At 36.8% G+C, this 144,179-nt stretch overlaps 1 protein-coding gene and 1 long non-coding RNA gene across 12 annotated transcripts; both read right to left on the reverse strand.

Moving 5' to 3' along the window:
* Nucleotides 1–40,280: 40,280 nt before the first annotated feature.
* On the reverse strand, nt 40,281–101,541 carry LOC111886026 (CEN-like protein 2). The gene is made up of 5 exons (XM_023882266.2): nt 101,252–101,541; nt 100,606–100,667; nt 55,730–55,770; nt 40,519–40,570; nt 40,281–40,446 (listed from the first exon to the last, which is right to left on the reverse strand). Exons 1-5 carry the CDS (start codon nt 101,459–101,461, stop codon nt 40,281–40,283), a joined length of 531 nt encoding a protein of 176 aa, XP_023738034.1. The 5' UTR covers nt 101,462–101,541.
* On the reverse strand, nt 56,064–60,401 carry LOC111886020 (uncharacterized). 11 transcript variants are annotated; one of them, XR_008232059.1, is made up of 6 exons: nt 59,649–60,399; nt 58,988–59,520; nt 58,647–58,734; nt 58,049–58,441; nt 56,542–57,947; nt 56,064–56,346 (listed from the first exon to the last, which is right to left on the reverse strand). It is a non-coding gene; the product is annotated as an uncharacterized LOC111886020 (long non-coding RNA). The 11 variants fall into 11 exon arrangements; XR_008232061.1 differs by having other exon boundaries at nt 58,049–58,141; nt 58,357–58,441; nt 58,647–59,520; nt 59,649–60,398; XR_008232060.1 differs by having other exon boundaries at nt 58,049–58,141; nt 59,649–60,396.
* Nucleotides 101,542–144,179: the final 42,638 nt, after the last annotated feature.

Consider the following 144,179-nt stretch of genomic DNA (forward strand, 5'->3'; position numbering starts at 1 on the left):
AGGAGTATTGATTGATGAACACGAAGAGAGTTTACGGCCAGAGAGAGAAGAACTATTGTGTGTTAGTGTGTGTGTGAATCTATTGTATGCGAATCATCATTCTATTCATTAATACATTGAGATTCATCATCATCTTCTTCTCCTTCTCTTCTATTTGATCTGACATTATCTGTTTGATTGGGATTCCGCACCATCAAACGGATTTGATTGATACACAGGCAAATTAGGGACTTACAGGTTTGAATAACTTAGTCATTCAGGAAGAATAACCTAGTTTATTCTGAAAGTCAAAACATGCAAAATGAAACACAAGAATAATTGAATCTAGTATGGTATCAAAATCTATGAATATAAATAGAACACTTTTTATTTATCACCATACTGATCACTCATTATTCATTGTTTCGGTTTTATCAACTTTGTACTTGAATTAAAAACACTAGTTGTCCCATGCTCCAAGCCTGTACACTATGTTTTTCTAAACACTAGCTTTGCCATACACTAAGTATGCACTCTATGTTTGTCTATGATCCTTACTTTGTGAAATAAACCAATTGAACATAATTTCAATGATTCTAATTTCACACTCCCAAATCCTTATCGAAAATGTAAGAATTCCAAATTCCTATCATTTATCGAAATCTGTTAGATTTTAAACTTATACACATTGATCCTCTTGTAATGATTATGCACAAAGTCACAAAGACTTGTCAACAGATATTACAAAGTATTCCAATGGAGATTAACTCCATGGAAACATCCTTCTTGCATTATGTTTTCTAAATCTTACACAAATTGAACAACTTCCACCTATGGAATCATTTCCATATTCCCATTTTGACTATCACTTCTGAACAAGAGTTGCCTTTTTTCAGAATATGTCAATATGGTCCTTCCAAAAATTAACACTATACTTCCAACTGTCCCTGAGCAACCAATCTTTGGTAAATCTTAGATTGTCCTTGACAATTGCTTAATCATTTTAGTCTTATCCAATTCTAGACCTTTTCCTTTCTTAATGCCCTAGGCATTTGGAAAATTTTAGAAAGGATGAATATTATAGCACATGCAAGCGATCATGTACCCAAAGAAAATGGGACATGATTCATGATGTCTCACATAAAGACATGATTCTAGACCAGTCTTTTGCTACAATATTTTTTATTTTTCATGTTCTCAAAATGTGACTATGAAGAGGGATGCCGTAATCATAATCAAATTTTAAGAACGCAATATATAGAATTTTCTTAAGTTGAACCAAACCAACATAAAATTCATATATATATATATATATATATATATATATATATATATATATATATATATATATATAGATATATATATATATATATATATATATATATATATATATATATATATATATAATCTTGACTAAAGATGATTAAAATCTCAATCTAAGCTTTTAGAGTTTCCTCTCCCTTAATTATAGCAAAACAAAATTTTCAACCCCTGAAACTTCACGAATTGAAACTTTTGTTTTCTATAATTAACAATGCTATCTTGCAGTACTAATAATAATTATCATGCTCCCACTAACATGATGATTATTAGCATAACACTTAGGCTCCCACTAGCTTTGACATGTACTCAGAAATCAGCTGGACTTCTAGAAGTCAATACTTTACTGACTTTCTTACCAAAGTTCAGATTTCTAAGACAAGATTTCCTTGATAAGACTTTATCAAAAATCATACACCTTTCCTTAGATAGCTTGCATGTATGTCTAAACAATTTCAAAACTATGAAAAGGGATGCCGTAATCATAGTCTCAATTGTTTAGACCATTTACCATCTGCTTCAAATCTACTTGGTGGAAGTGTTTCCTCACCATAATTTTCATGAATCGGAGAGAAACTTTATGACCCTTAGATTTTATGGTGTATGTGTTCTTATCCATGTGAATTGTCAAAACCATAGTCACAAGACAAGGATAATGACAAATCCAAACTCATATTGACTGAACTCAATCTTAATTTCTTGCCACCTAGCAGCTCAAGGCCTGCCATTGCTTCAAAGTTGTTATGCAACCAATTGATAACTCTAAGAACTCAGATGCAAAGCCAACTTTAACAGGAATGGGCACAGAAATAGAAATATGTCAACACGATAGGTTATAAACCTCACGTCGTGTGCTAGGGTTAAACTACATGTTTTTATTCTTGATTAGACCTTGAAATTCTTTTCAGGATCTTTAAGACTCCTACCGTCCTCTTGACATATAAGACTATCATGCCAAATATTCAAGAAATAATTTGGATCATTTATCAGGACAAACACTTCACACAATTGGTCTTAGTTGGTTTTGTTTTTATCCAAAACATCACAACTTACCAATTTCAAATGTACAAGAGTAGGATACTTTTACTCTTACATTTGACTAGTGTTAAGAAGCCTTTCTTTGATATATGTCACTCACATTACAATCTTGGAGTATGACTCTAAGAATTGTTTTTTTTGGAACGAGGTATGAATCATCTTCTTGATTTGACCACTTCAACAATCCATAGCTTCTCTTCTTAGCTATCACAATGCACTTAGAGGATGAATTGTGATAACGTCTCTTAATCATTAAGATGATCATATAACATGATACTAAAGTACTCTCCCATCCTTTCAGATTTGAGAAACTTTTATCCTTCTGCCTAATTTGATTCTTCTCAGTCGTTCTGCCATACATCGAAAATTTTCCAATGTATCAGAATTACACTTAAACTTGTAAGTGTAAATCATGACGAATAGTCTTATAGATCTTTTGTGGTGGACTTGATCAGTGCATAAGAATGTGTACTCTATCCCTTAGTCATTCACTTGATTCACTTAAACATGTGAACAAGGAATTAGTCTTAATTTTCCAAAGATGAAAAATTCTCATTCATCATACAACTTGCATGATTCCAAGTTTCTATCCAACTCAAACTTAGGTGATAAGAATCTTTCCTTATTTGGTAAATTTAGACACTACCACAAAAGAAAGAATCAAATCTATATTTCCAATATTGCTAGAAACATACAAACATCAAGTTTTCATAAATACCATTGTAAGGAGATATAAAATAAAACAAAACAAACTTTTATTTATTTATAAAATGCGGAAAAAACTTTTCCTTACAATGCAACTTTAAATGAAAACTGTACTATTACATGTTTCCTAGCAATCTATCATAACTCCTAAGAGTAGCTCAAGAATCCGATCTTCAATCAAGTGATAGAACTCCATCTTCGCCATCAGATCCAGCATACTCTTTCATTAGGTTTCCCTCACTTTTCCTTTAATTCTTAAAACATCAACATGTGACCCAGTAACATCATGTAATGAGAATCTCATAATAGAAACTTAATCGAGTTAGATAGTGGACTTTACCTGAAGTAGAGTCAAACTTATTGACTTTACCAGCCTTATGATCTTCCAGGTAAATTTGGCAACTTTGCAACCAATGCCCTTCCCTTTTGGCAATAGAACCATATGGACCCTTTGGGAAGGGTACATGGGACAATCTCATACTTAGCCTTTATCTTTACCATTTGGTCAACCGAGTTGACTATGGCCAATCCCTTTCCATTGGGAAGAGAAGGCTTTTACTGGGTATCCAATGCAACCATTGGCAATGTCCATTGAAGGTTTGGAAAGTTGATCTACTAATCAAATTTGCTTTACCAAAGCTCCAAATCATTGTTGATTCAGAAGTACTAGACAAATAGATAAGATCATTAAGGGTCATGTCATATTCTATTTCATTGTAGCCCCAAAGGTAACTCACTATGTGACTTAGAAAGCGATTGAACATCCAACTTTCTTAAGACTTTGACACCCAACTCTCCCGGCTTGTCAATATGTGACTTCATCTCCAAGATGTGAGCACACATAGACCTTGCTTGACATTAGGGATTGAGTGACCTTGAACTTGTGGGTTAGGGAGGATAATTGGAGGAGGTGGAGGAAGTGAAGTTCCAAGAGATTTGGGAAGATCATAGATGTCTGAACTAGAAATCTTTTGGGAGATATTCAAAATAGTTGATCTGAAGTCTTTAATATAGCACTCAATTTGAAATATTAAGGCTAGGACCCAACACAATATTTTATAACTTGGAAGAGGGATGTCGTAATCAAAGCTATATAATATTTGAAGGTAGGTGAATGACGATTCACCAATTTCCACCATGAAAATGAAATAATTTAATTAGGTTTTACTTGGATTTGAAACTCCTAGATCTTTTGAGATTCATTGAACTGTTCAATGGCATGTTTCAATCTCGAGTGTGCCCTTCAGGTTTGGTGACTGGGATGCCGAGGATCACAAAACAAGGTGTAAATAACCATGCAAATATACTTGGTACCCTTAATTTTTTATCCTTCAATCGATGTGTCGGTTAACTACACACGCTCCACTGATACTATGACAAACATTTAGTTACCCTTTGCCTACCTTGTTAAATACGAGTTAGTATGTCGGTTAACCACACACGCTCTCTAACCGACTTAAACAAAGTGTAAAGTGTAATTTCATGGATTAGCACCAAATTCACATTTTACTAAAGTAACTAAGATTGGGAATTAACATTTAGTTACTTTATATTTATCATTAATACTTTTAATGAAGGGAGAATTATAGTCCTTGTCCTACCTGTTCGGCTAACGACCCTCCACCAGTCAAGGAAGCGGTGGGTGAGAGTGGACACCCATTAAACTGCCATTTTATAGGCAGTAACCTTATACCCCTCTTATAGACCAGCTTCGTGAATGAGGCCTACTAATGGTAAGACAACTTGCTCTTATACATATATATATATATATATATATATATATATATATATATATATATATATATATATTAACTTATAATATTATAAAGTATAAGGGTTGAATTTTAACTTTTAAAATTATAAGGGCTTAACTTGGAATTAAAGTATTCATGGGAAAACTTTACAAATTCCAAAACTTGAGGGCAAGTTTTTGAAACTATTCAAAACTTTTCATTTCATAACTTATGAGTTTAATGGTTCATTACAATGAAGTCTCTTCATTTTTTCTATAACCTCTTATTCTTTAATAACACTTTTAAAGAAATGACTCTTAAACATCCATAACTTCAGGACAAGTTATGGAGTCATCATACTATTTAATGAAAAGACTTTTCATTTTTTTATGTAACCTATGACACTTTATGAGTTTTAAGATTCATAAATGTGACCTTTTATGTAACTTTAGCACAAGTTACAAAAACACATTTTATGAACTACCTCTAGATTAATTAGGATTGAAAACAACTAAAACACAATTTTTTTTCCATTAATCTAAACTAACTCATACATACAGGAAACATAAAACTTTCGGTAATCCATAACTTATGGAGTTAAATGCTTGTTTTATGATGAAACTTTTCATGTTCCATAACTTAAGAATTAGTTATGGAATTCTTTTAAAACATTAACACCAAATTTTGCAACTCTATAAAAACTTTGAATCAATTTTTTTTAAGACCTTTTCATATCCATAACTTATGGAGGTTTCAAAAAAAAACTTTTTAGATCAAAATTTTAAAACTAATAAAATAATCATATCATTTTATCTTTTACTAAATTTGACCTAATTCAACTCATATAGCAAATGATTCAAATTTTACAAATAATTAGTTTTTCACAAAAACAAGTAATTATCTTAAAATTTGACAAACATCATGTTTTTTTCCCTTTTTTTTCAACTTTGAAAATAAAACATTTGCATCAATATAACAGAAAACAACCCATGACTCTGATACCACTGTTGAGTTTTTGAGCATTCTAACACTGCTAAGTGTACATGCAACCCTAAATACCTTGGATATGTGTTTTCTCTATTATAAATGAAAATATGAATATTCCAAGGTATTACCCTATCTATCATACAATCTTTTGATACTTGGGTAGTATAACAAGTTAGAATACATACCTTGTTGATGTAACTTGTCTTCATGAAGCTTGAGTACCTAGTGCCCCAAGTGTGACACCTCAAATGGTTTACACAACACCATGAACACTTGGAATAACCTTGAGAATAAGGATACTTTGGTTCTCTCTAGTGAAATCTGCCTTGCCCTTTTGTGTACACACATTAGTGCCAATTTCACCAACCAAGGACATCTTTATATAGTGTGGAGACTAGGGTTAAACCCATGACCCTTCATTTCATATGATCCATGGGTTAAACACTCCATGGACTATCCATGAAAGCTTAGCCCAACCTAAATGCACTTGGCCCATCATACATATATATCTAAGAGTCCATATTTAATTAGTTCCTTTTGATCACTTAAGTAATTATAAATTAATTCTTGATCAATACTAATTAAATAATGTGATTATATATTAATATATTAGAACCTATAATATATTAATATAAATCAATAGTATCCTTTTTCCTCATCATGTCTATCCAATTGTCCCGATGCCATGCAACCCAAATGGACCATGTCGGGTCGGGTCAAGTCTAACCAATTATAGTTATGGACTTAGACATTAATCCAACACTTATCTGCTCCCTTACCCTCATAAAAATCTAGAACGTCCCATCCCCTTCATCTTGAGTGATTTTCTCCTTAAGAAGCTGATTTTGGTGGTGTAACTTGGAAGAGGAAAAAAGAAGTTGACAGGGGTTAACTTTCGAAGTTGGAGCTCATAGATCTGGAATAACATCATCATTTGGGACTTTGTGGAGGTATATAGTTCATAACTTTACTTAAGGATGCATAGATCTAGTGTAGTGAAGTTTTGGAGTCATTTTGGGTCCCAAGATTGGACCTTTATGATGAAATCTCGTTTTTTAGCTTGGGGTTGCCACCCTCAAGGCTAAAAGTGTTTCATAAGCAATAAAGTTTCGAACTTGATGGTCTATTCATACTCATGTATGACATCTAGCTCTCTTTATGGAAGTAGAAGATTATTTTTGGAGTTTGGGTTGTTTGGGCCAAGTAAAGTCACAAAGTCAATGACTTTATGGAATAAGACATGGAAAAGGACCTGGATCTGAGTTTGTAGCCTCTAGAGTGGACTAATAAGCGCTTAATGGAAAAAGGACCTAACAGGGGAATTACGCTGAGCGTACGTGCAGGTACGCCCAGAGTACTCACCATCTTACATGTACGCTTAGCATACGTAGACGTACGCCCCACATACTCTGGCAGTTTGGGCATTGCATTAATAGGTCTCAGTTTGGGCTGTACTTTGGACTTTGGGCCTTTATTCTATAATGGGTCATCAGAAGTCAGGTAATGGGTGCCAAGGAGATGTTCGGACTTAAGGTAAAGCCCATTGGAGGATTTGGGCCCAATTTGGCAAATTGGGCCATTAATGGGCCAATAGTGGGCTTGGAAAGCCTACCTAGTGTTGGGCTTTTGTTTTAGAATTGGGTCAGGGGTAAAATGGTCATTTTACCCCCATGCATGGATAAAGGATTATGGTATGGGGCCAAATTGCTAACTTGAGTATATTGATTGGTAGTGGCAGCTCAGGAAGCTGGCTGGGCAACAACTAAGGATTTCTTCAGGAAGCTTCTGCATTCGAGGTGAGTCTTCTCACCATACCAATGGGTCTAAGGCACCAAGGCTGGCCCATTATGTGATTATGGTTTATGTGTTAGTCATCTGTGATTTGATATGCTATGTGATTAAGTGTTATTGCATGGAAGACCTCGGGGGGAGACCATGGCATTGGATATAAGACCATTTGAGGTAGCCAATGGCATTCCTAGGTAAACACCATGCGGGGTAGCCCATGGAACAATGGTGTAAGACCCTGGGAGAGCCCACGGCATCCTTACAATTTATTTTTGTTATGTGTAGATATTTCTGTGATATATGATATGTTTATGTGATATGTTTTATGCTAGTTGTCTTTGTGATACTTGAATGGAAGACCTCGGGGGAGCCCGTGACATTGGATATAAGACCATGTTGGGTAGCCCATGGCATTCCTAGGTTAAAACCATGTAGGGTAGCCCATGGCACAATGGTGTAAGACCCTGGGGGAAGCCCACGGCATCCTTACAGGTTTTTGTATGCATGGCTTATGTGTTATATGTAGCTTATATAACTAGCAGGAATTGTGATACAGGTAGCTTTTATAGCAATAGGATATGTGATATGTGGTTTGTGTGTATGGTATGCTCAGGGAAACTCGCTAAGCTTCGTGCGTACATGTTTTGTTTATGGTTTCAGGTATCATTGTTTTGGAAAGGAAGGGCTCAGATTGGTCGCAGTGCATACACCTATGATTTCCGCAATGATTGATTTTGGGATGAACTGTGATAAATGTTTTACCTAATGATGGTTTGGAATTATTTAGAGTAAATGGTGTCAATGTTTTAGCTATATTAAAAATGAAATTCTTACCTTGATTTTTGGGTCGTTACAAGTTGGTATCAGAGTCTTGGTTTGAGGGATTCGGACATACTTTCGGGTGAGTCTGGACTCAAACTGAGGATGTGTAAGGTTTTCTAAGGAAAAATGTTTTCGAGTAAAGAATTTCTAAGACAAGAAAGGGTGTGGTGCATGCAATCGGCCAAGCTCAAGTAAGTTTCCCCTGAATACTCACATATGTTGTTTGTTATGATTTGGTTTATGAATCTGTGAATCGCATGCTAGTTAGGGCTAGGGGAGATGCCTTTATATGTTGTATGAGCTAGTAGACTTGCATGCTAGTGCTGAGTAGTCAGCAATAGGTTGGCCTGATGTGTGGTGCTTGTAGCCATGTGGATATTGGATGTCATGCTGGAATTAGAATGATAATTAGTATTTGTAACTGTTAAGTGTATGTTTTAAAAACTGTATACGGTTAGGAATTGTTTCCTGTTCTGTGTATAATTTGCATGCACAAAGGCAGCTGACAACGAGGATGGATAGATGTGGACAGCATGGGTTTTGGTACGTGGAATGAGTGTCTGATGATAGCTTCGCAGGTTGGAGACTACCCTAGGGAGAGCCTAGGATGAGATTAGTGATAGGTGTTACCATCTTGCGGATTGGATATGAGGATAAACTGACTTGTCTAGAATATGCTGGTTAGATTTACCAATTACTTGAATGCTGCTTGCTTTGTGCTTTGTGGAACTCTTAAGTGATGGGAGTCAGCTACTAGGCGGATGTGACGATATCCAAGAGGTGGATGGCTGAAATCATGGGGAGTTCTTTAGCAGCTGATGGAAGGGAGAGGTTAGGAACCTAGGAAAGCCTAGGATGTGCTCCAGTGAGTTAGTGTGGCGGTTCAGTGAGGTTGGGAGCCTAGGGATAGCCTAGGAGGTGCTTCAGTGGATACTATGTTGTTGTTTAGCGGATGCTCAGTGCATCAATGTGGTAGGTGACTTAGAGGATTCAGAAGGATTGCTGAGGAAAGTATGGATAGGCGTGGAAGGTAGTATGGGCCCATACTACTGAAAGCACAGGGTCCATACTCGAATCAGTGAGATTCTTGGAGAACCTAAGAAGCCTGGAAAGGGGAATCCTTGATTATGTTTGGAATGTGGGAATAGTTGTGATGCAGAATGCGGATGAGCACGCAAGGGGAAGGACCAGGGTTGGTCTCGGCTCTGGTAGTGAGCCAGATTGTGGAAGGACTGCCAGGATTTTGAGTTAGCCATGGATCTCTTGTATCAGGCGGCAAGGATTGATTATGCGATCAATTCAACATTCGGGTTTGGAGACCGAGTCTCAGGGATAGTTTGTAGCCGGTTTAGAGCGGAGATTGCTCCATCTATTGCAATATAGTCGTGACGATTGAGCTAGTAAGTAGTGTTGGATATAGTGTCTAAGTCCATAACTATATTTGGTATGTACTTGACCCGACCCGGCATGGTCCTTTGGGTTGCATGGCATCATGCACTTGGATAGACAAAATGAGAGAAATAAGACACTTATGGTTTATTAATATATTATAAGTTCTAATATATTAATAATAAGAATAATAATATTTAGTTAGTATTGATCAATAATTAATTTAGAAATAATTATGTGATCAAAAGAAGACTAATTAATATATATGGGTTGATTGTGTTAATCATCCATAACTTATATAGTGGGCCAAGGCTCCATGGATTATCAAGTTGGGTTAAACCCATAAGATGCTTCATGGATGCTCCATGGAGGTTACATAAACCATGGGTCATGGAAATGAAAAGTCATGACAATTAGGGCTTACATGGTGTAACCCTAATTGTAACACACTAAATAAAGGTTATTCTATTCACCAAAATCGGGCACTAGAAAGAAAGAGGAGGGCAAACCGATTTTGCAAGTGCTCTTAGAGTTTATTCCAAGTGTACTTGATGTTGTGCGAAGCATTTGAGGCATCACACTTGAGGTGCTAGGCTCATAAGGTTTCAAAGGAATCTAAGCTACAAAGAGGTATGTAATTCTTACTAACTATTAGAATAAAAGATCCCCATGTATGCTAGATAGGATTATGAACCTTGGAAAATCATTTTGCATGTATCTTAGTCAAACATAGATCCAAGGTTTCTAGGGTTGCATGTACACCATAGGAGTGTTGGAATGCTCAAAACCCAACAGTGGTATCAAAGCCTATGCTTGTTTGTTTGATACTTGATGCAAAATAGCTGAAAAATGAATTTTTTGTTCACTGCACGTATGAACTCGACGAGTCCATGAAGAAATGCATGCTACTCGTCGAGTCTGTTCATGCACTCGACGAGTAGAGGCTGCAGTGTCCAGATTTTCGAGTTATGCTACTGGAAATGGACTAGAAACATTACCCTAAATTATTTTGGTGTTTTAAAACTTGTTTTAGTTGGTGTAATGTTTATGCTAATCCATTTACAATGGCTATTATCAAAAATTACAAGTTTTATATAAGTTTGTTATGATTCTTGAAATTCTTGATAATCATGTTCTTGAACTTATGAATTTAGATGATCATAGGAATTATTTGTAACCTCCATGTTAGTTAATTCTTGATCATTATGTGTTTTAATGGAGTCCATAACTTGTCCTCAAGTTATGGAAAACCAAGAGTCACACTTGAATTAAAACCATTAAAAGAACACAAGAGTTATGAAAATGAAGAGTCTTCATTTTAATACTCTAATAAAATCATAAGTTATGAGAAATGAAAAGTTTTGAAAGTTTACAAAACTTGCCCTCAAGTTTTGGAACAAGTAAAGTCATAATTAAAACTTTAGTTCCAACCCTTAAAATTTTAAATATTAAAATTCAACCCTTATACTTTATAATATTATAAGTGAATAATAATTATATATGTATAAGATAAAAGTCATTTTACCATTAGTAGGACTCATTCACGAAGCGGTCTATAAGGGGGGTATAAGGTTGTTGCCTATAAAATGGCAACTTAATGGGTGTCTATTCTCACCCACCGCTTCCTTGATCGGTGGAGGGCCGTTAGCCAAAAAGGTAGAACAATGACTATAATTCTCATAATAAGTATTATGAATATACTAAAGTAACTAAACTTTTATTAATTCCCAATCTTAGTTACTTTAGGAAAATGTGAATAAGGTGCTAATCCATGAAGTTACACTTTGCACTTTGATTAAGTCGTTAGTGGAGCGTGTGTGGTTAATCGGCACACTAAATTGGACTTATCAAGGTAGGCAAAGGGTGACTTAATGTTTATCATAGTATCGTTGGAGCGTGTGTGGTTAACCGGCACTTCGATTGAGGGGTAATACATTAAGTGTAGCAAGTAATTTGCATGGTTACTTCACACCTTGTTTTGTGATCCTCGGCATCCTAGTCACAAAACTTGAAGGGCACACTCGAGATTGAAACATGCCATTGAAAAGTTCAATGAATCTCAAAGAACCTAGGAATTTCTAAACCAATTAAAACCTAATAAAATTTATTCTGTTTTATGGTGGAAATTGGTGAATCGTCATTCACCTACCTTCAAATATTTTATAGCTTGGATTACGGCATCCCTCTTCTAAGTTATAAAATATTGTGTTGGGTCCTAGCCTTAATATAGCATTTGGGTGCTTTATTAAGGACTATCTTCAAATATAATCTAAACTTATTCCTTCATTTTAGATGTCTTCCAATAACAATGCTTCTGGCTCAAACCCTACTGGCTCCTTCTCTCTCATGAACCTTTGTGGGAGAGTCATCTTTGATGGATCCAATTTTATGGATTGGATTCAAAACATCAGGATGGTCACTCGCTATGAGGACAAAGAATATGTCCTTGATATGGAGCCGAAGGAGATTGATGAGTCATCTGCTACCCCAGAGGAGATAGTTGCATTTCAAGCACATGAAAGGGATGCTACCAAAGTAGCATGTATCATGACTGCCACAATGACAGTTGAGCTCCAAAACTCCTATGAGGACTATTACCCTTTTGAGATGCCCATAGACTTGATGGAGCGATACCATCAAAGTGCTCATCAAAAGAGGTATGAAATAATCTCCTCCATGATAACCACCCAAATGAAGGACAATGAGTCCCTCACGACCCACTTACAGAAAATGCAAAGGTATGTGGATCGCTTGAAGAAACTGAATGTTGACTTTCCTGAGGAGTTTGCAATAGATATCATTTTGCACTACTTACCTTCATGTTATGATCAATTTAGAATGACATACCACATGAATAAGTGTGACATCCCCATTTTTCACGGCCAGAAAAGACCGATTTGTTTATGCTTGTTTTTAAAATCAGAGTATTCTTTTAAAGAAAACAGTTGTGGAATTTGTTCCCAAAACAAAATATGATAATAACTTATCAAAACATTTCTCAAAGAGAATGTATTTTCATTTAATAATAAAACCTCGGGATGTCATGTTCCGATACAGACATATAAGCATAAACAGAACTTACATTTAATTACACAATTGATTTATATCTCCTTTAAATCTCTCTATGAAATATGTCTTCGTATTAATACCTGTGATACAAAGAAAACTGAGTGGGTCAGGCTTGGGAGCCTGGTGAGCATATAGGGTTTTCATCCCACAATGTTATATCATATATTTATAAATATAGAACATTCAAACTTGCACTATTTCACCATATAAAGGCAACTCTTAACCCACCCCATTGATCCTCACAATGACACGATCTAAACTCTCGCATCTAATATTATTCCTCTTTACCTGATCCCTACTCATGGATCTAAAACTATCCTCTTCACCTGATCCATACTCATGGATCTAAAACTACCTGATCCATACTCACGGATCTAAAACTACCCGATCCATACTCACGGATCTAAAACTACCTCCTGATCTGATCCATACTCCCGGATCAATAATTGTACCCAATCCATACTCCCGGAATAAGGACAATTAACTATACCCTAATCCTGATCTGATCCATACTCCCGGATCAATAACTGTACCCAATCCATACTCCTGGACTAGGGACAATTAACTTAGTCTTAATCCATACTCCCGAACTAATAACAAGTTTTATCTCTTTACCTGATCCAAACTCCCGGATCTAAAATTAACCTCTTGGTCTAATCCATACTCCCTGAACAACTAGATCAACAACAACAACAACGGGGCCTCTCATCTGTTTATCACACATCAACTATCTACCCATGTTCTACCCAACATATTAGTAGATAAAATGTATATTTTTATACATAGTTTAAAACCAGTATAACATTCTCATTCAATACCTATTCCACATAACGGATGAGGCACACCCACATAACACGTATTTCATAGAGAATAAATCAGATCTATGAGATAGAAGAAAGTGAATATACATTCACACACATAACAACAAAACTATACACATAACACGTATTTCGTATAAAATACTTCATAATTATGCGTTAGAAGAAAGTAACCACACACTCACTTAATTAGAAGATGATCGGACAACACTACGACTTCCAGAAGTAGTATTCTCCGGTAGATCTGGAAGATCTCTACAAAAATCGAACTTCTCGCGGGCAGAGCTACAGCTCGGGAATCGCACTTCTCGGGATCTCGGGAGCGTAAAACTTCCTGCTTAACTTGGATATGAGATCCGGGGTGTCGGGATGGCTTCGGGGGTTTACACGCAGAGCTTCAGCACAAAAACGAGGAGAAATGAGCAAATAAGCCCGGAACCCTCGCATTCTATTTATAGGAGGCTGAAGCCTCGCAGTACGCGGCGCGTACTGCCTTACGCGGGGCGTAGGCCTCCGGAATCGTCACTGCACGCGTCATCCGAAGAACTCGAGTACGAGGCGCGTCATGCTTCGTGGTACGCGGGGCGTACTTCGGATCAGATTGCTGACTCCTTCGGATATACATCTGAATTAAAGATTAAATTTAAATCTTAATTAATTAATAAACTCCGGAAATTCATATCTTCTTCATACGAACTCCATTTTCGACGTTCTTTATATCCACGCGTAGGTGAGACTACGCTCTACAACTTTCGTTTAGACTCCGTCGGCTAATTTTGACTTTTATTTTTATTATATATTTTTAATAGGTCGGGACAGAAAATTTCGTATAAATTCATAACTTCTTCGTCCGACGTCCGTTCTTGCCTAACTTTTCATCGTTTCGCTACTAACAACGAGATCTTCGATTCTCGTTTAGATCACTAAGGCTAAATATCACTCTAACGTAAATTCACTTTTTACGTCATTCAGCGTTATGCCGGTTCTGTCGCGAAACTTCAACAAGTCATAACTTCTTTGTTATAACTCGGATTTCGGCGTTCTTTATATGTACGGAATCCTTGTAACATATACTACAACTTAGTTAAGATTATTCATTCTAAATAATCTTTTATCAAAAAGTCATTTTTTACGCTTATCGTCTCTAAATTGACTAGCCCGGATCTACGGGCGGTACAATTATCTCCCCCTTAGGATGATTACGTCCCGGAATCATCAAAGAAATAGGACTTGCATAATGATTCCACACGTTATTTATTCATCCTAGGTAATAACCGTAACTTCTATGTTTCCTCGAAAGAGTATTTAATGCTATGGCTTTCTTGACCGCAGAAGATGCCCAATCTTGCATCTGCTTATCGTACTATGTTGTACTTTCAATCGTAACCTTCACGTTACCAAATAAGTCCTTATTGTGGACTCCTTCTTCTTCTCAAGATAATTACTTTCATTTATCTATTGTAACAAATCTATGGGTCGTGCTCTATTGACCTCTCATCGCACGATGCGACGCTTAGACTCCGTCTTTAATGAAGTTAAACTCCAGGATGGAATATACCTTTCTTTATATTCTAATGTGATATAATCACATTTCAGCATGTAGCATTTCTACCTGCAAACTTCTTTTAACAACGAGCGCGACACTATCAATCGCATTAACTTCAACCTTCTGACTTAAGTCAGATGTTACATCTAACTTGGTCCTCTAGACCACGTAACATACTCCTCGTAGTCGAACTCAAATTTAAATATGACCACTAGGGTCGGAACAAGAACCATATTACTAGTCATTACCGAAACAATGGTAATGACATACCAGAATAAAGTGGAATCAATTACTAGCTTCTTGGTAACCTTGTGACTTTCCCTGATCCAAGTGCGAGTCCCGTGCTTCTGGTAGTATATGCATCTACTACCTTTCACACCTACTCATACTCGTCCCAAGTATTGTCCCGCAGTCGACCAAGTCACCATACAAGAAAATCACATAAACATCTAACACATCAGATAGCAAAACTAGGGTTTATATTATATCTTGAAACGATTACACAAAGGTTCAAGTTCACCCTATACTACGCCTCTAGTAGGCTACACCACATGTTACTTTTCATATCGTTACTTTATAACTTGATCTTTGGATATAAAATCCTCATTCCTGATTCCTTGCATTGCCATCTGCTTCATCAAGGATCATGTGGAATGCTTTTGGATTTGGTGGTGCATTTGGCCTTATAGCCTCTTCTCTTCTTGGGCAGTTTTGCTTGAAGTGCCCTTCTTCGCCACACTTAAAGCAGACTTCTCTTTTGGTTGGGCATTTCCTAGCGTAATGACCAGTCTTCCCGCATTTAAAGCAGGTCAATTCTTTAGAGCATTCCCCAATGTGCTTCCTTTTGCACTTGTCACACCATTGTGCTCCTTCTTTGAGCTTCTTCAAATCATACTTCGAAAATTTTATCTTCTCATCGGACCTTGAAGATCCTTCCATCTTTCTTTTCTCGCCCACCTCGTTTCTCTCCAGACCCCTTTCCTTTAACTGGGTCTCCACATTTTTAGCTGCTCGGACTGCTGTCTTCAAAGTAGTTGCCATTTTGACCGTTGGGCCAAAGTCGGCAGGCAGTCCATTTGCGAACATCTCAATTTTTGAGAGTTCAGTTGGCACTAAGTATGGAAATAACTTCATCTTTTCAGTAAATGCAGTAGAATAATCATCAATGCTCAATTTACCTTTCTTCAGGTTCTGGAATTCATTGTTCAGATCAATCAGATCTATCTCTGAGCAGTACTGCATCTTTAACTGCTCCATGAATGATTCCCAAGACATCTTCAGGGCTTCCCCTCGAGGCATCATATCTACCAGTAACTTCCACCAGCTCAAGACTCCGGTCTTCAGTTGTCTAACTGCAAAGACAGTCTTCTGTTTGTTGCTACAGTCGCAACTCTCAAACACCATCTCCATTTCGGAGATCCAGTCCATAATCTCAATAGGCTTTGGGCTTCCAGAAAGACTTGGCGGCTTGGCGCCCAAGAAATTATTATACATACTCCCATCCCTGTTTCTTTCCCTTTTCGGGTCATTCCTTTCTACCACTGGCGGTTCTGCTCGTCCAACCGTCCCACTGTAGTTACCTCCCTCTGAATGCCCTCCATTCACTTCAGGCTCTTCCACTTGAAGTGACACTTCCTCACGATTCTGTTGGAGTAATCGCCTTGTCTCCTCCATTTGGCGATCCAACATCATCTGTATCATCACTTGCACCCCAACCATTATCATTGGCTCTAGTGCTGCTGCTAAGACAGGTGCTTGCTCAACCACAGGTGGTTGATTCCTGTCTTCGTTCACATTTCCAACTCCACTTCTGGTTCTTACCATTTTTGATCTACACACCAAATAAGGTGAATTCAGATCCTCAATCACGACAGATAATTAAATCATCCTTATTACTCCGAAACATTTACATGCTAGTTCTAATATCGTAGTATATGCTTAGAATCCTAAACACATAAGGTTTCCAAATCCGGTCGGCAATAGACCATAGATCCGAACAAGTAATAGCATCAATATAGCTATCACACAAAACATTTAGCACATAAAAGCATTTTAGGCATCATTCCTAAAATAAAGTAGTGCTTGTGTCGATTTAGGTGTACTACCTAACATATTTTAGACACAGTCCTCACAATCATTACTTAGCATTCTAAGTTTAAGTCTAGAAATTTCCTACAAATTCCTGGTTCGCTTAAACTAATGCTCTGATACCAACTGTGACATCCCCATTTTTCACGGCCAGAAAAGACCGATTTGTTTATGCTTGTTTTTAAAATCAGAGTATTCTTTTAAAGAAAACAGTTGTGGAATTTGTTCCCAAAACAAAATATGATAATAACTTATCAAAACATTTCTCAAAGAGAATGTATTTTCATTTAATAATAAAACCTCGGGATGTCATGTTCCGATATAGACATATAAGCATAAACAGAACTTACATTTAATTACACAATTGATTTATATCTCCTTTAAATCTCTCTGTGAAATATGTCTTCGTATTAATACCTGTGATACAAAGAAAACTGAGTGGGTCAGGCTTGGGAGCCTGGTGAGCATATAGGGTTTTCATCCCACAATGTTATATCATATATTTATAAATATAGAACATTCAAACTTGCACTATTTCACCATATAAAGGCAACTCTTAACCCACCCCATTGATCCTCACAATGACACGATCTAAACTCTCGCATCTAATATTTTTCCTCTTTACCTGATCCCTACTCATGGATCTAAAACTATCCTCTTCACCTGATCCATACTCATGGATCTAAAACTACCTGATCCATACTCACGGATCTAAAACTACCTGATCCATACTCACGGATCTAAAACTACCTCCTGATCTGATCCATACTCCCGGATCAATAATTGTACCCAATCCATACTCCCGGAATAAGGACAATTAACTATACCCTAATCCTAATCTGATTCATACTCCCGGATCAATAACTGTACCCAATCCATACTCCCGGACTAGGGACAATTAACTCAGTCTTAATCCATACTCCCGGACTAATAACAAGTTTTATCTCTTTACCTGATCCATACTCCCGGATCTAAAATTAACCTCTTGGTCTAATCCATACTCGCTGAATAACTAGATCAACAACAACAACATTGGGGCCTCTCATCTGTTTATCACACATCAACTATCTACCCATGTTCTACCCAACATATTAGTAGATAAAATATATATTTTTATACATAGTTTAAAACCTGTATAACATTCTCATTCAATACCTATTCCACATAACGGATGAGGCACACCCACATAACACGTATTTCATAGAGAATAAATCAGATATATGAGATAGAAGAAAGTGAATATACATTCACACACATAACAACAAAACTATACACATAACACGTATTTCGTATAAAATACTTCATAATTATGCGTTAGAAGAAAGTAACCACAGATTCACTTGATTAGAAGATGATCAGACAGCACTACGACTTGCAGAAGTAGTATTCTCTGGTAGATCTGGAAGATCTCTACAAAAATCGAATTTCTCGCAGGCAGAGCTTCGGCTCGGGAATCGCACTTCTCGGGATCTCGGGAGCGTAAAACTTCCTGCTTAACTTGGATATGAGATCCGGGGTGTCGGGATGGCTTCGGGGGTTTACACGTAGAGCTTCGGCACAAAAATGAGGAGAAATGAGCAAATAAGCCCGGAACCCTCGCATCCTATTTATAGGAGGCTGAAGCCTCGCAGTACGCGGGGCGTAGGCCTCCGGAATCGTCACTGCATGCGTCATCCGAAGAACTCGAGTGTGAGGCGCGTCATGCTTCACGGTACGTGGGGCGTACGCCAGTACGTGGGGCGTACGCCAGTACGCGGGGCGTACTTCGGATCAGATTGCTGACTCCTTCGGATATACATCCGAATTAAGATTAAATTTAAATCTTAATTAATTAATAAACTTCGGAAATTCATATCTTCTTCATACGAACTTCGTTTTCGACGTTCTTTATATCCACGCGTAGGTGAGACTACGCTCTACAACTTTCGTTTAGACTCTGTCGGCTAATTTTGACTTTTATTTTTATTATTTATTTTTAATAGGTCGGGACAGAAAATTTCGTTATAAATTCATAACTTCTTCGTCCGACGTCTGTTCTTGCCTAACTTTTCGTCGTTTCGCTACTAACAACGAGATATTCGATTCTCGCTTAGATCACTAAGGCTAAATATCACTCTAACGTAAATTCACTTTTTATGTCATTCAGCGTTGTGCCGGTTCTGTCGCGAAACTTCAACAAGTCATAACTTCTTCGTTATAACTCGGATTTCGGCATTCTTTATATGTACGAAATCCTTGTAACATATACTACAACTTAGTTAAGATTATTCATTCTAAATAATCTTTTATCAAAAAGTCATTTTTGACGCTTATCGTCTCTAAATTGACTAGCCCGGATTTACGGGCGTTACAATAAGGAAGAAGTTACACTTAGTAAACTTCAAGGACTCTTAAAGACTGCAGAAAGTAGTCTTAAGGGTAAGTCGGGTGTTACTACTCCTCTTACTCCTACTGCGGCCAATGTCTTGGCAATCGGGCATGACAAAGGTAAGAAGAGAAAGAACCCTTCTATGGGTACCAAGGGTAAGACCCTTGAAGGCTCCTCTTCAAGCAAAACCAAGAAAGGTTTTGTCACTCCTTCTGCTAACCCTAATGAGGCTGAATGCTTCTATTGCCATGAAAAGTGCACTGGAAGTGAAACTGCCCTAAATACCAGCAAGATCTTAAGGATGGGAAAGTAAAACCCAACCGTGTCGGTATATACATTATATTGTCTAATAATTCACCTCATTTTAAGTCTTGGGGTACTTGATACAGGTTGTGGAATTCACATATGTTCTGATCTGCAGGGACTAAGAAGAAGTTTAGATTTAGAACATGGAAAGATAAACCTAATCATGGCGAATAGGAAAGTTTCACCTGTCACCAAGATTGGAGTTTATTCCTTGTTACTAGATAGTGGGTTTACATTAGACTTGAATAAATGTTGTTATTTGCCAGAAATGGCAAGAAATGCTATTTCCTTTCATGCATTGTATAAACAAGGTTTCACCTTTTATTTTGATAATAAAAATGGTCGTATTGATGCTTTCTATAATAGTGTTCTTTATTTTAAAGCATTACCTTGTGATGGTGTGTATGAAACTGTATCTGTTGTAGATAACTTAGGAAATAATGTATTTGATGGGTTTTAGCCATAAGAACTTTCCTATGTGCGCATGCAAAACCCTAATGCTTGGATCTAGGCTTTCTAATTAAACATGCTTTGAATCCAAGACTTCTAATGACTATTTAGGAATAAGAACAATGTTGAAACAGATCTAGAATCATACCTTTGAATTCCTTGTTGATCTTGTTGTCTTGGAGCTTCTAGAGTCACAATTGTCACTCCTCTAATGGATTACAAACATCAAATAGCAAGGAGGATGATTTGGGAGAGAGGAAAGGGGAAGAATTCGGACAGGGCTTCTCTACTTTTGGTCAAGTACCGAATTCCTTATGCCATAGGGTCTATTTATACTTGCAGACTCCTTAAGGGTTACAACCTAAACCCTAATTGGATAATCTTCTCTTAAAGCTATCCAAATCCATTCCTTAGATAACCCCTTGGACAATTTGAAGCTATCCTAGCTTCTAGAATCCGTCCAATACATATCTATATGGATTTACAGTCTAAAGTTTAACTATCAAACAATTGACAGTTTATACCCTCTTATTTAATTAATCTCTTTAAGTCACCAAATTTAATTCCAATTAATTCTATGACTTATATTAATCAAATAACAATATTATTATTCTTTATATTATTCTCATAATATATTAATAATATTTACTCTCTCTTAATAAATCATCCTATCAAGTTGCTATGGTGAAGGTAACCCAAAAGGACCATGCACAACCGGGTCAAATACTTGCCTAATATAGTTGCAGCCTTAGACACTATTCCAACAGTCTCCCACTTGGATAAGCCTAGTAACTATGTGCACAAGTACAATTCGGTTTGCAATCGTAGCTCTCAAAGACGCTGTCAAAATCTGATCTAATCAATCTTGTCCTTTAGATAAGGGATCGTACAGTCCTCTGTTAGATATCATGCTGACAATCCTATGGAATGGTTAGTCAAGCATTTAGGTTTCTCGATCTCTGATTTATTTGACATAGAACTTAATCGAACACATCAATTCAGTTCTGACCGGGCCCGGCACATAAGTCAAATCAAATCATCGAGCGGCCGAGATATCGCTTTTACCTTCTTAGATAAAAGTTACAGATAAACTTCGACTTATATGCATTTACTTCTTCATTAACCAACTATACACAACAATGCATTTTATAACACCGAGTTACTGATGCGTTTTCGCATTATCAATGTACAATCAATTAACAAATAACAAACCATATATCTAGGTTTTAAGACTATATGATATTATCGTCTTGCGATCACCCTTTTATGTCTTATTCCATAAGGTGATTCCAGCAAGCGCGGGTTTGTTCCAATGCTTAAAACCAGTTCATAAGCACTCATGAACGTTGCAGCAACACTTTGCTATGTCTAACACTATTTAGACAATCTACACACCAATTCATGACAATCTTCATTCATATCTACTTCCAACATATGAACGGTTGTGGACAATTTGAACAATTTGATTATTCCTAATAAACTCTATTATTCTGGAAGTCAAAACATGCAAAGTGAAACAATAGTTAAACAATTAACATAAGACAGTAACATTACTCATAAATAAAACTCCTTTATTTAATCATCAAATGTTAATTACATTTATCTATTACACGTTTCTAATACTATCTAATCTATGCTAATATCATCCTTCAGCCCAATACTCCTAGCATGCTGCAAGTGCTTAACCCTACTCAGTCCCTTCATAAGCGGATCTGCTGGGTTATCTTCTGATGATATCCTCTTCACTATGAGTTGTCCTTGTTCTACACGATGTTTAATGAAGTAATATTTTCTGTCGATATGTCTTGATCTACCATGATCCCTCGATTCCTTGGTCAAGGCAACCGCTCCTTCGTTATCACAGAAAATTTCCATGGGCTCCTTTATGGCGGGTACAACTCCAAGATCACCGATGAAGTTTTTCAGCCATATTGCCTCCTTCTACGCTTCGCTCGCTGCAATGTACTCTGATTCGCACGTTGAATCAGCTACGGTTTCCTGCTTGGAACTCTTCCATGTCACTGCTCCTCCATTTAGGGTAAAGACCTGTCCCGACTGCGAACGGTAGTTGTCCCTGTCGGTCTGAAAACTGGCGTCACTATACCCTCGCACCTTCAAGTCATCACTCCCTCCGAGGACTAAGAACCATTCCTTCGTCCTCCAAAGGTACTTAAGGATATTCTTCACCGCAATCCAATGTGCTCTACCAGGATTCCCTTGATATCTGCTAACCATGCTCAAAGCGAAGGCTACATCAGGGCGAGTACAAGTCATAGCGTACATGATTGAGCCAACTGCGGAAGCGTATGGTACTCGGCTCATTTCTGCTATCTCACCTTCGGTACTCGGACTTTGAGCCTTACTCAACTTGGCATTACTTTGTATCGGTAATTCTCCCTTCTTCGAGTTTTCCATACTAAAACGTTTTAGTACCTTCTCTAAGTAAGTATTATGACTAAGTCCAATTAGTCTCTTACTTCTTTCTCTTACTATCCTTATTCCCAAAATGTAAGAAGCCTCTCCGAGGTCCTTCATAGCGAAGCACTTCCCGAGCCAGGACTTAACTTCCTGCAGATTCGGGATGTCGTTTCCTATGAGTAATATGTCATCGACATATAGAACGAGGAAGCTTACTATACTCCCACTGGCTTTGACATATACACATGATTCGTCTTCGCTTCGTACAAATCCAAACTCTTTGACTTTCTCATCGAAGCAAAGATTCCATCTGCGAGATGCTTGCTTAAGTCCATAAATGGACTTCTCAAGCTTACACACTCTATTCGGATGCTTCGGATCCACAAACCCTTCTGGCTGAGCCATGTAAACATCCTCAGCCAACTTTCCGTTAAGGAAAGCGTTCTTGACATCCATTTGCCAAATCTTATAATCATGAAATGCGGCAATAGCTAGCATCACTCTAATAGATTTTATCTTCACAACTGGTGAGAAGGTCTCATCATAGTCAACTCTAGGAGTTTGAGTAAAGCCCTTTGCAACCAATCGCGCTTTATATGTGTGTACGTTTCCATCCACGTCGGTCTTCTTCTTGAAGATCCATTTGCACCCAACGGTCTTACGTCCGGGCACATAATCAACCAAATTCCAAACTTGGTTATCATACATGGATTGGATCTCGCTATCCATTGCCTTTTTCCATTTCACAGACTCCGGGCCTGCCATGGCTTCCTTATAGCTATTAGGTTCATCAAGATTTACTAGTGTACCATCACTAATATACGTGTCCCCTTCGGTAGTAATATGAAAACCATAAAACTGGGGATGAACTCTAACTCTATCGGAACGTCTAAGAGGTAAGGACTCGTCAATCGGTTCAACCGGAGTTTCCTCCTCGGGTTGAGTGACAGCGGTAGAGGTTCATTCATCTATCGACTCTTGAATCTCTTCAAGCTCGATTTGCCTCCCACTGTCTCCTTGTCCTATGAGTTCTCGCTCTCGGAAAACTCCTCTCCTCGCAACAAAGACAACATTGTCCTTCGGTCTATAGAAGAGATATCCAAAGGATGTCTACGGGTAGCCGATGAAAATACATCGCTCACTTCGAGGTTCAAGCTTGTCGTGAGTATCTCGTCTTACGAAAGCCTCGCAACCCTAAACCTTGATATGTGCCAACGAGGGAGCTTTCCCTGTCCACATCTCGTGAGGTGTTTTGGCAACCTTCTTAGTAGGGACTCGGTTAAGGATATGGGCGGCAGTCTCTAAGGCATACCCCCGAAAAGAGATAGGTAGTGAAGCACGACTCATCATAGAGCGAACCATATCCAATAAGGTTCGATTACGCCTTTCTGCCACACCATTTAACTGCGGTGTCCTAGGAGGCGTCAATTGTGAAACTATTCCACACTCCTTGAGATAATCGTGGAATTCAAGACTTAGGTACTCTCCTCCTCGATCGGATCGAAGCATCTTATTTTCCTGCCTAATTGATTCTCCACTTCATTCTTGAACTCTTTGAACTTTTCAAAGGTTTCTGACTTTTGCTTGATTAAATAGATATACCCATATCTACTATAATCATCGGTAAAGGTCACGTAGAAGCGGTTCCCATCCTTCGTGGTTGATCTAAACGGTCCACATACATCAGTATGTATTAGGTCCAATAGACCCTCACCCCTTTCACACGTACTCGTGAAGGGTGACTTAGTCATCTTTCCAAGTAAACAAGACTCGCATGTGTCATCTTCCCTAAGGTCGAATGACTCCAACACTCCATCCTTTTGGAGTTGGGCTATGCGTTTCTTGTTGACATGTCCAAGACGACAATGCCACAAGGATGCTTTATCCATACTAGTGGAAGAATCTATATTCAAAACATCATTTCCTAAGTTATCAACAATCATAACAGTTTCATAAATTCCATTACATGGTATAGCTTCAAAGTAAAAAACACCATTTAGATAAGCCAAAATAGAACCATTCTCATTATTAAAAGAAAATCTAAAACCTTGTCTATATAAAACATTAAATGAAATGATGTTTCTAGCCATTTCTGGCGAATAGCAACAATTGTTCAAATCTAAACATAAATTATTCCTAAGCACTAAAGAATACACTCCAATCTTGGTGACAGGCGACGATCTTCTGTTCCCCGTGATTAGATTGATTCTTCCTTGCTCCACATCCCTACTTCTTCTTAGTCCCTGCACATTCGAACAAATGTGGTAACCACAACCGGTATCAAGAACCCAAGAAATAGCATGATTAGAATCGTTAGATTTAATTGTGTATATACCTGCGAAAGATGGCTTGATCTTTCCTTCCTTGATGGCTTGCAGGTACTCCTGGGCAGCTTCTCTTCCAATGTCCTATCTTGTGGCAGTGGTGGCACTCTGCCACCTTAGGGTTAGGGAAGGGCTTAGCGGGATCAACTTTGGTCCCACTTGAAGAGGCACCATCTCGGGCTTTAACCTTGCGATAGTTCTTATACGAAGCCTTCCTCTTCTTTCCCTTTCCTTGACCAATAGCCAAGACAGGAGTAGCAGGTGGATTGGGAGTTGGTGCAACAGACTTTTCTTTGAAGTTGCTCTCAGCGACCCTCAAGAGACCTTGGAGTTTGCTTAGGGTGACCTTCTCTTTGATCATGTGGTAGGTCATCCTAAATTGATTGTACATCGGAGGCAAAGAGTGAAGCACCATGTCGATCGCCAAGTCTTCCCCAAAGTCAATATTTAACTTGCGAAGGCGGTCGACATACCTTTGCATCTTTTGCAGGTGCACGGTAAGAAATTATCCATGACCCATCTTAGCAGAAATCATGTTAGTGAAAATCTCAGAACGCTCTTGTCTCGTGTTCTGGTGGTATCTCTCCAATAAGTCTTGATGCATCTCGTACGGGTACATGTCCTCGTAGGACTTTTGGAATTCGGAGTTCATGGTGGCTATCATGATGCAATGTACCTTCGTTGCATCTCGCTCATGAGTTTCAAAAGCGGTAATCTCAGCCAGAGTAGCAATTTCAGGGTTGATCTTCTCGAGCTTCTCATCGAGGACATACTCCTTATCCTCATAGCGAGCAATGGTGTGAATGTATCTTATCCATTCGCTAAAGTTCGTTCCATCGAAGGTGACCTTTTGGCAAAGGCTCATCAACGTGAAAGAACTAGCAGCAGCGTTGTTTGCATTCGATATCTACAAAAAGAAGAAAGGACAAAGATAAATTAGAATATGAATCCCTAATTATCACCCAATAAGAAAAATTAGGGCCAGGATCCAACAACAACATTTACATATTAGAAAAGGGATGCCGTAATCTAACATGCAAATAAATTGAAGGTAAGTGAATGACGATTCACTAATTCTCCATTTCAAAAACTTAACTATTAGTCCTAAATGTATTGAGAATTCCTAGGTTCGGATGAGATTCGTTGAAACTACTCAATGGCATGTTTAAATCTTGATATGCCCCTCTTGTTTGTGACTGGGATACCGAGGATCACAAAGCGGGTGTGAATTACCATGCAAATTCACATGGTTCCTTCATTGTAACGATCACCTATTCGATGTGCCGGTAAACCACACACGCTCCATCGAACTATGATAAACAATGAATCACCATTTGCCACCTTTGCTTAGAACCAATTAGTGTGCCGGTAAACCACACACACTCCACTAACTTCTTAGCAAGGGTGCAAAGTGTAATTTCATGGGATTGCATCAATTCACTTTTCCTAAAGTAACTAAGATTGGGAAATTTTTAAAAAAATGTGCATTTACTTTGTATTACTTATTATACTTTTAATGAGAGGATGAGGTTGCCCTATCCTACCCGTTCGGCTAACGACCCTCCACCGATCAAGCAAGCGGTGGGTGTGAGTGTACACCCATTAAGCGCCATTTTATAGGCCGCAACCTTATACCCACCTTATAGATCGGCTTCGTGAATGAGGCCTACTAACGGTAAGACTAGCATTTTAGTTATACATACATATATATATATATATATATATATATATATATATATATATATATATATTATTCTTGTAATATTATATTAGTATAGGGATGTATTTTAAACCTTTTAAAATCTAGGGTTTGAAATTTAAGTTGTCTAAATTAAAACTTTTAATCACAAAATACAAATTTCAAAACTTGAGGACAAGTTTTAAACATTTAAAACATGGAGGATCAAATAACAAATAATTTCAATTAACAATTAATTTCCTAATTATCTATATTTGATCTATTCAAGATTTCTTTTAAGATAATTACCAAAATAATCAAAATAATTAATTAATTATCATATAAGGAAATTAAATATTTTATTAGTTGATAAATATCTTTAATTAGATCAAGGTTATAGTCATATATATCAAAAAACCGGATTAGGGTTGATCTAATATGATTAAGGTAAGTTTCCATAAGATAATCATGAAGAAATCCCGAATCCTGCCATTCCTGACGCTTGGACTCGCCGAGTGCACAAAGGGACTCGCCGAGTTCATGAATCATAAACACAAAAAATGAATTTTGCAGTTTAGATTCACACAATTAAGCAACAATTTAATGAAAACCAAGCTAGGCTCTGATACCACTGATGGGTTTTAGGCATAAGAACTTTCCTATGTGCGCATGCAAAACCCTAATGCTTGGATCTAGGCTTTCTAATTAAACATGCTTTGAATCCAAGACTTCTAATGACTATTTAGGAATAAGAACAATGTTGAAACAGATCTTGAATCATACATTTGAATTCCTTGTGGATCTTGTTGTCTTGGAGCTTCTAGAGTCACAATTGTCACTCCTCTAATGGCTTACAAACACCAAATAGCAAGGAGGATGATTTGGGAGAGAGGAGAGGGGAGGAATTCGGCCAGGGCTTCTCTACTTTTGGTCAAGTACCGAATTCCTTATGCCATAGGGTCTATTTATACTTGCAGACTCCTTAAGGGTTACAACCTAAACCCTAATTGGATAATCTTCTCTTAAAGCTATCCAAATCCATTCCTTAGATAACCCCTTGGACGATTTGAAGCTATCCTAGCTTCTAGAATCCGTCCAATACATATCTATATGGATTTACAGTCTAAAGTTTAACTATCAAACAATTGACAGTTTATACCCTCTTATTTAATTAATCTCTTTAAGTCACCAAATTAATTCCAGTTAATTCTATGACTTATATTAATCAAATAACAATATTATTATTCTTTATATTATTCTCATAATATATTAATAATATTTACTCTCTCTTAATAAATCATCCTATCAAGTTGCTATGGTGAAGGCAACCCAAAAGGACCATGCACAACCGGGTCAAATACTTGACTAATATAATTGCAGCCTTATACACTATTCCAATAGTATTGTGTATCGATTCTTCCACTAGCTTAGATAAAGCATGTTTATGGCATTGTCGTCTTGGACATGTAAGCAAGAAACGCATAGGCCAACTCCAAAAGGATGGAGTCTTGGAATCATACGACCTAAAGTCGAATGATAGTTGTGAATCTTGTCTACTTGGAAAAATGACAAAGTCACCTTTTCCTGGCACTTGTGCCAGGGGTGAAGGTTTGTTGGATTTCATACACACAGATGTGTGTGGACCCTTCAGAACTGCCACTTGAGATGCTAATCGCTTTTATGTGACTTTTATTGATGATTTTAGTAGATATGGATATGTATACTTAATCAAACATAAGTCGGCAACCTTTGATAAATTCAAAGAGTTTAAGTAAGAAGTGGAGAATCAGTTGGGCAGGAACATTAAGATGCTTCGATCCGATCAAGGTGGTGAGTATCTTAGTATCGAGTTCCTTGACTATCTTAAGGAATGTGGGATAGTCTCACAATTGACACCTCCCAGAACACCACAGTTGAATGGTGTAGCTGAGAGGCACAATCGAACCTTGTTGGACATGGTTCGTTCCATGATGAGTCGAGTTTCACTACCAATCTCATTTTGGGGGTATGCCTTAGAGACTGCTGCCCATATCCTTAACCAAGTCCTTACAAAGAAGGTTGCCAAAACACCTCACGAGATGTGGACTGGAAAAGTTCCAAATCTAGACCACATCAAGGTTTGGGGTTGTGAGGTTTTCGTGAGACGCGAGACTCACGAAATGCTCGAACCTCGAAGTGAGAGGTGTATTTTCATCAGCTACCCACATAAATCTTTTGGTTATATCTTCTACAGACCAAGTGACAATGTGGTCTTTGTAGCAAGAAGAGGAGTCTTTTGAGAGAGAGAATTCAGAAACCAAGGAGACAGTGGGAGGCAAGTTGACCTTGAAGAAATTCAAGTGTCAAGTGGTGAAGGAACCTCAAACCCTAGCCCTTAACCTGAGGAGGAAACTCCTGTTGAGCCGACTGAAGACTCCATACCTCTGAGGTATTCCACCAGAGTTAGGAATGCACCTGAGCATTATTATGGTTTCCATATTACTGCATAAGGTGATACCCTTATCAGTGATAATACACTGATATATCTGGAAAAGCCTAACAGCTACACGGAAAACATGGCAGGCCCTGAGTCTGCTAAATAGAAAGAGGCTATGAATAGCGAGATACAATCTATGTATGACAATCAAGTTTGGAACTCGGTTGACAATGTACCAGGTCGTAAGACAGTAGGGTGCAAATGGATCTTCAAGAAGAAGACCGACATGGATGGTAATGTACACACTTATAAGGCACGACTGGTTGCGAAGGGTTATTCTCAAACTCCGAGAGTTGATTATGATGAGACCTTTGCACCAGTGGCCAAGATTAAGTCTATTAGGGTTCTGTTAGCCATTGTTGCATTTCATAACTATGAAATATGGAAAATGGATGTCAAAACCGCTTTCCTTAATGGAAAGTTGGCTGAGGATGTTTACATGGTTCAGGCAGAGGGTTTTGTAAGTACAGAATACCCTAATAGGGTGTGTAAGCTTGAAAAATCCATATATTGATTAAAACAAGCACCTCACAGATGGAATCTTTGCTTCAATGAGAAAGTCAAAGAGTTTGACTTTTCGAGATGTGAAGATGAATCTTGTATATATGTCAAGGCTAGTGGGAGTATAGTTAGCTTTTTGGTACTGTATGTGGATGACATACTGCTCATAGGAAATGACATCCCAACCTTCCAGGAAGTGAAATCCTGACTTGGGAAGTGTTTCGCTATGAAAGACCTAGGAGAAGCTACCTATATCCTCGGGATAAAGATTTTGAGAAACAAGAGTAAAAGACTAATTGGATTTAGTCAGAGTACCTACTTGGACAAAGTGCTGAAAAGGTTCAGTATGGAAAATTCCAAGAAACGAGATTTACCTATTTAGTGTAATGCCAGACTGATTAAAACTCATAGCCCGAGTACAGATGAAGAGATAGCTGAGATGAGTCAAGTCCCATATGCTTCCATTGTAGGCTCGATCATGTATGCTATGACTTGTAATCGTCCTGATGTTGCTTTTGCTTTAAGCATGGTTAGCAGATATCAGAGTAATCCTGGCAAGGCTCACTGGACTGCAGTAAAGAATATTCTCAAGTACCTGCGAAGGACTATGGACTAGGTCCTTACCCTTGGTGGGAGTGATGACTTGAAAGTAGCAGGGTATAGTGATGCTAGCTTTCAGACTGATAGGGATAATTTCCGCTCTCAGTCAGGCTGGGTCTTTACCATAAATGGAGGGGCAATTACTTGGAAAAGTTCCAAGCAAGATACAGTGGCTGATTCCACTTGTGCATTAGAGTATGTAGCAACATGTGAAGCAGCAAAGGAGGCTATATGGCTAAGGAACTTCATCGGAGACCATGGAGTTTTACCAGCTATTAAGGAGCCCATGGAAATTTTCTGTGACAGTGAAAGTGCAGTTGCCTTAGCAAAGGAACCAAGGGATCACGGGAGATCCAGGCACATCGACAGAAAATATCATTTCATTAGACGTCGAATAGAAGAAGGAATCCTCGTGGCAAAGAGGGTATCATCAGATGAGAACCCGACAGATCCCCTCACAAAAGGACTGAGTAGGGTTAAGCATCTTTAGCATGATAGAAGCATAGGGCTAAGAGATGATATTAGTTTTTAGAAGTTAGATAATTTTGAAATATGTAAAATGTAATTGACATTTGATGATAAATAAAAGTTGTTATTTATGAGTAAAGTGTTGCTAGCTCTTGCTAATCATTTACTAGTATTTCTTTTTGCATGTTTTGACTTCCAGAATAATTATGTTATGATATATATCATATTATTCAAATTCTCCACAGTCAATCATATGTTGGAAGTACATATGAATCAAGACTGTCATGGGTTGGTTTGTAGAGATCCAAGATGTTGGACAAAGGGGCTACAACACTCATGAGTTCTCATAAGTTCTGAGTATTGGATTCAACCCACGCTCACTGGTATCACTTCATGAAATTTATCTCGAGTGATCATGAGACGGTAATATCATATAAGTCTTCAAACCTAGACATATGATTTGTTACCTATGAGTTGGTTATGCATTGATTCTACGAAAACGCATTGGTAAGTCGATGTTATAAAACATACCATTGTGTGTAATTCAACAAGTAGTAGAGCAAACATATGAGTCGAAGTTTATCTGTTCCTTCTTGTATTAGAAGCAATATCTGGGCCCCTCAATGATTTTGTTTTGACCCATGTACCGGGCATGGTTATGACTAAATTGATGTGTTCACTTAAGTTCTATGTCAAACAAATCAGAAATCGGGAAACAACTACTAGTCAATAGAAAGACATTGTTCCATGTGTTTTTCCGGCTGATATCTAGAACAGAGGATTATATGATCACTTATCTAAAATGGATCACCATCATCTTCTCAGCTATGAGAGACCTTGAAAGAGCTACGATTGTTGATCGGTTCCTGAAGTCATATTTGCAACTATAGTTATTAGACTTATCCAAGTGGGAGACTGTTGGATGTAGTGTCTAAGTCCATAACTATATTTGGTATGTACTTGACCCGACCCGGCATAGTCCATTTGGGTTGCATGGCATCATGCACTTGGATAAACTAAATGAGAGAAACAAGACACTTATGGTTTATTAATATATTATAAGTTCTAATATATTAATAATAAGAATAATAATATTTAGTTAGTATTGATCAATAATTAATTTAGAATTAATTATGTGATCAAAAGAAGACTAATTAAATATATGGGTTGATTGTGTCAATCATCCGTAACTTATATAGTGGGCCAATGCTCCATGGATTATCAAGTTGGGTTAAACCCATAAGATGCTCCATGGAGGTTACATAACCCATGGGTCATGGAAATGAAAAGTCATGACAATTAGGGCTTACATGGTGTAACCCTAATTGTGACACACTATATAAAGGTTATTATATTCACCAAAATCGGCCACTAGAAAGAAAGAGGAGGGAAAACCGATTTTGCAAGTGTTCTTATTCTCTTAGAGTTGATTCCAAGTGTACTTGATGTTGTGTGAAGCATTTGAGGCATCACACTTGAGGTGCTAGGCTCATAAGGTTTCAAAGGAATCCAAGCTACAAAGAGGTACGTAATTCTTACTAACTATTAGAATAAAAGATCCCCATGTATGCTAGATAGGATTATGAACCCTGGAAAATCATTTTGCATGTATCTTAGTCAAACATAGATCCAAGATTTAGGGTTGCATGTACACCATAGGAGTGTTAGAATGTTCAAAACCCAACAAGTAGATCAGGGTGCGAGACCTTGAATGATATGGATCTTAGAGTCAAGGACGGAAGACTGGTTAGGAGTACCTCATGAGAGATGTTCAGGTCAGGCGAATTGATTGGAGGTCTCGAGCGGAGACCCAAGAGTTTGGATCAGTTTTTGAGAGGCCAGCAGGGTTGGATCCAGTGCGACGCTTGTAGAAACTGCGTGATGAAGTTTCGTTCTAAGGGTGTGGACTCTCATTGGGATCGGAATGAGGTGCTACATTATGTTCTCAGGGTGGTCGGGGTACTACAGGAGGAGGAGGTTAAGAACCCTTCTGATGTTGTGGTTATGCTATCTTCGGCCATTTCCGGTGGATACTGGGTAATTGTATCGCTTGGGGAATTGTGATGAGTTGGATCTCGGGTCAAATTTCTGCTATTTTCTGGGATAGCAAGGGTTGACAGATGCCTTTCAGGAGGTCGAGGAATCTTTGAGGGATCTTCGGGCAGATGTGCCTCGCGGAGCGGATTCCGCATATACCGTGATTGCTTTGAGTCGTTGTCAGAATCTGTTCATTGATCCGGGTTGCTACAGGTGTAGCAGGTTTGGCCACGTCATCAGGGATTGGCCATAGGGACCAAGCCCTTTATATTTTTGTTGTATCCAAGTGGACAACAAGGAGGTCGACTGTCTGATGATCAGGGAGGAGCAACGAGTGCACCTGATCCAATCATTTTTGTGGTTGGTCCAAGGGTTTGAACGAGGGAGTTATGACTAGTTTTCAGTAGCCTTGTTATTTATGTTTGGAAGAGCCATCGGGATTTCCGGGGGCAGAGAGAGTTGTCACTGAAGTTTCGGTTAGACTACCCGTTCGTTGGACTCCGAGATCTGAGCGGGATATCGCTTTTAAGCGTTGGGAGTCATTGATGTAGTTAGGATACAATGTTTGTGATTTACTCTGATATAGATGATGTATTGACACATTTGATAATCTTGATCTTATAACAATGTTTTGGGTAGTTGTTTTATTAATCTAAAAATGAAAATTTCCGGTTCTTATTTTTGGGACGTTACACTAAGTTTATTTCTAGTTTTCTTTCAAATATTTCAAAAAACTAAAACCCCCATTTTACTTTTATTGTCATTTTACAAGTATTTTTTACAAAGAGATGTACATTGAGTAACAAATTGAACCAATCTCCATGGATTCGACCCATTTTGAAACATCACAAAAATACGGTCCAAAAATTTCGTTTTTAAATCATTATCAAAACCATGATTACCATCACCATAGTATTAGAAAAAACATAAAACATGTATCTAAAAATATCATAATATCTGTCGATCATATCAAAATCTCGTATCAAATATCAGAGTAATCTCCCATTCTAGAAAGTTGTGGTGTGTGCCATGCGATCATTCTGAGCCCTTCCCTTTGCTAGCCGAAATACCCGAAACCAAAATGAAAAATGTAAGCACGAAGCTTAGTGAGCTCCCCCAAACTACCACATACCATACACACAACATATAACAAATAACATAACTTTGGGACTACTCCCAGCTGCATCGGGATGAACCCAACATCGGCTTACCCGAAATCGGACTCCTGTCCGACATCAGGCTTACCCCGACATCAGACCATGTCTGGCATCGGGCCCCGTCCGGCATTGGGCTTGCGCCGACATCCTTCTTACCCCGACATACACATTGCATAACATATATCATAAACACATAACATAACATATAACATATATTGGGCTTGCCCCGACATTAGACCGAAGCCCGAAACATATAACTCATAACATATAAACTAGCATAGATCGGGCTTACCACGGCATCGTACTTAGGCCCAGAACACATAACACATAACATGCATGAATCACAAAGACATCAATCATACATAACTACTTCTTGGGACCGCCCCAACATCGGACCGAAGTCCGGAACACATACTCTACATCGAGCTAGCCCCAGCATCGGACCGAAGTCCGGCACATACTAACATACATAAACAGGCTGTCATTGGTGCCTTCGACCCATTCCTACTAAAGGAAGGCTCATCTCTCAAACTGAATGCTAATCTCGTGCATGAGGAATCTCTGTTGGCTGCTCCGACGACTCCCCGACTAACTCTATACAATAATACTTAGTTAGAAAACTGAAAATCCATCTAAGGGTAAAATGACTATTTTACCCCTGGTCAAATTCAATGCATTGGACAAAGTCATCCTTCTGGGTTGACCAACTCGCCGATTCAACCCTTCAATTTTCCAAGTTCTATAACTTAGAAATCCTGGAACCACGACTCAACTCGCCAAGTCATTCCCCTGACTCGTGGAGTCCTATTGAGCTGTTCAGTTGCGGCTTGGCGAATCAACTCATCGAGTCTCTCTACAGACTCGTCGAGTTCTACTATAAAATAAAATTAGGACAACATGACTCGACTCGTCGAGTTCCCTTATGGACTCAACGAGTCCCTCTGTCTGCTTGGACATCTTAATAAACTAAGCCCCTATCTTCTAGATCCACAGTCCTTAGTTTGTTTGCTCACTGGAATGGCCTTTCTAAGGGTAAAGTTTCCAACTTTACCCGTTCATAACTCTTCTTAAAGGGTTTAGACAAAACCATAATTCCTTTAAGACATGGATCTTGTCCAAAAAGCCTTAGAATCTCAAATCCATGCATGCAAACCTCGATCTAGGGCCTAGCTATTAGATAACTATGAAAAGTTTCAAGCTTGCTTCCATGCATGGCCTTTTTGAGCTCAAAAGGCCATAATTATGTCTTTAGCACTTGTTTGGGGGCCCTAAGGGCATAAAGTTTGCACCTTTATGTTCTCCCATCCTCTCAAGGCACTAAATTTGTAAGAGCAACTTGTAGGTCGATCCTTACCCACAAGTTAGCAAATCTTGGACCAATAACCCACAAAAGAGGTCATAAATATATCTAAGAAGAGAATGATCAAGTTTGAGGCTTTATTACCAGGAAATGCAGCTAAAGGGATGAAACTTCTGGATCTACTATCTTTCTCTTGAGTCCTCTAAATTCTTCTTCTTCCACAAGCTTCAAAAGTCACAAATAACACCCAAAAGTGGCTCACACACTCAAAAAGCACTCTAGGGTTTCGTTGCTGAGGGTTTGGGACAAGGAGGCTGCAAATGAGGCTAAAGGGTGGTGATTAAGGTGTTTAAATAGGATGCAAAACCCCGAAATCAGGGTTCACCCTGACTGAGCTACTCACCGAGTAGATAACTTAAACCCCACGCATAGCCTGCCTTCTACTCGACAAGTTAGGGCTACCAACTCGTCGAGTCCTTCTCTAAAAAATAAATAAATAATTAAATTAAATGTGTACCAGGGAACCGGGTGTTACATCATTACCACTATACACTATTTTAGTGTACTAGATTTAGGGTTATTTATGTTATTGGCCTCGATAACCACCAGTGCGCGTCGCGTGTGGCGTGCATCACGCGCACACGATTTATATTTTTCAAAAATTAATATCTCTATTATATGAATCTTCTTTCTAAAATTATTTATATATTTTTGTAGCTATTGATGAGTACTAAAACTTTCCTTTAGGTTGCTTTGGGTAATTCCAACTTTCAGTTTTTTGCTATTATTTTATGTTTTTCCAAAAATCATATCTTCTTCGAACGTAGTCTGTTTTTGGCCTTCCTTGCCTCTAATTTCTTATCTCGAGGAGTACTATGACTTTCCTTTTAATGACTTAAGTCTAAAATCAACCAATCTCTTAGTACTATTTTGACATTGTAAAATTTATGTACGCCACTAATTTTATTTCCTACAAAAATCATAACTCCTCCAATAGAAGTCAAATTTTATGAAGTTTATATCCTTAAAATCTCCTCGCAGTGTACTTTCTTAATATGTTACCCTTAACGCTAATTAACATAGCCTTTTTCCCACTTAATTATGCGATTTACACATAAATTGAACGATTTTCTCTTATATATTGAGGCTTTTGGCCTTTTGCTTAGATATTTATTATTTTCCGAGTCCTTTTACAATCAATGACCGGTGACAATTGTCACGATTTTCACATAAACATATCTAGGTCTTTGCTTTTTGAATTTGGAATACAAGTTAAATTTTGGGGAGATGCTATTATGACTGTTGTTTTTCTAATATGGATATTGATACAGATACAATGGTAGATGATACATTTGTGCCTTGGTTTGGTGAGGATGTTCCCAGTGCATCTGATCAAACTAAGGAAATTATTCAATTTTCTTCTTCTTCTTCTAGACCTTTATAAACTCCTAAAATGCCAACTAAATTTAATGATTACATTGTTGAAGGGAAGTACATATATGGGGTTGAGAAATATATTAACTATTCCAAGCTTGATACTGAAACAAAATGATTTGTCTCTAACTTAAATAAAGCTCTTAAACCTAAAACTTATAATGAAGCTTGTAATTATCTTAATTGGATCAAACCCATGAATGAGGAAATGGAGGCCTTGTATAGAAATAACATTTGGGATATAACTATTTTACCCAAAAATAGAAAACCTATTGGTTGTAGGTGGATATATAAAATTAAATATAAATAAAATGGAGAAATTGATAGGTACAATGCTAGACTTATAGCCAAGGACTATAATCGGAGGGAAGGTCTTCACTGCTCTGAGACCTTTTCTCCTATAGCCAAATTGTTTTTTTGAAACGGAAAACTACCTAAACCTACTCCTGAATATCACCTATGTATCCTAAGAGACTTGAACCCAGGACCTCTCATTTGAGAGGATCACTCCTTACTACTACGCCAAAGGCCTTTTGGTTACTGTAAGAATTGTTGTTTCTTTGGATATTAATAATAATTGGGATTTATTTCAACTTGACATAAACAATGTTTTCTTGTATAGTAGCTTGGATGAAGATTATATGTCATTTCCTCAAGGCTATCATACAAAGGAGGACAATCATGTTTGTAAACTTAAATGATCTCTATATGGGTTAAACCAAGCTCCACACAAAGTGGAATGAGAAATTGTGAAGTTCTTTAGCTAATTTTGTTTTTTCCCAAAGTATCAATGATTTTTCTTTATTTGTTCATATTAAAAATGGTTCCACTCTTATTCTTTTGGTTTATGTTGATGATATAATAATCACATGTGACATCATAACTGAAATTGAAAGTGTTTAAGTGTTTTTGAAATCTCTTTTCTTGATAAAAGATTTGAGAAAACTAAAATATTTTCTTAGGATTGAAGTAATTAATACTAATTCTGGTGTTTGTCTTACACATAGAAAGTATTGTCTTGAGTTACTTCATAAGTTTGGTCTTCTTGATTGTAAACCTGTACATATTCCTTTAGGTCCTTGTTCTAAAATAGATAAAATTGTTATTCATAGTTATGATACTTTGTTAACTAATATTACGGAGTTTAAAAAGTTAATAGGGAAATTGATATATGTGATAGTGACCAGGCCAGACATTTCTTATACTGTACATACTTTAAGTCAGTTTATGCACAGTCCTAGGAAGTCTCACTTGGAAATTACCATTAGACTTTTAAGATATCTTAATTTGAATCCATGAAAAGGTATTAGCATTGTTAAATCTATTTTTTATTCTATTACTGGTTATGTTGATGCTAGTGCTTGTCTTCCAAAAGGTATGTGACTGGTTATTGTATATTCTCGATAATACTCTTGTTTCCTAGAGGAGCAAGAAACAAATTATTGTTTCAAGGTCATCCATTGAGTCTGAATATAAAGCTTTAGGCTCTATAACTTGTGAAATCATTTAGATTGCTAAGGTTTGGTTTGATCTTCGATTGAAGTTTTTTTAATACTTCTGATACATACTGTGGGAATGATTCTGCTGTCAAATTGGCTCAAAATCCTATATTTCATGAGAGAACTAAACATTTTGAGGTTGCTAAGAGAAAAGATTTTTAAAAAGGTTGTTAAACTTGTTAATATTGAATCTGATAAAAATATTGCTGATATTTTTACAAAAGGTTTGTCTTTTTCTCACAACAATTTGTCTTCTGAAAAAGTAGGAATGTTTGATCCTTTTCAAGTTGTTACTTAGGTTTTTTTGAAGGGGAGGTGTTGAATATACTCGTTCTTATCAAATTAAAATCGATGTTGTTTCATTTGTTGATTAATTTATTGTTTATTTAATAATTTTAGGTTTTAGGTTATTTATGTTCGTTTGCTGTTAGTTGTAGGTCTTGCAAGTAATTTGAGCATAAGCTTGCGAGTTGAGTGAGGTCTTGGATAGTCCATTATTTTGAATCATATATATTGTGAGCTCTATCGGTTGTATCTCATTAACAACTCATACACAAATATATTTGCTTCCTTTCTCTCTCGTTAATTAGTGTGTTCTAGGGTTTCATTTTGTAACCTGTAAATTTAGCGATTCTTGATCATCTTTTGTGAGAGTAGATTTAGGAGAGAGTAGAGTAGGTTATTGTAGAGAGGTTTATTTGTAAAAATAATAAAACGAACTAATCTATCATTAATAAATAGATTGTTCATGATGGGAAATTAATTTTGTCAAATTGTTCAATAATAATAATACAAAAGATGATCATACATGGCTACATCCTAGGTACATCACAAATTTGATTTCAGAAACTTAAAAAAATACATGGTTGTATTCTAAATGTTGAGGACTAGGAGAGAACTAATGCCTTAATAGGCTATAAGGATATTGAATTTAGTGGACTATAAGATTAAGATGTTAATGGGTCTGTATTTGATTGTTCTACTAAGTGGCTGAAAAAGCTTTAACCACCTAGTTGTTTCTTCTTTAAATTCTCAAAATTAATATATATCGAGTATAAATACAATATAGATAAAAGAAATAGTACGTGGTTAGAGATATGGAAATAATCATGCTTGTAATCAATTGTTCCCTTTTGGGTCTTAGATAAATGATTCAACCAAGTTTGTGTTTATGAGTTTTAACTGTTATCAACCCCTAACCACTAGTCCTACTATTCAAAAAGAAAATTACATTAAATAAATAATAGCATAATTCCATATCAACTTAATAATTATATATTTCAAAACATAAATGAAATAAATGCTCCAATGATCTAATATAACTTATTTAGTTTCTTGAACAATAAATCTAATATACTACTAAACTATTTTTAATTTCATCTTATGTTTCAAACAAAAGTTAACCCTAGATCTCAAAGAGGAAGAAAAACACTTATATTGTTGGGCTTGAAGCCCTAACTCTTTTATTAACTTACCTCTCACATAATATCCAAAAGCTTGAACCTCGACAACCTTAATCGACCTACACCTTGTAGCCTAAGCATATTTTGTAAGAGATCAGTTAAAAGTACTTGCCTACGTACTATAATTGAAAAAACTAAATAGTTAATAAAAAAACTCAACCAAAGAAGAGAAACTACAATTGGAAAAATAAGTCTCATAGTCCCATTTCCCAACAAGTGACATAAACAGTGAATCATGTTTTCACTACAATTATTTGGAGACCTTCTTAGAATAATTAAATTTTTCTATACGAATATTATGATTAGAAAACTCAGTCACTTGAAAATAATCAAATATTAAAAAAACTGACTTATCCACCTGCTTAATAAATGAAGCAAATGTTATCAGAAATCACATTAACACACACGCACACAAAATGATAATGTTCTTGGTTCATAGTGAGTTAAGCAATGTGAGAAGGAAGAACTAGCATTATCTTTATGTTCTCTTTTTTTATTCAACCATTTAACCGACGATAATTAACGTCTTCTAGCAGCAGTTTCTCTTTGACAGTTAAAGAAGATGGCACCAACAGGCAAACCAAGTTCATTTTCTTGAGCAAACATTCTCGTGTTGAATCTGTCCCTAGAAGACGGACAACTCACTGTTTGTCTTCTATTCTGCTTAAAAAGCAAGAACACATACCTATATATGAACAACACCTTATTAGTTAAATCAAATATATGATGCATAATAATATAAAAAATGTAAATATACCTATGGATACCAATGTTTGGTTTAGGCATCTTGTAGCTTACCAACTCTTTTCCTGACAAAATAAATAGACAATTCAACGAAAGATGTGTCTTTAGACTCTCATGATATTCTAGCCCTGATACGGTATTTTTAAGTGGTTGAAACAAGATAGACTAGTAAACCAAAGATGTGTCTTAAGACTTTCATGATATTCTAGCCTTGATGCGGTTTTTTCAAGTGGTTGAAACAAGATATAATCCATATAATTTTCACTACTATTAAGATGGTGTAACGATGATCCTTTATTATTAATAAATTCATGTAAATGCAACTATGTTGTTGTTTAGGTGGTACATGTTCTTTCAAGTTTATAAGCTAGTTCATATACACATTTATGTATGTATATGGGAAAAGTTAGGGGGCACATTTTGGTAATTGAGAGACCGTAAATAAACTTCTACCTAAATGTATTTGTTTATATTAATATATCAAATATCCTAAACTTGTTATATTTAAAATTTCTATTGTTAAAAATCTTTTGAATATTGGTTTCTTTACCATGAGATCGGCCTATAAAAAAGTGGTAAACCACACTATCGAAATGGTAACTGAACCTGTATGAAGTTTTTAGGACAAAACTAAGAGCATCTTCAATGTATATGTAACACCCAATTCCTAGGTACTTTTAATCCTTGGCTAAAGTATACTTTTTTTTTCAAAAATGGTCCTACATGGTGCATAGGAGGTTTTCTACGCATGGCGTAGAGAGGGAAGTGGGCGCGGGTCTTTTAAACCTTATGCGAGGAGTACCCTTGTATACGTAACACATAGTTGTGCTGATGCAAAACCCTAATTTTTAGGTTTGAGACCCTATTTAAAGACCTTAACTCCCTTGAGGTCCTGCCCATAATCAGCCTTCACTCTCCCAAGCAATCTTTTCAAAACCTTAATCCCTTATGATATTTTTTTGAGCTTTTTGAGTGTCTTTTTGGTGCATCTTAAAGAATGAGAGGTCCAAGATTGAAGATTGTTGAAGCCAAAGCTTGTGGATCTAGTATCTACATTTCGTTTCTCAACTCGAGGAGGTAAAAAGCTTGTAACTTGTTGGTTCATGTGCTAAACCTCTTTAGATAATAGATTTCCATGCACTTTTTGTCCTATAACCTTGAGTCTTGTGAGTATGAGCTACTCTAGAGCTTAAGGTTATCATTTCTTGTTTGTTCTAAGGATCTTATGGCATGAAAATGGGATATTGATGGTTATTTTTCACCCATGCAAGGGTTTGAGGTCATTAGAGGATGTTATGAAACTAGGGTTTAGTCTTGAGATCCATTAAGTCATGAAAACGCATAAAGTTGGTAACTTTATCCTGCATACATTTATTAGGACAAGATCTGAGTAATAGATGGTTGGTCTTTATGGATTAAGAGCTAAAAATGGAAATGGATTTACAACATAGTACACAGGGCGTACTCTAAGTACACAAGATGTACTCTAAGTACACATGTCATACCACTATGTAAGGCATAAGTCGACGGGATGTTGATTATTGACTTTTGACCAGTTTGAACCTTGGTCAATTGTGAGGGATTGGGGTCTTAGAAGGGAAAAATGGTCTTTTTCCTAAATAAGGATTAGCATCAGCTTTTGGACCCGTTGAGTAGGATGCTACCTTAATTGCTAATTAGGGTTTGTTTTGGTTATGTTTAGTGTGAGGAGCCTTTGTAGTTGCAACTTGAGTGTGAGTTTTACCTTGTCTATCAATTTGGTGAATCTTCTCAATGTACTTGTGGGTTGAAGGAACTAATGTTGGCCCAATGGATTGTGTAGAATGCTAGATGTCTTTATGATACTTACATGGATGACCCCGGGGTAGCTCGTGACATTTATATGAAAGACCATGGGGGTAGTACATGACAATTTCATGAAAGACCATGGGGGTAGCCCATGATACTTGGATGTGAGACCATGGGGTAGCCTACGACATTTCAAGGAAAGACCACGGGGTAGCCCATGAAATTTGGTTGTAAGACCCTAGGAGTAGCCCATTGCATTCCAGGGAAAATACCATGGGGGTAGCCCATGACAATTATGTATGGTATGTGGTATTTAGGAGAACTCATTAAGGTTCGTGCTTATGGTTTTGTGGTTTAAATTTTTTAGGCACTTCCAGTTCTATAACATACCGATGATAAGGTACTTCTAATTTTAACCCTATAATTGAATTATATTGCATTTTGGTCCCTAAGTAGAAGTAAGTGTGCAATGGAAGCCCTAGTGGCATTTTCGTAATTTGGGATGGGGAGTATGCCATGCATACGTGCCAAACATCAAAACCTAATTTTTAGGGTTTGACTCATATTTAACTCCATTATAGCCTCATTTTCCTTCTCCTCACAAGCCTCCACCCTCTTGAAATGTTTTTGCAACCTAATCCCTCTTGTGAAGCATTTATAAGCTTGAGTGTATATGTATTGTGCTTTTGAAGAAAAAGAAGGAGGGAAGAGTAGACCACCTTGAAGGAGTGAAGCTCTCTTATCCAGGACCACACTACCTTTTAGCACCATTTTGAGGTATCAAGTTCTAAACTTGGTTTAGTTTCTTATAGATCTTGTTTTGGGCTTTGTTTTAGGTTCTTTTGTCCTAAATGTGGTGTTTCAAGATCAAAGCATGTTATTGACCCATTGAGTTGTCCTTTCAGACCCTAGGAGGGGACTTAAGTCATAAAAATGGGTTTTAAATGGTTGGTTTTGTTCCACGCATCATTTAGTAGGTCTTAATGGATTAAGAAGTTGAGTTAAGCTCTTAATGGGCATTCAAAGTCATAAAGTTGGAAACTTTATGACTCTTAGCCATGGATCTAAAAAATAGGCGTGAGTGCTGAATCCATTAAGCACTTAATGAGTTTTGGAGCAACTGGGAGTACGCCCCGTGTACTTGGACTACCCCCAACGTATGAGGTCAACCACCCCGATGGTGGTCAACATGCGAGTACACCCAGCGTGCCTTCGGAGTACACCTCACGTACTCATTCTGAGCTGAATCGGCTGGGTTGACTCAGTTGGTTTGACCATTTTGACTTTGACTTTGACCAATTTTGACCTAATGGTATTTTGGGTATTTTTGGATTTTGATGGTGATTGATCATTTGGTTGGATAGGTGGCAGTTAGAGCTGAGATTCAGAGTTTGGACCTCATCAGCTACTATTCAGTCTGTAAGGTGAGTCCTTCCTCACTGTACTTACAGCTTGAAGGTGTTGGAATAGTGTCTAAGGCTGCAACTATATTAGGCAAGTATTTGACCCGGTTGTGCATGGTCCTTTTGGGTTGCCTTCACCATAGCAACTTGATAGGATGATTTATTAAGAGAGAATAAATATTATTAATATATTATGAGAATAATATAAAGAATAATAATATTGTTATTTGATTAATATACGTCATAAATTAATTGGTATTAATTTGGTGACTTAAAGAGATTAATTAAATAAGAGGGTATAAACTGTCAATTGTTTGATAGTTAAACTTTAGACTGTAAATCCTTATTGGATAGGGATTGGACGAATTCTAGAGCTAAGGATAGCTCAAAATCGTCCAAGGCTATCTATGGTATGGATTTGGATTGCTTTAAGGGAAGATTATCCAATTAGGGTTTAAGCTGTAACCCTTAAGGAGTCTACAAGTATAAATAGACCCTATGGCAAAGGGAAATCGGCACTTCATCTAAAGTAGAGAACCCCTGGCCGAATTCCCTCCCCTCTCCTCTCTCCCAAATCATCCTCCTTGCTATTTGGTGTTTGTAAGCCATTAGAGGAGTGACAATTGTGACTCTAGAGCTCCAAGACAACAAGATCAAACAAGAGATTCAAAGGTATGATTCTAGATATGATTTAGTATTGTTATTACACCTAATTAGTCATTAGAAGTCTTGGATTCAAAGCATGTTTAATTAGAAAGCCTAGATCCAAGCATTAGGGTTTTTGCATGCGCACATAGGAAAGTTCTTATGGCTAAAACCCATTAGAAGGCACCAAGGCCGACCCATTAGTTTGATATCTTGTTATTCACTGATATGATGAGCATGGAATAGATAAGCATGATTATGCTAGTTGTCGATATGCTAGTCTGGTAGATCTGTAAGACAACCTGTGATTCTATCTGTATGTTTGTCTCTATATGTTGTTATCTATTATATATCGACATATTGTGTTAGGTTGAGGTCATATTGCTTCGTGCAATAGCCAACAAACCCTGGAGCATTCCAGTTATGAGTTGAGGGTCGGGTAGGGCATACCAGACTTATACTGAGGGCTCAGGAGCATTCCAGATACGAGATAAGGATCGGGTGGTATGCCAGACTCATACTAAGGGCTTAAGGGTAAATCAGTCTAATGACTTATTTGGTCAGGGAGCAAGCCATACATAAGTTGTGGGCCCCGAGGGCAAGCTAGACTTATGTTGTAGGCTCAGGGGTAATCCAGTCTTTTAGCTATAGACCCAGTACATGTTGTTATTGTATATGTTATCTGCTTATGTGTTGGTACTTTAGGGGAACTCACTAAGCGTTGGCTTAAAGTTTTGGGTTATGTTTCAGGTACTTCGGATGACCGTGGGAAATGGAAGGTGTGACCGTACACATCCTCTTATTTATGACTTATGGTTTTGGGAGACTCTGATGTTTGAAAATGTTTTGAAGACAATGATTGTAAACAATTTATAAATTTGGGTTGGTTTAAACTTTTTAAATTTCTTGTGATTTTTATGAGTGTTACAAGTTCGAAAAGGAAGGGCCCGGTGTGATCGCACAACATCTCCATCATGATTCCATATTTATGTCTATTTTACTCTAATTATTTTGATACACTGTATTGTGGTTGATTTCGAGACACCCAATGTAAGGATTTTGTGTTTTTAAAAATGAAATATTTTATCACTACTTTGTAGTATGTTACAAGTTGGTAGTAGAGCCTTGGTTTGAGAGATTCTGGCATACTCACAAGTATGTCGGAACTCAAATTGAGGAAATGACAATCTTTCAAAATAAAAATGAGTTTTCTAAAAAGGTTTTACTAAAAAAAACAAAGGGGTGAGATGTGTGTAATCATTCGAGCTCAAGTAAGTAATTCCTAAAATACCCATACCAAAGTATTATGACTAGTGTTCTTGATATGTGAATTGTATGCTAGAGTAGGGCTAAGGATACTTTCAGAATTATATGCAAGAATTTCTTGATTTGCGTCATGCCTTATAGCCTAGGAGGATGGGATGTTATGTATTGCTTGGATTGGATATCAGCTTAGTTAATTGCTAAGTGTATGCTTTAAAAATTATATACAATTAGGATCATATAGTCCTAGAATGATTGACTTGACCATATTTCCTGTTCCTTGTTTGGTTGTGGGCTTAGGGTAGAATCATTTATTTGACAATCTATATGGTCCCATTTTGTGTATAATTTGCATGCATATGGAAACCAACAGTGTTGGTAGAGGTTCCTAGTATTGTAGAGGCTGGTGGGTCGACGATTTCTAAGAGAGCCTAAGGAGTGTCATAGTGGGATACGTATGCTGCTTAGCATAGAGATTGTGTTTTGGTTTTAGTAAGGGTGACTTAGAGAATTCAAGTGGTTCTTGAGAAAAATACGGATAAGTGTAGAAGGTAGTATTAGTCCTATACCACTGAAATCACAGGATCTGTAGTTAATTCAAGGATTGTCTCGAAGATTCTAAGGAACTTGATGAGTAAGAATTCCCTTGAGTTTAATCTAACCGTTTGAATTTTTGTGTTTCTATATGGTAGCCACTCGAGGAGGAGTTTCTGGTTCTGGTGCAGAACCGATCGATGAGCGGTTGTGCGAGTTTATCACATCATAGATTACTTATGGTATTATGGAGGCCACCCCGGTTATCTTCGGTACCATCAAGGAGGGCATCATAAAGCTTTTGGATGAGCGTCTCAGGGCCTTTCGGGCTGAGATTACGGTTAGACAGTTAGGGGTACAGACTCTCTCATTCAGGTAGTTTAAGGCTTGTGGATCCTCGAAGTTCTTTGGGGCTAAGGACCCAATTGCTAGCGTCGATGGATCATCGACATGGAGAATTCTTAGACAACGAGCTTCTACCCTGAGGGGTCGAAGGTGGGGTTCGCATCCTGCCTTTTGAGGGATCGAGCTTGCGACTAGTGGGAGGAGGTTGGTCACATTGTGGGATCTGCGGGTGTGTAAACCATGACATTGGAGGATTTTTTGTCAAGATTTCAAGCTAAGTTTTCACTGGCGATTGAGGTGCTGCAGCTGGTGAGGGAGTTCCAGTACCTTCGTCAGACTACTGAGACTGTGGCGGAGATCACCGCCAAGTTCCGGGAGAGAGCTTTGTTGGTCCCGTAGTATGTGGTGGATGAGGAGATGAAGAAAACAAGATACCATGACATATTGAGAGATGACATCCATGATTTTGTGAGTCCGTCGGGTTGTAAAACCCTAAAGGATATGATATCAACGGCCCGGGAACGGGAAATTGATTTGGTGAATATTAAGAAGCGAAAGCCATCTTAGGTTCAGTTAGCGGAGGGCTCCGAGAAAAAGCCCAAGGTGTTTGAAATATGATCTAGAGGCCAACAAAGTCATAGTTGATGCGGAAAGTATGAGAAACCGCATGATGAGGTATGTCGAGTCAGTGGTGCGGGTTGCTATAGGTGCGACAAGACTGGTCACATGAGTAGAGACTGTCCCCAGATATCGAATCTGATTTGCTTCCATTGCAATTAGACGAGCCATTAGAAGGCAGAGTGCCCTAGATTGTTAAGAGGAGCATTGACAGTGCCTATATCAGACCCTTTGAGGATCACTGATGGCTACCAGGGAAAGGTATAGGCACCTGTGGTGAGGAGAAGGGCGTTCCAGTTTACGACCGAGAATATGTGGGTAGTACCTGATGTGGTCACTAGTATGTTTCCTTCAATTATCCTATATTGTTTTCTTTATCTATGCTTATGTTTCATCTGATTGTGTATAGGGACTTTCTTAGTCAATGGTATGACAACTCACGTCGTGTTCGATTCAGGTGCTACCTGATATTTTTTTATCTCTTGCACTTAACAATAGGTTTAGGTGATGCTCACGAGTTTTGGGATTGTCCATTGGAGGTAGAGATTGTTGATAAACATTTAGTGAGTGATTCGAGGGTGTGTTCAGAGCATGTTCAACAAGAGATATTCTATTGATTTGGTTTCGGATCCTTTGATAGGGTAGGAGGTTATCATAGGGATGGATTGGTTGGGTCCCAATGTGTCCATGATAGACTATGAGCACTAGTTAATGAGAGTTCAAACCCTAAGCGGGGGTGAACTGGTTATTCATGGCGAGGGAGCTCATCGTGGACCGACTATCTGTTCTGTAGCGAGTGCTAGGAGATACCCACGTCAGGGTTCTTCTGGATTTTTGGCCTATGTGGCAGATACTTTAGATGGGGGCACGATGACTTTGAGTGAGGTACCCATTCTTCAGGATTTTCCTGATGTGTTTTTTGAAGATTCGCCTGGAGTGCCTCCCGAGAGGTAGGTTAATTTTCGGATTGATTTAGTTCCCGGTGCGACTCTGATAGCCAAAGCACCATATCAATTAGTACCATCGGAGATGCATGAGTTGTCTACGCAACTTCAACAGCTGCTAGAAAAAGTGGTTTATCATACCAAGTAGTTCACTATGGGGAGCACCGATCATGTTCATGAAAAAGAAGGACGGTTTACACAGGATGTGCATTGACTATCGAGAGTTGAATAAGCTAATAGTGAAGAACCGTTACCCACTCTAGAGGTTTGATGACTTATTTGACCAACTTTAGGGTGCATCTTGGTTCTTTAAGATTGATTTGCGGTCCGGTTATCATCAGATGAGGGTCAGAGAGGAGGATGTGCCAAAGAGGACCTTCAAAACTTGTTATGGTCATTACAAATTCGTGGTGATGCCACTCAGGCTCACTAATGCACCGACAATGTTCATGAATCTCATGAATCGAGTATGCAGATCGATATTGGATCAGTCAGTGATTGTTTTTATCGATGATATTCTGGTCTACTCTAAGACCAAGGAGTAGCACGTGGAGCACTTGCAATAAGTTTTGAAGACCTAGAGGAGGGAACAGTTTTATGCCAAATTCTCCAAATGCGAGTTCTAGTTATGTGAGGTACAATTATTGGGGCACATCATCAACCAAAAGGGTATATTGGTCGATCCGAACAAGATTGAGGCGATGATGAGGTGGGAGGTTCCGAGGACGCCATCTAGGATTTAGATTTTTATTGGTCTAGCGGGTTATTATCGGAGGTTTATCCATGCATCCAACGAAGAAGAATGTCACTTTCTGTTGGGGGACCGATCAACAAGCAGGCTTTGAGACACTGAGATAAAGATTATACGAGGCCCCAATTCTCACTCTTCCCGAGGCCATGAATGATTTTGGGGCTTATTATGATGCGTCTATATCAGGATTGGGAGTTGTACTCATACTGAGAGGTCATGTGATTGCTTACACTTTGAGGCAGCTGAAGCCTCATGAGGAGAATTACTCTACACCCAATTTGGAGTTAGGGGCTATGGTTTTTGCCCTCAAGATATGGAGACAGTACTTGTATGGTTTTAGGAGCACTATTTACCCTGACCATAAGAGCCTGAGATATCTGATGGACCATTCGAATCTGAATATGAGGCGGCGGAGATGGTTAGATGTGGTGAAGTATCATGACTGTGAGATTTTGTATAACCTTGGGAAGGCCAATGTTGTGGCTAATGTCTTTAGCTGCAAGGCAGTAAGTACACCTATTGGAGATATATGTTTGAGGATGGTTATTGTCTTGCCACTGTTGGAATTAATCAAGAAGGCGCAAGTGGAGGGGTTAAAGAGGGAAAATTGGAAGGAATAGAGGATTAGGCGTCAGAATCTATTGTTTACCATGGAATTTGGTGGGTTATTGACTCAGTGTGGCATGGTTTGGGTCCCAGTTGCTGGCGGGGTTAGGCAGACATTATTGGAAGAGGCACAAAATTCAAAATCTTCATTACATCCGAGAGCCACAAAGATGTACAATGACCTGGGGTTGGATTATTGGTGGCCCTATATGAAAAGGGAGGTGGCATGGTTTGTGGAACGATGTTTGACTTGCTGGAAAGTTAAGGCCGAACATCAGAGACCCCATGATAAAATGCAACAATTACCTATTCCCATGTGGAAATGGGAAGAGATCACTATTGATTGTATCACAAATTGTTGAGGACGTCATGTGGGGATAATTCTATTTGGGTTATCGTGGATAGATTGACTAAGAGTGCTTATTTCATACCTATTTTCGAGAGCATGTCTGCTAAGAAATTGGATGACATCTACATTAAGGAGGTGGTGATTCGACCTGGGGTGCCAGTTTCGGTAGTTTCAGATCGCGATGTTTGCTTCACCTCCAGGTTTAGGAGGAAATTTCATGAGGAGTTGGGTACTCATCTACATTTAGTACATCATACCACCCCAGACCAATGGATAGAGTGACTGGACAGTTCAGACGCTTGAAGATATGCTCAGGGTACGTGTGTTAGATTTTGGAAGGAGTTGGGATACTTATTTTCCACTAGATGAGTTCTCCTACAATAATAGCAACCTTGCCTGTATCGATTAACCACCCTTCGAGATGCTTTATGGGAGATGTCGAACTTCGGTTTGTTAGGGAGAGGTTGGACATCAAGTTATGGGAAGTACTGAGGTAGTACTAAAGACTACCAAGTTGATTCATTGGGTGTAAGGTCGTCTGCAGACCGCACAAAGTCGCCAAAAAAGTTATGCTGACAATTATCGATCAGACCTTGAGTTTCAGGTGGGAGACTATGTGCTTCTGAAGGTGTACCTTGGAAATGTGTCATTCGATTCTAGAAGCGGGGCAAGCTGGGCCCCTTGTATATTGGTCCTTTCAGGATTACCGCTTGGGCGGGCAAGGTTGCATACCAAATGGATCTGCCTGATGAGCTCAGTTAGATCCACAACACTTTCTATGTCTCTCAGTTATGGAAGTGTTTAGCCGATGACTCCGTATTGGTTCCCTTGGATGACATTTAGATTGATGAGTTCCTGAACTATGTAGAGAGACCAATCATAATTCTTGACAAAAAAGACAAAGACCCTGCGCAACAAAGTGGTGAATTTGGTGAAAGTGCAGTGGCAACACCGGAAGGTTTCAGAATGGACGTCGGAACCTGAGGAGGAGATTAGATAGCATTACCCGAGCTATTTGCAGCAGCGGACTTTGATGACGAAATCTTATTCAAGTGGGGGAGAGTTGTATCACCCGATTCCCAATTACTTTTCATCTTTGGCTATAGTATATGTGTGTGTATATATATATATATATATATATATATATATATATATTTGCAAAAATGGTCCTACACGGTGCTTAGGAGGTTTTCTACACAGGACGTAAAGAGGGAAGTAGCGGTGGGCCTTTTAAACCCTATGTGGGGCGTACCCTTGTATACAAAGCATGTAGGTGTGCTGATTCAAAACCCTATTTTTTAGGGTTGAGACCCTATTTAAAGACCTTAGCTCCCTTGAGGTCCTCCTTATAATTAGCCTCCACTCTCCCTAGCAATCTTTCCAAAACCCTAATCCCTTGTGAGCATGTTTTGAGATTTTTTTAGTGTCTTTTTGGTGCATCCAGAAGAATGAGAGGTCCAAGCTTGAAGATTATTGAAGCTAACCTTTTAGATCCAGTATCTACATTTCATTTCTCAACTCTAGGAGGTAAAAATCTGGTAACTTGTTGGTTTATGTGTTCGACCTCTTTAGATTATAGATTTCCATGCCCTGTTTTTCACATAACCTTGAGTCTTGTGAGTATGAGCTACTCCAGAGCTTGAGGTTATCATTCTTGTTTAATCTGAGGATCTTATGGCATAAAAATGGGATATTGATGGTTATTTTTCACCCATTCAAGGGTTTGAGGTTATTGGAGGATGTTATGAAACCAGGGTTTAGTCTTGAGCTCCATTAAGCCATGCAAAGGCATAAAGTTAATAACTTTATCACTCCATACGTTTATTAGGATAAGATATGAACAATAGATGGTTGGTCTTTATGGATTAAGATCTAAAAATGGAAATGGCTTTATATCGTAGTACGTAGGGTGTGGCATACCACTGCACATGGCGTAGATTCATTACGCAAGGCGTAAGTCAACTGGACGTTGACTGTTAACTTTTGACCAGTTTGACCCTTGGTCAACTGTGAAGGATTGTGGACTTGGATGGGCAAACTGGTCTTTTTATTAAATAAGGATTAACATTGGCTTTTGGACCCATTTAGTAGGATGCTACCTTAATTGCTAATTAGGGTTTGTTCTGGTTATGATTAGTGTGAGGATCCTTTGTAGCAGCAGCTCAAGTGTGATTTTTACTTGATTATTGATTGAGGTGAGTCTTCTCACTGTACTTGTGGGTCGAAGGCACAATGCCAACCCATTGAATTATATAGGATTCTAGTTCTCTTTGTGATACTTTTATAGAAGACCCCGAAGGTAGCCTGTGACATTTGTATGAAAGACCATGGGGGTAGCCCATATCAATTGCATGAAAGACCATGAGGGTAGCCCATGACACTTGGATGTTAAACTATGGAGGTAGCCCATAGAATTTCAAGGAAAGACCATGAGGGTTGACCATGGCACTTGGTTGTAAGACCTTGGGAGTAGCCATGACATTCTAGGAAAAAGACCATGTGAGTAGCACATGACAATTGTATATATGATATGTGGTATTTTGGGAAAATCTCTAAGTTTTGTGTTTACGGTTTTATGGTTTAATATTTTCGGGTACTTCCAGTTCGAAATTGAAGAACCTAATGTGATCGCGCAATATCTCCCTCATGATTCCGTATTTATGACTATTTTACTCTAATGATTTTGATACACTATATTGTGGTTGATTTTGAAACACTTAATTTATGAATTTGATGATTTTAAAAATGAAAAAATTTATCACTACTTTATGAGATGTTATAGCATAAATCTTTACAAAGACTTATTATATTTGCCAATAAGATTTTCCATTCACAAATTGATAATAGATCTTTAAAAAATCTTTTACCCCAATGCATATACATTTGTATAAGGTTTTTTTTTTTTTTTTTTTTAATTATTATTTAGAATGACTTATAGAATAAAAATCTTTTATTTTAAAAGTATTTAGCTAACATAATTCTTTAAATGACATAATTTAAAAGGTAAAAAAAAATTTCTTTCAAAAAGCTTGTATCGGAGATGCTCCATGCACAACTTTTAGTTTTTAATAATTTGATTCCATATACAAGTAAGAAGTGTTCGTTTTTAAGAGAAGCTTTGTTATGCAAACATGTTATTTCTAACACAATTAAAATGATTATTACCTTAAATCAATCATATTATCTTCAAAATTGTATATAACAGATGTCCAATCAATTGGGAAAATTATACCATGATTATATTACAGATTTTAGATAGTCTAAAAAAATCTGATTCATTTTATCAAAATGATATTTTCAATGGTATAAATTGGGAAAATTATACCATCAATTTCAGAAGTCTAAAAAAATCTGATTCATTTAATAAAAATGATATTTTCAATGGAAAAATCAGGATTTCATAAAATTAAACAAATTTATAACTTGATTGCTTAAAAGGGTTTGAATACCATAGATAAAACAACAATAAAAACTTAAGCTACTCTTTAGTTATATTGACCCGATTATTTTAACTAAAACTAACTGCTTTTTAGTATCATTGAAAATCTTTAACATAATGTAATAAAATTAAAATATAAATGTTTATAACTCTTAGAAAATTAAAATAACATAAGTAAAAGAGTAAAATAACAATTTCTTATTGAGATTACTTATTCTAATTTCTTTTATCCTATTTGTCCACGTGATATAGACGCACCATACTATGCAGTAGCTTGAACTGTCAAGTTCATTGACCATGGGAAGCACCACATCGTTTGGTGTTTTCCCACGTGGGTGGTAGAGATGCAGGGGAAATCCACCTCAGGTAACTACATTCATTCTATTTTCTCTCCTAGTTTAATGGCTATTTTGTTGTTTACGCTCTATTTTAACTTTCAAATCCACATAACCTTTTATTAATTTCCAATACGTTTTCACTAAAATGGATTCAAACAATTCACTCAACATCATAACAAGATCCAACTGAAACAAAAACATGCGATTCAAGTTACACAAATGTACGTGTAGGGTTAGGTATGAACGACGATGATAAACTTTGATATGGTTATGATGTTGTGCCTAAGGCCTATCTCCATGGCCAGAATTTTGTGACACAACTTTGCGACAGTACCACTATCTTTAATCAAACGTATCGATAATTTTAGTTGTAGGATCTTTTGGGTTAGTTTTTAGCACCAAATACTTCTATATTTTTAGCATTTCTTTTACTATTTAAATTTAATGTAATTGCATTATGAAACCGGGGAATAATTATTAGTAAATCATCTTTGTTTTTGTTTTTGTTTTTTTTGGAAAATTAGCCATCTCGAATCGACTTTATCTTTAAGATTGACCATCTCGAATCAGTCTATATCAAACTTTAGCTCGAAAAAATAGTCTGTCTGATAAATAGGGATACCACAAAAGATAGCAACGAACTTCAAAAAGTATAACTTGAACTTTTTCATGTATTTGCAATTTGAGAAAAACAATTTGGCTAAGAACGATTACGCGTGTGAAGAAAAAAAAATCCACGACAAAAACGGAAATTTGCGAAAAACAATATAACTACGCTTGTTTTATTTATTGATATGTTTTAGTTTTATAGTGTTTTTTTATTATGTAATGTCTTTTATTTATTTTAAAGTAATGAAGTATTTTTTTTATTAAATTTCATATTAATAAATTAATTAATTTAAAATAAAATAAAAGATGTGTGAAAATGAAAGGCGACCATCTATAAGGTGCGGAGAGAATAAAAAAATAAATTAACGTGACACTTCGCAACTCATAAGTGAAAAATGTGAGAACTATACATCTTTATTTTTATAGAGTTATAGCTGGTCAAAACAATATTGTAAACAGTGCACTTTCCTTTTATAGAGCTTTTATATTCGTCGGCTAGTTTGATTAATAAAATCTTTATGTTCATTTTTATTAGGTAGACAAAAATAGGGGTGTTCGTTTGGATGGATCGATTCGATCTGATCCAATTAAGTAAATTAAAATTGATTTTGATTTTCAAAATATGGATTCGAATGGTTCAAACTAAATTAAAATCCGATCTGATCCAGTCCAATTACAATTCGGTTTAGATCGGTTTTATAATTCAGTTTTGAAAAATTAAAACATTTTAAAACGACATATGATTAAAAAATATTATCCAATTTTTAAGAAGAATCAAAAACAAAATATTTAGTTGTGATTTAAAATTTATAAACAACTGTTCAGAAAATATATTATAGTTTAATAATTAATAATAAAAAATTCAAGCTTAAAAAAATAATTAATAAATAAATTTTTTTGAGAAAAAAATGCATATTTATGTTTTTTATTAGGTGAAATTTTTTGAACTTATTTAAAAAAAATTATAAAATCAACAGATTATTATAGATATATTAAAATAAATAAATAATAAATTGTTATTTTGTTTTTTTAAACTATTCGGTTATGATTATATAAACCAAAACCAATCCGAAATCAAAAATAATAATTCGATTTTGTTGAAAACCAATCCAAAAATCTAAATATCCGAACCAAATAATTTAATCTAAATTATCCAATTGAAAATTTCAGTTTTATCCAAACAATGAACAGTCCTAAGCAAAAAGATAATGGCATTTTCCTTTTATGGGACGTTACTATATTTTTTAATAAATAAATGATAACTTAAATATTCTATTAAAAATTTTTGATTTATTTTTTTTATAGATATAAAATGATGATATATATAACAAAGGTGTAAAATATACCAAAATGTGTCATATTATTCATACAAAGTGGACTTCTTTGTCAAAATGAATACTAGAATACCTAATTTTTTTGGGACGTCGTTAAATGAGCCAAACAAAAGTACATACACGTTAACAAAAAGATATGAAATTGATGATATTGTAGTTGTAAATAATTTATAAAAGAGTAAATTAAAATGTAATACGAAGAATAGGATGAAATATGAATGGGTAGGGATGATTGAATGAAGGAAAATAAAGACATACCAAAAGAGGAGTCAGTGGTGCCTGGAATATCTGTAACCATCCTGAAAAAGAAACAAGAAAAGAGTGGCAATTGTCACTTCAATGTTAAATCTCTCGCATTTGCTTGTTTTTATTATTATTATTATTATTATTATTATTATTATTATTATTATTATTTTACTACAAGTGGCATCTTGCTTCCCAATAGTCAATGGTCTTCGGGTTCATAAAAAGAATGTACAACTTTTTATTTATATGAATACTAGATGAGTGACCCCGCTTTGCGGGGTCCAGATGTGTGAACTCTTTTTCGTCGATTGTTTGTAAAATGTCGTTTCTACATGATGGAAATCTAGACTAAACGTGTTTCTTGATATTAATTGGCAAGAGTAATAAGTACTTAAAAAGAATGGGTCGGGAGGGGTATTAGAATCTGAAATTGTCCATACCAACCAATCCCTAAATCACTGCAGACTGCTTAATGTCAATCCACCAGTTGTAGTTACAATACAGCACCAATAACCCTAGGATTACAATATCCTAATAAACGAACTCTAAAAGTAGTCTAAACTAATGAATGAAAGTTCATTGCTAACATGTGCATTTAATGTCCTGCATAGCCTTCAATCCGTGAGTATCTACACAAAAAAAAAAAAAAAAAAAAAGAATTAAGTATCAAATGCAAGAAAAAAATCTAATCAAAACCTAAAAAATCATAGAAGTTTCATATGTTGTTCCTAATCTAACCATGTTCACCTCTTATATCATGTTTCAATAATAATTTGCCCTAATGTGAAAATCAACAAATGAGGAAAGTAAAAAAGTTCACTTACTTCTTCTTCCTAAGTTTTTCTATGTCCAGGAGATGGTGGGACAAATTCCAGCCTTTACTATCTTCTTTAACGACTCCAACCTCATGAGAAATGGCTTATATTTATGGAATCCGTAACATCATTTAAGTAAAATAAATCAGAAAATAAAGACTAATTTTAAGATCATTTTGGATAGTGTCAGACTTATTGTATCAATCCAACACCCTCCATACACTTTCTTCATAGAGAAATCTTATTACATTATGGACAAAAAATATTACAGCAATTAATATATTAAAACGATTTAGACAAAAAAAAAATTATGCAAAAAATGCACGTGGATAATACCAGATTAGGTGGTTTTGGTTGCCTAAAAAGTCCATGATGGTAACTGATATCATCATAGATTGAGAAGAATACCAAAATCTGAACATCACAAAAGGATTATTTTGTATAAAGTTTTTACCAAGCAGGGGTAAAATGGACAAAACAGCAGAAAGCACTTCAGACAACAGCCATACTGTAAATATGAAAAATGATTTATTTTATCGTGTTAAAAAGCAACATACTTTCCTTTTTTCTGTTTCTTTATGACTTCATGCAAAAAAGGGAAACTTTCTTCCCTTTTTGCGTTCGACTGCAGTGTTTTAATTAGAAAAATATTTAAAAGTACAATGTTATAATTAGATAGATTTTTCAAAGCTCAATACCAAGTAGAAGAAATCATTATGACCCAAATGGCCAAATTAACAACTTCTTTTACAATCACATTTAGACGGATTTTAGTATAAATTCCTTGATAAAAAGCTCATTAAATAAATGAAATAACTAAATTAGCTGACATTATATACTAACTAATATAGGAAAAGAACTTGGTAAATCAAACAAACAGTTTAACCAAGAAGTGTAGATTCAAAAACCTAAATTAAAAACAACCGAACATATTTTCCTATTTTTATAGCGAATTATATCGATCTTTTTTTCATTAAAAAATTACTAATTGATGAGTTTATATAATTAATATAAAGAGTTAATTGAGACCATTTAAATCTGAAAAAGCTGAAGGTTGTCTGCAGTTTTATGTAACCTGCAATGGCAACCAACTTGGCAATAAAGCAAGGAACACAAGTAATTATAAAAAATTCAACAACATATATGTATATGTATTCCCCCATTACCCACTTATCCTCTGTCAAGACCAACTTTCTTTATCAATTTATAAATGTTTTTTTTTTAACTTCACTTTTTCACCTAAACTTCACAAAGTGTAAGAAAAAGTCACCCATACGGTGGGTACATGACAGAAGGTGGTGGTGGAGGTGGCGGAGGAGGAGCAAGTGGTGGTGCTACACCACTGTAATATGATGATGCACCTTGGCCCATTGTATTTGTCCCTTGAAATGCAATATTCCCATGTTGATTCCTTCCTGGGGTTTCGATCAAAACACATTATATTAAATTATTTCTCTTTCTTTACAGAAAACATATTAAATAATTTAGTTTTGTTTTAAAAGATTATGACAAAAACCTTGAGGAGAAGCTCAAGAACGACCAATAGATGCGATATTACAGTTACCTCTTCCTCAATCCATCATAGGGTTGGGGTCTTCACAAGCCCTTTCTGTTGATCCAGGGTCCCAATAAGTAACAGGAAATAGCAACAAACTTTACAAAAAATACAATGCCAGACCTATGAAAATGCTCAAGTAAAAAAATAAAAATTTAAGCAATTGATAAACAAATCAATTAGAATAGTACATGTGGTTATTGGGAAACAAAGAAATTACACATCATTAATAACAAAAAAAAAAAATGAATTAGAAGTTAGTAACACACTTCTATGATACCGCACACTCCTTAATAAGGATATTTTGGTCAAACTTTGAATCGGCTGCATGAAATGATTCCAAATTACAGATACCTTCAAAAGTTAGTAATTGACATTACAGATACAAATCAAGGAAGGAAGGGCATATTAGGAAATATTATATTTTGGTTAGATTTTGGATGATGTAGCCCTTCAAATATCGAACCAGCGTTATAATATTTTTATAAGAAAAAGAACAAATATCCATTATTATATATCATTCACATACATGAAATTAGAATTACAATTTAAAAATTACCTGATATGCAAAGTAGGAAACATTTTTTTGCCAACTTTGATGTTGTAAAAGCTATATGGGTGACAATTTCAATAACCTATTGCTGGACCTACAATTTATAATAGAAAAACAATAGACAAATAACAAACTGTAGTCTAATAACGTATACATAAATGAAAAGAATCTAATAAGCTATTAGATATACATAAATGAAAAGAATCTAATAAGCTATTAGATGATTAGGATAAGACAGTGAGATAACAAATATAAATTCAAGCTCCTCCACTCTTTGCTTCCCGAGTGGTAGATAAGGGTAAAATCAGAAATTAAGCAGTCTGCAGTGATTTAGGTCCAGTTAGTACCTTGCCATTGAACCACCTGTGATTTTCAACGAAGGTAGTGCTAACGGAAATGGTGGTAGTTGCACAAAGGCATAGGTAGTGCCATTAAACCTATGCAAAAGCCAACAGGATTATACCAAATGGTCATCAGAAACACGTAAATGAAAACCAATCCACAGAACCCACATGAAATTAGTCAAAGCAATTATTGTTTTTAAAATATATTAAAGATAACAAATACAAAAGTCTTGACACTAATTTTACTTAAAGCAACTATTGTTTTAAAAATATATTTAAAAAGTAGGTTAGTACTCTTGGGCTTGGTTTACTTGAAAAATATAAGCGAAGCAGGGATCCATCCATGTAGTTAAATCCATGTAGTTAAATGTAGGAGAAGAAGTTGAGGTTAGTAGCCATAGAAATGGGCTTGTGTTTTTCTCAATCGAGCATAAAGGAGATGAAGTGGCCGAAGTTTACTCAGTTGCCCCGAAATTATGGTGCCCTTTGTTGTAGGTATAAAGTAAGAGTTATCAATTAGGAACCTCTTGTTCTCCCTGAGAAGAAAAAAAATCAAAAGAAAATAAAGATGAAGAGTATATTGATAAAATGCAAAACAATCATCCCATATTTCTAGAGTGACACTAACGTTTGTAGCAAATAAAAAAAATCAATGAATACATACCTCTGCTATACGAATCGAGCATATTTTCACGTTAACATGCTCGTATCTACGCCACTGACTGAGAAATTGTGACTAAAATTTTGGAGGCAATCATCGATTGATCATAACACGGTAACACCGGTCGTCCCATTAGAGCCCTAGCACCATAGGAGGGTGCACAGCTATAATCGACGGTGAGGAGGCAGGGTCCGGGTCAAGCGACCTTTTCCTTTCTTTTTGCCTCTATCGATCTGTTATTTGATTGGAAGCAAGAGGATACTAAAGGAAGGCGGTATTGTGTGTGTTGAAAGAACGATTTTGATGTTGAATGAAAGTCAAGCCAAACCACGAAACGTGTTGCGAATTTCATGGACAAACGGTAAGACATCGTCGTTTCTTCCACTGTCGATGAGCTTAGGGCTTTTTTGGTAGCGGTGGTTATCCTGTCAACTGATTGAGAAGAAGAAGAATTAGACGGTGTTGCGAGAGAAGCGAAGAAAACGTGGAGGAACTACTAACGGCGAGAAAACTTGATTCACTTTTGCCTTTTACAAACCCATCCACCCAGCGACATATAGTCGTGGAGATACTATAGAATGTTGGTGGTGTGGTAGTGATGCCGACCGGATTTTTCCAAAGAATATGAGGATTGCGAGAAGCAGAAAGAAGGTGAAGTCGATAAAGAGGCGGTGAAGATGGTCGAGCCGATACGATACAATATATGGAATCTTGAGGTCTCTAACAAAAACGGTGAAAAAGAATAACACCGATCCAAACGTGATTGGGCCACAAAACGGTGAAGCCAAATAAAAATACACGTGTCCACCTCCAATCTAGATAATGCCATAACCCTTTGTAAAAGAAACCCACAAAACATCTGCAAGTTACTTTGTAAAAGAAACCCACAAAACATCTGCAAGTTACCAACCATAAATAGACAGGGGACCAATTCTGCCAAAACATTAAGAAGATTACTGTAGCTAACGGAAGAGAAATTTAATATATAGTATAATGATAACAATAACTTTGACTAGTTATCTATGTTCTATTTCTTTTATCCAATCCCAAAAAAAATATGTTTATATAAGGTGCAAAGATATAATGGGTTTATGACGAATAAAGAAAAAAGAAAAGCTTTTAAAATTATAAATATAATAAAAATTAAATTGAAAATAGAAATATTGTTATAAAATTCATTATTAATATTAAAAAACATAAATATTGTCAAAACATTATAAAAAACAACTAATTAAAAAAATATATATTTTTATTTAGATAAATTAGTTTTTTTCTAAATAATTATACTATATATTTTTTTAAAATTTTGGATTTCTTAAAGACATGGACCGCACATGTTTGCCACCATTTGGACTGACATATATGTTGGTAGAATCATATTGATCTTTTTGGTTCCGAACACTTAAATTAGGTTATAATAAACTAATAAGTTAAAATAAATTAATTTATTCAAAAAAGTATTTATTTAAGTGGATAGACACAAGCTAGTTTGTTCAATCTAAACATTCAAATTATCTTATAGTAATAATCACTAACAAACATATTATAAAAGCAAACCTAAAAATCTATAAACTTCGTAATTTTGAAGTACGATACAAAGTTCATACACATTTTTTTTAAAGGGGACGAATTTATAAAAATTTGTAGGGAAAATGACATAAAAGCCCTTAAGTTTTCATAAAAATGTCGGTTTTACCCTTGGACGTGTTTTATGTCTAGTAAAGCCTGAAGTTTTGTTTAATTTGTTCATTTTTACCCTTGTAACCGGTTTCCAGGTAGGCCTGACAATGGAGGGGGTTTTGACCCTGATCCGATCCAAACCCTTAACAATTATATGGGTTTGGAGCATAATTTTTGATCCGTTTACCCGTTAACGACCCGTACCCGCTAATCTTTTTATTAAAAGGGTCGGGTATGGATCATCACCGACCCGCTCCGTTTATAACCCGCCCCGTATAAATTTTAGAAATATAAATTTATATTTTATATTTCTTAAAGTTTACATTAATTTCCAATTAGAAGTCCAAAGAGAAAAGTCCAAAGACTAAATTGGTTTTACATAAGACTCTGAGGACTCACCTTCTAGACTTCCAGTCTTCTCCCAAGAGTCATGATTTCATTTCATTTATATTTCATCATGTAATCACCAATTTCATTTATAAAACAATAATGTCATTTATCAACCAGAAGAAAGTTTGTAATTGTTATTCTCTATCAATGCAATCGATGGTTAAAAACCAATCGGAAGTAACTAAAATAATGATTTTAATTCCAATAGAAAGCCTCGAGTACATAATGTGTTTTATAAATCAAAACTTATTTTTATTTAATAAATGTGATTTTATGATTTAAGTAAAATATGTTTGATTATTCAAAAAACATACGGGTTACGGGGCGGGTTTAGATATCTGTTGATTCAGTGGATAAGGGTATGAGTTTGATTATTCAAAACCCTACGGGTTACGGAGTGGGTTTGGATCAGATTCTGAAATATGTTAAAAATGTTTGGATAAATGTCGATTCGCTCCAAATCCGCCCCATTGTCAGGTCTATTTCCAGGAAACCTACCGGTTACCTAATGCCAGTAAAGCCCTTGAATTTTCAAAAATATTCGGATTTACCCTTAAGTTTTTCAAAAATGTTCGGATTTACCCTTACCTTGCTTGTTATTTTGATTATTATTATTATTATTATTATTATTATTATTATTATTATTATTATTAATACAATTTTAATTGAATAAAAATATTTTATACATACATTTTTAAATGTATAAAGATATTTCATACGTTTTTAATATATTTTTATACATATTATTATTTTTATTATTATTATTATTATTATTATTAATACATTTTTAAATGTATAAAAATATTTCATACACATATTTTTAAACGTATACAAATATTTTTACTAATATAAATATATATACTTGTATTTAATATTTATATATACATTTGATAGCCTATGTAAACTTATAGAAATGTATTTATACATATTTATATGGTTTTTGCAAAATCAGTCATTGACGATATTTTTTACTTTATCAAGCTTTTTCTGTTCGATTCAAAAATTATAGATGAAGATTTAGGTTTTCAAATGTATATAAATACTAAATACAAGTACATATATTTTTAAAAATATATCTATATTAGTAAAAAATATTTTTATACATTTAAAAATGTGTGTATGAAATATTTTTATACATTTAAAAATGTATGTATAAAATATTTTTATACAATTAAAAATGTAATAATAATAATAATAATAATAATAATAATAATAATAATAATAATAATAATAGCAATCAAGGTAAGGGTAAATCCGAACATTTTTGAAAAACTTAAGGGTAAATCCAAATATTTTTGCAAATTCAAGGGTTTTACTGACATTAGGTAACCGGTTACCTAGAAACCGGCTATAAGGGTAAAAATGAACAAATTAAACAAAACTTCGAGCTTTACTAGACATAAAACACGTCCAAGGGTAAAACCGATATTTTTGTGAAAACTTAAAGGTTTTTATGTAATTTTCCCATATTTGTAAGATAACATTACAAAGAAGTTAAAACAAGGGTTATATTTTGAAGCTAATTAATCCAATTAAGTTTAAATATTCTACATCTTGTAATTAAATCTAAAAGTACGATCGAGTTATTATGTTTTTTTAATGAAATGTCTTCTGTGGTTTTCTTGGTTGAAAAGAGTGGTGTTCCGAAACCTCCATAGCATCCAAAAAATCGTGAGAACAGTAACAGCTAAAATTTTCCTTTGAAGACAAATAAGAAGAAGATCTAAATTCTCATTGTAACATCCATAGCATCCAAAAAATCATGAGAACAGTAACAGCTAAAATTTTCCTTTGAAGACAAATAAGAAGAAGATCTAAATTCTCATTGTAACATCTAAAATTTCCTTTGAAGACAAATAAGAAGAAGATCTAAATTCTCATAACAATATCAAAAAAAGGGAAATTGAAAGAAGCCTTGTTTGTGACAACCCGATATTTCAACTCTTTGTAACGACCAAAATGGGTCAAGTATTGTAACCACTTCTGAGTAATAAAAGTTACTTTCATAATAAAATGTATAAATAAGTTCTACTTAATTTCCTTCTATGATTAAATGTCTTTGAACCATGATCGTACATGAAAAGAACGCTCAAATCCGACTTCATATAGCAAAGTTATGATTTTTCCAAGTTCGGCTTAGCAACAGACAGCTAAAAACTCGAATCAGAGATCGAGCGACTTTTGGCCGGAATGACCTAAACGAGAATCGAAGGTCTCGACAATGGTATTCCAGCGGTAAAAAGTCTGGCAAAAACCGACATCAGATAAAGAAGTTATGAATTTTCAAAGAAATTCCTTAAACACGATGGGTTTTTAATAAATAATAAAAAAAAATTCGGAGTTTGCCGACGGAGTCTAAACGAAAGTTGTAGAGCGTGGTCTCACCTACGCGAGGATATAAAGACCATCGAAAACGGAGTTCGTATGAAGAAGATATGAATTTTTGAAGTTTATTAAATAAATTAATTATTTATTTTAATCAAAATTCGGATATTATCCGAAGGGGAGTCAGCGTCCTCATCCGAGGTACGCACTGCGTACTCCTGTACGCCCTGCGTAACCGAGAGGATTGGCCTCTGATCGTCCACGTCGCGCTATCCGAAAAAACCGACCCGTCCGACCCGTCCGAAGCCCCGACCCGTCCGACCGGCCGTCCCATCCGACCCGCCGTCCCATCCGACCCGCGTACCCAGCAACCCGTCCCATCCGAACCGAGACAGTCAAGGCTTCGGTCATGCATGACGTACGCGTACGCGCTGCGTACGAGCGTACGCCCCGCGTACCGAGGCAGACCAGCCTTACTATAAATAGGATGCGAGGGTTTCCAAAGAAAGGGCTCATTTCTCTCCTCTCTCTCTCAACTTTGCCTCGTTTTCCGTGTCCGTTCAAACCCGAAGCTCTAGTCTTTTTGGCTCAAGTCCCGAAGGTCGATTATACTCCCGAGATTCCCGAGAATCCCGAGGAAAATCCGTTTCCCGAGACGAAACTCTGCCCGGTTTTCCATCTCGCTATCTCCAAAACTTTCAAGTGAGTTTCATACCCCTTAATCAACCATTTTAATTATTCTAAATACTTTGATATGCTTTCAAGGGGGGGATTACAAGTAAAACACACGAGTATTATCGTGTGTTACATAAAGAAACTCTTTTATATACTGTTATATATTCAAATCACATGTGATTTATAAACCTTTAAGGAACTTTTATATATATATATATATATATATATATATATATATATATATATATATATATATATAACATATGTTACAATAGCATTCGATCTTTTAAAATATAAAGTTGTTGTAATGCATGTATAAAACTAAACTGTTCTTAGATTATTCTTTTCTATCTTAGACTCTACACCAAAAATCTATGCTTTCATAAACAAGTGATTCTTTTTCTAGGTATTTCTAAACAAACAAGACACACTTTTTGAAAACTATAATAGGTATAGTTTTACGAACAGATTTCTAACTCTTATGTACTAGAAACATATATTTCAAGAAGTTTACTTTCGTATACAAGAACAAACGTAACATTTTAACAAGTAGATCTGTTTTTATACCACGGTTTTGTGAGACACTAACTTCATGTACGTTCGAGTACACATTTCAAGTCATGTATTATATACCAGAATCCCTTGGAGGGGAGCATGGTGTTTGTGTATAGATCTATACGGGCTTGACAACCCGCGCCCTGACTGTTAGCTGCAGTCCACCGTTTGGGGTGACAAACGTCATAACATTCCAACGCCTGAAGAACGTTGTGTATAGGCATTCAGAGTCAATAGTATGGTTATAAAACTCACAAGGGGTATTAAAAATGCATTGATTTACAAGGTTTTCAAACTCATTGGTTATTTTACATTTACATACATTTTGGAAACAAACATTAGTCTTGAGTGAAGGCTACTTTTATACTAGTAGAAAATATAGGATTTTCTAAACACAAACAAACAAAGATAAAACATTTCATTTCATTCAAACATTGTCACTTAAATACTTATGAAATTCACCAGCTTAAATGCTGATCTACTCTTTCAAAATTACTTGTATGTCCCAGGAAATCAGTAATTTCAGGTATTCATTTCGCTTTTGATGAAGGGATGCTGCGGCGCCAGTTTAATCTCGTATTTTGACATCATATTGTAATTGGGTTTTGAACATGTAACTTTTGACAAATGTAAACTTTCAATTATATATATGATGGTTGTATTGCTTTCTTTACTATGTATTCATTTGTTACGTTACCACATGAAGTCATCCGCCCCCGAACGTTTCCGCCGTTCAGGTTTGGGGGTGTGACAGATTGGTATCAGAGCAATGTTTATAGTGAACTAAGTATATCGAACCACATAAGATATACAAACTATAAATGCTAAAGGGACTAATACTCTCTGACAAAACAAATTTTCTTTTTACATATAAGCAGCATTTCGTTCAACTTAAATTGATAGTTCATTTAAGTACAATTACATGCATACCACAAACTATTTTCATGTTATACAACTATACAAGTATTTAGACAAGTTGACACTACGATTGAGACTCGATATATGTAATCAGATTTTGGACAAATATAGCGTGATCAACTATATTTGCCCAAGATTGGACCAACGTATATCGAGGAATGATCGTAGTAAGCAACAAGTCAAACCTTACCAAACCATTACAAGAATCAAACACAAGAACTTAAATACTATAGGAGTATTTTCTATCTAAACTAGTTTAACTTACATGTTTTACATGTTCTGACTTTATTCAATTCTTATAACCCTATTTCTCGTACAGTCAAATGGCTGGATTTCACCACCCTGGCGACCCCTACTTTCCCAACCAAGGCAACGGAGGATGGATCGAAGATGATCCTGAAGAGGACGAGGAACCCATAGAAGTGGGTGATGACTCCGGTACCGACTCAGAGCCGGAAGTTATCGATCCACCACCCATTCAACCTCCCGTCTTCGTAAGGAACTTTCAAGGACCGACTCCCGTCTGGGGAAGTCACCTCCACCATTGGAGCCAACAGCATAACCTACGCCCTCCCTACGGCATGTGCCGAGACTTCTATGATGTCCGCGGCGGAGGTTCGGCTGATCGAGCACTCCCGGTAATGGTGGGTAAGTTAGTCAATCAGTCCTATCAGTCTGGAGTACAAGCTAGTCGACTCCGGGATATCAACGTGGAAGTGCAGGTTCACACTTCTGACATCCGTAGGCTGGACAAGATGCAAGACAACGCTCAATTCCAAACCGAAGCGTTTCAAGCGCAAATGATTGCAGCCCTCGCCGAACTAAGGGAACAACAAGCCGCTTTCGATAGGCGTCTAATGGAGTCAAAGCAATCAGATACGGAGTCAAGCTCCAAGCGCAACCTTCGACGCAAGTAGTGCTTGTCAAGGACTCAAATTTTGTTATAGCTTAGGACCTCGGCTAAAAGTCTTTAAATTTCTCGAACTTTGTAATCGGAGACCCTTATAGGGGTCAAATTTTCATGATCGTTGTAACAACTTTTATATTAATATAAGTGGCACTATTACTACTATGTTGAGTATTTCGTTCGAACCTTGAATGGTCTTTGTGAACCCAAATACTTGTTTCATACCTTCAGTCTTACAAATAACTTTCATTCTTCTATTTTAAGACTCATACTATCATCTGTTGTTGAACTATAGCGATTTAGTTCATGAGACACATACATTTTCCATTCTATGAAATTCTTATCCTTGTCTTTTCAATCTATAGTTGAAGGATGCCTCCGCGTAGGAATCCAAGGCGAAACAACGGTGAGGAAGCACCTATACCACCACCACCTCCACCACCCCAATTTGATGCTGTAATGTTTCAAGCAGCAGTCACCGCAGCGGTGGCAGCTGCCATGTCACAGATCAATAACTCAAGTGCTAATGGCTCGGGATCTGGCACACACCCATCCAACCATGGCGAGAGTCATGGACCACCTCGAGAATGCACCTATAAGGACTTCACTAATGCCAAGCCCCGGATGTTTTATGGTACTGGTGGTGTGATGGCCCTGAGGCAGTGGATTGAAAGGACGGAGGCAGTCTTTGAAATCTGCTCCTGCCCCGAGCACAGCAAGGTCAAATTTGCAACTTTCACCCTTCTCGATAAAGCTTTAACTTGGTGGAATGGCCATGTTAAAGTACTTACCCTAATCGTGGCAAACTCCATAAGCTGGGAGAGCTTGAAGGCCATGATGATGAGAGAATACTGCCCACGGGGAGAGATTCAAAAGCTTGAACACGAGCTATGGACTCTCGGAATGGTGGGTACCGACATCGCTACTTATACCAACAGATTCTGCGAACTGGCAATCCTTTGTCCAGATATGATTGCTCCCGAGAGCAAGAAGATAGAAAGGTACATCTGGGGACTGACGCCCCAAATGCGATCAAGCGTGTTAGCTTCTAAACCTGACACCTTTGAAAGTGCTAAGGAACTGGCATAATCTCTGATTGACTACGGAGGTCATCAGAACTCAACCACTTCTGCACCAGCACCACAGAAAGGAAACAACAACAACAACAACAACTACAACAACAACAGCAGCAACAACAACAATGGCAGGAAGAGAGCGTGGATTAAAGGGAAGGGTGGGTCTTCCCAAGAATCCGCAAAGAAACAACTGGTGTCAGTAAATGCTGCCACTGTACCTGCTACAGCCCCTACAAATACCTACCCAACAAAGCCTTATATAGGTAACCTCCCAAAATGCACCAAATGCAATTACCACCACCATGGACCTTGTCGAGATATGCAGTGCGCCAACTGCAGCAGGAAAGGACACACAGCCCGTTTCTGCAAGGAACCCGCAAAGCCGATCACTCAAGTTCCCGGTGCGGGTGTAGGGCAGGCTTGCTACGGTTGTGGCGAGGTGGGCCACTACAAGAGAAACTGTCCTAAGGCAGCAGGCACCGGAGGTGTGGGACGAGTTTTGGCAATAGGCCACGACGAAGCTGTAGCTGACCCAACTATAGTTGTTGATACGTTCCTTCTCGATAATTCATACGCATGCATATTATTCGATAGTGGAGCGGAGAGAAGCTTCGTGAGTCAAAACTTTATTCATTTACTTAAACCTAAACCTAGCAAGTTAGAAAAATCATTCACTGTAGAGATGGCCAATGGAAAAACCGAAAACAAAAATTGCATATACATGGGCTGTACATTAACATTAGACGGCCATTCTTTCCCAATCAATCTCATGCCGGTTCAAATTAAAAGTTTCGACGTCATAGTCGGCATGGATTGGTTGAGTCTTCTTCGCGCCGACATCATGTGCTTTGAGAAAGCAGTCCGTCTTAACCTCCCTAACAACGAAACATTAGTTATCTACGGCGACAAATCTAGTACAAACCTTCGCATCATTTCGTGCATCCAAGCTCGAAAGTGCTTGCGGAAGGATTGTCGTGCATTCCTAGCGCACATCGTCGATACAAGTCAAGAACTGAAGGACATCAAGAGCATCTCGGTAGTACGCGACTTTCCCGATATCTTTCCAGAAGAACTACCAGGATTACCACCGCAACGCCAAGTCGAGTTCAGAATCGACTTAATTCCAGGAGCTACCCCAGTAGCGAAGTCGCCTTATCGTCTTGCACCAGCAGAGATGCAGGAACTTTCCAGTCAGCTTAATGAACTCCTTCACAAAGGATTCATAAGACCAAGTTTCTCACCTTGGGGAGCACCGATCTTGTTTGTAAAGAAGAAAGACGGATCGTTCCGCATGTGCATCGACTACAGAGAGCTGAACAAACTTACTGTCAAGAACCGCTATCCTCTACCCCGTATTGACGACCTATTCGATCAACTTCAAGAGGCGAACTACTTCTCCAAAATAGACCTGCGATCCGGATATCACCAATTACGAGTTCTAGAGGGGGACATTCCAAAAACAGCCTTCCGAACTCGTTATGGACACTACGAATTCGTGGTGATGCCGTTCGGATTAACCAATGCACCAGCAGTATTTATGGACCTAATGAATAGGGTATGCCGCCCTTACTTGGATCAGTTCTTCATCGTCTTTATCGATGATATACTTATCTACTCTCGAAGTGAGGAAGAGCATAGTCATCACCTACGAAAAGTCCTAGAAACACTGCGAACGGAGAAACTCTATGCGAAGTTCTCTAAATGCGAATTTTGGATTCGAAGAGTCGAATTTTTAGGTCACGTTTTTAGCGAGAAAGGTATACACGTGGACCCCTCCAAAATTAAGGCTATTGAGAACTGGTCGGCACCAAAGACACCTACAGAAATTCATCAATTTCTAGGTCTAGCTGGCTACTATCGCAGATTCATAAAGAACTTTTCGAGCATTGCGAAACCTCTTACTTCATTAACCCAGAAAGGTGTGGCCTTTGACTGGGAAGCGAAACAAGAGAAGGCATTCCAGACACTAAAGCAGGCCTTGTGCACCGCACCGATACTATCCCTCCCCGAAGGGATAGAAGACTTCGTAGTGTATTGCGATGCTTCAAATCAAGGACTTGGTTGTGTTCTTATGCAGAGAGGGAAGGTTATCGCTTATGCCTCCCGACAGCTTAAGACACACGAAGTGAACTATACGACACACGACCTCGAGTTAGGAGCAGTGGTATTTGCTCTGAAGATCTGGAGGCACTACTTATACGGAACAAAGAGTACTATATTCACCGATCACAAGAGCCTTCAACACATTTTCGATCAGAAGGAACTCAACATGCGACAACGACGATGGGTTGAGTTACTGAATGACTACGAATGCGAAATTCGTTATCATCCTGGCAAGGCCAACGTAGTAGCCGATGCCCTTAGTCGAAAGGAATACACTGGTCGGAGGGTCAAATCTCTGACCATGACTATCCATTCCCACTTATCCACACAAATTAAGGAAGCACAAATGGAAGCTTTGCAACCTGAAAATGTGGCGAGTGAATCCCTGCGAGGAATGGAGAAGAATTTAGAAGTCAAGGGTGGCGGAGCCTACTATCTCATGGACCGAATCTGGACCCCAAAACATGGTGGTTTCAGAAACGTAGTCATGACTGAGGCTCACAACTCAAGATATTCCGTTCACCCGGGTTCAGATAAAATGTATCTGGATCTTAAGAAACTGTACTGGTGGCCTAACATGAAAGCAGAAATTGCTACCTTCGTGAGTAAATGTCTTACTTGCGCTAAGGTTAAGGTCGAGTATCAGAAACCGTCAGGACTACTACAACAACCAGAGATACCGGAATGGAAATGGGAGCGGATTACTATGGACTTCATAACCAAGTTACCCAAGACGACCAGTGGACTCGATACCATATGGGTCATTGTCGACAGATTGACCAAATCCGCACATTTCCTACCCATCAAGGAGACTGACAAAATGGAGAAGCTTACAAGAACTTACTTAAGGGAAGTAGTGCGACTGCATGGTGTTCCGATATCCATTATCTCCGATCGAGATAGTAGATTCACTTCAAGATTCTGGCAGTCACTACAAAGTTCCCTGGGAACTAGGCTAGACATGAGTACAGCCTACCACCCACAGACAGACGGACAAAGTGAGAGAACAATACAAACTTTAGAAGACATGCTGAGAGCCTGCGTGATTGACTTTGGAAAGGCATGGGATATTCATTTACCCCTTGTCGAATTTTCATACAACAATAGTTATCATACAAGCATAAAGGTTGCTCCGTTTAAAGCCCTCTATGGTCGAAAGTGCAGATCCCCTCTGTGCTGGACTGAAGTTGGCGATACCCAGTTAGCTAGAGGAAGAGTTCCTGAAAGCACTCTCACAGGTCCGGAGATCATACGTGAAACAACAGAGAAGATCGTTCAGATTCGTGAACGATTGAAAGCCTCAAGAGACCGACAGAAAAGCTACGCTGACCAAAGGAGGAAACCTTTGGAATTCCAGGTAGGAGACCACGTCTTATTAAAGGTCTCACCGTGGAAGGGTTTAATACGATTTGGAAAGCGTGGGAAACTAAATCCAAGATACATAGGGCCTTTCGAGATTCTTGCTAGAATCGGCCCTGTGGCTTACAAGCTTAACCTACCGCGCGAACTTAGTAACATCCATCCAACCTTCCACGTCTCAAACTTGAAAAAGTGTCTGTCCGACGAGACTCTTGTTATTCCACTCGATGAGATCGAGATCAACGAGAGCCTCAACTTTGTGGAAGAACCAGTAGAAATCATGGACCGAGAGGTCAAGCAAACAAAACAAAGTCGCATACCCATCGTGAAGGTTCGCTGGAACGCCAAGCGGGGACCCGAATTCACATGGGAACACGAAGATCAGATGAAACAAAAGTACCCTCATCTCTTTCATGTTCACTAGTATCTTTACTACTTTAAATTTCGGGACGAAATTCTCTCTAACGGGGGGATGATGTGACAACCCGATATTTCAACTCTTTGTAACGACCAAAATGGGTCAAGTATTGTAACCACTTCTGAGTAATAAAAGTTACTTTCATAATAAAATGTATAAATAAGTTCTACTTAATTTCCTTCTATGATTAAATGTCTTTGAACCATGATCGTACGTGAAAAGAACGCCCAAATCCGACTTCATATAGCAAAGTTATGATTTTTCCAAGTTCGGCTTAGCAACAGACAGCTAAAAACTCGAAACGGAGATCGAGCGACTTTTGGCCGGAATGACCTAAACGAGAATCGAAGGTCTCGACAATGGTATTCCAGCGGTAAAAAGTCTGGCAAAAACCGACATCAGATAAAGAAGTTATGAATTTTCAAAGAAATTCCTTAAACACGATGGGTTTTTAATAAATAATAAAAAAAAAATTCGGAGTTTGCCGACGGAGTCTAAACGAAAGTTGTAGAGCGTAGTCTCACCTACGCGAGGATATAAAGACCATCGAAAACGGAGTTTGTATGAAGAAGATATGAATTTTTGAAGTTTATTAAATAAATTAATTATTTATTTTAATCAAAATTCGGATATTATCCGAAGGGGAGTCAGCGTCCTCATCCGAGGCACGCACTGCGTACTCCTGTACGCCCTGCGTAACCGAGAGGATTGGCCTCTGATCGTCCACGTCGCGCTATCCGAAAAAACCGACCCGTCCGACCCGTCCGACCCGTCCGAAGCCCTGACCCGTCCGACCGGCCGTCCCATCCGACCCGCCGTCCCATCCGACCCGCGTACCCAGCAACCCATCCCATCCGAACCGAGACAGTCAAGGCTTCGGTCATGCATGACGTACGCGTACGCGCTGCGTACGAGCGTACGCCCCGCGTACCGAGGCAGACCAGCCTTACTATAAATAGGATGCGAGGGTTTCCAAAGAAAGGGCTCATTTCTCTCCTCTCTCTCTCAACTTTGCCTCGTTTTCCGTGTCCGTTCAAACCCGAAGCTCTAGTCTTTTTGGCTCAAGTCCCGAAGGTCGATTATACTCCCGAGATTCCCGAGAATCCCGAGGAAAATCCGTTTCCCGAGACGAAACTCTGCCCGATTTTCCATCTCGCTATCTCCAAAACTTTCAAGTGAGTTTCATACCCCTTAATCAACCATTTTAATTATTCTAAATACTTTTATATGCTTTCAAGGGGGGATTACAAGTAAAACACACGAGTATTATCGTGTGTTACATAAAGAAACTCTTTTATATACTGTTATATATTCAAATCACATGTGATTTATAAACCTTTAAGGAACTTTTATATATATATATATATATATATATATATATATATATATATATATATATATATATATATATATATATATATATATATATATATAACATATGTTACAATAGCATTCGATCTTTTAAAATATAAAGTTGTTGTAATGCATGTATAAAACTAAACTGTTCTTAGATTATTCTTTTCTATCTTAGACTCTACACCAAAAATCTATGCTTTCATAAACAAGTGATTCTTTTTCTAGGTATTTCTAAACAAACAAGACACACTTTTTGAAAACTATAATAGGTATAGTTTTACGAACAGATTTCTAACTCTTGTGTACTAGAAACATATATTTCAAGAAGTTTACTTTCGTATACAAGAACAAACGTAACATTTTAACAAGTAGATCTGTTTTTATACCACGGTTTTGTGAGACACTAACTTCATGTACGTTCAAGTACACATTTCAAGTCATGTATTATATACCAGAATCCCTTGGAGGGGAGCATGGTGTTTGTGTATAGATCTATACGGGCTTGACAACCCGCGCCCTGACTGTTAGCTGCAGTCCACCGTTTGGGGTGACAAACGTCATAACATTCCAACGCCTGAAGAACGTTGTGTATAGGCATTCAGAGTCAATAGTATGGTTATAAAACTCACAAGGGGTATTAAAAATGCATTGATTTACAAGGTTTTCAAACTCATTGGTTATTTTACATTTACATACATTTTGGAAACAAACATTGGTCTTGAGTGAAGGCTACTTTTATACTAGTAGAAAATATAGGATTTTCTAAACACAAACAAACAAAGATAAAACATTTCATTTCATTCAAACATTGTCACTTAAATACTTATGAAATTCACCAGCTTAAATGCTGATCTACTCTTTCAAAATTACTTGTATGTCCCAGGAAATCAATAATTTTAGGTATTCATTTCGCTTTTGATGAAGGGATGTTGCGGCGCCAGTTTAATCTCGTATTTTGACATCATATTGTAATTGGGTTTTGAACATGTAACTTTTGACAAATGTAAACTTTCAATTATATATATGATGGTTGTATTGCTTTCTTTACTATGTATTCATTTGTTACGTTGCCACATAAAGTCATCCGCCCCCGAACGTTTCCGCCGTTTAGGTTTGGGGGTGTGACATCGTTCAACCCAAAGTATTATATCACTATAACTATAAATTAAAAATATAAAGCTAAAATCCTAATTGTTCGAGATGCTGGCTTCTCCAAGCCCTCTTTCTTACACCCCGCTCCCGAGTTGTAGCAAAGAAAAGAAAGAGAAGAGAAAAGAAATAAGGAGAGAAAAGAAGAGAAAAGAAAGGAAAAGAGATTTCTCTTTTGTGCTCCCGAGTTGGAGAGAAATGAGAGGAAAATTAAACATTTTGTTCTTTCTTTCCGAATCCTCCCAAATCGGAAGGAAAGTTAGGAGGGAAAATGATCCTTCCATTTCCTTCCACTTCCTTACTTTAATGAAACTCGGGAGCACCATTCTCTCTTGTTTTCCTCTCGTTTCCTCCCATTTCCTTTCTTTTCTCTCCTTAAGTTCAACTCGGGAGCGGGGTGTTAAAGAACAAAGAACATATAATTTTCCATAATTCATATTGTAATAAATGTATTTTGGGGCTAAAGCATTTGGCATTTTTAGTAAAATTAATTTTTCGGAAAATCATATAAAAAAGTAATTAAATTAAATACAAATAAAAAATTAATTAAAGAAATAAATATTAGTGAAATTGAAAGTTTCAAGGTTATTAAAAGTAGACCTGACAATTTCAGACACGAATACACGAATTTGTGAGAGACACGATACGACACAAATACACGACACAAATATATTTTGAAAATTGATATAAATATTAGTTCTCATCGTATAATCGTATCATGTCAAATTCGTGACTGACACGAATACACGAATTGTCAAGTCTAATTAAAAGGTGAAATTAGGCTTAAAAGAGAAGCTTTAAATGCGAAGGAATAAACTTGTCAAATCCGAGAAACTTAAGTATAACTTGGGCTTAACTAAGTGAATTTTTAGTGTCGTGATAGTAACTTTAAGGATTATGCAAGAATCTTCAAGGTTAGATGATAAGTTTGAGACAATTTAGGGTCAAATCTAAGAAATGGAAACTTGAGGGGCTTATGTTGCTAAATTGGCAAACTTTTAAACTAAACCCCAAACCAAGGTTGTTAAAATCTCAATTTTGATATTTAGATCTTACAATTTTAATATCCTATTAGTGAAAAATGATTTCAATCATACTACGATCATGATCCTACATCTTTACTTTTATGTAGGGATGAGCATCGGAACCGAGTACCTGCTTTTGGAACCAGAACCGCCTCGGAACTGCCGATTTTGGAATTGGAACCGCCTTAAGCGGTTCCGGTTCCGGTTCCTAAAGTTATGGAACCTCCTTAAGTGGTTCCGGTTCCGGTTCTCATTTTTTCGAAACCTCTACCCGCCGGAACCGGTTTATATATATATATATATATATATATATATATATATATATATATATATATATATATATATATTATTTCATATAAATATTGTGTTACTTAGACCGGTTTAGAGTATATTGGTCCGATTTTGTGCGTCTTTGGTCTGAATTTATTTGATATGGATCAAACTAAATTGCGGTTTTATCGACAAAAGATAACAAAATTAATGTAACCGGGTTACCCGCTCCCGGAATCGGAACCGCCGATTCCGGGACTGGTTCCAAACATTTAAGAACTACCTAGAGTGGTTCTGGTTTCGGTTCTAACTTTCTAGGAACCGCTGGTTCCAGTTCTGGTTCTGGTTCTCATCAAATGAGGAGGGTACCCGCTTATGTTCATCCCTAGTTTTATGATATTGTTTTTTTACGTGGCAAACTATCTAAAACCTACTCTTAAATACCGTCGATTTCTCCTAAGAGACATGAACTCATGACCTCTCATTTGAGAGAATCACTCATTACCGCTAGACCAATTGTCTTTTGGTTTTTATGATATAGTTGAGTACCAAAAATCCGTCTATTCAATATGAAATCATGCGTCATAAGTTACAAGAAGTCATGTAAAGAAACATCATTTCATTAATTCATCTCCAATTAAGTAAAGCACACTCATAAAATCCTTTTGTGATCTTATGTCTTTAGTTCTACATGATCAAATTGATTTTTTTTTCTATTTACGTTTTTTTCTTCTTAATTTTACGGTTTGTAACAAAAAAAATTATGATGTATGCTTAAGAACTTCATTTTGATTTCACTATCGACGTCATAATGAACATCAAGTTATAATGTATACTTCACATCTATTATCTTGCAAGAAAATTTTAATATAAGTTAATTTTTGTAGAATCTTTCGATCCCGATCCGATCTTACGATCACGATTTTGCAAAACGTGAAACAATCTTAAGTAGGATTTTGATCTTGACAACATTGCCCTAAACCTCTCATTCTTCATCATTTGTCATGATTTTGGAAATTGAGAGTGCATTAGAAAAGAGATTTGATTGTTTGAAGGAAGATTTGAAGATATTTTGAAGCCTTTGAAGAAATTCTACTAGAATAATCAAGTACAAGCTCTAGAAAATATAATTTCTAGTTATTTCTTCATTTGAGCAACATAGGATTTTGGATCTTCACAAATCCAAAATCCTATAGTAATTTGGATGTTCAATTTAGTTCTCTAGTTTAGGTTTCATCAATAGCTTGTCTATCTATCATCAACTTCCTTCATTGTTGCTTATTTTCAAATTAAAAGTGAATTTAGGGAAGTTATGAGGTCTAGATAGATGAATTATTGTAGTTTTCAAATTATCATTAAATGGATTTAAAGCTAAAAGTAGGAGTCATGTTTTTATTTTCTGCTTTGAATTTAATAATAGCAAATGAATGAACCAAAATGTTCGAATATTAATCTATGTAATTGAAACTAGTTGGAAATCATCAAATATAACCATTATATGGAGATTTAAATGCATTTTGTTTGATTAAACACATGGAAAAGGAACATATAAGCTCGTTTGATGGACATGGAATATAACCCACTTAAGTCTATAATAATATCTTTCAAATAATTAATTCATTGATTAATTAAGATGTTAATATATAACGCTCGTAGATCCGGGCTAGTCAATTTAGAGATAATAGGGGCCGAAAACGACTTTTCGACAAAAAATTATTTAGAATAAATAATCTTAACCAAGTTGTAGAATATGTCTCAAGGGTTCCGTACATATAAAGAACGCCGAAATCCGAGTTATAATGAAAAAGTTACTGCCCGTCGAAGTATTTTGGCAAAACCGACACAGCACCGGGAGACGTAAATAGTGAATTTACAACGGAGGACTTTTTAGCCTTAGTGATCTAAACCAAAGTTGGAGTATACGTTAAACCGAGAGAATCCATAAAAAGAACGCCCAAATCTGACTTCGTATGAGGAAGTTATGATTTTTCTAAGATTTGACATAGTAGTGCACGATCCGAAACTCGAATTTTAGTTTGAGCGGTTTTTGGCTTACGCGACCTAAATGAGAGTTGAAGATCTCATTAATAGGAACTCAACCGTAAAAAATAAGACAAAAACGGAGTCCGTATGAAGGAATTACGAATTCTTCGCGGTCATTTAACAATCGAAACTCCTCCTACTGTTAAATTTAAGATCGGTCAAGAATTAGCCGATGGAGTCTAAATGAAAGTTGTAGATCTTGTTTTTACCTACGTGTGGATATAATGAACGTTGAAAATGGAGCTCGTATGAGAAAGTTACAGGTTTTAGAAGTCAGGAGGGTGCTGCTGCAAAAGGGGTGACGTGGCGCAATGTGAGCCACACGCGTGTCACCACCAGAATGTTGACATCTGGGCATGAACTTGACGAGTTGGAGGCCAACTCGATGAGTTGAGCTGCCAGACCCCCTATAAATAGAGGTGCCGAGTTCCCTTCATTCTCCACACCATCCAACTTCACTTTCTCTCTCTACTTTCTCTCTCTAGCCTCCCTTAAGCCCCTAAAGCCTAGGTAAACCCCCTAGCACCCGAAGGAAGCCCCGAGGCTCCCGAAGCCTTGAGAAAAGAGCCTTTCGGCTCGGGAACGCTGCTCCAGCGAAGCCCAGTTTTCGAGAAAACCCGCTGTAAGTGAGCTATGCCTACCCTATCTTTAATATAACTTATGTTTCAATATAGTAATGTTATTAGGACCTTATAATAAGTACTTGGGCTATTATTATGAGTTATATAAGTATCGTTTAACGCTTATATAATAGTAATAATAGCTAGACTATTAATTAGTCTCGGTGAATATTAGACTAAACTCTAGTGGTAATGATACTAGGTTTTATCGAAGAAAAATTGTTTTGAGAGTATCGAAGCGCTGTCCGAGTGCTGAGTCACCACCTTTCATGTGAGTGCATGGTCCCTTTCATCTTACATATGATATGAAGTATTTGTATATATTATGTGTTGTGAGTGCATGGTCCATTTCATCTTACACATAGATATGAAGTATTTTATATAAACAACGTGCTACGTGTGCATATTATCTGTATACTTGCTATCTATGTTGGATGAACGATTTTATACATGTTTTAAATGATTTAAATTGTATATATGTATTTTATATCTACGAAAATGTTGGGGTAAAACATGGGTAGGTGTAATAGATGGAATACAAGTTGGACGATGAGTTTAGATCGGTGTTATAGACCACGAGGTGAGGGTGAGAGGTGAACGATGTGAGATGCCTTTTCCCAAACGATGGCCTCGTCATTCAGTAGAGTATGGATGACAACCATGGACTATTCTAGACAGTCCAGTGGAACACTAGCAGGATCGCAACCTGTAGGTGTTGTGAACGATGTGTTCACCCGGTGTACTCTAAAACTTGGTGATCATACAGACTTGATGCCTAAACCTTGGTGATCATGCAGACGTGATGCCTAAACCCTGGTGATCATGCAAACTTGATGCCTAACCCCTGGCGACTATGCAGACTTAGTGCCCGTTGTGTAAACCGTGGCAACAATGGACTTCGTGCCGATTCCTTAGGATGATCCTTTGGAATAAATGAATGAGGAATAGCTGATTCTTAGGGTAGATCCTTAAGAATAAAGAAGATAATGGGGATGGGTAATTGGGTTGATTGTTTGATTGTTTAAACATAATAATTATATTATTGTGGGTTTAAAACCCTATGTACTCACCAGGTTTCCCAACCTAACCCACTCAGTTTATTTATATCACAGGTGTCGATATGAAGTGACATTACACTGAGAGATTAAGAAGATATAGATCACTAGTGTAAATGAATGTAAGTTCTGTTTATGCTTATGTTTCTGTATTGATGATGACATCCCAAATGTTTCAAAATGAATAAAATACGTTTCTTCGAAAATGTTTTGATAACGTATTTATCGTGTTTTCTGGGAACAAATTCCGAAACATTTTTATGAAAAGAAGTACTCTGATTTTTAACAAAGCATAAACAAAATCGGTCTTTTCTGGCCGTGGAAAATGGGGATGTCACATACTAATAACATAAAACAATTTTCAATGTTTTATTCCATCCTTAGTGGTCAATTAGAATGCTTAATGAAGTATTGGGGTCAAGAGCACCAAAGTAAAATATAACTTTTGGCATGATTTGAGGTATCAGATGACTTGCATGGTCGTATAATTCACTAGGTGTATGTTACATAACCATGTAAGCACTTTGTGTCAAATTTTTAAAAGCCATAGCTTTTTCTCTATTGATCTGTTTGACCATAAATCAATTCCATTACACTTCCAATGACCTAAGGAACATTTCTAGGGTATAAAATAAGATTCTAAATGTTTGTTACCATCAAGAGATTAATTTAGTGGTTGAGCGATGAGTATAACTTTGATACATATGTGAACTTTGGATTACAAATCACGGCTAGATCTAAAGTTGGATACCTACAGTAACCTAAGGTGAGTTATACCAATTGGACATGTCCTTCAATCTATTTTTGATGATTTTAAAGTGTTGTTTTCATATGCTAAACATCATATATGCTAAATGAATACTATATTATGCATTAATGAAATCTAATTTTGAAAGAGATTTATTATAAATGAGGAAAACCTTTATTATTTGAAATCATTTTTATCATTTATTTGTACATCCACTTAGGATAGGATAAGATTTTGAGTGTCATTCATTGGGTACCTATTTTGGAACGTCCGAGTTGAGGTGTGTCTTTCAAGATAATCCTCACGTTCCTAAGGAATTTGGAACCCTTTGTGTGGTGCTTGTTTGATTATTCACAAGACACCTAGCTTGAATTAGATTGACTATATAAAATGTATAGGGTGCTTTATGATAACTATACATGATTCATAAGAACAAGCACTGAAAGTGTATCATGAAGAATGAGACATTGTGCATGATCCTTAAGCCATGAATATAACTATCCTTATGATATTGGACCTTTAGATTGAATTAGGCTTCATAATATATATTCATATCCATTACTTAATTGAATTGTTGATATCAGATTTGATTATCCTTTGAAACATTTAACAATTAAAATATTTAACTTTTGGTCAATTAAACGAATAAGCTATTGAGCTATTGAAACTACTGAAATCTTGAGATGATTTGAAACTATTTATGGGGGTATGACTTTGAGTTTAGATTATTGCCCTTATCCAATACTCTTTAAGAGTTGACCTGGGGACATTCACCAGTCTTTCTAAGCCTAACAATTGCATTTTGATATATACTTAGTTTGAAAGATTTAGTAAGGACTGAAGACTCGCCTAACTTTTGGATATTTTAGAAACATTAAATTTATAATGCAATGATTCTAAGTTGTTTATTTTAAGCTATCTTCTCATTATTCCTTCTGTACACCCTCATATTCCTTGACATATTTTAAGATGTTAAGGAGTTAACTATTTGGGACCTATATTCTATAAAGTTTTTTTTTTAAATATGTATTAAAGATAACATTTTAAATATAAAACTCATGTAGCCCATATGATGGATATTACATATACATTCTCATTAAAAAAATTATACAATAGTATAATAGGCCATGAATCGATATCAAATCACAAGATAAGGGTCAAAGTAGACAATATAGAAAAAGTAACAAAATTTAGGTTGATGCTTCCCTATATTATGATTAGGATGTTAAATATGATCAATCAAACTATATTTGAAATCAAGAAAAGAAAACTTGACAATCCCTTTGTAGATATGTCAGTATATTAATGGTTTGAGGTGACATGAAGTACACATATACGATGTGTATTAAAATTGTCGCAAATTATGTATATATTGATTTTGATGTGCTTAGTATGTTGGCGTTGAGTGTCATTAGGATAAAGGTAATCGACCCTTACATTGCCATAACAAATGTGGTAACTTTGGTGAGAGGTGAGTGAAGTTTATAAATGCAACATGTTTTAACAACGACATTAGCCACCCCATGATATTCAAATTCGAAACTAGAGAGGAATATATTTGCTTAACATTTAGATGAATATAAAGCAAACTATTGTTAAGTAAAAATATAATATTTGTATGTGAAGTGATGAGCTGGGGTACATACGTAATTGATCCTATATTAGGAAATAAGACCAAATATCGTGGAGCTATATAACTAAAGTATGAGATAGAGGGTGCCTCGATCGCATCATAAAATATGTTTCAATTCATTAAGGTGTAGCTCTCATAGTGATACATAATAATGCATATTTTTCTGGATGACATAGTTTAAGTCAAGGCATGTGAATATTAGATACTATATTGCTCTAACTAGTTGTGATATAGAATGTGATTACATGACAAGTTTAAATAAATATCAAATGGAGTTTGACATGTGTTGTGGTTGAGAAACTAGCCGACGTAAGAATGTACATCATATATTAGAACTAACAAAGGAAATAACATCTTTATTTTGGTAGTAGATATGTTAGGAAAATAGCTTGGAGGTCCTAAATCTGTCATAAAAAGACAATTTAAAGAGGCCATAAACCTGCAAAGGATAGTGAAAGTATAACATCCCAACTCTCAGGTATAATATTAAATTATTTTACATTCATAATGTTAGAGAAACTCGACGAGTTGGATGCCTCAAGTCGCCGAGTAGAGGAGTTAATGACGACGTGATTTCTAGAGTCTACTCTACGAGTTGGAGGACCCCAACTCGACGAGTTGGAGCTGAGTGAAAAAACCCTAATTTTCAGGGTTTATGTCCCATTTAAAGGACCTTAAGCCTTCATTTATGTCACCCAAATACCCTGTGAGAAACCCTAATCATGTGTATTTTCTTGTGTGAGAGAGTGAAGATAATTGTGGGTGTTCTAGTGCATATTTGGAAGACGATTGAAGATCAGCAAGCCTTGCAACGATAAGAGGCTTTTGGCTCAAGTGTTTTTTGTGCTAGCTTCAGTTTGGAGGTAAAAAACTACCACCTTGAGTAATTCTTTTGATAGATCTCTTTCTAGGGAGTTTTAGGGCTTATTTCCCCTATCTTGTGGTTCTTGAGTTGCTGGAGCTTTTCATGGAGTTGAGACTTTAGATCTGGACAAAAGGAGGCCCCATGAGCCCAAAGATCCAAGCTTTATCAAGCTTTGGGCAAGTCTCCATGCACGAAACCCTTTATGGAGCTTGTTTTGGCATTTTGAGCCCTAGACGCCATACATGAACGTAAAGCTTGCAACTTTACGTGATAAGTGAGCCTTAGAAGGTTAGATCCAGAGTATGAGACATCATTTCTACCTAAAAATGTCTGAATGAGAAAATAGACTAAAGAGACTCAATGAGTCAGTGATCTGACTCGATGAGTCGATTAGGGTTTTTCCCCGATGAGTCTGGACACGTTGTAAATCGGCGAGTTGATGAGACAACTCGACGATTTCAATTGGAATTTCACGATATTTCTGAGAAAACAAAGGAACTCAAAGAGTCGCATAGATGAACTCGACGAGTTAAGTCAACATGGACTGTTCACTCGAGTGTTGGTTTCTGTTAACTTTTAGGGATTGGTCAAGACATGGATTATAGAGACCATGGAGGGGTAAAATGGTATTTTACCCTTTCCAAGGGTTAGAGAAAGAGGTTAGCTTAAACTATTTTGGTTGAGGTGATAAGTGTTAATTAGAGATGACTATGACGTGTAGGCGAGAATTAGACCGTTCGAGGGGTACGAGGTTTACTTGCTTACTTATGAGGTGAGTCTTCTCACTATACTTACCATTAGTGGTAACATTGTGTGACCGAAGGGTCTTGTATGCTTATATTGAGAATTGTGATATCTTGTATTATGTCTTTGTGATTTATGCTATGTATTATTCTGAGGTTTATTGAGTTAGGACCGGAGAGTCCAACCCGAGTTGTGGGACCGGAGGGTCTCCACTGAGACACATCTACCAGAGGGTCTATACCGAGATATAGCCATGAGAGGCTAATTAGATGTATGTGGTATTTTGGGGAACTCACCAAGCTTCGTGCTCACGGTGTTGTGTGTTATATGTTTCAGGTACTTCTCAGGATCGCGGAAAGGCACCGACTTGATTGTACACACCTGTTCGGGACTATGTTTGAGGATTCTGGGATATTATCAATTATTTTTTTTATTTTTGTGTTGATATTTGATACGTTTGTGGTTTTTGATAAAAGTGACATTGAGTTTTATGTGTTTTAAAAATGAAAATTTTGGTTGAAATTTTAGAGTGTTATAGAAAGTAGAGGCCGTAAGAAGAATACCACCAACATATAGTAGGATAGATATTCATGAAGGAGTATGTTGTTATCAACTAGAAACTAATAAACATGAAACATGCTAGGAAAATATTGAAACCAAGCATGGAGGAATTTGTTCAACCCATACAAAGATCTTAGGATAGGGCATGCATAAACCATGTTGTTGGTACATGCAAATTGTTTTTTCAAGATTACCTTGTAAAAGTGTGTCTTACAACAGTTTAGTGAATAAGACAATATATGGACATAACAAGGCTAATGATCATGTGAATGGTAGCCGATTGGATGATCAAACAAAATATTTTATTGCAATGAATTTCGATTTGTTTCATCTTTATGTTTACAACCACAAAAAATTTATATACGACTAGTGTACAATCAACACAAAGCATCTTTTCAAACAACCATATATATATATATATATATATATATATATATATATATATATATATATATATATATATATAGAGAGAGAGAGAGAGAGAGAGTTTATGACCAATCTTGTAAAACTATGAAGATTAGAGGGTAAAAAACAAAATTAAGCTTATATGAGGCACACCCTCTATTGGAGAACTAGAGGTCTTGGATAAATGGTGATTCCATAAATTAATGTTTTCTAGAGTTCAAATCAAGCAAGTATAAATCGTCTAGTGAAAGTGGAAACTATTTAGGGTTTAAGGTATCAATTCTTCATTAACTAACCCTAATTTCAAAATTGAGGCATATAATGAAAGTAAATGTTTATTTTATGATCAATTGTAGGCTAGGGTTTTGTTTTCTAACAATTATAATATGGTTGGTGTGGTTTTTAAGCTCAAATTTATCATCCCTTTGATGTATTTAGTGTTTGAGTGATAACCTCACCAAAAACCGTAGACCCCAATGATAATCATCATGTTGTCAAATTGCTCCAGAAAGGATTCTATGATCGCTAAAGTAAATTTGATGCAATAATCCTTCAAGGATACACAAAATCAAGGTAATGGGAGAGTCAACTGATTATGAAAATGGATTTCGGGATATTTAGTTGATTGATGAGTTTCTACATAGTTTTTTGGTAGTTATTGACGTAAATGATATTCATAATCATGAATTGATGCATTGATGTTGAATTAGATACAAAACATGAAAAAAACACTTAACAAATAAGTGGTTCTAAGAATTGTTGTACACAAGGGTAAATTGGAAAATCTATGAAATAAATTGTGATCTCATTGTGAAATTTAGCTCAAAAGATTAATTAGATTCCGAAGCATTGAATTGCATCACTATAATGAATTGGTAGATTGAAATAGTTAGGATGTTCAAAGGAACACTAGTGACGACTTAATGGACTAAGTCAATATATTTTGTGTAGCTTAATGACTATTAATGATGTTCAGTGGTTGTACAAATGAGTATTTTAGGAAGCCACTTGATTAAGTGAAGTTAGAATGACTAAATAGGAGTGAAAAACTAAGTTGGTATTATGTTGTACAGAAAGCAATACGTTCCCTAGTAAAACTCCACATGTAATGTAAGTAAAATGACCAAAATGGGAATTCACCTAGAAATGTGATACATCCCTTAGTAAAACACGATACGTACTCAACACATAAAATATTATGTTAAGGAGCATTTCCATTTCGTGGAGTTTGGCACATCTGTTTGAGTTGATTTCAATTATATTACTCATAATTAGATAAATAACGAATAATTTGATAGTTTGGAAATTTTCTAATAGCAATGGCATTTTGGTCATTTCTAGTGATATACTTTAAACTATATATATGGTGGTTGAGGAGACTTTTACCAAAGTAAAGATGGTTTTTGGAGCTAGAAGTCAATATAAGTTACTGGGAAGACATATCCCCTACATTACTTTGACTTTTGTTGATTTTTCCTTAAATGATTTTGTATGCTACTTGCATATTATATGTAGGCGTGCATTCATGAAGTATCATTTTTGGAAATTGGTTTATTATAAAAGTAAAACACATGTGTTCTTAAAAAGTGATTTTAACATCCACCTTGTGCATATAATGCTTAGATGGGCCATGAATATGAGATCATGGCTACCTAAAATATTTATTATTCAACATGTTTGTTGTTTGTGAGTAGATTTCTAGATAATATTCATATGCACATTTAGGTTAGTTACCCGTTGTGTGGCATAGGGTGGTGGTTCCCTTAATTGCCTAACGATTGGTTTACAAGAAAAATGTTGGTAGCGTTTCCTTGTTGGCACTAACCATGAATTCGTGATATTTAACCACTAGTTTTGTGAGTTGAACTTTTAGGATGGACCGGGTGGTAGCTGCATGCACTGCTGTAACACCACAACTCCCATGTATAAATTTAAAGCTTTTTATATTAATATTTTTGGACCTACTCGACGAGTTGGCTGCCCTGACTCGTCGTGTAGAAACTGATCAGGCCGTGTGGTTTATGGAACCTACTCGACGAGTTGGAGGACCCCAACTCGACGAGCTGAGGTTGTGCATGAAAACCCTAATTTTTAGGGTTTTCACCATATTTAAGGGGCCTTAAGTCCCCTCACCAGCCTCCCTTACCACATTCACGTCCAGAAACAAACCCTAATCGAGCTAACCTCCTGTTTTGAGTTTGTGTGAGACTAAATAGTGTGTGTTTGGTGCATTTCTTGAAGAGAATTGAAGATTGAGAAGCTTGGGACGAGAAAGAGCTTGTAGATCCAACATCTACTTCATTTTGGTGTTCATTTGAAGGTAAAAAGTCATTACCTTGATCATTTTCTTGTTAGATCTCTTCATTAAAGAGTTTAGGGTCATTTCTAGCTTATTCTTGAGGCATTTCTGGTATTGAGCATGTTTTGAAGTGAAAAGTTCAGATCTGGACTCCTTTAGGCCCCCATAGTCATAAAGTCATCGACTTTATCAAGCCTTGACCCTTCTCCATCCCCTAAACCTATTATCAAGATTGGTTTTAGCATTTTAGCCTCATGAGCCCTTAGATGCACGTAAAGTTGGCAACTTTACGTGGTAACTACACCCTAGGAGGCTAAATCTACAGTTTTGAGAGTTGGTTTAACTTAAAAGCGTCTGAATGAGAAAAGGGATGAAGGAACTCGACGAGTTGCATAGCCAACTCGACAAGTTGGATAGGGTTTACACGCCTTCTGGATTCTGAGTGAACTCGACGAGTAAGTGAGATGACTCGGCAAATTGATTAGGGTTTTCCCGGTCTTCTGGAAACTGAAGAACTCGACGAGTTACTCAGGTAACTCGGCGAGTTGATTCGAGTTTTCGGTTTCTGAGTTCTAAAGGAACTTGATGAGTCAATAGATGCACTCGACGAGTTTGGTCAACATGGACTGTTGACCTTGACCGTTGAATTTGACTTTGACCAAGGGTTAACTAAGTTTGACTTCTGAGGGTATTTTGGTAATTTGGGACTTGATGGAATTGGTTCATTGGTGGTTGTAGGTGTTTGAGTTTGGAGCCATGTTTCGGGAGTTTGATCTTTTCAATCAAGTTTGACATTGTGAGGTGAGTTATCCTCACTATACTTAGGAGTCGAAGGCACCAAGGCCAGCCCATTGGATCTGATATCCTAGTAGTTATTGATATGTTGAGTATAAGTTAGTTATGCATGCTATTTTGCTATGCTAGTCTGGTAGGTATGTAAGACCACCTGTGATACTGTTTGATTATCTGTATGCACATTTAGCTGTTACATGTCGACATGTGTTATGTTGTGTGGGTAGGGGTGAGGTTGTACTGCTCCCTACGGTAACCAACAAACCCTGGAGTATGGCAGATATGAGCTGAGGGCCAGGGAGAGCATGTCAGACTCATACTGACGACTCCTAAGCATTCCAGATGCGATCTGAGGGCCATGGGAGCATGCCAGACTCGTACTGAGGGCCGATGATTTAAATTCCAATCTTAAGACTGAATGGGCAAGCCGATCATAAACTGTGGGCTCAAGCAAAAGCCAGACTTATGATTTAGCCTCAGGAGCAAGCCGGATGTGAGCTGTGGGCCTGAAAGGCAAGCCAGACTCATACTGTGGGCTCGGGGGTAATCCAGTCTGCGAAGCTGTGGACCTATTACATGATGTTATTATGTGTGCTATTTGTTATGTATCAGTATTTTGGGGCAAATCATAGCTTCGGGCTTACAGTTTTGGATTTTGTTTCAGGTACTTCAGATGACCGCGAGAAGGCGAAGGTGTGATCGTGCACCTCCTCAAATTTTATGATTTTGATTTCTGGGATAATCTGATATGAAACTATTTTGGAAACATTTTTTAATAAATAATGATTTTTGGATGTTTGAAAAAGTTTAAAATTTTTGTGAAATTTATGGATGTTACAAGTTGGTATCAGAGCCTTGGTTTGAGTGAATTGGAGGAACACTCGTGTGAATCCAGTTTTAAATCAAGAAAAAAGGTTTTCAAAATGATTTTTAAATGGTTTTCAAAATACTAAAGGAGGATGCAAAGTTTATGATTAGCCAGAGCCAATAAGTAAACCCTAAAATACCATACGGATATTTGATATTGTGATATGTTAGAACAACATGCTAGCTAGGGATCTTCAGGAATTGCATGGTAGAATTGCCTGATTATATGATGCCTGATAGCCTAGAGTTTCCCTTATATGATATTGACATCATTACTGTAGTCGCTTAGTGTATGCATCACGGTTGTATATAACTAAGATCCTATACCCTGAGAATGTTTGGTTTTGCCTTATTTCCTATTCTTGTTTGATGAAGGGCTTAGGGTAGGATCATATATTTGAATGTCTATAGGGTCCAGTGTTATGTATGACTTGCATATACGAGTGCTGCAGGGTTGGTGGAAGTTTCATGGATGAGGTGTACAGGGTCAGTCAGCCAGTTGTGAGATATTTAGCCTTCCTCTAGAAGTGAGGATTGAGCATTTGCCTATGCGCATGTGCACTGTTAGGGTATGGTGATGATCCTTGAGACAAATATGGGTAGGTGTAGAACGTAGTATGGGACCATACTACTTAAAGTATAGGACCCATACGCGTAGCAAGGAAGTCACAACCCCTAGGGTTTAGTTGAGAGTTGGTTCCCTATTATTTATGCAGATTATCTGACATATTCCTGGTGTATTTTCAATATGCTAGTTACGAGGCAATTTGAGACCGGATCCGGGTCAAGATCAGGAGCTGGCAGTCAAGGCGGGCCAACATTGACAGAGGATCGTGTCAGGGAGATCATCCGTGAGGAGGTGATTCAGATTTTCTAGGGTCAGATTCCGGAGATGTCCGGGTCTATTAAGACCAGCATGATGGAGTATTTTGATGACAGATACGCAACCATTGCTGAGACTGCTGCTGCTGCAGCCTCCGCAGCCGTGGCGGCTGCGGGTACGGGGGCATGTCGGACTTTTTAGTATCGGGACTTCGATAACACTAAGTCCCAGACTTTTGATGGGATTTAGGATCCGATCATAGCCATAAGGTGGCTATATGATGTTGAAGGATGCTTTCTCACATACTTATGTCCTACTAACTAGAAGGTCAGGTGTGCTCTGAACCTGCTAAAGTCCGGAGTAAAGGACTGGTGGATATTGATTATGGGGACATATTCTGATGAGAAGGGAGCCATAATTACTTGGGATCAGTTCAGGTAGATGTCCCGCACTCGCTACATTCCATGGGTTGAGCGACAGAGGCTCTCACAGGAGTTCTTGGATCTGGACAGGGTATGGAGTCGGTGACGGAGATCACCTGTATGTTCACTAAGAGGGCGATTTTTACCCGGAGTTTGCTTCCGAGCAGGCTCAGATGACTTATTATCTGAGCATGCCCAAGACTAACATCCGTAAAGATTGTTGCTACCCAACAATGTGATACATTACTGAAGTTACAGGAGGCCACTAGGCGGCGTGAGCTTGCGATTGAGTTACAATTGAGAGAGCAGAGGCAAGCCTCGACGTAGTCGCAGCCGGCGCCGAAGAGGTCTAAGACCACTGATTCTAGGTCTAGAGGTCAGTGCGGCCGCATTTGTGAAAAGTGCGGAAAGGCTCATTCTGGGGTTTGCCGATTTAGTAATGGGTGCTTAATGGTAGTCCTCGGTCCTGTGGACTTTATCTTGTATGTTCTCAGACGGATCCTCTGTCCTGCTTAATGGTAGTCCGACAAAAGATTTTACCTTCTATTTGAGCCAGGCGGATCTCTTGTATCCCTTAGTTTTTATTATTTCCATGGAAGGAATACATGTGTCGATCTAAGATTACATGCAAGTTAATTTATTTTACGAGAGCTAAAGTAGGAAATTATGACTTTTATATTTCTCATCTTTTTTTTTTCCATAGATACGTGTTGGTTATGGAGGAATAGTCATTAGAGAATATATATATATATATATATATATATATATATATATATATATATATATATATATATATATATATATATATAGAGAGAGAGAGAGAGAGAGAGAGAGAGAGAGAGGTAGGTTTCGTTGAGATTAAAAATAAAATAGAGATCTCGAGATTCAACCTCAGCCACGTATTTCACATCTGCCGCTCTAACCCTTCTGCGTACCGGCGCGGCAGGTCTGGTGTAATCATAAATGATTACACAGTGCCACCCGTTCCTTTCTCGTTCGCCACCATCCCCACCACCGTAACCGCCACCGCCACCTCCTTTCTCACCACCTCTAACACCAGTCGGCCCCACCATTGTCACCTCCATTACTTATACCACCGCCACCTCTATCACCACCACCTTTTCTGCGACTAACTGTAATAATCATTTATGATTACTCAATCTGTGAACAGACATATATGTATAATCATTTATGATTATGCATATACGTATAAACATATATAATCCTGTATGATTATACCTCTCTGCCATATAATCATTTATGATTAGGCATACATCGTTGCTGTTGGTACGCTAGAGCATTAGAGCGACAAATGCGAAATATGTGGCTGATGTTTAATCTCAAGATCTCTATTTTTTTTTAATCTCAAGTGAACCGTCCCCTATATATATATATATATATATATATATATATATATATATATATATATATGTTAAAGATTAATCTTCAAAAGTCGAATATATACAAGCTATGGGTTGAATTTAAGACGGTGGAGCAACCGGAAAACCTCACAGGGTGCAAGGTAGGTAAAATATCTTTTGTGTATCTTGGTATTCCTATAGCTTCAAACATGGCTATAATTGATGGGTGGGAAACGATTACACAAAGATTTGAAAGTAAACTGTTTAAATTTAAAATTAGTTTACTTTTAACTAGAGCCCGTTCTATGTTGTTAAAGTCTGTATTAGGGGCGACTGGAATTTATTATATTTATATTTTCCTAATGCCTATTACCGCTAAAAATCACTTGGAAGCATTGAGGGTTCATTTTCTAGGGAACATATATTGACAACTAGAAGATCCTCTAGATTAAATGGGATATAGTTATTGGTGTCTAAGTAGAAAGGATACAATGATATTTGAAGATTGGTAATGTTAGTCATGACTTATTGGAAAAATAGAGATGGTCTTTTGTGAGAGAATATAAGGATTTATTGTTGAAGTTGATTAATTGCGTAAATGGTGGTTTTCATTTTGGGGAGAGGCAGATTGTAATGTTGTTTGATCCCATATGATTAACTCTTTGAACAAAACGCAATCTAAAGGGGTCATACCTCACTTGACCTTGGTTAAAAAAAGTTGGTGATAATAATGCTAATATTTTCTAGAAGGATGTTTAGGTGGGTTCATGACCTTAAAAAACTGTCAGCATTGTCTTTATATACTGGAAACATAAAGATACTACACGGTTCATGATAGATTGGTAGTCATGGGTGGACATGTAAATAGAGAAAGGGAAATTAAAGGTGTATCTAATATTGGTCATTTTTTGAGTTGTTTAATGTTATTGCCGACCTTTCACATTTCTACATCACTGGAGTCTTGTTTATGGAATTTGGATGACTCGAGTGACTTTAGGGTTAATTTTTTTTGGTAAATGGCTTGACTAATTTTTATTACACTAGAGTTAGTAGATATAATCCTTTTGTGCCTAAAAAGATTAAACTCTTCGTGTGGAGACTTTTACTTGATCAGTTACCATTAAGACAAAATATTTATCATAAAGGTATTAATTTTAATACAATGTTGTGTCTGATTTGTTTGAATCATACCAAAGACTTGAATAATCTTTTCTTGAAATGTGAAGTGTCGGCCAAAACATGGAATGTGATATCAAAGTGGGTTGATGTTACTCTCCTTATTCAAGGTTCGATTATACTTCTGATGGAGTCTTTGGCATTAAAAAAGAAAAAGAATATAGTTTTGGAAGCAATTATAGATACTACATAGTGGGTGCTTTGGTGTTTAGGAGAAAAAATTAAAAAAAGGCGATGACTTTGATATTATTAGAGATTATTCGTATGATTATATTGTTTCTAGAAATTGAAAAGATGTTTTCATTGGGGTTGTTTGCTTAATAGACTCAGTCAATGACTATACTTTGCTTTCTCGTGGTTCCTTTCCATCTAGTATCTTGCTAGAGGTATAATATACATATGCTAAAAAAACAGCGCCATTAAACACACGTGATCTTTCATTTAAGTACATAATGTACCCTTTTGTATATGCTTAGAAATACTTCTGCCAAAATACAACTTGAAACAATAATTAAACACTAAATGCAAAGTAGGTTGCATAAAATATACAATAATGATGTTCTAAAAAGTATTTCATACATGTGAAAGTAAATTAACGAACAACACTACAAGTATTTTGTGCCACAAAAAATGCAATAATTTGTAAGGTGAGCTGTTGCTTTAAGTGGTAGTAAAATGAGCTTCAAATCCAATAAAAAGTTTCATTAAAAGAATAAGTCTAATTCATATTTTGAAGTGTAACATTCTGTTTCGAGAAGTTTCTTATTCTAGGTTGTGGATAATAAATAGATCAAGTAAAGGGTACTTTAGTCTGATGACTTATTAGACCCAACATGCATGATTGTACATCTTATTTGTTTATGTGGTGGTACTTTGGGGGAACTCACTAAGCTTCGTGCTTACAATTTCAGTTTTATGTTTTGGGTACTTCAGATGATTGGGACAAGGCGAAGACTTGATTATGCGCATCATCCTGGATTTTATATGATTATGATTTTGGGATACTCTAATTCATGTTTATGACTTTTGGAAACTATGATTTGTAAACATTTATGGTTTTGGATTGGTTTCAAAAATGAAAAATTTTACTTTGATTTTTTGGATGTTACAGACGACATGATGTTGACTTTGACTAAGTTGATCGTTGACTTTTTGACCAGTTTGATTTTTGGTCAAACTTGGGTCGAACTGAGTATTTGACTAATGACTTGTCTCAGTTTGGTTTAGGGAGTTTGTGTTGGCTGTTCTGATGCTGAGGTTGCTGTTGGGATTTTATTGAGTAATTCAGGTGAGTCTCTTCACTGTACACGTGGGTTGAAGGCACCAATATCGGCCCACTGGATTATGTTGTAGGATGATAGTTGTCTTTGTAACACTTGCTGATATGTCTGTATGTGCTTGTTGTCTTTGTAACTCTTGTTGATATAATTGTATGCTTAGTTTTAAGCGGTGAAATAGACCCGTATCGGTTCAAAGAAACCTAAGGAGTCGAAAGGGACTTAAGGGTGAAATAGACCCGTACCAGTTGAAAGAAACTGAAGGAGTCGGGAGGGACTCAAGGGTGAAATAGACCTGTACCGTTTGAAAGATACAGAAGGAGTCGGAAGGGACTCAGGGGTGAAAGAGACCCATACCGGTTGAAAGATACTGAAGGAGTCGGAAGGGACTTATGGGTGAAATAGACCCGATATGGCTTCCAACTTTTATATATATTAAGTATGTGGTATTTTGGGAAACTCACTAAGCTTTATGCTTAGAGTTTATGTTTAAAATCTTTTCAGGTGCTTCTGGTTTTAAAAGGAATGGTCGGCTTGATCGCACTGCATCTCTTGAAGAATTATTCCGCTTTGTCTGTTTATGATTTTACTTTGATATTTTGAGAATACTTTGACCCTGATCGTCTTTTGGAATAATAAATGAATGATTTTGACTTATTTAAAATAAAATTTGTACTTGGTGTTTTTGGAACGTTACATGAAGATAAAATCACCGAGCTTTTAACTTTTAGTTTTAACAAAAAAAAAATTAATTAAATAAAAGCTTCACTCCACGATGCAAATTTTTATCTTTTATTGTAAATAAAAAAGTGTATGATCCAAAGCTATTGAAAGTATTTTAAAATTTACTATCTTTTAGTTTGTTGATAATATATAATTTTACATATATAATTTTACGTCAATAAAAAAAATTCAATTATTTCTATTGAACACTTCTTTATAAATAAAATTTATAGTTTTCAACTAAAAGCTACCAACTAGTTTGCCAAAGATACCCTTAATCTCTCTTCTATTTTCTGATTACGGTTTGAGTTAAATTTGAGATTCGTTTGATGATCTTTGATTCATGTTAGAAAATTATGAAGATATGATTGAGTATCTACAAATATGCATAGATTTTATGAAAAATGTTTGGGGTTTGAGGTTTTTCTTTCATGCATATAAAAAAATTATGATTTTGATTATTAAAATCCTTATTTATATAGTTTAATATTAAACATGTAAAAAATCAATTTTGCACAAAGTGACAACAATATGATGATGTTTATGGCTACAAGTAGTTAATCTAATGAGAAAAGTTAGAATATTAGTAACCTTAGGTTGATGTCGAGTAACTGTCAAGTGATACAAAACAATTGGAAAATGGTATGTTTTTTTTTTTAAATGGCAAACTAACTAATCTAGTCCTAAATAATCATCTATGTCTTCATTGAGACTTAAACCCCAGACGTCTCATATGAGATAGTCACTCCATACCGCTAGGCCATTGACCCTTTGGTAATTGGAAAAATGGTATGTGGATATGGAAGTGACGAGTACTTGTCATTATTGTTCATTTTTCTAGATGATCAGCAACACCAAATTAATGCGACGCATTTGGAAAAGTTAAATACATGCATCATAGTTAAGGCGATTAAGATAAGAATAAGAGGGGCACATGATTTTATGTTGGTGATACGGTAAGTTTTCTCTGCAGTTTTAGACTTTTAGTCACTGCCATGGAAATCAATGAGAAGAGAGGAAAATAGAAGAAAGTCGTAAACAGCTTGGTTAGGGTTGGATGGAAGAGATGGGATATTTTGGTGAGACACGGATAATATAATCAGGATAATTTTAGCTCTAATACCAAGATAGAAAATATTTTTCCATGAAAAATCCCTCTCAAGTTAAACATTAAATATAGAAAGATTACATGAATAAGCCATGATAATTGCAAAAGAGACTCTACAAGATATTAATACAACATAAAAAATAATACACTTATAGTTCTATGGATACAGAAAATGGACAACAACGAAATACTCCCCAACACCCTAGGTGTTTAGAAATCATTTTGGTACTTATCTAGGTTATGTTACTCCCTATTACAAATTTGGAGAATTAGGGAATATGCATATCGAATGTCATTCCGTTTTATTCTTGTAACGAATAAATGAACTTAGGAATAATTAAAGCGTATGCGTTTAGGAAGAGATAAAAACTAATTAAAATTTTAATATATACATTATTTTTTTAAGATATATATATATATATATATATATATATATATATATATATATATATATATATATATATATATATATATATATATATATATATATATATATATATATATATATATATATATATATATATATGGTGAGGTTCAATAGATAACCATAATTAACCAAAGAACCAATCTGTTTTTCAACTTTTAGAACTTATTTTATATAAAAAAAACTAAAAATACAGAAATTCATAACTTTTTATCCTTTATCCGATGATATAAAATTCGATTTTTTTTAACGTCAAATTCACAATGTGAATCTTCGAAAATTCACAACGTGAATCCGGATTCATATGGTGAATCCGAAAAATATTTTTCACATTCACAATGTTAATATATGAATTTAGATATTTTTAGATTTTTTTTTTTCGATAAAGAATAAGCTATAGAAATTGAAAAAAAAAAGATTTCGTCCCTTGAAAAACCCATAATTATGGTTCTCTATTGAACTTTTCCATATATATATATATATATATATATATATATATATATATATATATATATATATATATATATATATATATATATATATATATATATATATATAATCATTTCTATTTCACACCATATTTTCTAGAAGGGGAAGAAATAAAATTATATATATATATATATATATATATATATATATATATATATATATATATATATATATATATATATAATCATTTCTATTTCACACCATATTTTCTAGAAGGGGAAGAAATAAAATTAGATTTAGAAATTACGAAGTATTAGAATACATAAAATATATGAACTTTTAGTTAATACTAGGTTTTTATAAGCAAAACAAAACGTTATAAAATTTTATTTCTTATCATAGCTTAGGGATTTTTTTCATAGCAATTGAAACATTATTGATGTCAACTAAATTTCTTATGGGACTTAGTAAAAGACATAATAAATGTTATATAACTAAATAGAAACTTTTAATTATGTTACGAAATAGCCTAAATATAATTAAGTTAGACATAGTCTCTTACCAGACCCAATAAAAAATATATCAAATAACAATGTCTATACATTTTTCCAAATATTTTCATATTTTAACTTTCAATATTTCAAATCTTAATAAATCTGACAATTTTAACAAAAGAGAATATGTAAAGATATATTTTTTTAGAAAAAAATAATTTGTGAAAATTTAATTTAATTATAAAATAGATGTACTACTAATGATTTTATATATATATATATATATATATATATATATATATATATATATATATATATATATATATATATATATATATAATCCAATAACTTATTAGTTTTATACACTTGTATCATATTTAATATCATCTTAATAAACCTACAAATTGTTCAAGAAAACTATATATTTATAAGAGATTATAAACTAACATAATCAAACATATTTATTTACTTTATATTCAAAATATATACCAAACAAAAAATATAGAAACGTAATTCTATTAAATATCTCTAATATTTTCATCTAATATTCAAATAATTAGAAAAAACCAATAATCATTTTAACTATGAAACTAATCAAAATAGGAAAATTGAGGAAAAAAAACATAATAAAAAGTCAAATCATTTAAAAAACTAACACAAAAATACGAAAAAAAAAAAACTTAACCTAAGAAAAAAAAACAAAAAACAAAAAAAAACATTAAAAAAATCAATTATATTAGTTAATTAGTATACAAAAATATTGGTTATTTTAATAATCCTAAAAGAAAAAAATATATTATATTTTAAGAAATTATGGTTATAGAAATGACATTGTGGTTTATTTAAGATTGAAAGGAGATGAATTAATATATATCTTAATATATTGTGAAATACATATTATTAAAGTTATTTATGTTTATAAAATTAATTATAAAAGATAATTTTTATACTAAATAGATAATAAACATTTTATAAATTTTAAATATATCATTTGAATAGCTTTTATTTTGGGGATTTATTAGATAGACATATATTAAATTCATATCATTTCAATTTGATCATAATTATGATTTATAAGGATGTAAACGAGTCGAGTCTAGCTCAAATTTGGTCAGATTTGGCTTGGGTTTATTTAAGTTATGAGAGGCTTAAGCTCGTGCTCGGTTGGATTTGAGCTTTATTGCACCAAGTTCGACTCGAGCTCATGAGGAATTATACAGGCTCGACTCGGGCTCGATAATCGACTCGTTATTTGTATGATGAGCCTAAATAAGTTTAGGCTTGGTTTAAGCTCGTGAAGAAACTCGTTTACTAATACCCTACATCCCTAATTCCTCAAATATTTGTTTATTTTAATATATAAAAAAAATAATAATGTATATTATATGTAGGCTCGTTTAGGTTTGCAAGCTCACTGATTGAAGCTCGGCTCGAGCTTATTTAATAAACGAGCCTTATATTTAGGCTCAAGCTTGGTTTGGACTCGTTTAATTCGATATCAAATCGAGCTCTTAACGAGTCGATCTCAAGTAGCTCACGAGTAGTTCGGCTCACTTATATATTTAATTATTTCAAATAATATTGTTTGTTTAAATTTAATATAATATATTTTCTAAATTTATGTTATTTTTAACTATTATTATTGTTAACTAAAAAAATACTTTGTCAATTTGAAATTTTAATTTAGATTTTATATTAAACACACTATTAACATTTTTAGCTATTAAAACTAGTTTTTTTATTGATAATTTTTAAGTTTATTTGATATTTTCTGGATTTTGCATTTAACATCATATTTAGATTAATAAATCAAATATACCGGATTAGTTAATAATTTTAAAATTATAGTATTAAAAGATAATGTTTATATCCACCTAACATATTTAAATTTAAAATTAAATATATTATGTTGAAATTTAACAACTAATATAAAAAAAATGATAAAAGAGTTTAATATATTAAGAAAGTGCCATAATTATAAATTAAGTACAATAATTTCAAACAAAATTTAAATTATAGTGATTAAATAGTTGAAAATTAAGTAGTTTTAGCATTAAATTACTTTTTTTACGTGATTGTATATTAAAAAAAGAATATGGTTTAAGATAGGGAAATCTCCGAAAAAGTCCTAATATTTCATCCTAATTTATGAAAAAGTCTCACACTAAAATTTGTTTACGAAAAAATCATAATTACCGGTAAAAATGACGATTTGACAATTTTTCCGGTTTATCGGTTTCAATACTTACCCGGTTTCATTAAAGTCTCATTAGTTTACCATAATTTCATTAAAGTCTCATTAGTTTACCATAATTTTATTAAAGTCCCATTATTTTATCATAATTTGGGACTTATTTGTAAATTATGGTAAAATAATGAGATTTTAATGAAACCAGGTAAGTATTGAAACCGATAAATCGGAAAAAAGAGTTAAATCGTCATTTTTATTGGTAATTAGAACTTTTTCGTACGCAAATTTTAGTTGTAGACTTTTTCGTAAATTAGAATAAATATTGAGACTTTTCAGAGACTTCCCATTTAAGATATAAGTTAAAAAACACTCAAGTCGATGTAATTAATTATTTAAAAGTTAATAAATTATGAAAATTTCTAAATGAATACGGTGATCACTTTTATATATATATATATATATATATATATATATATATATATATATATATATATATATATATATATATATATATATATATATATATATATATATATATATATATATATATATAGTTAAAAATTAATTTGTAGGTGGCATCTATTTAACAAAAATCATTAATCATGATTAAACGACTACTGGACAATAAAATATAGAGAAAATTAAATATCGGGCTAGGATATATGATATCATGAGATTTGAAAATAGTCTAATCTTTATAATATGTTTATACATAAGAGTTTGAGATTGTGTGTTTATTAATTATTAGCTTATTATTACGGTATCATTCTTGTAATTCTTGTAATAAGTGTTTTTTTTTTTTTAATGTTTGGATAAAAATAAAACAAATATGATTATTGATTTAAATAAATAATTATTAATATTTGTTTCCCTTCAAATTAAACTTATTTAAAAGTGATAGTTTACAAATATTTAATTAACCATAAAAAACCATATCGATCGTAATCTGGTTTTCCATTCCCCTTTCATACCAATGACGTGCATATAATAATTTACTCTTTTACTCTTCTCTTTATGATAATTTGATAACATGTATAATCAAAATTTGTCGAAAGGTAAAAAATAATAATAATAATAAAGTAAGTTATAAGCTTATTGCGGAAGAGCATTATAGGGTAAACATTTTTTAAAAAACTCCCTATTGATACGACTTAGACAAATAAACATTTTTACCAAAAAAAACACCTGTGTTTTAAGTAAGCAATGCCAACAGTACCAAAACAAGCTAAGATGCAAAAGGAGTTTTCATGATGATCAACGATATAGATTATTTTATGCACGTATGACTTTTATAATTAATACAAGTTTTTGGCAAATTTATGTCATGAGAAGTTTATTCAAAGCAGTAATGCTAATTTACTATATATCTAAAATCAACATATTGTTTCATTCAAGAAAATGCTTTAATCAGAAACAAGCATAACTTGAATGTTTTGAAAATACAATGAAAAGCCGGCAAATTTATATAAAATGGGATGGATTCATATACATATATGTGTGATGTATCAAATAAATGATAACTAAATACCATATTAGAAAACTCATGATGGCATTTTCAACATTAATTTGATGTACACACTGGTAACACCTTTTGTGTTGTGTAGATGCCATTAGGGTTTTAGGACATTTGAACATGACATAATAAAAAGTTTCAAAATAATAAAATGCTTGTTTAAATAAATATATAATAATACCAGTGCAGGTGCTCCCTGAGATAGGGATCGCTAGGATTAGGAACATCTGGGTCTGTCATTATCTGAAAAATATAAAATATATTTCTTAAATGAGATCCTCTTTTATTTAGTTGATAAAAAGGTTCAAATATATATGTTTATAGTTTTATTGTAAACTAATTATTAGATATCAAAGTACAAAAAATTAATAATAAACAGTGTTAAGTGTATGTTGGATCAACCGGTTATGACCATAAAGTTTGTGGCTTTGTTACAAACTAACATTTGAAGATTACCGTTCATTATTTTTCTTCAGAATCCCAACTCTTTTTTTGTTTGAAATTTCTAGGGTTTCAAGATTATCATTCATTATTTTTGTTCGACCCGAAGAGTTTTTAGGAAAATATCATGTATAATAAGTTGATTCGAAACGCTCTCTTTCTCCTTAATAATTAAAGTGTGTAACTATTAGGTATGTTAAACAGTTGTAAGTATTGTATTTGTAATTTCGTTACAAACCAAACATGGAGAGCTGCTTAAAATTGTTTAGTCCGACACATTTTAGTGTTTATCTTGCACTTTAACAAGTTAAATGATTTATTTACAAGAAAACCACTAACACAACCTTTTACATAAATAACAAAGACGTAAAGGAGGAGTATTGTACCAGTGTAAAAAAGGATCTCAAGTCACCACCATTAACATCAACCTTAGGTTTACTAGTGAGAGAAGAAGGCAACAGCTCATGCCCATTGTACACTTGGTTTGATAAGTTGTACATTACAAGCATATTCACACTCGGAGTGAAATTGTCAACTACATCTCCGACCACCCTCCCAATCACTAGTGGATGATCCGGCGTTAGTCTTCTCGCCATTAATTCTGACCCTCAACAAACTGTGAAACTTTAAAGAAAGCCATTAACATTAATTAGCTTATCAAATGTGACAGAAAGTGTTTCTTGTCACTTGAGTTTGATGAAGAAATGAGCCATATATGTGCATATATTGGTAGGGTTGAGGGCTCTCCGTCCACATTAATTTTTGTCATTATTTAATTGTCATAGAATCAAAGAAATGATTGGTATTCCTTTAAATTATGGAAGGCAACTTAAAAAAGTACATTTAACTAGTCATTCAGAATTTATTTATGTATGTGGGTAAAAGAAGAGAACAGTACCAAAAATAGAAAAGACTCTTCTGGAATGCTTATATATGTAAAGTTTATTACAATGTCTATGTGCTTGGTAATTATGGTTTAGGTTGTTTGATTTTTAAGAGATAAAAAGTTTATAATCTACATATCATGCAAGAAAAAAAAGATCAAACGTTTACAATTTTTAGTAAGAACAATGTTTGTTTTTAACGTATTATATTTTAATTTAAAATAGTTTTTCAACACTAAAATTTAAATAATTCTAGTTTACAACACAAAAATATAATTCATACAATTATAATAATACTTTTTTAAAAACTTATTTATTTCATCTTTTTTTCTGAAACAATAACTAAATTATTTTTTCAATATAGTGCCTAATGGATGAGGTTGTTTTGTATTTTATTATATTTTAATAGTTAAGATAAAGATGTATTTATATAAGTTGATTTTTAAAAGTTAGAGATAAAACACAAAATTTAATAATAAACTAGAATGAGCCTCATAGGAAGATTTTGTTAGAAATTTGGAATGATCCCTTCATGTCCAAACTTTTTTGGATTCAAACAAATTCAATTTGAGAACATTAAAAAACCATAAACATGTTTTAGGGTAGTTGGAATGCAATGCCTAACATGATCAACCAGCTCTAACTGTACAATCCTCAAAAGCAACAAAATACCAGAAAGTCTTCAATCTTATTAATAAGAATTTAGAAGCTTATCAACTGTGAAATGAACAATAATGTAAAACAAGGCATGTTGACAATGGTCGTCCATCAAGTTTAGAGCGGTGTACTTATCAAATGTAAAGGAAATCCACATGTTAGTAATTCCATAAACTGGATGGACTTACCTTTTGTTATTTTAATGATTTTGGGGATGCTTTTAACCTGACGACAACGGTTTAACGTTAGAGAGAGAGGCTGGCTGAGCTTATGAGGAAGAAGACTAAAAGCACGTGATAAAGGAAAGAGAAGTGTTCGGAGGAAAGATAATTCTTATCTAGATAATGTTTAAGGGCATTCTATTAATTACATGTACAATACTTTAGCAGCTTTAAAAATTTAATCTCAGTGCAAAGATGTGTCTCGTATTAAGTTATTATTCTTATAAAGCGGGTTGTGTGTATAGTTTTTAGTGAGCACATTCGCATCAATTCTAATAGAAGTTTACTTTCCCAAAAATATGATTTGTTTCAACAAAACCCCAATTACCAAAATTTTAAAATAGGGTTTCAATTTCACTAGTACAAAAATGACTTACGACCATACTTTTTCCGAAACAGCCCTGCCACACTTTCGGTTATTTGAGTGGCTAAAGCTCACTAGTGAAAATCTCGCCTAGTCTTAGCTACATTTATTTGCAACATATGTGAGCGAGTTTTTTTTCGTAAACATTAGCCACATTTTGGAAAAAAAAAATGTGACCATTACAAGCTATGGTAAAAAAGTGTTGTCAAATATGACCAACCGCCATGATTTTTGTTTGATTTTTGAAATGTGTTGTCACTGTTATTATACGAGACAATAGGTACATATATGACCACATGAAACAATTGTTTATTTGTCTAAATCATAGACTTAAATTAGCCACATGAATGTGATGTGGCTAAAAGCTTATACATATTTGACACATAACTTATTTTTTGTGACGTATGGGAGGTATTTATAGTCATATAGTAAAAGAAACTAAAATAGTGACTATAGGTAATGTATGGTGGTAGTTTATGTATTTATATGTATCTAAAAGTTTACAATGATCACGGTAAAACAAAAAAAACATATGATTGTTAGTACTTTATAGTCATACTTTAATTGTTTATGTGTGTCGAAAGTAAGAATACTAATTGTAAAGGGAAAAACATGTGACTATTAAGTAATTTATGGTTATTATTTGAGAAAAGAAAACATACAACTATAAGTATTCTATGGTCACAGTTAAAGAAAAAAAACATTGCAGTATAAGGTGTTGTTTGTTTTACTGAAGCCAAATGTCTACAGTCTGCGGACCACATTTACCTATAAGCACATATAAATGTTTCAAGTCCCCTTGCGATAATTAATATCGTTTTCTCACTTTACACCCAAAACATCCATTATATTATCCACATTGCAGAACCTGAAGCTAATAATTCTTTCCTAGCTTCTTGTGTTGAGTAACGACCCTAGAATCATAGAAAAAAATTTCATTTTTAAAACCATTCAATAATCCATAAATCATAAAAAATCATTGTTTCCAAAAACATTGTCATAAATCAGATTATCCAAAAACATCTCTCAACATAATCCCATAATGATGTGTATAATCACACCTTCGCATTTGTCACACCCCAAACCAGAACGACGGAAACGTCTGGGGGTGGATGGAGTAATTTCATGTACAATATCTTAACAATTGAATAGTAATGAAACATAGCAACCCAAATATTCATACATTGATAATACAAGTTTACATCGTTTACAACACTTTACTTGTTCAAAAGTTAAATACAAATAACTGAAAAGTAGAAATCGTGAAAAGATGACGCCGACCCTCAAGAAGGGTTGGATACATATCTACTGGTTTCCTGAGAATACAAGTGATTTTGAAAAGTGTCAACGATTATGTTGGTGAGTTCATAAACATTTTGTATGAAAAGGGTTTGTAATGTTTTCGAGAAACTGATTTTTGTATACCTCTAGAAAACCCGATATTTTATTTGAAAACAAGTTGTAAGTCTTAGACTCTAGACCACAAATGTATGTATTTTCATCGTATCTTTTCCTTGTAAAATGATAATGTATGTTTCCAGAAAATCCCATATTTTCTTATGTATCAACTGTAGATGTATGTATTTCCTTTGTATCTTTTCCTTGTAAATGATAATGTATGTTTGTAGAAAATCCAATATTTTCTTATGTATGAACTGTAGATGTATGTATTTCTTTTGTATACTTTTCCTTAGAAAATGATAATGTATGTTTCCAAAACATCTAATATTTTCTTATGTATGAACTGTAGATGTATGTATTTCCTTTGTATACTTTCGTTGTAATTGTAAAATGTATGTTCCCAGAAAATCCAATATTTTCTGATGTATGAAAACTCTAGTCTTAAACCCTAAGACCAAAAATGTATGTGTGTTTTTGTACTGAACAATAACATATAGTTATATCTTTCTAGAAAAACTAATGAAGTGTAAGCTTCCCGTAAACCGAGATAGTTTCTCTAATCTCTATGTGAGTTATTATAACCATGCTAATGTGACTGTTATGCCTGAACATGACGTTCTTCAGGCGTTGGAGTTGGTAAGACATTTGTCACCCTAGACTTGCCGGTCTAACTGTAGCGAACAACTGAGGTGTGGGGTTGTCAATCCCGTATAGATATATACACAATGGTCTCGCTCTCCCTCAAGGAGACTTTGGTTATACTGCAGGACTTAAGGTGTACGCTAGGTAGGTACGGTGAAGAAACGTCTCACAAGAGCATTAACAGATTTATGTCAACTATGACTCCATTTTTCTTGTAGATTTAATAAGTATATCTTTGAAACTATTTATATAATCTTTTATATAAATATGAAAGTGTATTTTTGTCTAGTATGTAAATACGAAATCAAAACATGATATTTTTGGTTTAAAACCCACTAAGTAAGTAAGTGTCTATAATGTAACCATTTTTGCTAGAAAAGCTATCTTTTAGTAAAAGTTTCCAAAAACCATTGAATTTTATAGTCATAAATTTTCTTATGGTTTTATATCATAGATTATGTTTATTTCTAACAACATGTATGTCACAAATATTTATGCCGAAAACTAGTATAAAGTGTATGCAAATAATATTTTACATTTAACATAAAGATGTAAACATGAAAATATTTGTGGGATAAACAAAGTTTTACTTGTATCCCCCCCCCTCCAAACATGCAAAAGCTTGAAATGTGGGGGTACGAACTCACCTTGGTGATTTTTTGGGTTGTTGGAAAGATGATGAAGATGATGTCGAGCCTAGGATGAAGAGGATGAACTTGCGGAGCTTCTTGGATGCTAGTATCCTAGTGGTTCTAACACACAAAATTTTGTGTGTAAATGATATGAAACTAGCACAATAATGTGTGAAAACGCTAGGAGTTGTCAAAATTACTCACCAAAAATCTAAGGACCACCAAGGTGACGAAGATCTTTGGGGAGAACCAACTTGTTTTTGAGAGAAGTTCTTATGGAATATGGAGATGAAGGGAGTTTAGAGATTTTGAAGGAAAAGGATGAAGGAAATGCTTTCTGGACATGGGTTAAATGGTAGGAATGAGTATGGATATTTCGTAGGTAATTGAGTGTTGTGCATAGTTATTTGAAAGGTAACGAAATGTGTTGCATAGTTGTTCGCTGGGTAAAGTTGTATAAAGATAAATCCCTTTTCTTATGTAAATCTTTGACGTACAACAAATCTAATAGAAAACTCCTACATGAAACTACTTTTTAGTGAATTACTTTATGGGTTTATCGCCATAGGAAGGGGTTTGCGGTCATAAGAAGGTGTGTGCTGTCCAACATGACCGAAATAATCCTAAATCACTCACAAAAGAGTGATTTTGGTCCTAATGGACCTTAAAGAAGGGATTTCGGTCCCATAAGGTTGGGTTTTCGGCCATAATGGGCTTTGCACATTGGGTTTTCGGTCATATCAATTCCTTGAATGTGATTTCGTTTCTAGCTTCTTAAAAGTAATAGATTTTGGTCCTATAGTGTTCCTAAGAAATTGATTTCGGTTCTATAGTGTTCTCTAACGCCCGCAGTTTTGGGCTAGTCAATTTGGAGACAATGAGTATCAAAAATGAGTTTTTTATGGAAGATTATTTAGAAGGATTAATCTTAACCAAGCTATAGTATATGTTACAAGGGTTCTGTAAATATAATGTACGCCGAAATCTGAGTTATAACGAAGAAGTTATGGCACGTCGAAGTTTTACGGCTAAACCGACACGGCATCGGGAAACATAAATAGTGAATTTAATATAGAGAACTTTTTGGCCTTAGTAATCTAAACTAAAGTTGTAGTGTACGTTAAACCGAGAGCATGCATAAAAAGAACGGCCAAATTTGATTTTGTATGAGAAAGTTATGTTTTCTCTAAGATTTGGCATGACAGCGCACAACCCGAAATTCAAATTTTAGATCGAGCGGGTTTTTGGCCAACGCAACCTAAATGAGAATTGAAGATCTCATTATTAGTAGCGCAACAGTAAAAAGACAGACGAAAACGGACGTCGGATGAAGAATTTATGAATTTTTAACGGACTTTTCCTGTATCGGCCTGTTAAAAATATAACTTTCAAACTAAAGTCAGAAATAACCGACAGAGTCTAAACGAAAGTTGTAGATCATGTTTCCGCCTACGCATGGATATAAAGAATGTAAAAAACGAAGCTCGTATGCGAAAGTTACGGATTTTAGAAGATAATTAGTATTTGGGGTAATCTGCGAGTGACACATGGCTCGATCTGGGCCACACCTTCTTCCTCACGGCTTGGAACGAGATGGCGACAAGTGGCAACGAATGCGCTGCCTTCGTCTAGGGAACGCGCCATGTTCGCGAACGCACTGCATTCGCACCGAACTCAGCCTATAAATAGAGGCGTAAATCACTCCCAAAACTCACACCTTCACCCTCCTTTCTCTCTCAATACTCCAAACCTCTCCTCATCGATCCCTAGCAACTTCCAACTGCTAGAGGTGAGCCGCAGAGCTCCCGCCGGCTCAGAGAAGATGAGCTTTCGGCTCAGAAGTTCTACCCCCGCAGATCCTAGTTCCTAGCCCCCCCCCCCCCCCGGTAAGTGAGTTATGCTTACTCTACTTTAAGTATAACTTATGTTTAAGTTCATTATCATTATTATGAACTTATAAACAAGATTTATCAGTGATTCCAAGTCGTTATACTGATTGATCTACTTATGGAGATGATGTCTAGACTGTGATTTAGTGAGTTGTTTAAAGTGGGATTTCCAAACAATATACTTTTTATACCAAATGGACCCCACCTCCAATATGTTCCTACCTGGTTGTTCCTTACTTGATAGATCATGAAAGTAGACTTTGAGTTAATGATGAATCTAGACAAATAATTAGTTTCAAAAAAAGATTAGACTAAACCTTAGCGATAATAATGCTAGGTTTCGTTGAAGGAAAATAGAATCGTTAGAAGTGAAGCACTACCCGAGTTTGGAATCATCACTTTAACAAGTGAGTGCGTAGTCGCTTTCATGAACATTATTTGAATACAAGTAATTATTGAAGTATTAAATATATGTTTATGTGCGAATAATTTGATGTTGCCTGAAATACGTGTTAAATAACATTCCTGGTAATATATGATGATTTAGGATAAAGAGTAAACCTAAATTAATTATGAGGCATATTGGGCAGTATCTTCTTATGAGTATGAGTGAGATATACACAGAGAATAGAAGTTTAAAATATGTCATTGATTCGGGAGCATGGATTAGACATTGTCATTTGTCCTTAGTCTGAGAGTATGGATAGGACATAGTTATTTGTCATTAATCTGATAGTATGGATTTAGACATAGACAATTGTCCTTAGTTCGGGAGTATGGATATGACATAGTTATTTATCATTAATACGGCAGTATGGATTGAGGCATAGTCAAATTTCCTTAGTCAGAGAGTATGGAATGGGCCCAGTTATTAATCTGAGAGCATGGATTAGACATACTTGATCCGAGAGTATGGAATAAGTAAAACGGTAAATTTTAGATCCGGGAGTATACACAGTGAGTTCTAAACTATATATATGATATAACATTGTGGGATTGAACTCCCTATGTACTCATCAGGTTTCCCAACCTGACCCACTCAGTTTATTTGTATCACAGGTGTCGATATAAAGCTACATTACACTGAGAGATTAAGGAGACGTAGATCACTAGTGTAAATGAATGTAAGGTCTGTTTATGCTTATGTTTTTGTATTGACGATGACATCCCTACGTTTTAAAAGGAATAAAATACATTTCTTCATAAATGCTTTGATAACGTATGTATCATGTTTTTCTAGGAACAAATTCTGCAATATATATTTCTTTAAAAGATACTTTGATTTTCAAAATAAAGCATAAACAAATCGGTCTTTTCTGGCTGTAAAAATGGGGATGTCATTGTTGGTATCAGAGCATTAGTTTAAGCGAACTAGGAATAATGATTTATTTCTAGACTTAAACTTAGAATGCTAAGCGATGATCGTGAGGAGTGTGTCTAGCTTATTTTAGGTAGTATACCTGAATAGACACTAACACTAGCTTATTTAAGGAAGATGCCTAAAATGCTTTATGTGCTAAATGATTTGTGATGCTTTATGATGCCATTGATTGATCGGATCTATGGTCTATCGCCGACCGGATCTGGAAACTTCATGTGTTCAGATTTCTAAACGTTTAATTACGGTATTAGAGCTGACATGTAACTTTTCGGATTGATAAGGAGATTTACACGTCGATCGTAAATAAAATGTAACACCCATAAAAATCATGCCAAATTTAAACTTTTAAAAACATTTCAAATCTATTAACGATCACAAACTTGTTTTTAAAATGTATCAATTCAGAGTATCCCAGAAACAATGTCATAAAAAATGAGGAGTTGTACGATCATGCCTTTTCCTTGCCACGATCCCGTGATGTACCTAAAACAATAAACTGAAACTGTAAACCTGAAAGCTTAGTGAGTTCCCCCAAAATACCCATACCCACAACAACACACATATAATCATAAAAAACATATTATGGGTCCAGTCAACCATCGGGTTGGAATACCCCATGCCCACAACCAACAGGTTGGAATGCCAACATACTATGGGTCCAATCATCCTCGGGGTGGAATACCCCATGCCAACAACCAACAGGTTGGAAATCCCACATACTATGAGTCAAATCATCCTCGGGATGGAATACTCACGGCCCACAACCAACAGGTTGGAATGCCCAGGTCTATTGGCCTCCACACAAAGCATATATGCCTCAACCGCCAAACAAACATGTGCACATATATAACACATAATCACATAACAGTCTATAGACAAAAACTGATGTAACGGATCATACCACATACCACGTAATATTATCCTACCCTCTAGGATACCGAACTAACAGGTCATACCACATATCACATAATATCATCCTACCCTCTAGGATACCGATCTAACAGATCATACTAGCATAACATAACCAGATAACAATCCAAGGGCCGGCCTTGGTGCCTTAGACCCTTGAGTATAGTAAGGATAACTCACCTGGCACTGCTAAAGTCCCGCAGACACAATCCTAGCTGTTGGATGACAGATTCCCGAACTATCAATATCAAAACATCACCCAATTAATAATTGGGTCCCAACACCTAACCACAAGTTCTTGGAGTAACTAGCTACATTACCCCTTCTTGGCTTGATTCAAGCCCAAGGCCCAATCCAAAGGCCCAAAAGTCAAACTAGGAATCAAAGCCCAACATATGGCCCAATTTTCCAAATTGGGCCCAAACCTTTACATGGTCATAATTAAAAGCCCAACTACTTAGTCCAGTCCAAACATTTGGCATTTCTAATGGCCCAATAACTTTTGTGGTCCGTGTATATGGTCAACCGAACCCCATAGAAATAATGGTGCCATATCTTGAGGGAGAGCACCACTGCCCCCAACTCTAAATCATGGGTGGGGTACCTCGTCTCATGAGGCTTCAGCTGCCTCGATACGTATGCAATCACGTGCCATCTCTGCATGCGCACCCCACCCAACCCTGATATAGATGCGTCGCGGTAAACCACAAAATCCTCCATTCCCTCGGGAAGGGATAACACCGGGGCTTCGCACAGTCTCTGGCAAAGAGTCTCAAACGAGGTCTGTTGCTCTGGATCCCAAGTAAAAGAAACGCACTTTCGGGTCAATCTGGTGAGGGGAACAACAATCTTGGAGAAGTCTCTAATAAATCTCTGATAGTAGCCGGCCAATCCCAGAAAACTCCTGATCTCGGTGGGAGATTTCGGCACCCCCCAACTCATAACAACCTCAATCTTGGCCGGATCGACCAAAATCCCGTTAAGATTAACGAGGTACCCCAAGAACTGGACCTCTCGTAACCATAAATCACAATTGGATAATTTGGCATAAAGCCTCTCAGATCTCAAAACTCCAAGGATCTCCCTCAGATGCTCCTCATGCTGCTCTCTGGACCTCGAATACACTAGAATGTCGTCGATGAACACGATCACCGATCAATCCAACATTGGCCTGCATACTCAGTTCATGGGATCCATGAACGTTGTTGGTGCATTGGTGAGCCCAAACGGCATCACCACGAACTCGTAATGCCCATAACGAGTCCTAAACGCCGTCTTCTAGATATCCTCATCACGCACCCACATCTGATGATATCCAGACCTTAAGTCTATCTTGGAGAACCAAGACGCCCCCTGCAACTGATCGAAAAGATCATCGATCCTCAGTAGTGGATAATGGTTCTTGACCGTCAACTTGTTCAACTCCCGATAATCAATGCACATCCGGTGTGAACCATCCTTTTTCTTGACAAAAAGGATCGGCGTTCCCCATGGCGAGCTACTCGGTCGGATAAATCCCTTCCCCAACAGCTCCTGAAGCTGCGAGGATAACTCCTACATCTCTAGTGACGCAAGACGATAGGCGCTGCCCCCGGTACCAAATCGATGAGGAAATCCATCTGCCTCTCGGGAGGCACACCCGGAAACTCCTCGGGGAAAACATCCGGGAACTCACGCACTTTCGGAACATCATCGACAGAATTCGGCCTCCCTGCAGCCACTTGTGTATCCGTCACATATGCTACAAACCCTTTACAACCCTGTTGTAAACTCTGTCTTGCTCTGGCAGCCGAGCAAAATGCTGACCCATATCGGGTACCCTCGTCATATACTGTCAGCACTCCCCTACTAAGGTCTCGTATCGTCACCATCTGACGCTTGTAGTCAATAGCAGCTCCAAATCGGCTCAACCAATCCATTCCCACAATGACACAAACACCCCCCATCACAATCGGGACCAAATCTATCAGGAACTCAACACCGAAGATCTCAATTAGACATCCTTGTATCACATTAGTAGCCAGAACCACGCGCTCGCCGGCTATGGAAACTCGCAGGGGCCAACTCAACGCCTCCCGTCGAATGTTGATATGGTGGCTAAATGCAAATGACACAAACGAACGACTCGCACCCGAGTCAAATAACACTAAAGCAGGTACATAATTCACAAGAAAAGTACCTACACATATCATACTATAAGCACATATACTTCAAATACAACATAAGCATAAGAATACATACCAGCCACAACATCAGGTGTTGTGCGGACCTCCTCCGCTGTCATTTGGAAGGCTCTCCCTCGTGCCTTCGGTTCCTCGGCCTTTTATGGCCGACCCTCAGTAGCTCATGCAGCAGCAGGGGCAGATCCATGTAATAGCTGCGGGCACTCGGCCCTCCGGTGGCCAGTCTGGTTACAATGAAAGCAAACCGTGAATCCCTTGGGGAAATACTTGGCTATATGCCCCTCCTTGACACATTTATAGCAAGAACCTACTCGACAAACTCCATCATGTCCCTTACCGCATTTCCCACAAGTACGTCCCTTTTGGCCTCTAGATCTCGTGTCGGCGGGATTTGCCCGCTTAGCTGTCGGTTGAGACTGCACCGGCCGCATGTCCCTCCTCTGACACTCAGTAAAACATATCCTAGAATCTCAAATACATAATACACCTTACAAGTCAACGAAAGTCAACTGTAGTGAGGTATGTTGCATGTACCAGCTCTGTATACGGGGCGTACTCCGTGGTTGTAACACCCAAAGTTTTGAAAGTCAAGAAAGAAAAGAAAACCCTAACTTTAAGGGGAGACTCGGCGAGTGCAAGGAGGAACTCGGCGAGTCCGAGCGGGATTCGGGACGAGGAGTAAGTGACCGACTCGGCGAGTCAGCCAAGGGGACTCGGCGAGTTTGGTATGTGCGAGGAAAACCCTAAATTTGGGACTTGGAGCCTCTTTAAACGTCTCATTCTCTCCCCTACTGCCTCTTTCACCCAGAACATCGAACCCTAAGCCCCATTGTTGCCCATCCAAGCTTCCAAGCCATTTTTGAGTGATTTGAAGGAAGAAGAAATAGGGGGATCATTGAAGCTTCAAGGATTGGCCTTAGATCTGAAGATTTGGGGAAACTTTCTGAGTTATTGAAGGTATTAAGTCGTTTCCCTCCTTTAGATCTATTGTGGTTGTGAGTTTTGGGGGCTTGTAGCCATGATTAGCTACCCCTTTTGAGTTAGAAGCCAGATCTGAAGTTGCTACTTCGGATCTAAGCATATTATGGTCTCGAGAAGCATAAAGTATCTGCCCTTGAGTTGATTATGGAGCCTCTTTGCCTTAAACCCTAGTTTATGGTGTATTTTGCCTAGATCTCCTTCTCTACACGTAAAGTTTGCAACTTTACATGAGGAATAGGCTTGGGAAGGGTAGATCTACAGTTTGGAGTCCATGCATGACTTAAAAGTCCTCTGCATGTATGGAGATCTGAATGGACTCGGCGAGTCCTTTGAGTGGACTCTGCGAGTAGCATGAAGATTTGGAGGAACTCGACGAGTGGGATGAACAGCTCGTCGAGTCAGATGAAGTTGGGCAGGAACTCGGCGAGTTGGATGAACAACTCGGCGAGTCTGTTGAAGGTTGTCTTGGACTCGGCGAGTCGGTTCTTGGACTCGGCGAGTCAGGTCGCGAAACCCCAAACCCTTCGAGTTGAGACTCGAATCAGTGAGTCGAATGGAGACTCGGTGAGTTGGACAGGTCAGGACTTGGAAATCGGTAGACTCGGCGAGTCATGGACTGACTCGGCGAGTCGAGTCGCGAATAGAAGGGCTCTGAACATATGAACTCGGTGAGTCAATAGGGTGACTCGGCGAGTAGGGTTGACCTAGAAGGTTGACTTTGACCAGGACTTTGACTTTGACCAGAGTTGAATTGATTGTCTTTCGGGGGTCAGTTAGACTCAGTGTTGCATTGATATTGGTAGCTCGGGGAGCGAGTGGAGCAGGAGTTCAGAGAGTTGCCGGCAGCAGCTAGTGGGTTCATCAGCCAGTTCAGCCAGTGCAGGTGAGTTTCCCTTTGTATGAATGGGTATACAGCCATAATGTCGGCCTATGTAGTTATGAGTAGAAGACCCGGGGGTTAGCCCTAGGCACAGTATGCTAGTATGATATTCGAGACGAGGTCCAATGATAGAGGGCGGGTGCCCAAGGAATGGTTTATGTGATAGTTTATACTTGTTGTCTGTGTGATACTTGTATGTGCCTGGTACAGAGGTGAGTGTGGGCGAGGTCCCGTATCTCACCAATAGCAGAGTGTGGATGGTGTTCCACATCTCAGTAGCAGCAGATCAGGGGCGAGGCCCAAGTTAGGGAAGGAGTGAGGGTGGGTTGGGCCCGTACCTCACTATCAGCATGAGTATGGACGGGGTTCCATGACTCATCAGTAGCAGGACAAGGGCGGGGCTTAGAGATAGGCGAGGCCTTAGGACAAGATCTGTTAGTATGTGTTTAGCTTATGTGATGTGATGTGATATGTTTATGTGCTATTATATGTTAGTGGGCGAGGCCCTGTGACAGGCGAGGCCTAAGTGAAACAGATTTGTATCCGAGCGAGGCTCGAAGCCAGGCGGGGCCTGGAGCAGCGAGGCCGTTGTAGCATGTGAGGCCCAAGGTAGCGGGCGTGGCCCATTATGTGTAGTATGTGATTATGCATGGTATGTGGTAGGGTGGGGAACTCACTAAGCTTCATGCTTACGGTTTTCAGTTTTGGTTTCAGGTACTTCCGGTAGTGGAGGGAAGAGCTTGGGGTGATCGCATGGCACACACCATAGATTAGACAGCCTGGGAATGTTTTACTCTGATAATGAACATGTGTTTTGGAAATTAATACTCTGATTATATTTGGATTGATGATTTTGCTTTAAGTAATGTTTTATTAAAAGAAAATTTTTAATCTTGAATTTTGGGATGTTACAGTGGTCATCCAGAATCGGGGAACTCGACCCCCTACGCGGCGCGTACTGGGATTACGCCTAACATAAGTCCCAGTGTACCGGGTTGAGTCAGCGTCAAGGGCACGCCCATGGGTACGCGCAATGTACTCTTCAGTACGCTCAGCGTACCCACTTGCCACCATTTTCTATTTTAGGCTAAGCTTGACAACTTGGAAAAGAAGAAGGATTAAAGAGATATATAGCTAATTTTCAGGATGTTAAAGCGTAATTCGGTCTTGCGGGGTCTCGGATCAGCCACATACCTCTCTCTTCGCACAAAGTGCCACGTCTGAGCTCGGGTTCCGATCAGATAACCCATTGTAAGTATGGCCAGCGTATGTGATGGATACGCGAGCGACTTCCGAGAGACCGAGTTCAGTTGAGGAGGTACCGGTGGTGCGTGAGTTTCCAGATGTTTTTCCCGAGGAGTTGTTGGGTGTGCCTCCTGTGAGGCAAGTGGAGTTTGGTATTGATTTGGTTCCGGGGGCCGCGCCTATCGCTAAGGTGCCTTATCGTCTTGCACCTCCAGAGATGCAAGAGTTATCCTCGCAGCTTCAGGAGTTACTGGGGAAGGGATTTATTCGGCCGAGCAGCTCGTCGTGGGGAGCACCTATTCTGTTCGTCAAGAAGAAGGATGGTTCACACCGGATGTGCATTGACTACCGGGAGTTGAACAAGCTGACGGTCAAGAACCGTTACCCGTTGCCGAGGATCGACGGTTTATTTGATCAGTTGCAGGGAGCATCTTGGTTCTCCAAGATCGATTTGAGGTCGGGATATCATCAGGTGAGAGTGCGGGATGAGGACGTCCAGAAGACAGCGTTCAGGACGCGATATGGGCATTATGAGTTTGTGGTGATGCCTTTTGGGCTCACCAATGCCCCGGCTGTGTTCATGGATCTCATGAACAGGGTATGCAGGCCGATGTTGGATCGGTCGGTGATTGTATTTATCGATGATATTCTGGTATATTCGAGATCTAGAGAGCAGCATGAGGAGCATTTGAGGGAGGTCCTTGGGGTTTTGAGATTGGAGAAGCTTTATGCAAAGTTCTCCAAGTGCGATTTCTGGTTGCGGGAGGTCCAGTTCCTTGGACATCTCGTTAATCAGGAAGGGATATTGGTCGATCCGGCCAAGGTTGAGGCGGTGATGAGTTGGGAGGTGCCAAAGTCACCCTCTGAGATCAGGAGTTTCCTTGGATTGGCAGGGTATTATCGGAGATTTATCAAGGATTTCTCCAAGATCGCAGTGCCACTCACCAGATTGGCCCGTAAGGGTGTTGCATTCTCATGGGGTCCCGAGCAGCAGACCTCCTTTGAGACACTTCGCCAAAGGTTGTGCGAAGCCCCAGTATTAGCTCTCCCGGAAGGGATGGAGGATTTTGTAGTATATTGTGATGCATCGATTTCGGGGCTGGGTGCGGTGTTGATGCAACGGGGACATGTGAGAGCTTATGCATCGAGGCAGCTAAAGCCTCATGAGACGAGATATCCCACGCATGATCTAGAGTTGGGGGCAGTAGTGTTCGCCCTCAAGATGTGGCGTCACTACTTGTATGGGGTTCGATGTACGATATACACGGACCATAAGAGCTTGAAGTACTTGATGGATCAGCCCAACCTAAATATGCGTCAGAGGAGGTGGTTGGATGTGGTCAAGGATTATGATTGTGAGATCCTGTACCACCCGGGCAAGGCCAATGTGGTGGCCGATGCGTTGAGCCGCAGGGCGGAGAGCACTCCACTGCGAGATGTATGTTTGAGATTGACCATGATAGCTCCGGTATTGGATGCCATTCGTGGGGCACAGGCCGAGGCTGTGCAGCCGGAGATGCAGAAGAGGGAACGGGTCGTTGGTTTGGTTTCAGAGTTCGTTACGGATGGTCGAGGGCTTATGACTTTTCAGGGTCGGATTTGGGTACCGTTTGTGGGTGGTACGCGCACTACTTTGATGGAGGAGGCTCATCGGTCGAAATTTTCGATCCATCCCGGGGCTACGAAGATGTATTTGGATTTGAGGAAAGAGTATTGGTGGCCCTGTATGAAGAGGGACGTCGCCTGGTTTGTTGAGAGATGCTTGACCTGCTGCAGGGTTAAGGCCGAGCACCAGAGACCGCATGGCAAGTTGCAGCCATTGGAGGTTCCCGAGTGGAAGTGGGAACAGATCACTATGGATTTCATCACCAAATTGCCGAGGACTGCCAGAGGAGTTGATGCAATTTGGGTGAATGTGGATAGATTGACGAAGAGCGCTCACTTCCTTGCCATCAGTGAGAGTTCTTCAGCGGAGAAGTTGGCGGAGATATATGTGAAGGAAGTGGTATCTCGGCATGGAGTGCCAATCTCGATTGTTTCGGACCGTGATGTGCGTTTCACTTCCAGATTCTAGAAGAAATTTCATGAGGAGTTGGGTACTAGATTGCATTTTAGTACTGCATATCATCCCCAGACAGATGGTCAGAGTGAGCGGACGATTCAGACGCTTGAGGACATGCTTCGAGCATGTGTGTTGGATTTCGGGGGTAGCTGGGATGCGTATTTACCCTTGGCAGAGTTTTCCTACAACAACAGCCATCATTCGAGCATTGGTATGCCACCCTTTGAGCTGTTGTATGGTAGGAGGTGTCGGACCCCCATTTGTTGGGGAGAGGTTGGGCAGAGAGTGATGGGCAGTACACAGATTGTGCTTCAGACGACAGAGCAGATTCAGCGAGTCAGACAGAGGTTATTGACCGCCCAGAGCCGACAGAAGAGTTATGCAGACAGACGCCGGTCCGAGCTTGAGTTTCAGGTCGGCGACTTCGTTCTCCTGAAGGTCTCTCCTTGGAAAGGAGTGATTCGATTCAGGAAGAGGGGCAAGTTGGGGCCCCGGTATATTGGGCCTTTTCATGTGATCGCGAGGGTAGGCCGGGTAGCCTATCGTTTGGAGTTGCCAGCAGAGTTGGGGCAGATTCACGACACTTTTCATGTGTCGCAATTGAGGAAGTGTATAGCCAATGAGTCGGCAGTGGTTCCATTAGAGGATATTCAGGTGGATGCGAGCCTGAATTATGCCGAGAGACCAGCGGCCATCAGAGATCGGAAGATCAAGGTTCTGAGGAACAAGGAGGTACCTCTGGTGTTGGTTCAGTGGCAACACCGGAAGGGATCAGAGATGACCTGGGAGCCGGAGCGCGAGATGCGGGAGCAGCATCCGGAGCTATTTTCAGAGCGAGACTTCGAGGGCGAAGTCTAGTTCTAGTGGGGGAGAATTGTAACAGCCCGGATTTCCAGGTATCCTTTATTGTTTTGATTTTTGGTGTTTTGAGAGGGGACTCGGCGAGTTGGAGCTCAGACTCGCCGATTAGGGTCGCGATTCTGGACGCGGGATTCGTCTGGACTCGGCGAGTCGGCGCTGTTTAATGAAACCCTAATTTCTCGGGTTTGGGACCTATTTAAAGGGCCTTATGGCCGTCATTTGTGCTCACCATTCCCTTGAGTGAAACCCTAATCGAGTGTGAGCCTTTGGAGCAAAGTAGGAGGCCATTATTGATCTTGGAGGTGTCATTTTGCAAGGAAAGGGAAAATCGGCTAAGGGGAAAGCAAGAGGAGCCATCTTCTGAGGGTTTGGAGTCCAGAGCATCACTATTGTGGTAATACTTTTGAGCTATCCTCTTCTATGTTGATGTTTACATTGATTTAGGGTTTATTGAACCCTTTTGTGGCTAGATCTTGTGCTCCCTTGGTCCCTTAAGAGATTTAGACCATAGATCTGAACCCTTGAAGGTCCAGAGTGTCCCTTTGCCCAAGCCTTTTGGGAATCAATGGAGGTTTTGGGTTGGAACCCTTATGCCTTAGGTCAAAATGTTATTTATGAGCCATGGGGTGTGTTATGGACACCAAGATAGGGGCTTTACGTGGTGAATCAGTCTAGAAGGGCTAGATCTATGAATTGATGGAACAGATCTGACCTTAGAAGCGAGTTTGAGTGATTGCATGGCATGGACTCGCCGAGTCCGATGAGCAGACTCGGCGAGTAGCTTGAAGATTGCCTTGGATCGGCCAGTGAGTGGTCCAGTCGAGTCATAGGTTGACTCGGTGAGTCAGGGCGAGTTAGAGAGGGTTGTCAGGAGGACTGAGTCGAGCTGGGACTCGCCGAGTCGTTCTTGAGACTCGGCGAGTTGAGTCGGGGTGGCCCCGCGATTCTGCCAGGAGGAACTCGTTGAGTAAGGGGGAGTACTCGACGTGTAAAAAGGGAATCCTAGAGAGTTGGTGGAAACGTCTAGACTCGCCGAGTTACCCTTGTGCACTCGCCGAGTCCGGTCAAAGTTGACCGTTGACCGTTGACCGTTGACCAGAGTTGACCGGTGTTGACTTCTTAGGGATAGTCAAACTTAGAGATAAAAAGTGTTAATTAGAGTCATGTGATGTTATAGGAGGATTAGAGCTCAGAGGATCGAGCACGAGGGATTTTCAGGATTCGTGAGATACCGAGATACGCGAGGTGAGTCTTCTCACTATACTTTACCTTGAGTAGGTAATCAGAGCTATGTGTTAGTGTATGTATGTTATGTGTATGCTATGTGTTGTACTGCATTATTTCTATGTGATTTATGTTGTGCATGTTTACAGAGTTGGGACCGGAAGGTTCCTAGAGTTAGAACCTGAGGGTTCACAGAGTTTGGGTGCACGGACCCATAGAGTTATAGCCTCGAGTGGCTAATATGTGTTTTGTGTGTGGTATTTTGGGGAACTCACTAAGCTTCGTGCTTACAGTGTTAGTGTTGTTGTTTCAGGTACTAGCGATGACCGTGAGAAGGCGCCGGCTTGATCTGTACACACACAGGGGACTTTTGATATATTTATGTGATCTTGGGATATGTATGATAGGGATTGGAATTTGAAACTTAATGTTTTTATGAAATTAAATGAGAAATGTTTTTATAATTGCGAAAAATTATTTTGAAAATTCTCGGTGTTACACCCAGAAGCCCTAGTATCATTCCCGACACTCGAAGCAAGTCCCGACGCTCTGAAGTTCCCGAGAAAATCATATTTTCTCGTCGAAACTCTGCCGCGTAAGGCCGGTTTTCAACTAAAATTCCCGGTTTCAACATAGAAAGTCATAATTAGAGTCGAAGTATTGCCCAAATTATCATTTAACCCCTGGTTATTCTATGGTGAGTTTCAATATAGGGACAATTGTATGTTATGTGTTATATGTTCAATGTGCTTTCCCATGTTATTATGATAATGAGTTATACCGTAGGCCATGAAGTGTATGACATAAGCATCACTTGGGTACTGGTATGTAGAATTTGGCCATGAAGTGTATGACATAAGCATCTCTTTGGCATAATAGAATACAAAGACATGGCTGAAAGCCTGTGTATTCTAGTGAAATATTATTCTGAAATTATATTATCTTCCCCATTTGGGCTGAAGTCTTATTGGTGTATATCAAGTGTTGGAAAATTTTGATGTCTCATTGAATTCAAATCTTTGAATCTGATTATTTGTTGTTATGGGAAGCATGTCATATGATGCTCATTTACCTATCTTGTTACTTGTCCCTCTTTGCTTCTGTCATATTGATATGTATATGGCATAATGTTATATTGTAATTTTTATTGAACTCACTAAGCGTCACCCGCTTATCCCTCTCAATGTTTAAAACTATTGCAGGTGATAAGCATCCAGTATAGTTTTGTACTGGTAGAAGATGTAGAATAGATAATATTATAACTTTTGTATTGTATTCCTGGGAAAGTATGTAATTTGTGTAAAACTTTGTAAAAATTCTTAATAGTCGGTTTGTATCCAGATGTAGCATGTTTTGGAGTAACAATATTGTGAAATATGAAAGTTTGGATCTTTCAGAAATATAATGTAATTTTAGAAAGAATGGAGAATATAGGTCTTTCACATATCCCATCACTTTATCTTTTTGGGTAAGAACACAACCTAACCCAATGCCAGATGCATCACTGTAAACTACGAAGTCTTCAACTCCGTCGAGTAAAGCAAGGATTGCTGCTTCGCACAATCGCTTCTTTATATTATTGAAAGCATCTATGTGCTTCTCACTCCATGTGTAGGTAGATCCTTTGTGGGTCAACTTTTTCAATGGAGCAGCTATTGACGAAAATCCTTAGATAAACCTTTTGTAATATCCAACTAATCCTAAAAAGATAAGAATCTCAATAGCACTTTTTTGTTGTTCCCACTTCATTACTGCTTTGATCTTTGTTGGATCAACCATTATTCCTTCTTTGTTAACCACATGACCTAATAATTTCACCTCTCGGATCAAAAAATCATGAGTAAATTACACGAATGGTCTCTATCGTTTGGGATAATTTGCACGCTTGGTCCCTAACTTATTTTTTTAACTCGGAAAGTCCCTACTGTTTTTTTTTGTTACGCGTTTGGTCCCTACTGTTTGTTTTTGTTACGTGCTTGGTCCTTGTCTTACCTAAAAAGACTATTATTTAAATAAGAAAAAATGGTAGGATATGTAAGGTAAGGTGATGGAGGTGGGGTTGGGGGTGTGTTTATTTAAATAAATTAAAAAATCAAGGGAAAATATATTTTTTAGGTAAGACATGGACCAAGCACGTAACAAAAACAAACAGTAAGGACCTTCCGAGTTAAAAAAAATAAGTTAGGGACCAAACGCACAAATTACCCTAAACCATAGGGACCATTCATGTAATTTACTCAAAAATCATATTTAGAGAACTTTTCATACAACTTCTCTTTCTTTAGAACTTCCAATACTTCTCGCAGGTTCTTGCCATGCTCCTGTTGTCTCTTCAAGTAAATCAGAATGTCATTGATGAAAACTATTACAGATCAATCAAGGAAAGGTTTACAAACTCGATTCGTTAGATCCCCAAACGTTGTTGGAGCATTGTTCAGTCAGTCCTAATGACATAACCAAAAACTCATAGTGTCCATATCTCGTTTTGAATGTTGTCATCTAAATGTCTTGCTCTCTTACCTTCACCTAATGATATCCTGACCTGAGATCAATCTTCGAGAAGTATCTTGCACCTTGCAGTTGATCAAATAGATCGTCTATCCTAGGCAATGGGTATTTATTATTCATTGTCGTTTTATTCAGCTCTTTGTAATCTATACACGTCTTCATGCTTCCATCCTTTTTCTTCACAAATAACACCGCAGCTCCCCAAGGTGACGAACTAGGATGAAATCTTTGTCCAAAAACTCCTAAAGTTGCATCATAAGCTCTTTCATCTTCGTATGTGCTAATCAGTATGGTGATTTTGCTATCAACATGGTTCTTGCTAACAAGTCTATCTGAAACTCTACTTGTCTATCGGGGGCAATCCAGGAAGATCTTCGAGAAATATTTTCGGAAAGTCACATACTACTTGTATTCTTTGGATATCCTTTTTCTACTTCTTTATGTCAATCGCGAATGCCAGATATTATATACATCCTTTAGCTAAACACTTTCTAGCCTTCATCATAAAGATGATTCCAAAGTTCACTCGGCGTTTGTCCCCATACGCCACAAATTATTCTCTTCCAAGAGGGTTCACTCTCACCATCTAGTTCTTATATAGTATCTTTTCGTTGTTCATACTAACCCAACCCATCCCTAATACTATGTCAAATCCATTTAACTCAATGGAAAATAATTTCTCATGAATTTTATTCCCATTCAAGTCAATAATAGTGTTCTTCATGCATTCTCTAACATGTACAAACTTGCCACTAGCAACTTCTACTACTAGAGCACTATCTAGTCTATTTACAAAAAATGTTAGTCTTCTACCAAATTTGTGCAAAGTGAATGAGTAACTAGCTAGAGAATCAAACAATATATTGACAGGAAAATCATGTACTAGGAAAGTACCTGAAGCGACATTTTCTTCCTTCTTTGCTGCTTCCAGATTCATTTGGAATGCTCTCGCCTTTGGCTTTGGCAGCAAATTTGGCTTTGCAGCCTCTTTCTTCTTTGAGTAATCCTTATGAATATGCACACCCTCTCCATATTTGTAGCACAATCTCTGGTTGAATGTGCACTCATTGGAGTAGTGACTGGTTCTCCTATATTTGAAACATGTCACTTAATCATTGCATCTTCGAGAGTGCTTCTTCTTGCACTTCTCGCACCATTTAGCTTCACCACTTCCCCCAAACTTCTTGTTGTTAGGGCCAGATTTTGAGAATCCGCTCTTCTTTTTGGATCTAGAAGATCCTTCAAACTTCTCTTTTCTCCTGACTCAACTCTCGTCAGGCCCTTTTCTCTGATCTAGGTCTCAACATTCTTAGCTGCCCAGATGGCAGCTTTTTAGGTGGGTTTCAGCTTCACCATTCGACCGAAGTCTATCGGTAGTCCACTACCAAACTTGTTGATATTGGAGAATTCATTTGGAACCAAATACGGAACTAGCTTCATCTTCTATATGAAGCTTGCATCATACTCGATGAGCTCATTTTTTCCATCATCAGATTATAGAATTCATTGTTAATCTCTAGAAGATCCTGCTCAGAGCTGGACTGCATTTTCAGATACACCAAAAAGTCTTCCTCATACATCTTACTAGCTTCTCCCTTGGGCATGGTATCAACTAGTAACTTCCTCCAGCTTAATACCCCAGTCTTCAACTGTCTGACCGTAAGAACAGTCTTTTACTTGTTGCTATAATCGTAACTTTCAAACACCATCTCTGTCTCAGATATCCAATCCATGACTCCACTGGTTTTGGGCTTCTATAAAGACTTGCAGGCTTGGATGCTATGAAATCATTATAATTGCATCCATGTCCATCATTTCCTCCACCTTGTTGGTTTCTTGTAACCACTCTTGGCTCAACTTGGCTAACAATTTGGATGTAGTTTCCCTCCTCAGACTGTTCCTTGTTCAACCCAGGTTACACAATAGGTTCAGTGGGTTCATCTCTATTATCACGTAACATTTGTGTCATCTCCTCCCTTTGCTCAGCCATCATAGCCTGAATCATTGTTTAGACTCTCGCCATCATGACAGGTTCATCTACTAGTACAACTCTAGGTGCATGCTCGATCACACAGGGCTCAGGTTGTTGATTCTAGGTTCCGTTTCCTTGTCCAATTCGAGTTCTCACCATGATGATCTATTTACCAAAGTAGACGCTCAATGTACCGATACACGAGTTTATCAGGATAGGGTCGGTTTAGGCGTATAATTCTCCTTATCACTCTGAAAAGATATATATCATTTCTAATATCGTAATTAAACATTTAGAATCCTGAACACATAAAATTTCTAAGTCTAGGTCGCCAACAGACCATCGTTTTATTCAATACGTAGCATCCTAGGTAGGTAACATAAAGCATCTTAAGGCATCTTATCGCTATAGAATGCTTTAACATAAATTATTTAGCATATAAAGCAATTTAGACATCTTTCCTAAAGTAAGTTGGTGCTTGTGTCAGTTTAGGCATACTACCTAAAATATAGTAGACAGTCATCTTACAAGCATCGCTTAGTATTCTAAGTTTAATTCTAGAAATCTCAATTATTCCGAGCTCGCTTAAAATAATGCTCTGATACCAATTGTGACATCCTCATTTTCACGGTCAATTTAAAACTTTTTATTTATGCTTTATTTATTTCAAAGTATAAAACTTAAGGCAGAATGTGTTCCCAAAACATGATAGTATCATTATAAAAGCATTTCTGAGAAAATATATTGTATTATTATTATTTAAGACCATGGGATGTCATCGTCAATACATATACAAAAGCATAACAAGTCTTAATAGGCAAAAAAACATCTTATTTACTAATAGCTTACAATTTCTTTAAATCACTCATCATCAAAGAGCCTTCATACCACTACCTGTGATACAAAGAAACCAAGTGGGTTGGGCTTGGGGGCCTGGTGAGCACATAGGGTTCCCAACCCATAATAATTAAGTTCTTTCAGTTATATAATTCACATAAAATAATTTACCTGATTACCTATTCTTGTTATTCTCACATACTAATCCTAAAATATTGATCTCATGGTACCTATCCTCAAGATCAACATCACCAACAAGTAGACAATACCGTTTCAGGGATTACTATAGCAATATGTGTTAATAAAGCAACCATGGAGGGATAAAGTACATCAAATGAACAAGTAGTTCATTAACACCTACAGGTTGTGAGCCTGTCAATGTTTCTACTTGACTGTCTAGAATAGACTCTGATTGTCATCTATACTCTGCTAGATGACCGGTTCATCAATAATCAAGTCCCCTCATCACCATCTCATTATTTTCATCACCCATCACTACCTAGTATATTTTATATAAATATATAAGAAAATACATATGTGATTAAATGAATTAAAAATCATATAATTTATCTAACACAGATATCAAGTAATTCAGATAATATGCACACATAACATTTAATTATCTAGATACTTTACATCTATGTGTAAGCAGAAAGTAACTATACACTCACTTGATAAAGTGAATGATTGGAAATTTGGGCAGCGCTTCGCTTCAACACTTGGATTTTCCTTTGATGTGACCTAGGTTCATTTATCACTAAGTCTTAGTGTTTTATTTCTTATGACTAATTAATAGTCTAGATTCCTCAACAATCAGAATATCTACATCAAGATCTATCAAGTAAGGAGTAACTAGATAAGATCATATTGGAGGTAGGGTCTATTTGGTATACACAGTATACTGTTTGGAAATCCCACTTTAAACACCTCACTAAATCTTGTCTAGACATCACCCTCAAAAGTAAATCAATCAGTATAATGACGTGTAATCACTGACAAATCTTATTTATAAATTCATAATAATGACTATGAATATAAATATAAATTACACTAAAATAATATAGAGTCTACTCTAACTTACTAAGATTTCTCGGATAGAATTCTAGAATCCTACTCGATGGCTACTACTTTTTAGGCACTTAAGGATCGCAGGGCTTTTCCGGAATACTAATACTAAAGAATTTTTGGGGCTGAAATTGAAAGCAACCGAGAGAGAAAAAATGAAAGGTCTAGAAAATTTTTGAACTTCGAAAGCTATTTATAGACGAAAAAGGTAGTGCGTGCCGCATAAACGATCGGCAGGGTGACGTGGCACTACCGAGATCATGACACATGGTGAGATCTTAGACGCTGTCAGAAGCGCGTCGTGCCCTCTGTCTTTGAGCGAGGCTGCGTGCGGATTTTTATAAAATCTTAGAAAACTCATATCTCCTAAATATGAGCTTTGTTTTCGGCGCGTTATATATCCACGCGTATCTATCAACGAGATCTATAACATTCATTTAGACTCCGTCGGCTAATTTCAAATTTATTTGTAAAGTTATATTTTTAAGAGGTTTAGACTGTTAAAGTCTGTTAAAAATTCATAACTCACTCCGTTACTCGTCCGACGTCCGTTCTCGAATGTCTTTATATCGACGGACGCCTATTAACGAGATCGATGATTCTCATTTAGATTGTTTCGGCTAAAATTCAACTGATCTAAAATTCGATTTCCGTGTTAATATAGGTACGCTAAAATATTAGAAAAATCATAATTTCCTCTAATGAAGTTAGATCTAGGCGTTATCTATATCCACACTCTTGGTTTAATGATTACTACGACTTTCATTTAGATTTCTTAGGCCAATAAGCAACCTATCAAAAATTTACTTTTTACGACACTCGTAGCCGTAACAGGTAAAACGCGAAACTTCAACGGGTCACAAATTCTTCGTTCTATGCATGTTTTGAATGTTCATTATGTCACCGTAATCCTCATCACGACTACTTCAACTTTCATCAAGGTTATTCGGCCTAATTGTTATTCTATTTAAGACGCGTATTTTATTTCTTATTTTGTTATGTCATTTTAAGCACGTATACTACATATAACTACACATAAAACAAATAATACTTAATAATTCTCTTTATTTACTTCATATAAAGGTTACAATTGTTGAGCATTACATTTATATCATCTTATTAATGTCTAACGAGAAAACGCGGACGTTATATGCAGACCTAAAAAGGTATATGTGTCATCTTCTTGGCATAGATGTGGACCAGAGTCTTCTAACCTCTCCAGACATCTTCTAGCCTTAAAAAAATCACACATATATTTTTTTATTTGTTTAAAACTTTGATTTATTCCAACTTTATCTATGATAAACAATTTGGAATAAAGAAGTTACAATACTTCAAGAAAAAATGTTGGACAACACAAGCATGATCTCTATGACAAATTTATAAATAAAAAATTAATTACAATAATGATCGTTGGAGTTGTTTATATAGATATGAAAAATTCATAATATTGTCTTATATTTTTTATGCCAAATTTTATAAAACATTATTTTAAGCAGTATCATCCATTTCGAGGGAAAAATATTTATAGTCTGTTTTTAATTGATTTAATTTAAAAAGTAAAATAAAAATTTGAAATTTTTCATTTTAAAATCGAAGTTTTTTTTCATCTATTTTATTTCAAATTTTTTGATCTCTTATTACAATGTCTAGGTATAACTTTGCGACAAAAACCTGTTGGTTTTTATCAAATATATACGATAATTCGTATTATTTTATTTTTATTTTTATACAATAATACATAAATGTTGATTTAGATTTGTTAAGTATCTATACAAAAAGTCATAAAGGTATTGAAAAAAATGTTTTAGTTTTTTTTTTTTAAAATAAGTTTATTTAGAGTTTTAGTTTATTTTAGCAGCCTACAGATGTTTAAAAAATAGTCTTTTTCTTTCAGACTGCTGATATTTGGTCCACCTCTTCTTTTGCATAGAACTGTACATATGGTCTGCAGACTACATACATTTTTCCTCAGAAAAAATAAACAACACATAAACCATCTTTTTATAAATACAATTTAAATAAATCAAAACAACTCTAAATTGGATGATGTCAAAATTTCTACCAATTGAAAAGGTTTATGTGACTAGATTTTAGGTGTTTAACTATTCACAATTGATTATAGTAAGAGTATCTAGATATCAAGAAACATCGGCCCATACAGTGTCACTTTTTTTAACCAACAAATTTTATTAAGAAGAGAATTGAGAAATAGGAGCCTTACCTAGCCATGGACTAGGAAAGGAGGAGTACACGACCAATATAATCAAGAACCATCACCACAATATATAGAGCATAGACTTTCCTACTCCAACATTTACATGAGTGGACTAATACATCAATCAACCCAATTATATCCTTCTTTACTACTCATGTGTTTGATCTAAATGAACATCATTGACTTGATTATGTCCATAACGTTTGTTAGTGTGATCTGAGTTTGATTGAATGCGCTATCCTTCCTTGCTTTCCATAAACTCTAAATCATCCCATAGCAAATACCAGTCAATATTTTTTTCTTTTTTGGGCAATTCCTCCATGTCGCTGCAAACTCTAGTACCGCACTTGTCTTATTAAAAAGAGGCATCGATATACCGCACCATCTAAAAACCCATCCCCAAGTGTCTATATCAAAGGATCACTCACACAATAGATGATCCGCCGACTCCTCAATTTTGTTACATTCCCCACAGATAACAGAAGCTATGTTGAGTCCCTATTTCTGAGATCCAATGTAGAGGGAATACGATTTTGAGCTGCACTCTAAAGGTACTTTTTAAGCCATCTGAAAAGGTAACCATTCAAATCACATTGATGGGAAATTAGTCAACATCTACACGCTTCAACAGAGAAGTCCATATTTGTATCTAACCTGCAAGTCCACAAGTCTCTATTTGAGTATAGGTGGATTGATTCTAGATTGAGTTATTGGTGGCCCTGCATGAAGAGAGAGGTTGCATGGTACGTCGAGCATTGTTTGACCTGTAGGAAGGTCAAAGCCAAACATCAGAGACCTCAAGGAAAGGTGCATCCGCTACCTATTCCCATGTGAAAATGGGAAGAGATCACCAAGGATTTTATCACGAAGTAACCTATGACGACGGGGGTGTGGATTCCATTTGGGTTATTGTGGAAAGGTTGACCAAGGTTGTGCATTTTATTTCGATATCCGAGAGCATATTTGCCAAGAAATTAGCATATATTTATGTGCAGGAAGTGGTATTCAAGCACGGGGTGTCAGTATCTGTGGTTTCGGACCGCGATGTACATTTCACCTCCAGATTCTAGAGGGAGTTTCATAAGGAGTTGGGTACTTAATTGAATTTCAGAACTGCTTACCACCCCCAAACTGATGGTTAGAGCGAGCGGACGATCCAGATGCTCGAGGATATGCTTTGGGCATGTGTATTGGATTTCGAAGGAAATTAGGATACTTACCTACCCCTAGTAGAGTTCTCATATAACAATAGTTATCATGCTAGTATTGACTGACCCCCCGTTTAAGATATTGTATGTTCAGAGGTGTAGGACTCCAATTTGTTGGGGTGAGGTTGGACTTCGAGTTATGGGAAGCACCGAGGTGGTGCTTAAGACCACCGAGTTAATTTAACAGGTGTGTGACAAATTGCAAGTCGCGCAGAGCCGTCAGAAAAGTTATGTTGACCGACATCGGTCGAATCTCGAGTTTCAGGTGGGAGATTTTGTTTTGCTGAAGGTGTCACCTTGGAAGGGTGTCATTCATTTTCGGAAGAAGGGCAAGCTGGGGCCCCAATTTATTGGACCGTTCAGGATTTCTGCCTGAGTCGGCAGGGTCGCTTACCGATTGGATCTTTCGGATGAGCTGAGTCAGATCCATGACACTTTCCATGTGTCTCCGCTTTAGAAGTGTGTATCAGGTAAGTCTGCAGTTATTTCATTGGATGACATTCAGCTGGATGAGAGCCTGAATTATGTTGAGAAGCCCATTTTAGTTCTGGATAGAAAGATTAAGGGGTTATTTGGCAAGATCTGAATTTTGAAGAGGTTTGAATTTCTAAGAGGGTCTGAATTTTTAAGATCTGAATTTTTAAATGTTGTTTGGTTGGAACCTCTGAATTGTTGTGTTGGACGATAAAAATGACCATTTTACCATTTGTATCATTTTCTTTTAATTACAATATCATACCTTTGAAAAAATTAGTATTCCTCAAACTAGGATGCTACAAATGAACATCATACATGTGAAATATATTTTTCATCAAAGTAGGGTGCAAAATATAAACATTACACCCATGTAAACAATGTACCCATCAAGGATTCAATCACATCCTGTTTGTTTATATATAACTTTCATATTAACAGCAAAATGATGGATGGATATCAACACTGAAGTTACCAAATATCAATAAACCCGTCAGTTTAGTCTTCCCAAAGTTCTGCCAATGGATATCTGCCATTAGCCTCGCAATCTTCTCATCTTCTTCATCCACCATTTATGTTAATTAAGGTCTTCATACATACCTTGAAATCGTCTCTATAAAAATGATTGATTACAGATGCTTAAAACAGTTGGAAGGATGTAAGCGCGCATTCAAACTATAAATCAATAACCAATTTGGAAGTTTACCTGCTATCTTGAGAACCTAGAGCTACAAATTGATTCAAAAAGGAGGAAGTGCGATTTGGGGTGGGTGTCGATCGGATTCTGGGAACGGGAAAGAACTAAACGCCAAAAGGGGAGGCAACAATTTCATACCTGAACAATAGAGGAGATCGGAGGACGCATGGTGGAGACTAGCGTTGTCGAGGGTGGCGCTGTCGGAGCTAGGCGTCGGAGGTCTGACCTTGGTGATGTGATTCGATTGATATCAAAACGTGGGGTTGACGGTTTGAGGCGGTGGTGTCAACGATGGGGGCGGTGATGCAGTATGGGGTCGACGATGCGAGGAGGTGTTGGAGGGTAGCGACGGCCGGAAAAGGGGTTGTGACTGGCATCAAAAGTAGAGATGATTGTGGGAGGCGAGGAAGAGATGAATGAGTGTAGGAGGGCACGAGGATAAGCGCGTCTTTTTTTCAGATGTCCTTTTAGATCTTACCGAATCAGATGCATTTTTAATTTTCAGATCGTTTTTGAAGAGCTAAACAAACAATCTGAATCTTTAAGATTAAGACATAGCCTCTTTTAAGAGGCATTAAGTGGTAAACAAACATCCCCTAAAGCTCTTCGTAAAAAAGAGGTGAAGCTAGTGAAGGTGCAATGGCAGCACAGAAGAGGCTCCGAATGGACCTGGAAGCCGGAGGACGATATGAGAAAGCATTATCCTGATCTTTTCGCATCAGCAGACTCAAGGACGAAGTCTAGTTGATGTTGGGGAGAATTGTAATGCTTGGTTCCAGTATGGGATTATTCTTCAAAATTGTTTGTATTTCCTTTGGGACTCAGCCAGTTGGAAGCTTCAACTCGACGTGTCAAGACGACTTTGGCCGTAGAAATTAATGAACCAACATGACGATTCGAGGTGTCTCAACTTGGCGTGTTTGTGGATGGAAAGGAAACCCCAATTTTTAGGGTGTTGCACATTATTTAAAGGCCTTAAGTCCCTTGGCTGGCCTCTTTACCAACCTCCTCATTCCAGAAACCCTAATAGTGTGTATCATCTTCCTTTGTGAGTGTGTGAGCTTGTGTAGGGCCTTGAGTGTTGATCTTTTTGTACTCTTTTAAAGAAGCCTTGAAGTTGAAGGTGTATAGCTTGGAGGGAAGACTTGGATCCAGCATATCCCCACTTGTTGCAGTCTCTTGGAGGTATACGACTTATATCTTTCTTTTTTATTGTTTAGATCTCTTTGTATTGGGTTTTATCTTGATTTCGGACTCATGGTGAAATTGTGTGTTCCAGGGGTAGTCATATTAGATCTGGCCATTTTGTGGCCTCATTTAGCTTAATGTTGCTAGCTTTAGTAGGTTCTATGTCCCATTCATGCATTAAGTCCATTATTAGGCCCTTCATGAGCCTTAGAGCTTATTTTTAGTGTGCATGGACGTAAAGTTGGAAACTTTATGTAACGCCCATAGATATGGGCTAGTCAATTTAGACACAATAAACATCAAAAATGAGTTTTTTATGGAAGATTATTTATAAGTATTAATCTTTTCCAAATGGTAGTATATGTTACAAGGGTTCCGTACATATAAAGTGATGGGTTTTGAGCATTCTAACACTTCCTAAGTGTACATGCAACCCTAATAACCTTGGATCTATGTTTGTCTAATTATCATGCAAAGTTGAATTCCAAGGTTATATTCCTATCTAGCATACATGGGGAACAATTTTTTAACTTGAATGAAAGATAGAATATCGTACCTTGTTGTTGCTTATGATCCTTGAAACCTTATGAGCCTAGCACCCCAAGTGTGATGCCTCAAATGCTTCACACAACACCAAATGCTTTTAGAATGACTTTAGAGAGAATACACACTTCTAAAATCGGCCTAGCCCTCTTGTTTCTTATGTCTAGCCGATTTTGGTGGAGAATGGGTTTCTTATATAGTGTTGACACATCTAGGGTTACACCATGTAAACCCTAGTGTGTCATGACTCTTCATTTCCATGACCCATGGGTTTGTAACTCCCATGGAGCATCCTATGGGTGGAACCCAACTTGATAATCCATGGAGCCTCTTAGCCCACTATACAAGTTATGGATGATTTACATAATCAACCCATATATTTAATTAGTTATCTTTTGATCACTTAATTAATTCTAAATTAATTCTTGATCAAACTAATTAAATAATATTATTAGTATATTAGAACTTATAATATATTAATAAACCACAAGTGTTATTTCTCTCATTTAGTCTATCCAATTGCATGGTGCCATGCAACCCAAATGGACCATGTCGGGTCGGGTCAAGTACACACCAGTAATACTTATGGACTTAGACACCTTATCCAACAGTCTCCCACTTGGATAAGTCTAATAACTTATAACTGCAGTAGTTCAGGAACCAATCAAAAATCGTAGCTCTTTCCAGGTCTCTCAGGACTGAGAAGATGATAATACGCCATTTAAGATAATTGATCATATAATCCTCTGTTCGATATATCAGCCGGAAAAATACATGGAACAATGTCTTACTTATTGTCCAGCAGTTTGTTTCCCGATTTCCGATTTATTTGACAAAGAACTTAATTGAACACATCAACTTAGTTCTGACCGTGCCCGGTACATAGGTCAAACAAAATCATCGATGGGCCCAAATATCAGCTTCTAATCCAAGAAGGAACAGATAAACTTCGACTCATATGTTTTCTCTACTACTCATTGAATTATACACAAAAGCACATTTTATAACATCAAGTTACCAATGCGTTTATGTACAATCAATGCATAACCAACTCATAAGTAACAAATCATATCTCTAGGTTTGAAGACTGATATGATATTACCGTCTCACGATCACTCGAGATAAATTCCATGAAGTGATTCCAATGAGCGTGGGTTGAGTCCAATGCTCAGAACTTATGAGCACTCATGATTGTAGTAGCCATGTCCAACACCTTGGATCTCTGCAGCCAATCATGACAGTCTTGATTCATACCTACTTCCGACATATGACCGACTGTGGAGGTACGAATAATATGATATACCAAACATACTTATTTTGGAAGTCAAAACATGCAAAAGAAATATAGTAAACGATCGACAAGAGATAGCAACACTTTACTCATAAATAAAACACCTTTTATTCATCATCTAATGTCAATTACACTTTACAAATTTCGAGGTTATCTAACTACTAAATCTAATATCATCCTTCAGCCCTATGCTTCGAGCATGCTGGAGATGCTTAACCCGAGTCAGTCCCTTCGTGAGGGGATCTGCTGGATTCTCAACCGATGATACCCTCTTCGCCACGAGGAGTCCTTCTTCTATTCGATGTATGATGAAATGGTATTTTCTGTCGATGTGTTTGGATCTCCTGTGATCCCTTGGTTCCTTGGCTAAGGCAACAGCACTTTCACTATCACCGAAAATTTCCATTGGCTCTTTAATAGCTGGTACAACTCCAAGGTCTCCAATGAAGTTCTTCAGCCATATCACCTCCTTTGCTGCCTCGCTAGCTACAATAAACTCTGATTTGCAAGTTGAATCAGCCACTGACTCTTGCTTGGAACTCTTCCAAGAAATTGCTCCTCCGTTTAGGGTAAAGATCCAGCCTGACTGAGAGCGGAAACTATCCCTATCAGTCTGAAAGCTAGCATCACTATACCCTACAATTCTCAAGTCATCACTCCCACCTAGGGTAAGGACCCAGTCCTTAGTCCTCTGTAGGTACTTGAGGATATTCTTTACCACAATCCAGTGTGCCTTGCCAGGGTTCCCCTGATACCTGCTAACCATGCTCAAGGCAAAGGCTACATCAGGTCGAGTACACGTCATAGCATACATGATCGATCCTACAGCCGAAGCATAAGGTATTTGACTCATTTCTGCTACCTCAGCCTCAGTACTAGGGCTTTGTGTCTTACTCAATCTGGCGTTACTCTGGATTGGTAACTCTCCTTTCTTGGAGTCCTGCATGCTGAATCTCTTCAGCAGTTTATCCAAGTAGGTACTCTAACTAAGTCCAATTAGTCTTTTACTCCGGTCTCTCAAGATCCTTATCCCTAGAATATAGGCAGCTTCTCTAAGGTCCTTCATAGAGAAACACTTCCCAAGCCAGGACTTAACTTCCTGCAGAGTTGGGATGTCATTTCCTATGAGTAGTATGTCATCCACATACAACACCAAAAAGCTAACTATACTCCCACTAGCCTTGACATATACACAAGATTCATCTTCACTCCTAGAAAAGCCAAATTCTTTGACTTTCTAATCAAAGCAAAGATTCCATCTGCGAGGTGCTTGCTTTAACCCATAAATGGATTTCTCAAGCTTACACACTCTATTAGGGTACATTGTATTGACAAAACCCTCTCACTGTCCAAACTTGATTGCCATACATGGACTGTATCTTGCTATCCATTGCCTCTTTCCACTTGGCTGACTCAACCAAGTTCCAAAATTGATTGCCATACATGGACTATATCTCGTTGTCCATTGCCTCTTTCCACTTGGTTGACTCAGGGCCTGCCATGGCTTCTGCGTAACTGTTAGGTTCATCCAGACCTATCAGTGTCTCATCACTGATAAGTGTATCACCTTCCGCAGTAATAGAGAATCCATAGTAATTCTCAGGAGCATTCTAACCCTTGTGGAATGCCTCAGAGGTACAGACTTGTCAATTGGCTCAACAGGAGTTTCCTCCTCAAGTTGAGTGCTAGGATTTGAAGTTCCTTCATTACTTGACTCTTGAATTTCTTCAAGGTCAACTTGCCTCCCACTGTTTCCTTGGCTTATGAACTCTCTCTCTCTAAAGAAAGCCCTCCTAGCTACAAAGACCACATTTTCACTAGGTTTATATAAGAGGTAACCAAAGGATTGATGTGGGTAGCCGATGAAAATTCACCTGTCACTTCGAGGTTCGAGCTTATCATGAGTCTCGCATCTCACGAAAGCCTCGCAACCCCAAATCTTGATGTGTCTAGTTTGGGTACTTTACCAGTCCACATCTCATGAGGAGTTTTGGCAACTTTCTTTGTAGGGACTAGATTAAGGATATGGGCGGTAGTCTCTAAGGCATACCCCCAAAATGAGATTGGTAGCGAAGCTCGACTCATCATGAAACGAACCATATCCAACAAGGTACGATTATGCCTCTCAGCCACACCATTCAACTGTGGTGTCCTAGGAGGTGTCAATTGTGAGACAATCCCACATTCCCTAAGATAGTCAAGGAACTCTAAACTAAGATACTCACCACCTCGATCGGATCGAAGCATCTTAATGTTCCTGCCCAATTGATTCTCGACTTCCTGTTTAAATTCTATAAACCTTTCGAAAGTCTCTGACTTATGCTTGATTAAGTAGACATATCCATATCTACTGTAATCATCAGTAAAAGTCAAATAATAATGATTAGCATCCCTTGTGGCATGTTTGAAGGGCCCACACACATCCGTGTGCACAAGATCCAACAAACCTTCACCACTCTCACACAAACCTGTGAAGGGTGACTTTGTTATTTTTCCAAGTAAGCATGATTCGCAACTATCATCTGACTTTAGGTCAAATGACTCCAAGACTCCATCCTTTTGGAGTTATCCTATGCGTTTCTTGCTTATATGTCCAAGACGACAATGCCATAATGATGCTTTATCCAAGTTATTATTATTAGGGATTTAGTCCCTATATATTGGCCTCATAATCGATTTAGTCCCTATATATATTTTTTATTCAGTTAAGTCCCAAATACCGGTAATCGTATTCAATTTAACCCCTTGACCCGGTCAACAAGTCACCCAACTTTCAAAAATTACATTTTTGGCCCAGATTTCAAAACTTATTACAAATGTGGTCCAAAAATTACACTTATGGCCCATATTTTAAAATTTTGTTACAAATTTGGTCCTAACTTTATCCTTTTTGCCCAAAATTTAGAACTTTATTATGAATTCATCATAACTTTAGTTTTTATTACAACTTTTTTTCTCAAACAATTGTTTCTAATATGTTTTTTTTTTATAAAATCATATTTATACAAAAAAACGTATTTTCACATAAAATTCTTATATTTTCTATATAAAAACTTTTTTTTAAGTTTTTTGTATATGAAATATCTAATTATAAAAATAGGTATTTATTAAGTTTATAAATATATATAAATCCATTTTTATAAAAAAAATATATACAAACACCTATCATATATATATATATATATATATATATATATATATATATATATATATATATATACATATATATATATATAATTATATATGAACACAAATAGGTGTGTATCTATATTTTTATTTATAAAATCATGTTTGTTTATATTTTTTTATAAAAACATGTTTGAATAATTTTTTATATAATACGTGTTTGTATACATTTTATAAAATCGTGTTTGTATATATTTTATAAAAACGTGTCTGGATAATCTTTTATATAATACGTGTTTCTATATATTTTATAAAATCGTGTTTGTATACATTTTATAAAATGTATACGAACACATATTATATAAAAAATCGTTCAAACAAGTTTTTATAAAAAAAATATAAACAAACACAATTTTATAAAAAATATATAGATAAAATAGGTGTTTGTATACATTTTTTTATAAAAACGGATTTATATATATTTATAAACTTAATAAATACCTATTTTTATAACTAGATATTTCATGTACAAAACACTTTTAAAAGAGTTTTTATATAGATAATATAAGATTTTTATGTGAAAATACATATATTTTTTGTATAAATATGATTTTATAAAGAAAAAACATATTAGAAACAATATTTTGAGAAACAAAGTTGTAAAAAAAACTAAAGTTAGGATGAATTCATAATAAAATTCTAAAATTTGGGCAAAAAGGGTAAAGTTTGGACCAAATTTGTAACAAAATTTAAAATCTAGGCTGAAAGTGTAAATTTTGGACCAAATTTGTAATAAATTTTGAAATCTGGGCTAAAAATGTAATTTTTGAAAGTTGGATGACCTGTTGACCGGGTCAAATGGTTAAATTGAATACGATTACCGGTATTTGGGACTTAATTGAATAAAAAAAATATATAGGGACTAAATCGATTATGAGGCCAATATGTAGGGACTTTATTGTAGTTTTCCCTAACTAACTGAATCAATACACAATACATTATTTCCTAAGTTATCAACCACAGATACAGTTTCATACACGCCATCACAAGGTAATGCGTTAAAATAAAGAACATTATTAAAGAAAGCATTAATCGAACCAACTTCATTATCAAATGAAAAGGTGAAACCTTGTTTATACAATGCATGAAAGGAAATAATGTTTCATGCCATTTCTGGCGAATAACAACACTTATTCAAATCTAAACTAAACCCACTACTTAGCGATAAAGTATAAACTCCAATCTTGGTGACAGGTAAAGCTTTCCTATTCCCCATGATTAAGTTTATTCTTCCATGCTCCACATTCTCACTACTTCTTAGTCCCTGCAAATCAGAACATATATGAATACCACAACCGGTATCAAGGACCCCAAGAGTTAGAATGGGGTGAGTTATTAGATAAGATAGTCTAAATACCTGCATGGTTGGGTTTAACTTTCCCATCCTTCACATCTTGCTGGTATTTTGGGCAGTTCCGCTTCCAATGTGACTTTTCATGGCAATAGAAGCATTTAGCCTCTTTTGGATAAGAAGAAGGAGTGACGAAACCTTTCTTGGTTCCACTTAAAGAAGAGCCATCAAGGGTCCTATCCTTGGTACCCTTCGAAGAGCTCTTCCTCTTTTTCCCTCGACTTTTCCCGATTTCCAAAACCGGGGTGGAGTTTGGAGTAGGAGTGTTAACAACCGACTTCCCCTTAATACCTGTTTCCGCAGTCTTGAGAAGTCCCTGAAGTTTGCTGAGTGTGACCTCTTCCTTATTCATGTGATATGTCATGCGGAATTGATCATAGCACGATGGTAAGGAGTGCAAAATGATATCTATTGCAAGCTCCTCAGTGAAGTTCACATTAAGCTTCAGCAACCGATCCACATACCTTTTCATTTTCTGCATGTGGCTCGTGACGGATTCCCCATCCTTCATCATGGTTGTTATCATGGATCAAATGATTTCATACCTCTCTTGTCGTGCACTTTGATGGTATCTTTTCATCAGATCTAGGTGCATTTCAAAAGGGTAGAAGTCCTCATAGGACTTTTGGAGTTCCGCTGTCATGGTGGCCAACATGATGCATGCCACTTTTGTAGCATCCCTTTCATGTGCCCGGAAGTCAACGATCTCCTAGGGAGTTGCAGTGGTCTCATCAATCTACTTAAACTCCTTGTCAAGGACATATTCTTTGTCCTCGTAGCAGGTAATCATCCTGATGTTTCTGATCCATTCATTGAAGTTGGATCCATCAAAATTGACTTTCCCACACAAGTTCATAAGGATAAAGGAGCCATTAGGATTAAAGCCAGAAGCAACATTATTAGAAGACATCTGAAAGAAGAGGACAAGATTAGTTTACATATTAAGAGAGTCCTTAATAAAACACCCAAATGTAATATTAAGGCTAGGATCCAATCACAATATATTATAACTTAGAAGAGGTATGTCGTAATCCAAGCTATAACATATCTGAAAGGTAGGTGAATGACGATTCACCAATTTCCACCATGAAAAATGAAATATTAAATATTAGGTTTTTGATTGGTTCTTAGAAATTCCTAGATTCTTTTGAGATTTAATGAACTTTTCAAAGGCATGTTTCAATCTCGAATGTGCCCTCCAAGTTTTGTGACTGGGATACCGAGGATCACAAAACGAGGTGTGAAGTAACCATGCAAATCACTTGGTACCCTTAAAGTTTATCACTCAATCGATGTGCCGGTAAACCACACACGCTCCACCGATGCTATGGTAAACCTTAAGTCACCCTTTACCTACCTTGTTAAGTCCAAGTTGGTGTGCCGGCTAACCACACACGCTCCACCAACAACTTAAACAAAGTGTAAAGTGTAATTTCATGGATTAGCACCTTATTCACATTTTTCCTAAAGTAACTAAGATTGGGAATTTCATAAAAGCATTTAGTTACTTTATAATATTCATCATACTTTTAATGAGAATTTATATGTCCTTGTCTTACCCATTCGGCTAACGACCCTCCACCAATCAAGGAAGCGGTGGGTGAGAGTGGACACCCATAAAGTTGCCATTTTATAGGCAACAACCTTATACCCCCCCCCCTTATAGACCGGCTTCGTGAATGAGACGTACTAGCGGTAAGACGACTTGCTCTTATATATATATATATATATATATATATATATATATATATATATATATATATATATATATATATATTATTAACTTATAATATTATAAAGTATAAGGGTTGAATTTTAACTTTTAAAATTCTAAGGGTTAGAACTAAAGTTTTAATCAAGACTTTACTTGTTCCAAAACTTGAGGGCAAGTTTTGTAAACTTTCAAAACTTTTCATTTCTTATAACTTATGAGTTAATTGAGTAATAAAATGAAGACTCTTCATTTTTATAACTCGTGTGTTCTTTTAATGGTTTTAATAAAAGTGTGACTTTTCATTTTCCATAACTTGAGGACAAGTTATGGACTCCGATAAAACACATTATGATCATGAATTAAACAACCATGAAGGTTACAAACAATTCCTATGATCATCTAATCTTCATAAGTTCAAGAACATGAATATGAACACTTTCAAGAATCAAAAATTACACTTAAAACTTTGTAATTTTGATAATTGCCATTGCAAATGGATTAGCATAAACATTACACCATCTAAAACAAGTTTTCAAGTACCAAAACAGTTTAGGGTAATGTTTCTAGTCCATTTACAGCAACAAAAGTAGAAAATCTGCATTTTGAGGCTCCTACTCGTCGAGTGCACGAACCTACTCGGCGAGTAGGATGAATTTACACATGAACTCGGCGAGTCCCCCCATGGACTCGACGAGTTCAACAGGCAGATTGCACAATATCGACTTTTTTCAACAATTTTGCACAAATAACAAACAAACAAGCCTAGGCTCTGATACCACCGATGGGTTTTGAGCATTCTAACACTTCCTAAGTGTACATGCAACCCTAATAACCTTGGATCTATGTTTGTCTAATTATCATGCAAAGTTGAATTCCAAGGTTATATTCCTATCTAGCATACATGGGGAACAATTTTTTAACTTGAATGAAAGATAGAATATCGTACCTTGTTGTTGCTTATGATCCTTGAAACCTTATGAGCCTAGCACCCCAAGTGTGATGCCTCAAATGCTTCACACAACACCAAATGCTTTTAGAATGACTTTAGAGAGAATACACACTTCTAAAATCGGCCTAGCCCTCTTGTTTCTTATGTCTAGCCGATTTTGGTGGAGAATGGGTTTCTTATATAGTGTTGACACATCTAGGGTTACACCATGTAAACCCTAGTGTGTCATGACTCTTCATTTCCATGACCCATGGGTTTGTAACTCCCATGGAGCATCCTATGGGTGGAACCCAACTTGATAATCCATGGAGCCTCTTAGCCCACTATACAAGTTATGGATGATTTACATAATCAACCCATATATTTAATTAGTTATCTTTTGATCACTTAATTAATTCTAAATTAATTCTTGATCAAACTAATTAAATAATATTATTAGTATATTAGAACTTATAATATATTAATAAACCATAAATGTTATTTCTCTCATTTAGTCTATCCAATTGCATGGTGCCATGCAACCCAAATGGACCATGCCGGGTCGAGTCAAGTACACACCAGAAATACTTATGGACTTAGACACCTTATCCAACATAAAGAACGTCGAAATCCAAGTTATAACGAAGAAGTTATGACTCGTCGAAGTTTTTCGGCAAAACCGGCACGGCACCGGGAGACGTAAATAGTGAATTTACGATGGACGACTTTTTAGCCTTATAAATCTAAACAAAAGTTGTATTATACATTAAACTAAGAACATACAAAAAACAAACGCCCGAATCTTAATTCATATGAGGAAGTTATGAATTTTGTAAGATTTGGCATAGTAGTGCACGGCCCGAAACTCGAATTTTAGATCGAGCGGTTTTTGGCCTAAGTGACCTAAATGAGAGATGAAGATCTCATTAAGAGGAACTCAATGGTAAAAATACATACGAAAATAGAGTCCGTATGTAGAAGTTATGAATTTTAAGCGGAAATTTAACAATATAATCTCCTCGTGCTGTTAAATTTAATATCGGTCAAGAATTAGCTAACAGAGTCAAAATGAAGTTGTAGACCTTATTTTTACCTACGCGTGGATATAAAGAACGTCAAAAACGGAGCTCCTATGCGAACGTTATGAATTTTTGAAAATCGGCTGATTTCCACCCTGTGTGCGATGTCACGTGTCAGCACCTGGCTCAAATTTGGAGCCCAAGCTCACTCATGACGTGAACATCAATAAATTCACGACGTGAATCTTCCTTTAGCCCCCTATAAATAAGATATGAAGCCCTCTTCATTCCTCACACCTCCCATCACTTCCCGCTCTCTCTCTCTCTAGAACCTCTCTATAGCCCCAAACCCCCACCCCCCCCCCCCCCCCCGAAAATCCTAGGGAACCTCCCTAGCACGAGGCAGAAGCCCCGAAGTGCCCGACGGCTCCGAGAAGAAGAGCCTTTCAGCTCGGGAACGCTGCTCCAGCGGAGCCAGGTTTTGAGAAAAACCTGTTGTAAGTGAGCTATGCCTAACCTATCTTTAGTATAGCTTATGCTTTGATATAGTAATGTTATTAGAACCTTATGATAATTATTTGGGCTATTATTATGAGTTGTATAAGTGTCGTTATAATATCTTTTTAACCACTCGCGGTACGGGGAATTTGGTTTGGAGGGTCGCTTGGGTTGTTGGATTTCAGAAGTGCTATATGTCAAAATGATCTTGCCCTCCGATGTTCCATGTTTGGCCCCTGTCTGTACATAGTGGGTAAAGAGTATTGTTTTAACGCTTATATAATAGTAATAATAGCAAGACTATTAATTAGTCTCAGTTAACATTAAACTAAACTCTAGTGCTAATGATACTATGTTTTGTCCAAGGAAGTTGTTTTAAGTAAACGAAGTGGTGTCCGAGTACCGAGTCACCACCTTTTCAAGTGAGTGCATGGTCCCTTTCATCTTACGCATAGACATGAAGTATTTAATATAAATTACGTGTTGTGAGTGCATAGTTACTTTCATCTTACACATAGATATGAAGTATTTTATATAAACTACATCCTGTGTGTGCATATTATTTGTATACTTGCTATCTATGTCGGATGAACGATTTTATACAAGTTTTATATGATTTAAACTATATATGTATTTATATCTACATAATATGTTGGGTAAAACATGGGTAGATGAAATATGAGTTTGACGATAAGTTGAGAGGTGATATAGACCATGAGGTAAGGGTGAGAGGTGGACGATATGAGAAGCCTTTTTCCCAAATGTTGGCCCCGTCATCTAGCAAAGTATGGATGACAACCACAGACTATTCTAGACAGTCCAGTGGAACACTAGCAGGCTCGCAACGTGTAGGTGTTGTGAACGATGTGTTCACCGGTGTACTCTGAAAACCCATTAACTTGTATTGCGAGTGGACTCTCGGAAACGATACTATCAATAAACGAGATAACTCTAGCAGCCGCACCTAAAGTACAATACCGGCAGATGCGCCTCATAAAGAATGTCACAATTCTGGCAGTTACGCCTAAGTGATAAAATTAGCAAGTGTGCTAGACAGCTGTGTCATTGACAATGATAGACTTCGTTCCTATTCCTTAGGATAATCCTTAGGAATAAATGAATGAGAAATAGTTGATTCTTAGGGTAGATCTTTAAGAGTAAAGAAGATAATGGGGATGAGTAATTGGGTTGATTAATTGTTTGAAGCTTAAACATGATAATTATATTATTTTGGGTTGAAAACCCTATGTACTCACCAGGTTTCCTATGACATCCCTGATGGGTTTTATGCATAAGAAACAATCATATATGCTCATACAAACCCTAATGTCTTGGATCTAGGTTTCTCTATTGTACATGCTTTGAATCCAAAGCCATAAACCCTAGATCAAACATATAATAAACTGAATTAGGGTTTAGAGAATTACCTTGGATTGTTATATAGCAACAACAATCAATTCCTTTCTTGGATTGGCTTCAAAAGCTTAGTGCCTCAAGTGTTGCACCTCTAATGGAGTCACAAACACCACTAAACAACTTGATGAAGAAGGAGAAGAGAGGAGGCACCCAAAAATGTCTAGAAACCCTAAGGATTCAGTTACCCACCTTTTTGGGGGCCTAAGGGGTCCTTTATATACTTGTGTGGGCTGCTAGGGTTTCAGTCAAAACCCTAATGGACAGCTTAAACTCTAAGCAGCCTATGGAACCTTCTGGATAAGGCCATGGACGAAAAGATGATGGGCTCCCATCATAATTTCGTTCACCCCTTGTTTCTTTAGCATTCCTTAGCCCAATAACTCAATTATCCAATAATTGCAGTCCAGTCCCCTAAATTTAATTAATCTCTTTTAGCCACAAAATTAATTCTTAATTAATTCTTGACTAATATTAATTAAACAATATGATTTCTCCTTTAATATATTATTCTCATAATATATTAATAAATCATATTTAAACCTTTCTCTCCTTAATTTATCCTACATATTGCTATGGTGAAGGCAACCCAAAAGGACCATGCTCATAATCGGGTCAAGTACATACCAAAATAGTTATGGACTTAGACACTAATCCAACAGTCTCCCACTTGGATAAGTCTAATAACTATTTTCCATATGACTTCAGAACCTGATCAGCAATCGTAGCTTTCGAAATCCGTTGTCAACTCTGATCTTATCAGATACGCGTATCCTTTAGATAAGGGA

This window comes from Lactuca sativa, chromosome 1 (assembly GCF_002870075.4).
Source record: "Lactuca sativa cultivar Salinas chromosome 1, Lsat_Salinas_v11, whole genome shotgun sequence".
In the NCBI taxonomy this organism is placed as follows: domain Eukaryota; kingdom Viridiplantae; phylum Streptophyta; class Magnoliopsida; order Asterales; family Asteraceae; genus Lactuca; species Lactuca sativa.

What these genes read in the sequence shown, in the direction of transcription:
- LOC111886026 (XM_023882266.2), bottom strand. Translation starts at nt 101,461, where the DNA reads ATGGCGAGAAGACTAACGCCGGATCATCCACTAGTGATTGGGAGGGTG. An exon ending in TGAGATCCTTTTTTACACTG is followed by an intron (nt 100,668 to 101,251) that starts GTACAATACTCC and finishes TATATTTTTCAG; the next exon opens with ATAATGACAGACCCAGATGT. An exon ending in CCAAACATTGGTATCCATAG is followed by an intron (nt 40,447 to 40,518) that starts GTATATTTACAT and finishes GTTCATATATAG; the next exon opens with GTATGTGTTCTTGCTTTTTA.